Source organism: Poecilia reticulata, chromosome 22 (assembly GCF_904066995.2).
Source record: "Poecilia reticulata chromosome 22, P_reticulata-male-v2, whole genome shotgun sequence".
Lineage (NCBI taxonomy): Eukaryota > Metazoa > Chordata > Actinopteri > Cyprinodontiformes > Poeciliidae > Poecilia > Poecilia reticulata.
Window position 1 is genome coordinate 14,931,373 of NC_088851.1, and position 143,324 is coordinate 15,074,696.

Consider the following 143,324-nt stretch of genomic DNA (forward strand, 5'->3'; position numbering starts at 1 on the left):
AGTCAAGCTGCAATTAAGAGGCCTGTCGATGATGTCCGCTACCACAGAGGCTCGGACTGTCGCTATCGACCAGCCGCAGCACCTACAGACTCGGAGGAGGCGGGCATGTGAATGGCAGGAGGGAGATGAGTGAAAATGCAGCGAGATACAGATGGTGCAAAACAGAATAATAACATACCATGTTCAATTCTTGAAAAGACAGAAGAAGAAAAAAAAAACCCATGGCAAATCATTTCTATCACCCGTCTGTAAACGTGCATCATAGCTCTGTTAAGTTTGAATTTACAGCAGCATTTAAGTCTGTATTGGACAGAAGCACTCCCAGTAAAATCAATAAAACTATTTGAAAGTTAATTCAAAAATCAATAGACACAAAATCAACAGCAATTTTGAGATCTGAGTAATGAATTAAGCTGCCTCTCCCTGAAGCCTTTTAGAGTTGTGTGGCTGCATTTGTTATAAAATCAAGACCGAGACACTGGTTGGCGGTACGGTGACGTACGGCACACTCCACACCTATCAGCAGCAATGGTGAAGACGGGTAGAAAGCCTGTCATAAATTCATCTCACATCAAAAATCAAACCTTTCATTTGAGTACAGTAATAACGTGGAGGAGAAACAGATGAAATAAAACAAACAAAAAAAAACGTTTTATTTGTACCTACAGCAATTCTCATAAGATAAAATGAGAATTTATCTGACATTGACATTCTTGAAACTTATGCTTTACTTCTTGGGTTTACTCAACTCCAAACTTGTTTAGGATTTAGATTGTTTTGGTAAAATGAGAGTAAAATTGATCTTTGCAGCAACAAACTATGAGGCTCTGATGTATAGCGGGTCTCAACAGTTTGCACGTAGCTGTCAAAATACAAGGTTTTTCTTCCAAAATGTAAGTCTCAAGATGAAATGTAAATCATTTCATCTTGTTTCTCAATATGTCAAATATAAACGAAAACAAACAGCTTTTATGCAGCTTTAAAAAAAACACATTTCCAGAGTTAAAATGGACAAATGTCACTCTTTTAAAACTGAATATCTCCTAGTTTTGTATCTATGTAATATGCGTCACACTGCAAACTAGTTCATCTAAAATCTGAGACTCATTACCAAAGGCTAGCATCAATGATTTTCGTTTTGTTTTCCCATCAACCAGAAAGAGCAATTTGTCTGCATCTGTTTTACACAAGCAAACTTTCTAAATTATAAAAAGAAAGAAAAAGAAAACAATAAACTTAATTTCAGGGAGTCAGGGGAATATTTTTAACTTTACAATATGTGGGTTGACAACAAGAAGTCTTCATGAAATTAGAACATCAATTTGCTGAAAATCTACAAAAACAATCACGATGGGTAAGCATGAATTAAAGATCACACCTTATAAAACACATTTAATCCTTATTTGCTCAAGGAAACTGACAGGATACGAGTACGGCTCATTAGGTGAGGATGCAAGAGTGCAATACTTGTTTAAAACTGAGTGCTGGACCAGTTTAAGCTGAGAAAATGCTTCAAATACATTTCCATTTATTTAACACTAAATTCTCACAGAATATTTATTATACAACTCATTGTTTTGATTATGTGGGAGTGAGACTGTCAACTCTCTGTGGCGGAGTGAGGACACAAAAGAATATAATTATTTTTTTTAATTATGCTTCTTACACATAAACTTTAACATTGTTCCATTTAGTTTTCCTATGTGATTATTGGTGTATATATATATATATATATATATATATATATATATATATATATATATATATATATATAAACTTTATTGCTTTGTAGTCGCTTCTAATGCTACGTGAACATACTAGCAATATGCTTCTATACGTGCAGAAAGAGAAAAAAATAGGGAACCAAGAAACCATAGCGCAAAAAGTAATACATATATAGCAATAATGTAACTGAAAAGAGCATTGTATTAATATGAGATAACAATATACAGTATAACAATAATAATAACTCATTAGCTGTTATAAACCAAATTGCACCCAGTCAAATTCAATTCTTGATTGGGGAACAGGTTTAATGTTCCCCATTTATTTTATTTTAGGTGAAATAAACTGACAGAAAAAAAAAAAAGTGACATTGATCAGGGTTACTCCTTGCACGTTTCCTGACATTTCCGTCATGTGTGTCAAGTCTGTTCTTGTTTGTGAATAAAGTGGTCCGAAACCGGATGAGTTTCTTCTCGTTTGTTTTTGCTTTATTGTATAATTAATGTTCTCTAATGGAGGGGCTGTAAATAATTTAGGCAAACATCTATTTGGTATTCTTGATCTTTTTGTATTTTTCTATGAGAATGTCATTACTCTTTTTTTTTTTTCACCAAATAAATGCATACAAATCTAAAACATTCTGATTTGTTTCTATGTAAGCCCAGTATAAACCAATGTGAAACTTTAATTTGCCAGAACTTTCTCATTTCAGTACAATAAAAAACATAATGTAAAAGTGTTCCTTTTACCCTCTCACGTTTACTTCAGACAATGGGTATGGCAAAATTATAACCATTATGTTTTTCTGACGTTATGCAAGTTTGAATCAACCAAATGCATTGTGGTAATTTAAGACGAGTATCAGTAGTGCTTTATGAAGGTCGATCTCTACCAGATGGAGAAATTAAGTCTATCCCTAAACAGTTTATGGTAACTGGTATTTCTACGGTAGACTTTGAGGAATTGGATAGTATTCGTTTGTTTTAATTAAACTTCTCAGGTATTTAAAAACGTGACAATGAAATAAATCAAATTTGGCAACACTTTGTTCAAATGTTAGATCCTGTTGGACATTTTGAATCGGTTGCATTGGAACCGAAATGCATGCAAATCTGGAATGTGCTAGGACAGTTTTGTTCAGCAGATAAAACTTTAAGAGCTCAAAAATTAGGCACACTTTGATTCAAAGACTTTACTTTAATGGTAATTAGCAAGATATTTCCTTCTTTACAATGATACAACATCCAGACTTAGATATTTACAGAACATCAGACAAAGTATTAGTCACGCTTGTGGGGTAGCTCTTTTTCTCACAGCAGGATGCGGTATTTAAGAGCTCGGGGAACCCTGTTGATGACCAGGCGTCCATCATAGCTAAGCGATGCAAACAGCCATGGGTCGGCCGACGACCACTCTGCTGCGTACACGCTGTCCTCGTGCTCCTCGTAGGTGGACACCACGCTGTCTTTTAGGGGCTCCTTACTCCTGCAGCGCAAAAACACATTACAGAAATATCTAAGACACTGAAGAGGAGTGCTTCGTGATTTGCTATCCGTCAAAAGCTGAATTCTGCAGATTGGGTTTGTGAAAATGTCTTGAGTATTAAATGGCATTCATAAAATCAAGTCTCAACAGCACCATTAGCAAGGGGAAGAACAGCAGATTTACTATTTTATTTTATTCACTTTTATTTCCACAAAACTTTCAGGAGTTAAATTGAACTATCAAACATTAAATTGGGGTATTAAATTCTGAATAATATATATTAAAAAACTGCCAACCAATAACACGGTCAGTGCTTACACATTTCTGCTAGCTGCTGCTACAACACCGAGACAATAAATAACAATTCAAGAATATGATCCAGTATCACTGCCAGCTCAAATTCCCTTCAAGCCCCCCAGGCTGTAAGTGTTCCTGAGGGGAAAAACAATGATTTAAACATTTGGATTTATTTTACACATTTACGTTTTTACTCTGACAGTAGCTGCTCCCTCTGGACGGCGGCCTAAAATAAAATCGCTCTTAAATGTGTCACTTGTATACATTTAATGGGAAAGAACAGAAAGAGAGAGCACAAGTGGGAGCTCTTGAGTGATCCTAACAAATACTGGGCTTGGTCTCAGTTACATCAGGGATCGAGAGCTTTTAGGGATAATGTGGCTGCACAGTTTAACCACCGACAGCCTGCCATAGATCAGACCACTGGGGTCACATATACACGAAACTTTAAGTGAAAATTTGTGATTGAAAATTAATTGCGAGGAGTCATATCAACAAAAAAAAATCAGTCTAGTATATAAAATCAAAATTTTATACGTTAAAAGGAAGTTTTTTTTAATCCAATGAGGAGGACTTGCCTTGATAAAACTGATGAAAATACTTATTTTTTAAAGATAATTCGCTGCCCATCTCCTCTTTTTCTCTCTTTCTCCCTTGCCGTGGAACCAGAGTATGAACGTCTGGTTTTCATACTTTTTGTGACTTTTATACAAGATCAAATATCCAGAACAACTATAAATGAGCAACTCCCTTCAAGCAGATTTACCTAAAATTTACAAGAAAAAAGATATGACACTTTCTAATAATTGATTGTGATGAAATCTTAAACTAGCTTATCTCATTAGATCCTACAAAAGCCTACACATTATTTTCTTTTCTTTCCTTTAAAAAAATCTTCATCCCAGATATCCTGGCTGCAGGTGGAGGATTCAACGCTGTGTTAAGGTACTGCTGAGTAGGACATATGGACGGTAGGTCAACAACAGCCACAGAGAAAGGGTTAAAAGTAAAGCTGAGTGCTGGTAATTAGGAAGAAGAGTTGATAATTGTGGATGAGAGTTGGCCATTGAGTGTAAGAGCTGGTAGTTATGGCTGAGAGGGGGACCATAATGGATGTTGGACTGCAGCAGATTTGGACAGCAGTGAACAGTAACAATTACAGAGGATTTTCCTGACTTTTTCCAAATCAACTCTGCTAACTCTGCAGAGATAGAAAAAAAAGAGTCTCCTGAAGTGTTTTGACAGTAACACATTTTTAACATTTTCCTTTTTATCACTGAGAGTTTCAAAGTGTTGTGAGACAGAGGGGTTCTGGCTGTCAGCTTTAATCTTAGGAGGAAAAAAGTTCAAATATACACTGCATATTTCCTTACAGTCTTGAGTATCTCAGTTTGTTTCATTAGACCCTTTAAACAACTAAAGACAGAAAAGCAGAGAAAATATATTTTCTTAATCCTGATGAAGACTTGTGTCTGTGCAATGACTCCCCTTCTAAACCTTTGTAAAGGATTAGAGCAGATCTGACCCAAAAGGTGAAACCTCTCCATTGTCATCCCCAAAATGTTCACTTGTTACCCCAATGGGTGTTAGCTTAAGACAAACAAAAAAAAAAAAACTGAGAAAGAAACTTAGTGCACCATTTGATTCAGTGGCTTGTAAAAGCACATCTGGCAGCAACAGACATCAGTAATTATATTTGACATGACTATTACATGCGTAAGCTTTCTAATAAAACGGTTAACAGGAAGACATAGGAAGGCCAATTGCCTCAGGCATCAAATAAATAATGCCAGTCAGAACCAGAGCACAAACTGCAACATCCACTAGAAGACGTAAATAGTTTAAGTGGTTCAAACTACAGATTTTGTCGTGAGTAGTCTGCTGACACTGTGGTGAATCACAGGTTCAACACAAAGTGCATTTAAATCACTCTGCAGGGTGCTGGTTTAAGACTCAAAGAAACTTATTTTCACTACTTTCCTCCTACATGGATACAATATAATTTTTTATTTTTGTTTCATAAACTTGAATTGGAGCTGGAGACTTAACTATGATTATCTTTGTCTTGTGTAACATTGTGCTATACAGTGATGCACAAATATGGCATTATTAAAATAATCTCGTATTTTTGGTAGCATTCCTCCGCTCCTTCGTGTTCTCCCTCTTCCTTTCGTCCATTTTTTACACGTTTCTTGGTCTTGGAAATTCATATTAATAAAACCATGGCGAGCTACGAGACTGAACAGAACTGAAAAAGACATGTAAAAATGATGGTATTTGCCGACTGCTTAAATATAATTTGAATTCATCAGCTTTAAATCTGATAATGGTGCCCAGCACATCAACAAGTCTACCAATAAAGGAATGGTTACGGCTTCCTTCAAAAGGCTCATTTGGGTGTCAGGTGTTATTAATTCGCTGATGTCACTCAACTTCTTTCATTTCTGTTACTCACGTTTACTTTAATAATCTTCTTATTAAAAATAAAATCCCATGTTCCTTCCTTCTAAAAACCCACCAACCAGACTGCTCAGGCTGGGTGCCGCTGCTAATGAGTTGTTAAAACTCCCAGAGTTGTTCTTACTTGTCCTCCTGGTGGTTGTCCTCCCCCTCGCTGAGCTCCTCGTCGTCCACCAAGTGTCCGAATGGCTCCGAGGAGATGGACACCATATTGGAGAGGATGAGACGGCTGTCGCTGCTGGCTGTCAGCACCAGCTGGTCGTGGCTGTGGTTGTAGCGGACGCTCCACACCCTGGGACACACATTATTCATTCAGAGTTAGACGGCGCGGCAATGTGGGGAGCACTTTTTCTTTTTTACATTTATGCATATGATGAAAATGATTGTGAAGAAAGCCGTGTGTGGGTGAAGAGCCCCGCAGCAAGCTCTGGATGCTGAGATAGTTTGTTGACGGTACGTATGAGCAGACTGCACATGCACACTCTCAGCCACCCACACGCATCATGCAGAAAACGCAGTGATCTCACGCAGGCGTTAAAATAGCTCTGTTTGAGTATTTAGATGCCAGTAATAAGGATTTGGAAGCCTGCAGTCTATATTTGAGCTTAGTTCACATGTTCTGATGATCATAATGAAAAACTCCGTAATCCTTACTTTATTTCTTTCTCAATTTCCTCATCTCCCTTCCATAACTCTCTCCATTTTGTCCCTTCGTTCCCTTAGTTGCTTCTCCTTCTTTCTCCCTTTTTTTTTCTTGTGCACTCGATCTTTGTGTGTTTGTGAGCTTTTGTGAGCCCGAGGCGCAGCTCAGAGTGCGGTCCCAGTTCCCTCACAGGGAGGGATTGAGGGATAACCGAGGCTGTTGACAGAAAAATCAGCCTCGGCCACGCCGTTCCCTGCGCTCTGCTAATCCGCTTCCCTGCTAAAAAATAGTCCCTAATACCCCCAGCAGCCCCGAGGCCATATCCTGGCTGCGCTCCGACAAATGAGCGCGCACGACAAACACCCACACATAAACGCAGCGCACAGAAGAAGATGGGTGCTCATACAGGCGAATACAAATGAGAATGTGCTTTATAGAAATGTGGGGAAGGCACACAAACGCATGTGGCCACACAGATAAAAAGGGAGCTCTGCAAAAACACAGATTAGATGATAGTGAACACACACACATACACACACACGTCACCTATCTCCCATCAGAAGACATCCCATCTGCTGCAATCTACAGTTATGGATATGTTTGCCGAGCCTGCCTCTCTTTCGGAGATAACGTCTGCTCCTGTGCGGGTGCGTGCACGTCGGCAAAGTGTGTGGCTGCTCCACTGTTTGCGTGTGTGGGTGTGTGCGCTGCAGCTGGATCCCAGTTTGGCTCATGCTGATCATCTATTCAGCTCACAGAAGAGACGGAGCGTGTCTCCTACACCGACACATCTGCAGTCGGCTGTTCAGCTCAGAGCGACGCCTGAAGCCTCAGCAGAAGACAACCCGGGGCTGGACTCACCTCCAGTCCTCAATAACCAAAGGAGTGGCAGTGGATTTAATTAGTAATGAGTTTATTACTGCCTTTTATTACATCAAGAGAAGTCGGGGCATTTCATTAGTTATGAGATAAAGCAATTAATGAAACAGGAAACCAATCACAAGTCCAGCAAATGAGTTATCTTATTTATTGCTATTGTGGGTGTGCTTTGCTCTATGTGCCTGAGTATCCGTCCTCCACACTGTCGATCTTACTTCTGCTTCTGATGCAGGCATGCTTTTCCCCCAAATCAAAATGTCACATTTAACTGAAGATTAATCGCTATTTGCTTTAGGAATTAATACAATTTTAAAGTGAATATTTTATAAATCTTATAAAAAAAATAAAATAAAAAAAAGATGGCAGAGAACAACATAAAAAAATAATCAAAAGGTGAGCACAAGATGACGGCAGCTGGTTTCTAGAAGCTACACCTGGTGTTCTGTTGGCTGCGATACCTTCCTGGAGGGCAGCACCGGCTGAAGTAATGCCATCAACGAAGCGTTCTCTCTATTTTGCTATTAACTTTTTGCTTTTTTAATAACATATGAAGTACTCCTAAATCAGTTCTCCTGCTTCTTTTTTGTGCATTCTGCTCCGTCTTCTCAAACTCCCAGTCGATCGTGGCAGATGGCCGCTTGTACCGAGCCAGGTTATGCTGGAGGTTTCTTCTTATTAAGGGAGGGGGTTTATTTTTGCCTCCACTGTCACTACATGTATTCTCAAAATGTGGGATTGCTGTAACCGACACAAGCAAGAGACTATCTGTTTTCAGTACATGTCCATCCAGGCGGAGTTTATGCTTCAAGTCAATGACTTGATGCAATCTGCTGGGTTTCCTTAGATAGAAAACCTATTAAAATAATTTGAGTAAAGAGCTGAACTAAGTGCACCTTTTGATAACTCGGATCAATTGGAATGCATGTGTGACTGAACTGAAATGACTTGTTCATTTTCTTTATGTTGGTGCTGCAGAAATAAAAAGAGTTGAACTTCCTTTCTTAGCAGTAAGTAGATTGCACCTAACCATTGTTTATTTTTCTTTGTAGTAAGGCATTATTCTGAATTATAAAGATAGATGCTTATAAAAATGCTCGGGTTTCACATATCATTTTAATGTGTATCATTTTTAATACTGATAGTACCACATCCATTTATTTTTGTTCCAATTCAGTATGGGTCAATTTATTCTTATAAAATATGATCCACTGGGACCCACGATCAAGCCAAAACAACTAAATGAGCTCCTGCTTGTAGATATTTATTGTAGTCATAAAACCCAATTTCCTTAAAATGTATAGAAATAGCAATGGAAAACTGACCTGCACCCCACTTTAAGGAATGCTGAAAGTAAAATATGCCACCATTAAGGATACAATGTTTTTGCAAGACTCTGAATCTCTTGTCAAGAGAAGACAACGGAGATGAAAAACATCCATAATGACTTATATAAGAATGCTAAAGATCAGAGCATATACAGTTAAATTCCATCTCTTAATTTAAAAAAGGTAATGAATTTGCCTGTGTGCATCGTTGACTTACAAAGCAACTTTCAACCAATATGGGAATTAATTATCTCCTGTTCAAGGACCTAAAAGGATTTCCCCCTTGTGTTCTACACACCAGTGCGAGTGCTCCTCCAAGGTTTTTACGGGCTCCTGGACATTACGGACGTCCCAGAACTTGACCTTGCAGTCGTCTCCGCAACTGGCCAGGTAGTACTGCCGGTTGGGATTGAAGTCCAGGTCACGCACCAGCTGACCATGGGCATTCTCTATACAGTAGATCTGACTGGATGAAAGAAGATCAAAAAAAGAAGTGATTAGGCAGAAGATGCAAGGCATGAAAAAAAAAAGATGAAGAAGTGAAGCACAAAGCGGAACTGGCACAGAGAGAGAAGACGATATAAGCAAACAACAAACAAGTCAGAGCATTCCTTAGGTTAATCAAAGCTTTTCTGTGTCTGTCTGTGTTCAGTGAAGGCCAGACGCAAAAACGAAGCCGACGCTGGGCAGAGGTAAATGATGAAGGCAAGACTCATAAGTGAACAGCCTTGAGTTTCAGACACAGTGAAGCTGACAGGGTGACATGATAAAGGAAAAGATGTTCTGCTTAATGGGGTTCTATTTATCTCTCTGAGTCCTCCTGTTATCTCCCTGTAAGTTTCTCAGATATTCTTTCTCTGAATATTCTACTATGTATTTGGCTCTCTTTTCACCTTCCGTTGCATCTCTAAGTACCGTATATTCTTTGTTTCAAGAGCTGCAACAAGTGCATATGAACAACTACTAATCTTAAAATCTGCACTGATAAAAAATATATATATATTTTTCAGAGAATCACCTCACCTCTCTGTGATTTAACTTCATAAAGTTTTTGCACAAAAGCTTGACCCTCATCAGGCTCATCCCCAGACTCGGCAGGGATTTGATTTCAGCAAACAAATGTACTGAAGGTTTCACCATGTAACAGACTGCACAGAGTAAGTGAAAAACAAACAAGCAAAAAAAAAAAACTGTCATGCTTCTGAACAAAGGAAACATGTGGCTCAATAATCAAGAAGCCATTTTAACACATTTATAGGTCCATTTGAGGATTTTGGCCAGCTCAGTGCTGGTTTTTCCCAATTAAAAAATTGGTTACAGCTTGTTACAGTTTCTAAAGGCTGAAGAAAAAGCCTTTGTTGTGTTTTGTCACTGCTGTGATGAATATGTTGATTTGATTGCATTTTTTCTGTAGATACACACAATTATAAGCTGGCTGCCATCTCAAGTCGACTTCCTTGAAACAGTGAGAACTGGGACTTCCTAACACCCTTTTAAATTTAAATAGAGAAATATTCATGCATATCCAGATCGTGCAAAAAGAAACTTCACTCTCGTTCTCTATTTTTTTTACTCAATTCTAAAATGATTATATTCCAACCTAAAGAGTAAAAATGGCAATAGAGTCAGTGTAAGTGATTATTAAGCAAATACAAAGCCAAATTGGAGAAGGTGCAAATAGAGATGCTAAGTGCACCCTTTCTGTTTCCATATGGTTTTTATAGAAAAGGAGTAAGTAGCAGCAGTATGCGGCTGATCAGACATGTTAATTAGTAATCAGCAACATTGTGACTATCTACATAAAAGAAATATTGTCCATTTGCTTCTCCGAAGAGAAATGTGGACAATGTCAGTGTGTGAAGGCATCAGCAGTGACCCTGTAAATCCAACTGAGAAGGCCTTAAAAGTAATATCCAATTTGAAACCAATCATTCTTCGGTGAGAAAGAGTATTCAGAGGAAATGGTGCCTTAAATCTAAATACAGACCTATTAACTCAAAGATCAGGGCGCAATTCTGAATGAAATTGGAATCATACGCAGTACGATTCATTTGGAATAGCGTAACGAGTTGTTTCTCTCTGAAAATAATATATCAGCAATATGTATTAAAATTTGAAGCTAAATTAACCACAGGGCTATTGGAGAAAACAGAAGAGACCAAAGTGGAGATGTTTGGCTTTAATGTTCACCACCATGTGTGGTGAACATCAAAAAGTGCAAATCAACTCAAACGCTTCATACCAGCAGTCAAGCATGGTGATGGTGTTGAAATGATTTGAAGTCACAGTTGTAAAACAATTATTATACAAGGTTCTAAGGGAGTGATGTTCCCTCTGAAGATATTTCTGCTAAAAGTGATTCTAAAACCCATTTGAATCATGGAATTAGTTTTTATACAGAACCTTTACAATTTTGTTTTTATGTAATAAATAATGAGGCAAAATGCTAAACTGGATTTACAATAAATGAAGTGGATCTAATGAGGCAAAACGCAATCTTCCTTGAATTTAACTTTAATAAAACCGAAAGTAACTTGGACTGCGTATTACTTTGAATTTCCAAAAAGATCCAAAGTTTTTATATAATGGGATTAGAAGTTTATATGACCTACTCCGATGAAGAAAAGATGAATAGCATTAAGGCGGCTGGGATTTGCTGAGATAATTTGTAGATTTGTGCATAAAAATCTGTTTACATCAATTTCTTTATTAACCATGTCATTTTCTTCTCATTGTGAAAAAAGTCACAACAGTGTTTCTGCAAAGATGTGTACGTGTGCAGAGCACCTCCCGTCTGCATAATTAAAATCATTGTGGCTTTATAAAATGCTCTAAAGTTTTGAAATTAGGCGACAGTAAATGGAGGTTTGGCGCTCCATAATGGATGGCAGCAAAGTGCCATCCACAAAAAGCTGCAGAGACAAACATGGGGGCTGCTGAGGAGCCAGGAATAAACAGCTTTAAGGTGTTTTTAAGCTTTTAAATGTACTCTGGTATTAGAAGTTGTCTCTCTGCTTTGTTTTTGATGTATGTTTGACTACTATGCGGCCTGCCTCTGTTAACCTGAACACTAATCTTCCTTCTTCTTGTTTTATTCCGATTTCATTGCAAAGATGATTTAACAGCTAAAAAGATAAAATTCAGACAACAAAAATTCATAAATAATGCATAGTAAGTACGCAATAATAATAAGATGCAATATTCCAAAAACTTTATTTGTAAATGTATAAATATATTTAGACTTTAGCTTCTTTTTTTGTCATTTTGGACAGGGCACTTTCTACACCTTATACGTCAAATGCGAAACTTTGTCACTTTCTTTTGTAAGGTTCAAAACTGAGAAAGTTTTTTTTTTTCCAAAAATATAAATAAATAAATATAAATAAATAAATAAATAAATAAATAAATAATAATGAAAAAATAAAGCAATAAATTTAACCCCCACAAAAAAGGTGTAATTAATAGCAACCCTTAGTATTTCATTGGTTCGGACACCAATGAAATACTAAGCAGCTCAGCCACACATTGTGTTCAGAAGCATTTCTATCAAAAGAAAGGAAACAAAAACAACATAAAGCTCTTTTGTCAAATGCTTATCAGTATGAATCTGATGTACAGTCTTTTGAACAACCTAAGTCCCAGACATAATCTCTCTCTGAGCCCAAAGAACAACGTGTGCTTCCAGTTGAGTTTTCCTCGTTATCTGACGTTTTCTAACAGGCAAACAGTCAAGCAATGGTCCAGGAGCACAGCCAGCATGAACACACTCATATTTAAATACACACACAGTCCCTTAAAACCCCAGAGTCTTCCTGACCTAAATGAAGCCCAGCGGTCTGCCTCAGGTCATTCTCTTATACCTCCCTTATTTTAATGAGATTTTTAATTAGCATGTTAATTGCCTAACGCAATCAGCGGGGTGACTAGCTTGCTGGCTAGCTACTGCTGGCACCCAACTGGGCCATAACACTGAGGCTTTCCACTCTGCTGAGCAAAAACCATGCAGAGCTTTGCTGTTCAAGGCTGGCCTGCAGAGGAAATGGTGTTGAAGAAAACAAGCAGCGATTTTTCTACACACTCACGCTGCCTTTATGGTGAAGGCAGAGTTCCAGATCTAATTAACTAGCAGTTTGTTCTTTCTCTGACCAGCAGTTTTTGCTGTTCTTGCTTTCTTCTGCTGTTCTGAAAAAAGGCTTCAGGAGACAACAAAGACCATGAACCAATGTACAACTAAAGTCACATAAGAGTTACAGTATGTACAGAGCCTTGAAAAAGCATTTGGCCTTATATTATTATTTGGCTTTGGTTTTTAGTTCATCTATTTTTTTTGGTCCACTGATATGTTTTTGATTTTCTTTTTTTAGGCATAAGACCATAAAAAAGGCACTTTTGTACTTTTTAAGGAATTAAAAGCTTCACATATGAAAAAGGAATTGACTTCTAAATGTAAGAACAGGTTGAGATGCTTTATGCAGCTTGATCAACTTGATCAGTTTGTATCACATTCAAGAACAAAAAATTATGTTACACACACCGGCCGGTTTGCATATAAAATTTGTGACATTGAGTATGCTGACAGTAGAATCTAAAGACTTTCTCTCTACTTGTCTTGAGCATTATTTTCAGGGAAAAATGTTGCTCAAATTGGGAGGTATGACCTTCAGCTTTCAGGCACCTTTCTACTGTGATCAACTTCTACTTCACAAATTCAAGACTGGCTAGTTTTGTTAAACTAGTTTTGTTAAACTAGCTCTACCAACTTGCCAAATCATTGTCATTTGACATTTCTCATTACTTTCCACAGTTCCGGACTGATCGCTGCCCTCCTTAATCTGCTTTTATCTGACATTTTCTAACAAAACTGACCATATTAATTTATACATATATGATCTGATGTTAAGTGTACTGGTTTGTCTTGTACCGATTTCCTGCTTGCTTAGCTTCAGAACAGGTACACTGCATTCCTTCTCAGTAACAGCAAGAAGTATTTTTTTATACATAAACTGCTTTAAAACTGAATGCTTTGTCACAGATTTTAAATCTGCCGTGATTGAACCTTAAAGGGTCATGTTGAACTGGACACAACCTGCTTGTAGACTATTTCTTGCTATGGTCCTGTTTTACTTGCATGGGCCTGTATCACAAAGGGGCGTTTGTTTAGAGAACTGCGAAAAGTCCCACCTCTCAATCAACCAATACTCTCAGAAAATAAAACAAAACAAATGAATAAATTAACAGCAGTGCTTGAGTTAAATATTTACTTTCACCTCAAAAGTAAAAAAAAAAAAAAGATTTAGCATATCAAAACATGTTGGTATTCCTAACAGCAAATATATTACTTTACATGTCCTTAAGGATGGAATTCCCATTGATGGGAAAAAACACGGGACATATAAATATTTCAAAGTTGCTCCTATCAAATCGCAGCATTCTGATCCGAGTCGACTTGAAACTTTTAGTGAACTTCAGTTTCACTCAAAATAGCAATTTCGTGTGTAATTTTGAACTGGGGCCCCATGATTTATTTAAACCGAGCCCCCATCCCCCAACCCCTACTCTCTGGCGTGTGGCTCAGAGGTAAAAGGCGTGACCTCGGGCTGTAGGGTGGCTGGTGTTCAGCCCGGCCCGCTGTGGAATGGGACGCAGCCGCCGCGTGAAAAGGAAATGGAGCAGGAAATTGGGTTAGTTTCGCTCGTTCCCCCTTCTTGTGTCTCTGAGCAATCCCCCTCCAAACATGCACGCTCACACACAGTCATTCAGAAACACGCATAAACTCCCTTGGCCCTGGCTAATAGTGGAGAGACCTGGGACCTTATATATGTGTGCAAGTGTGTGTGTTTACGTTTGTTTGAGTGCAGAGGATTAGAGTTGTGGTCGGCCTAAGCCACCAAACACTCAATCTAAAGTCATCCAGCCAGCTAGAGAGTGTGTGATGGGGGACTGATGAGGGGACAGGGGACCTATTACACACACTGTTGGGCGCAAGCAGATAAAAAAATATATATAAAATAGGGAAAACACACATCCTCACATACTGTTCCTGTGTGTAAATAGAGAAGATGATAAAGGTGTGCACACAGGAAACTACAAAGGCAGACAGGGAAGCACATTTGGCCATCACACACAACCTCCTAACTTAGTCTGGGTGATAAATCTCTCCACTGAGGGAATCGACTGGAACACAGATGCTTGTGGTAGCACACAAAATCTCTCACTCTCTCTCTCACACACACACACACTCCTCTGTTTCTATGACAACAATTGGGGGGTGAAGGAGGGGGTGAGGAGGCATGAGAAAAGAAGAATTGAAAGAGGTGGGCAATCATTTCATCGCTGATCAAAATTAAAGCCTGGCTTTGAGATGGAGCCAGCAGTGAAAGATGGATGGAAACAAGAAGAGAAAGGTGGGCAGACAGGTTGAAGGAGGGAAGGCAAGATAGGCAGAGTCTACCCATTAAAGAGAGATATCAATATATCAAACAGAAAATGCTGTAAAAAAAAGTCTTAGATTGCTACTCATTTTATTAAATTTTATGAACAAGAATCGAAACTCGGTCATCATTGGCCATGTTCTTCATGACAGATCACACAGAAAAAGTACTTTTTTTTGGAATGTGGCTGATTTTTCACTCATTTTCAATTCAGTTCCTGTAATCTTACTATGCAGAGAGCAATGCCTTCATTGGCTTCTTCACCAAATCACTTAATATTGTGATTTCATGAGACACGCTTACACAAGCTACAACTACACCTCCACCATTTTAGGAAACGTTTGCCCATATAGAGACACATATTTTCCCAGTTTTAGGCTCAGCCAAATTGGATGGAGAGCATAATAAATGTTCAAGTATTGCCGCAAATTCTCAGTTTTAGTATTAGACCTGGACATTAACTCAGCCATGCTAATACATGAATTTACCCCAATTTAACCATTCCATTGAAGCAATGGCTATATGCTTAGGGTCAAGTCATGCATGGCATATTTCAGCAACAAGGCATTTCAAAGTGCTTTACATCATAAAAACATCAAATTTTAAACATCAACATAAAATTTCATCAAATGTCATAAAAACCATCAACATACATCAAATGTGTCAATTAAAGACAACTGTAAACAAGAGGGATTTTAGCTTTAATTTAAAGCAACCAAGTGTTTCAGCTGGAAAAGAATGAAGGGGAACATTTGTCTTTTGAAGCCTCTAGGTTTTCTTACAGCTGCCATAGATGTAGCAACGTCTCAACATATCAATTTTCCCTGTCCTTAATTTGTCAAATGCACTCCCACATCATGATACTGAGACCACTGTGGTTAACCACAGAGTGTTCTCAAGATGTTTAAATATTTGTTTTCTGTAGGCCAAAATGTCTATTTTTGATCTTATTTAATCCAGTTGTTAGCTTAGTCCTGAAAATTAAGCTTTGTACGGCTTTCTTTTTAAACAATGGCTTTGTTCTTGTTACTCTTTCATAAAAGGCAACATTTGTTGAGTATTTGACTGATAGCTTTTCCATTAATGGGGCAGTATTATGAGTTATTCAGCTCTTAAGTGGCTTGTATAATAGGCTCAGTAGATACACCAGGTATTTGCTAATTGCTGTTGGCTAGTCAGAGCTGATTGAGGGAGTCGGGGAGTGGGGGGCTGCTCTTGGATACACTGACCTGTCTGCTGTTGCATTTGGTCTCCATGATTTCCGGAATAGCCACAGAATCTGATCCACTTGAGAAAATTACAAAAAACAAAATCTGGCTGCTTCAAAGACAAAAATAAATAAATCGGGGACAGCTCAAAATGTTAGCACAGTACTTTACAACTACTTAGAGCAGGGGTGTCAAACTCCAGTCCTGAAGGGCCGCTGTCCTGCAGTTTTTAGATGTGCCACAGGTACAAAACACCTGAATCAAATGGCTTAATTACCTCCTCTGTACTCCAGAGCCTTGCTAATGACCTAATTATTCTATTCAGGTGTAGTGCAGCAGAGGCACTTCTAAAAGTTGCAGGACAGCGGCCCTCGAGGACTGGAGTTTGACACCCCTGACTTAGAGTAAGGTTTTCTGAAAAATTAATCACCGTAAATTTCCAAGACAATCTAAACCATCTTTGCCACCATGCATGATCTTTGATTTTGAGTACCTGCATGCAAAATGCTTAGTAGGCGGTGTTTCTTTAAGCCTTTTGGATTAACTGTAAGGTTACCTGCCGCAATCGGCAAATCTTGTGTCTGGCTAATTATCTCACAGTACTGCAGGCGCTTGTTTTCCTTTCAAGGACAACAACAGACGATCATTAACTAGTTAGATAAAGGAGAAAAAAGTACAAGCTCAGTTCTGCTTGTGATTTTATTTTACTTTTTAAATTTTTTATGAAGACTAACTAGTTTGAAACTGGAACAGAGGGATGCTTTGAGGTGTGCTGTGGGCGGCTCTGCCTCTCATGTAACTTTGTGGAGTATGACATGTGGTAAGGTATCCATGGAAACAGTAATCACAGTGCCCATGGACATATTGAGCTTTCAATCACTATTTTTCCCTCCGTTTACACCAGCAGTTTTGAATGAAATTGGCTACATTGGACTCAAAATGGATCCAAATCCAAATTCATCAAACCACATTGTGTTAATATTTATTATTGTGCGTGCCTGGTCATATATTTCATTACTTTCAAATTAGCCACCAATAAACAACGACCACCATTTAATTTTGAGTAAATTTCTTATTAGACAAACAAAATGATAGATTATATAATAATATTGTATCCTCTAGTGGTTTGACATTCGGGCAGCAAGAAGGCATGGCGACAAACTTTCCCAGTCAAATAAACTATCCCACAAGGAGCATTATGCCACTTACTGGACTGGAGTTTATGAATGTTCACAGATTAGGCAAAACGGCAGTCTTATCTAATTTCTAGTCATATAGTGCCATTTTATAGCACAATCAAATAACTATGTTACATTTAGCTGCTTTAAAAATGATGTTTGTACAAACCATTACTTAAAAGAAATTTGACTTTGTAATTTGAAGCCTTGTCTGACTTAAAGAGACAGAAATTGGGCCGAAGGCAGAGTGCTTTTTCCGACACTCTGCCTTCAGCACATCATCGCAATAATATGCTTCCCTTACATCATTTACAATTGTTCTTAGGAGTGTTGGACTGAAAAATAGTTTGCATGAGAAGCTCAGTAGATTGAGTGTTTGTTCATTGCTGCTGCCACTAGTCTGTAGGGAGCTAAGGGGGAGTTTAGTATTAGCAGGTGTTTAGGTACCACCCGAATGGTTGCCATGGGAGATTCAAGGATTTCTCAAACATGCATGAAAGAATCAAGGCCACACTCCAAGTATGTTTCTGGTGAGGGAATAACAATAAAACATGAAATAAAGCTAAAACAAAATACAACTGCATTTATTATTTTAAATGAGGGAAAATGTTGACAGAATTGGCCCAAAAACAGCAACAAGCATGTGTATATTCATAGATCAATATACACATGGTTACCTGAATCATGTGAAAGTCCTGCTTCCTAGCACAAAATGACATATGGCTGCTTTAAAATTTTTTATTTTTTTTAGTTTTGGTTCTTTAAAAAAGCTAGCGAAATACTGCTGCTGTTCACAAAACAAATAATCCCTATTTGTTTTGTTTCCCTATCCCTAGAATCAACTAATTAAAAATTTTCCACTTAGCCATAACAGTAGGAAAAGAAGAATATAAAATACTGACAACACAACAATGTTGTGTTGATAAATCCAAAAGTACTTCCTGTAATTTAATTTACTTATTTTAAGACACTAAATGAAGTCTTGACCACACTGCTCCGAGAGAAGCAATATGGTGCCGTGTCTTCTGACAGGGAGCAGGGACATGAAAAGGTCACAGATGATCAGCTTGACACTAGCTGGGTTCAAAAGGTCGCCCTCAAATCAACAGTGGCATATGGAAATCTACAGTTCTAAACAAAGCAGCTTATGTCTTCAGCATAATGATCTGGTTTAAATTTTGACATATGAGATTTTTAAAAGGAAGGTTGGTTGAATAACACAAAAGAGAGGAGACGACAGCGTTTTCTGTCTGGAGTTTTAACTCCGACTCCTCGTCTTTCCACCAATAGAAAGCTGGCGTTTAACCTGGGCTGTGAGGGAACAAATAGCACATCCATCAATCATTTCAGCCTCTTTTTCGCTCAACGGGCTTACTGTCTCTTTACACACACAAATGCACAGCAGAGGACAGGAGTAAAATCCATACTTCTCTGCAACATTGCTCTGCTATTCAGTATGCATCTGGCTGCAGTGCATGGCAAGGCTGCAGGCTTGACAGCCATTACACAGCTCAGTGTGTCTGCACGACCGCTTCATCCCCTCACTGCAAACTTGGTGTCTAAAAGGGAACTCAGGAAAATGCGGTGAAATAGCACACCAGCTACAAACTTGTCTGTCTGTTGCACAAGTACAGAAAGACAACGGAATCTATTATTGATACTTATTGGCTCAATTTATTTTCCAACCTTCTTTCCACTGAGACAATTTAAGTTTCTGAAAAATAAGTAAGAGAGAAAATAGAAATTGCCCCATTTGTGGATACCCAGAGGACTGTAGGTTAGAGAGGAGGATCCTCATCAAATCAGACAAGAATAAATTGCACAACTACACATTTATTTACCATTAAAAATGTTAAATCAAAAAGCTGCTGTTTCAACATTCAAAATGCAACACCTTTTGGTCAAAACTAAAAGGCAACTATAACATCCATGAACAGATCAAAGCACCACTCCATGTATTGTTATTTTCTTTTTGATAAGAGAATAACATAATAACATGATGGAAAAGTCGATTTTACATAACACTGTCTCTTTAATTTCTGTGCACATTTAAGATAACAAAACTGTAGTGGCAGACAAAGTTTGAATGTAGAAAGAAAATTTAGATCAAAATTATTAATTAATAATGATATAACCTTCATAACACTTAGTATAATGCAAGATGGGTCACAAGATGGGTAGATTTTCAACATCAACTTTTTTGTTATACTTTTTAATTATTTGTTTGGTTACAAAAAATATGTAACTTATGACAATTTGAACATATCAAAGGAACTTTTATTAATGAAATGCCAGTAAAACGTCTAAAAACGGCATTAAAAAAAACAGAAAAAAAGTCTAAACTGCAGCTCTTTACAACTTGGAGCAGTCCCCTGAATAATGTAACAGCCAGAGTACACTGAGGCATCATGCAGAAGTGAAAATGTGTCACGGCTTTCTATTAAACACCACTTTCTGTCCCCAGTATTGGAGCGGAGTAGTTCATAATTTACATAATGTTGCATATTACATCAGTACAAAGTAGAACAGGATCTATATATGTTTTATAAGAAGTGTTATCTTTGTTTTTTTTGTGTGACTGGGAGACAGTCTGTTCCTCTCCAGGGTGTTAGATAACTTAGATAAGGCATCTCATACTCCTGGGCTGCACTCGCTGTGCCTGTTACTGAACATGGCAGCCAGATTTGGGCTGGCAAAGTCAGTCACAAGCCACAGGTCTGAGTGTGTCCAACTGTAGAGGTGAGTGTGTGTGTGTTCTCCTATATCTGCTTTTTTTGTTGCATTTGCAGGTGTGAAGGAACACCTCAAAGGTCATCTGAGGAGGCATTGGAGCGTGCTGAGAGCCTGCCATCATACAGCTGCCACACCAACTGGGCACCAAACACACACACGAAAACACACCGACTCCCACGCTGACAACCAGGTTGCTAAAACCAAACACACACAGAGATACAGGGAGGTACCTACAGCAAAGAGCAAACACTTGTCACAAGCAGGTCACTCACTCAGACAGGCAAACGCGTCTCGCTACTCATTCACACTTGCAAGCTTTACTCTTGCAACCACTTCACACTTGTGCGCCAGTGTGCATGCGTGAACACACACGCACACACACACATAATGTGATGCCCTTGGTTGCAATCTGTGTTTGTCTAAAACCTTGGACTAAGAGAGTCAAACAGCTACAGAGATTTAATCAGTTAATCTTTCTCACAAACAAATGGCAAGGAAACCATAGAAACCACAGACCTTTTATTCAGAACCCAAACATCACCTAAAGCTACTCAAACATTTGGGGATTTTCATGGTTTTAGCTTTTCAAAACTTTTTTTTTTTCTTTTAGGAAAATGTCAAATTTTTTCCACCGATATCAGCTAACTTGCTTAATTTTACGATTTATTATGAAAGAAAGTTTAGATTTTTACATTTAAAAGACTATAGCTAAATTTGTTTTGACCTGTTTTTCGACTCGTTCATGATTACATCCACTGTGTGCTTGTTGCTGCTGTTTCTCAGTGACACCTGACGCATTTGTTTTACGTTTTCTCTAAATGCGCTGCTGGCTGCACATTCATTTCTGTCTGATTAATGGTTCATTCAAATGTAAATTTCCAAACCTAAATCATGCTCTGTTTAGAGAGAAGAGGCCATCACCTTTCTGAAGACACCATCTGTGGTTTTGTCACAAGACCACTATTGGCTGGTCCTGGTAACTTCAAGATAATGCAAGTGATAGGAAAATAGGAAAATAAGTTACAGTAGACAGCATCTACAGTCAAATGTTCTCTACTTCATTTGGCTGAGACACAGAGAAAAAAAAATCTACAACTTAATGATAATACATCTATATTATCCAGTATATATATTTAGTTTAATATTTATGTATGTCCGTATGTGTTTAAATTCAGGTTTTTAATATTTCATAGATGCACTTTCTTCCAATAACTGTACTGTTAAAAAAAGGTGGAAGCAGATGTTACTCCCTTTACTGGTTGAAGATGTCCCACAGGAAAATATACGTTTTCATAGTCCTTTATATTCCCAAATATGAGTCTAGGGTCTAAGGGTTACACTTCACCTATTCCTTCCTTTTGTGAAAATGGTTAAATCAGCTGGAGAAAGCAGCATAAACAGAGTGTGCAGGAACTCTTTAATTTGTTATAGGGAGTGGAGTGAAATCAATGATTCAACTATCTTATCTAGCCCTGTGATACGCATCTTGTAAATACATTCTCACTTTCTCGCTACCCTCCCCTTACTCCCTCACGAAGCTCCCCTCTCAATCTCTTTGGCACTTTGCTGTTATCACGGCGATCAATAGCGAGGTGATTATTATTCTTCTAGCACAGCCCACACATACACACACGCTGACCTCCCTCATCAAGTAGCTAAGAAACGCAGAGCACACAAACAAAGCATACACTTGCAATGCAGACACACAACGAGGGGTTGTGAGGTGTGCTGCTGATAACCTGCAGTTACAAGGTTAATGTGTGGTACTACACATGCTCCATGTCAAGCAGGAACATTACGGTTCCACCACTCCCACTTCATTACATGTAGAGGTGAAAAAAAGCACTTTCTTCTGCTTGTGAACAACGGATTTTAAGCAAAACGTCACACAAAAGTGTGCTAAAACCGACGGAGAATGCAACCAGAACATCAATATACAGTATACGAATGCATTTAAATGAAACATTACACACACACACACACACACACACACACACACACACACACATATATATATATTTTTTTTTTCTAGCTTCATATGTATTTTATACTTCCACTGACCTAATTCTAAACAATGCAGTCATCCTTTCCTAGTAATAACTTCCACACGAAAGATTGTTGTCAGTGTAACATGCTAGAGGTTACAAAGGGTGCTCTTTTTTTTATTTTTGCTTTAGCAGCATCCTGACTATCAAAAAGACATTCAAAATTTGTGCACTTATAATGTTCTATAAAAAACATTTATAGAATATTAGAAAAATCTATTCAGTCACAATCTTTTCCTATATAGTTTCAATCTCTAAAAAAGTTTCCACATTGTATCATCTGATTTCATTCCTACTTTAATGTATCATTTTAAATAGATTTATCCAAGTCTGTTAATTCTTTATTATGCATCTTTGATAGTTTTGTGTATTTTTATTTGAATATTTTTATTGAATTTTCAGCTGAAAAAGTCCCCGACCAATACATTCAATGGTATATGTTTTTTAACCTGTTGTAGATTGTAATTTTAATACTGATTGTATTTTTGGACATTTTTTGCAATTTTCCGACAGACTTCTGGTCAATTTAAACACAGTTTCATTCTTCATTTAGAAAATATGAAGTGACAATCAAAATACCTTGATTAAACCTGAAATAGTATGTAGCAAAAGTATTGAAGTACTTCTTAAGTTATTACTGATTGTTGGCTTGAATTGGGACAAAAATGTCAAAGCATATAGATTTAAAAGTAAGCACTTTTGTTTGCATAAGAAATTCTAATTATTTGAAAAGAAAGTTGTTCTAAAACATCCTCAGCATGACGAGTATAATTAAAAACACATTTCTGTGTGCAGTACTGAAACGTCTTGTAAAGCCATGTAAATACCTTCTGAAACCATTAAGCTCTGACAATTTAACTTACACGACACTTAAATGACTAATTTCTGTCAGATTTAAAAGTATCCGACTCAAACATCCAACTGGCTTTAAGTCAGGTGATAGCAGACGGCTCCTGTGTGAGAAATCATGGCTCAACACTGAGTGGCAAGGAATTAAAAGTGTTATGCTGTGAGATTTTCAACATCAAGGTCACTAAACCAAACTTTGATGTTTCATTTGCTAAATCGAGCAAATTCCATAAACTTTATAGTGAAACAGTTGATATAAAGAAACCGCAAAAGCCACGTGGTGTTTGAAATAAAACATTGCAACTTGTCTTTCCCCAGACTATAAATAATTGAAGTATTTGAAATAAAGTAAAACAAATACGTGTAAGGCATGAGGCTTGATAGGAGTTTTACATTTTCAGACTTGCCTCCCTTAATGGAGCTCACCTCATAGTGCGAAGATCCCAGCCTCGGATGGTCGTGTCGTTTGCCGTGGCGAGCTGGCTGCAGTTGTGGTGGGGGCTCCATTTGCCAGAGGTGAACTTCAGCTGACCTTTACCTTCGAGGGTGGCAGTGCTGGAGACCTGCAGCACACCGGAAGACCTTTATTAACTTGTCAGAGCATCCATGGAAGTTTCACTTAAATACATGCGACAAGTTCAGCAAGAACAGTGCATTCAGTCAGCATAATAAGAAGCTTTTTCTCTCTGCCTTAATCAAGATTAAAATATATTCCCAAGGAAACCATTTTAAGGTTTACTTTTGGACGCTGTATTTCATTGTGCAAATAAAATAAATAAAAATAAATAAAATCAATAAAAGCAAAAGATTTGTTCATAGTATTGAGGTATATGTGGTTTCAAAACTGCTTTAATTGTCATACCGTTTTTAGTTTAAAACTTTTCAAATTACACGCCTTAGAAACAGACGTTTTCTCCAACAAGCAACTAAAATAATTGTTGCATTTCTGTTTTAAATAAAAGGAGTTAGATCATATTATGCATTTCCGTTGAAATGTTAGTATTAATACAAAATATTGTGGTACTTTTACTCACAGATTTCATACCAGTAGAAGTTTATTCGCCAACTTGATCTTTTAAAAGTTACCAGTAATAAGTGGATTTAATAAAGAACTATAGAAACCGTGCAGATTTGTGATCAGTGTACTTTATTCTACTCATATAATTCAACTAATTATAGCTTCTTTTTTTTTTTTCCAAAAATAGGTCCACCAGCAAATAAGACCATATGTTTACTGGGAAAATATGCTCACTAACACATAAAGTTTATTGATTTTCATATAAAAAAGGACTTCTATTTGAAAGAAGAGAAACTTCAGCCTTCATGATCACTTTTTCTGTTACAGAATATGTATTTTTTTAACTATTTTACTTCATAACTATTTTACAACTAATTTAAAGCAGAACCTCTTCAATTCTGTTATTGCTATGGCTTATCTTTCACTAATAGTTTATCTATAAAGCTCTTCAATTTTAATAAACTTGCAGGGGATTCACTTTTGTTGTTCTTCTATGTTCATATTCACACCCTTGACTTTGAATAACACACTTTTCGAAGCATTGACCTTTTTTAGAAGACCTCCCCTTTGAAAGCTCCCACCATCCAGGCAGAAAACTCAACTCTGATGAACTGAATACTTGAGGACATCCAGCAAGTTTTTTTTAGTGTTTTCTTAGTGCTTTTCTTCCAGGTTTTTTCAAGGTAAGCCTGTGCAGTTTGCGAAAAGCTCTTACTCAGGCTAGGGTTTTTTTTCTCTATCCTGTGACCTATACTCCAAATTCAAGACTCAAGAATACTTTGAAAGGTTTTTGCTACTTCATTGTGCTTGAGAGTAGAGCTAGTATTCGTTTTGAAAGAGACAAAAAATGTAATGTTAGTAGTGAAGAGACTGATTTTATTCCTCCTGGTTTAGTAATGATTTAGTTACTTTTTATCAAACCTCCAACGGATTCCCATTGGTCTTTCAAATAAATGATGTGTGGTAGGTTGAGACCAGCGCTGCAGGAAATTTTAATTAATCAATAGTTTCCTCTAAATTTGTGCGAGTTAAAGTGATTGAGGTAGTTTTTTGCTTTGCTGGAGGTGATTTACACACAAGACCATTTATTTTGGGAAAGATTTGCTGAGCTCTGAGAACGTTTAAAACGGATTAGTGTGAAGTATTGAATCAAAGCTGTGTAGGTTGGTTGAGGATCACTTATTTATTTTTCAAACATCACTTGGTGTAGAAAATAGGTGGCGCAGTGAAGGCCGATTAAACTGGAGCATCTGAGGTTTCTCAAACAGGACGACATGCTTGTCCCTGGATATTTTTTCAGATATATTTCCAATAAAAACAATGATGGTGAATTTAATGAAAGCCAAAATGCTTCAAGCCCTCTGATTTATAAAGTAAATTGCTTCGTAGGGCTTTTCTTGAAAAATAGAATCCAATTAATGCAGCAGACCGGCTTTGGATAATATCTTTCCCTAAAATTTGTGATGCATCTAACAATTCCAAAAAGCAGAACCACACTAGTCCATTTTTCTTTGCTCCCTGACTATCTGCAGGTTTTTATCCTCATCCTTCTCCCTCTCCCAGTTCTCCAGCCCTCCCTCTTTCTATCCCATCCCTGGCTGCTGGAGCAAAGATCATCGATCGGTCCGTCACCACACTGTTCCCTGGTACATTCTCATTATTTCAGCTAGGGAGGACAGAGGAGGGAGATGGTGAGCGGCCCATGGAGAATGAGAGAGGAGAAAAGGAAGGGAATAAAGCAAGAGGGATTAAAGGAAGAAGAATTGTATAGGTGCAAAAACAGGAAATGGTAGATATTTGTCAGTTGTTAAGTTGGACTGCAAGGTTTCAAGATGAAACACTAAAATTGCGCACTTTTCCAGACTCAAATGTTCTGGTTTCACTGTCAAGCATAAATATCTACGTTTACCAGGTATTTATAGTAGAATGCACCGATAAATCTACCCCGAGTTCCTTAAATTTGGGAGATCATGATCAGCCGATACATGTGAACCCAATCTTATGCGCCGATCTCATCTACCTCAGCAAAAGTCTAAAAATGAATGACTGTCCTCTTTTGCTCTGCTTTGAGAGAGGTTTGACTGTCATGTCTGCACATATACAGTTACTAATAGTCACCCCACTGTTGCTAGTACAGCAACATTCTTGCTACATTCAGTAATGTTTCAGACAAAAAAAAAAAAAATCAGTGACTGTCCAGACGTTTTGCACAGCTGAAAGACTCAAATATGTATGAAAGAATCAAAGAATCACTCCAGGTATGCTTGTGATGAGGTAATAACATTATGTAAAGCTCAAAAAAGTTGATTGTAACCCTACCAACTCAAATTCTAAAAAAAATTTAGGACATTTTATTTATTTTCTGCGTCTGTATTCAAAAAATGTCCTACAAATTTCAACAGATGTAGGAAAGCAACGCGGAGATCCGCTAAAAAGTCTGTAAAACCCCATCACCAGAGACAGAGAGATGCTTTCTAACCTAAACATAATGTGAAATTTAATCTTTAGTGAGTCATCATTTCAAAACTACTTACACAGCTTTCATTCAATACTCCTCTTCTTATTTAACTTTAATTTGATTTTATGCAACTAAGCTGTTTTTGAAGATGTTTTAACCACTTAAAATGAGGGCAATACATGCTGGACAGCTAGTCTAGTAATTACCAAAGGGTCCATTCAAAGGATAAACCAGATTAGGTTTATCATCTATAAATATGGGTTTAAGGTGCCAAAGGACACGTGCACACACATTTCTAAATGTCTTTTCACGTAACTTAAGGAAAGACACAGCCTGTATTCGACAGAGAAGTAGGAGCTCCCCTCCCCTCCTCAGAGAACATGAGCTTTCTTAAGCACCAGTAAAAAAGAAAACTTCTCCAGGAATCCTGCTCCACTAATGGTTCAACAGCAAAGCTGGAGCTTCGTGCATCCCAGCTTCCCAGCTTTATTAGTGCGCTAACCAAATTAGGGGCCCTAACAAGGCAGTACACACAACACTAGGGGACACATTCATTTAGGAGGCAAGCAGCTCTAATGCAGAGCTTTCTATCAAATCACCATGCAGTCATGCTTTCTCCACACCCCGATGGTTCAGTGTGTGCGCATTAGTTTGTGTGAGAGCAGATGTGCGGGACAAGGTGTGTAGGTGTCCTCAATTCCACCAGCAAATCCAACTGATGAGTGCTGGAAACACACATCATGGGCACTAAAACAATGCACATTGGCATGATTAAACCCACAATCCTCTCTTATAAATGCATACACACTACCACATCCAACTCATAGAGCCACTAATCCAGGAGAGAGAGAGAGAGAGAGAGAGAGAGAGAGAGAGAGAGAGAGAGAGAGAGAGAGAGAGAGAGAGAGAGAAAGAGAGAAAGAGAGAAATAAAGAAAGAGAAAAGAGAGAGCAAGAGATCCATGCTGTGCTGGACATGACTAGAGATGAACACATCACCCTCTGACAGACTGAAGAGGAGAGTGGGATGAAAAAAGGAAGCAGGGAGGGAGGTAAGAAGATTAGCATTCTCATCAGCAGTGGAGGAATTTGTCTTGGCTGCCTAGCTCTCCCTTCCTTTTTCACATTCCCCTTCTCCTCATCAGCTCCACACTCTTTCGTTATCCCGGCTCAGTCTTCCTCCGTTCTTATATTTATTTTTGCAATCAGCAGGATCCTGTATCGACATGTTTTTCCTTGCTCCTCCCTTCTTCTCATCATATTTCTTCCATTCACATTCATGCCCATGTTTACCTCAAAGCATGAATATCAATTGTTCTGTTTGGTGTCTGTTTCACATACGTGGATCACCTCTGTGGTCCACTCGTTTATGTGCTGGACTGACCTACACAGTTCTGTGCAAATGATTATAACTTTCCCACATTTTGTCCCGCTGCAGCCACACTTGACGTATTTTAGTTGGATTTTATGTGCCAAAACAACTCAAGGTCACTAATTATTGTAGAATCGAAGGAAAAATAATACACAACCTTCACTGAAAAGTGCAGTGCGCATTTGTGCCCAGCTCCCTTGGGCCAGCCCTATGTTTAAACACACTTTGTTGCAATTACAGCTCTTCAATAGCTCAATATTTGGAAGTGTGGCCAACAAGGACTGAATGGCTTTGTTCAGTTCCTCTGCTGCTATTATTAAACTAATATATCTATACATATTAGTTTTGGGACACAATCTGAAGATGAGTAGGTGGTGTAAAATATCAACCTTTTTGTCCCCTTTTCCTTTTTAATAATAAAATGACCTAGAACTCAACATAAATAACCCTGGCAAATATTCACACAGAGTGAGAGGTCTTAGCCTTCCATTTATCTGAACAACAATAAGAAAGAGTCTAACAGACTTTTAGACTCCAAGACCGACTTGTGCTTGCATGCGAGTTTGCTGCCCTTTATGTGAATCTACATAAACCACTAATGAGTCATACACTTCATATTTCTCATCACATCTGGCTTCTAATGGATCCCCACACACACACACACACACACATGCAAACCCCCACACGCATCCACACACACACACACACACACACACACACACACACACACACACGCACGCACACACACGTCCACAAAAGCCGGCTGACACATCACAACTCGATTAGTTCTTCCCCAAATGCATTCACACATGACACACGCCATTATTTTGTGGCTTTGAATACACATAATGGCCTTTCTAAGTGCAAAGCTGGCAAGTTGGAGACGGTGAATTTACAATGAAGAGCCTCTTCACCTTGCATTACGAAGGACACAACCACAGGCAAATTGACCACAAGTATTTACACTCAATTTAGTTACATAGTTTTTTCTCTGTATTAAGAGTCATTAATGTGTATTTCTGCCAGCAAGGGGCAACTGACAGGCAGCGTTGCGCAATATTTGGGGTTTGTCCCACTCTTATTTCAATCTCATAATACTTTCATAGAGAACTTTCTATAGTCCTCAATTTAGTATTTGGCCAACATCATTTTTTTTTCTGTTCATTTTTAGACAAAACACAGTCCATTGCAAATGTATTCCCATGGCTTATCTGTACATTTTGCTTCAATAGTAAAATAAATAATAAGTTTCTAAATATTTCATTTGGATGTTATGTTCTTATTGATATAAAAAGGGTTTAAACTGTGAAAAGGATCGGATGGTTTTGGACTATTTTTATAAATAGAAATCTGATAAGTGTGGTGTGCAATTTGAAATAACTCCTAACTTTGATACCCCAAAATAAAAGTCAACTGAATGTCTTTAAATGTCACTCAATCAGGTATTATACCCCACAAGTGGATAATTTTTTTCTAAGTGGAAACGCAGCTTTTCCATGAAGGGCTGAGACGTTTGTAAGAGGATATACCACAATAAACTGCATGATGAAGACCAATGATCACATCAGACAGGTGTGTCTGATAAGGCATAAAGTTGTGGTCATGTCACTGGAGGAGTTAATTACCACCAACAGAAGCAGCCATAAGGGAGTAAAGGGACACTGTAAATCTAAAGGAGGAACAGAGAACGGCAGGAGTCTATTGTCAGGTCAGCTACTAACTATGTTAGCTGCATCTGTCTCGCCTACATGGAAAATCTGAGAATGGAGTTGTTCAAAAAAGGCTATAGGACCATTTGTTTGCAGATTCATGAAGGGAACACACAGCTAACGTGGAATAATAGCTGTGTTTTGTGCTCAGATGACATCAGAACTAAGCATTTTGACTTAAAACATATTTTGGAACAAAACCTTTCAGAAGTTGCTAAACTGGGCAGAAGTTCACCATCCAGCATGTGAATAGCATGCATCTGAAGCTATGTTTTTTTGTTTTGCTTTTTTCGAGGGGGGCTGATGTTTTTATAAAGCATATTCATATGTTAAATGGCCCAGTCAAAGTCCGGATCTAAACATAAATGTATTGTGTGTCTACAGGTCAAGCATGTAGACACACCTGAAAAGACTTGCAGCTATCATTTAGTAAAATACATTTCAACAAAGCATTCCGTCAAAATTTTATAAAAATCCCAAAAACCTCTGTGAGGTCCTAACATGTGAAACTAGAGTGACTTCAATTTAGAGATGCTGCGGTACACTCTGACTTCAGGTTAATTAAGATTAGTTTCATTCATGAACACCCTTTTATCACCATACAATTTGAATTATGTTCTTTTTGTAAGTTTCTTTCTTCTCACACATTTTAAACACAACATGAATACAGCTGTGCACAGGGAGAGGCAAAGTTCATAACTCGTTTTGTTCAAACCACATGACTGTGTCCTGCTCATCCCCATGTCTTATGAGGACAATTATTTCTGCTGCACAGCATGATTTCCCCACATTATATGCAATGGAGTCAGACAGCACATAATTCTTATAAAAATATCACAAGAAGTTTCTGTATGTTTTAAATAAGAAAAAACATTGTAGAATGAAACGAACCACGCGTCAGACGAATAATGCAGAGATGGACTGATTTCTCAGTTGTGACACAAGAGTCTTACAATCAGCATGGGGCAGAAGTGTGGCTGTTACAGGAGCTCTAACATAGATCTTTGCAAATACTTTATATGAACATGTGTGAATAGTGTAAGCAGCTGTTTTGTCAGTGAAAATATGTTTCAGTTAAAACCAAGAAAAAAATAAAATAAATAAAAACTTGGTTCTCAAACAATAAGTGTGTGTGTGTGAATGTGATTTTCAGTGTGTGTGCGTCTCATACCGTGGCTTGTGTGGAGCTCTCCTGGAGGTCCCAGAGCAGCGCATGGTTATCAGCCAATGAAATCACACGCTTGCCATCGCCCATGGGCTCCCACAACACGCTGTAAATGCAGAAGGACACATATGCAGCTTATAAACACTCAGAAGACCTGAGTCATGGTCAATAAGAGCAAAGAGGTTGGTTATATTTCCATGTAATCCACACAGTGTAACAGAAAGATGTGAGCTACCACATCAAGGTACCACTACCCATACAGTGGCCTACTGAATGCACCTTATTATTAGCACTTCAGAAATTTCTAAATTACACAATAGAACCATTCAAAATAAACCATAAATAGACTGCTTTTAATTAACATTTGCAACTGGGGGTCAACCGTTTTAGCACTAATGAAAAACCGGCTTGAGCAGGAAAAGTGTAGAGTGCCTTCTCTGGGTCGGGGGGGTCGTCCTGCCTCAAGTGGAGGAGTTTAAGTATCTGGGGATCTTGTTCACAAATGAGGGAAGAAGGGAGCGGGAGATCGACAGGCAGATTGGGGCAGCGTCTGCCGTGAAGCGGTTTCCTCCGAAGTGAAGTTCATGTTATGTTTGGACAGGAGACAAGATGTTTCCATCCCTGAAAGTATGATGCATAGAATAACATATCTAAGTCTAAACTATGTTGCAAAGAGTAAACACAATAAAAACATGCTTTATCTGTGGCATTGTTCATTAAAATGACACATATCTAATGTATTAAAATTGAATATGATTGGTTCACTTAATGACATTAGCGATTAGGTAATCCGTTCAGCAAGTACATTTACTTTTAATACTTAAGTATTTTTAAAAGCCAGTACTTTTGTACTTTTTCTTAAGTACAAATGTTAACCTGGTAGTTTTACTTTTACTTTAGTACATTTTTGTCTGTGTATTTGTACTTCTACTTAAGTACATTTTTTGAGTACTTTCTCCACCACTGCTGGGGAGAGGGAAGTCTGGGCCTCCCTTCGGAAGCGGCTGCCCCCGCGACCCGACCCCGGATAAGCGGAAGAAAATGGGGAAAAAAAGTGGATGGAAAACATAGCAACAGCATAAAAAAGGAGTTTTCAGTAAAGTTTGTCTCTTTTATTAGCTATAAATTATGTTTCAGGCAGATCACAAAAAAACGCTTTAAAATCCCATTTGAGGTGCCTTATTTGTTACCTCAAATGGGTAACAAATGGGTAGTCTCTCATCAGTTCACAGAAAATTTAAAAATAAAAAAAAAAGTGTAATGCAATGTTATTCAAGAATAACAGTGGTAGGGGCACTAGGACAACAGCCCGCCTTGTTTTTGTGTAAAAAATAATAAAAGTTGACAATAAATTTTTAAACAAAATAATTCTATGATATTGGAAGACATTATTGAGAATACTTAAGCAGTAACTATAGAAGAATAGAAGAATAATATGTAACATGAAGGGTCCGCATGCAGCCTGACTTTAAACCATCACCAGTTGCTACGGTTACCTGCTGTTATCTCGGCGTTTTAAGATTAGCTAGCATGTTGTCAGGAAACAGCTGTTTATCACAGAGTGATCAAATAAGTTATGCTAACAACTTATTTGTCAGAGGCCAGACTTTAATTACTTAGAATATTTCAAACAATTTTGTTATGGTGAGATTATCTGCTCCTGATGAAATGCGCTGAGTCTCTCTATTTAGACAAACTAATCCATCGCGGTCAAGGACGCTGAGGGTTTTCCTAAAACTGTAAATTTTCCTAGAAAAATGAAAGTCATGCTTATTGTGAAAGGGACAAATGACATACGATCATTTCTACCTATTTTGGTCACAACTAGAGACCATTTTGACTGCATGCAATTGCATGCTATTTTAGTGACATTTTTACGGCCGGACAAAATAAAAATAGATTCTACTTCTGAAAGACCATTGCAATGATTGGTCACCGTTAATGAAAAATCGCGTGAATTTTACAAATGTGAACACTATGTACCACATAAAAATTAACATGTAGCTGCAGCCATCAAGGCAGGTGCTGGACTAAGCCATCAGATATCAAAAATGCAGCAGGCTGAACTTGAGGCAGTGCCAAGTGGAGAACTTCTGACATCTGCAACAGATGCCACAAAGCTGTAGGGAGTTGCACCAGGCAGAGGTGATCCTTCAAAACCGTCCATTTTGAGTGAAAGATGATGTGCATAATCCACAGTGAGTTACAAAAATTCAGAGATGCATGACTAGCACACAAGTCTAGTCATGCGCAGGGGAATGGACGACGCACACACTCTCCCACAGTTAAATGCCACAATAGGTAGCTTTTATAAAAAGATATGTTTTATATATTTGTTGATATATTGCAGCACTATAATATGAAGGTATAATATGAGAAAAAAAATGATTTCCCTTACCTCCTTCCTGTGGTCCTACTGCCATGTGTACAAATATATATACCACTTGGTCAGAAACAACCAAGAAAGAAGGAGGGTCTTAATGGTCTCAATAAACCCCAAGTATGTGCTGCTCCCACCCTCCTCATTGCTCTCTGCAGGGCTACAGTTTCTTTCCCACAGCAAAGCCTAAAATGGGAGTTCAAATAAGTGATAGGGGAATGGGACTGACTGACCAGGAGCCTATGTATATTTTACCCATGTTCCAAGTGTAAGAGTCCAGATCAGATTTGTGTTGCTGGCTGTTATGCATCTCACCTGCTGCAGTCTTCACTGATTATACTTTAGGAAGGAAATTCATTGCCAATAAAAGTGACAGCCTTGTATAAATGAGAGAGTACTCATAGGCAAATCCTGCAGCCCAATTCTGTCACTCTAATGCCACAAGAGTGGGACACATGGTTGCTTCACCGTCGCTAAAAAAAATAGCTTTTACTGCATACTTTGCTTTGATCGCTCCCTGCATACAACCGTCTGCAGAGTATTGATTCTTTATTGCATGCCTCGTGGAGCTGCAAGTCCTCACTGTGCTCTACTTAAAGCATATATTATGAGCACAGGGCCACTTGCTGAGTTTTTCATTGCTCCCTTGTTGGGGACTGGATCACATCTGTACTTTTCTTCATTTCTCTTAGTTCAGATAGCTAAATAACGATGGAAACAGTGACAAGATGGAAGAACCCAACAGACAAAGCAGTTCTTTAACTCCCAGTCTTGCCATGCAAGATAATGTCAGCAACCTTCAAACGAGCCAAATATAACTATGGTCATAAAAATGTTCCCATTTTCAGTGTTGATTTAATGTTATAATTTTTTTCTTAAAAGATAATTATGTTTTAATCCGGACTGAATGCAGTGTAAATTTGGATTACTTGTAGGTTTGGTCGTCTAATTTTGACATAGCTATAAAACCAGAGTCATAAGACACTTAGTAAATGATGCCATTTATTTAGGAAGTTCATCAATTAGCCACTTCATTTTCTTGAACTCATTTGTCAACCTGGAGAAGCCACAACAATGCTTATGTCTGAGAGACGATGAGAGTGTTTGAGAGAGATAAAACAAATGACCAAGTTAGAGTTTGCTGTTGGACTGAGTCCAAGTTTCAAATATAGATAGCGCCATTAGAAGAGGCGAAGCAGAGCGCTGGAGGGATTGGGAGAAGTAGAGGAGGGGCAAAGGAGCTGTGTTTATTAGGGTTGTAAATCTAAGGCTGCTGAGGGACGGCTTTTACTGCCCTCCTGAGGAGCAAACAGTTATGGACTCTGGATGCAAAAACACAGACGTAAACACACCCAGCATGCAAACTTATTCACCTTTAGGGCTGTATCACATTTACTTTAATTCATTTTCAGAAGACAAAGGAATATTTATGCCTAGAGTCAACCCCAAAAATATTTTAGTAGCAAAAACCAGTGGTTAATATTCGTTTTAAAACTAGGATTTCATGAGCTAGAACTTAATCTGAAGCAAACTGTTGGGGTCAAACCTGCCAATTTCAAAGAAGGGGTTTGTTTGGGAAACAGGCTGGATAAAAGATGGACACAGTCGTTCATTGTTAAAGTTATTAATGTGGTTGTTTTTTCATTATGTTTAAAGAACAAATCCATCTATACTAAGAATAAATTACTCACAGATAGATTTACAGGTATCAGTGACATCCAGACTTTTTATGGTTTTATTTGGAAGAGAAAAAAAGAAAGAAAGCTTGGTTTCTTTCCATTACACATTATAGTGGTGCAGCACTTTGTGGTGATCTAAAAAAAATCCAGACAGATATGGGTTGATTATATATCTGACTGGAAATAAGTACATAGAAATTTGTGAAGTTTGTAAAATGGGTTCTTACTATATAACTCACTGAAGGTGAACATTGGACCAAGAATAGCACAAGCCCAACACCTACAGCCCCATCTTAAAAATTGAACAGCAGGTGCCAAACACGTGAGGAATGAGCCTAAGTGCAAACAACTGCTAACACAGAAACCTTAAAATAAGACAACAGATTGCTACCTTCTCCCTGACACATACAAAAACACACATTCATCAGGACACCATAGGGCCAATTAAAACATACTCACCACTTTGGGATTTGCACATCACATTTTTCCCCAAAGTATCAATTATCTTATGCAACAGCAGAGAGTCGGAGACAATTACTGAGCAGTGTCTAATATCGGCTTTCTTTCTTATTAAACACTGTAAGTTACATGCATTTGACCTTGAGTTTTGCAACAAGCTAGCATTTGAAGCAGTATGTAAATACTGTCAGGGAGAGCTGTGGGGGTTTCACAGCCCCATGCATCTAAGTCGAGGGAAGGGATGCAGTTTTCTCTCTCTTTGCCTTTCTATATGTCTCTTGCTCTTCAGATTGTTCTCCTTTTATGCTGTGCTTTGCATGTATACAAGTTAAATCCCAGTATGTACAAGACAAACACATCGGGTGTGGCCCTCCTCCTTCTGGACAGGATTTAACAGGCATACCAAGTAAAAAATGCCAAACTAAGTGACACCTTTTGCAAGTATGTAGATGAAGTTCATGAAAACTACTATGTGTGACTCTTATCTTCTTAATTTGCCTTTCTCAAGATTTTGTGAAGCAAGTTCCTGAAAAATGAAATTGCATTATTGTAGCAGAGTTTGAAGGTTGTCAGACAGAATATTTTCTATCTCATGAGAAGTAAGATGAGAAGGTTAAATCCAAACACAAAAACAAGCTCATTGTGTCTATGTAAAAGCCCATTCAGGAAGACTGAAGGATGGGGATTTTGGCAGCACTGTTGAGCTCTTTGTATGGTGGAAAAGTCAGAATTATTGCAAGAATTTTATACTTTATGAAATAAATAAGTTAGCTTATTTTAACAATTATGGCTCCTATTAACAGAGCTTGGATGATAATTTACTCAGAGACAATTCCAGTATGGCCTAAGGAGGTCAACACCTTATATCAAGGTGTTCATAAATATTAGGCAGATTCTTTCCTTAAGGCAAAATAGGCCTAAACAAAGGTTTAATCGAGTCTGAAAATAAGAAATAAAATAAAAAATGTCAGAAGAGCTATCAGGAACCCAAATATTCAAATTCTGCCAACTACAACATATCTGCAGTACATATAACAAGAAGATGTTCTGAACTCAGAGAAATGGCAAAGGCAAGGAAAGCTGAAACCCGACCACTGCTAAGCAAGGCACACTGACACACACAAGAAATATGTGAAGACAGGTTTTTCACGGGTTTTGTGGACTGATGAGAGTAACTCTTGACGGACCAGGTGGATGGGTCCATTGCTGGATCAGTAGCACAAAGCTCCACTTCATATCAGACGCCAGCAAGATGGGGCACTAGTACATGACGGTATTATTCAAGATGAGCTGGTTGGATCGTTCTGTGTTGGAGATGGGCTCAAAGTCAACTTCCACACCTACTGCCAGTTTTTAGAAGACACTTTCTTCAAGCAGTGGTACAGGAAGAAGTCTGCATCTTTCTAAAGGAAAATTATTATTTTGCAGGACAATGCTCCATCACATCCATCCAAGTAGTTGCATAGCCAGTGAATGCGTTAAAGATGAAAAACTTATGACATGGCCTCCTTCCTCATCTGACCTGAACCCAGTTGAGAAATTGAGGGCAGTTCTTAAATGGGAGATATGGTGAAGGAAAAGAGTACACCTTCCTTAACAGTGTCTGGGAGGATGTGGTTGTTGCTGCACAAAAAGCTGATCGTCAGCAGATCAAGAAACTGACAGAATCCATGAATAGACGGCTTATCCCTGTTACTGAAAAGGAGGATGGATTTATTGGTCAATTGATTTTGATCAGAAATATTTTTTGGAAAAGTTTGAGTTGTCCATCCATCCATCCATTTTCTTTACACCCTTATTCCTTGGTGGGGTTGGGAGGGTTGCTGGTGCCTATCTCCAGCTAACGTTCCGGGCGAGAGGTCAAGTACAGCCCGGACAGGTCGCCAGTCTGCCGCAGGGCATCACAGGGACACACAACCATGCACACACACACCCACACATAGGGACAATTTGGAGAAGCCAATTAACCTGACAGTCATGTTTTTGGACTGTGGGAGGAAACCGGAGTACCCGGAGAAAACCCACACATGCACAGGGGGAACATGCAAACTCCATGCAGAAAGAACCGGGCCGGGAATCGAACCCAGAACCTTCTTGCTGCAAGGCAACAGCTCTACCAACTGCGCCACTATGCAGCCAGGTTTGAGTTGTTTTATAATTCTCACTTAAACAGATGAAAATAATGGAGTATGATGCAGAAGCGTGTGTTTTTCCATTTAGTTCTATAATGATTTTGCCCAATAATTGTGTGCCTATAGATATTCTCAAAAAAAAGCCCAAACGTCACTTTTAATTTTGTAAACATTCATGTTTGAGGTTTATTAGTATTTTGGATTAACCAAGAACACTTTAGTTGATGATTGATAAAAATAATCCTCAAAAAAAAAAACACTTTGCTAATAACTGTGCACCTAATGTATTTTCTATGTAAAGCCAATGTTACAAATGAGGTAAACAAATTAATAGAGATGGGTGACTGAACTCTGGACCTTCAAGAGCTTGTGCAAAAGCAAAAATGCTCCACAACATGCTCATCATAGTGGACTGTGCAGTACAGAAGATCCTTCCTCTACTGTACTGCAGTGAGAACAGATGTGGGAGATTATTTTATCCAACAGAGTAGTCTCCTTTTTTACGTACATGGAAAACACAATCAGTCTTTTTGTCTTTTTTTTTGTCTTATTAAAAAACTTCTCTTTGCAATAAAGTATTTTACCAATCAACAATGTTAGCTCTGAAAAAGATTCCCTTAAAAGTGTTATTCAAAAAATAATGGTCAGAAAACTATACTTTAAACGAGTTTAAAATCTTTAAAAAGTGGTGAAAAAAATTATTTCCATTTCAATGAAGCTCAAACCATTGCTTTCATCAATCTTTATAGGTAAGAATCATATTCTCGACTTGGCCAGCTTTTGAACCTTGCAGCCAGACAAATTTATAGAGAAATTACGAAAAGAAAATTCTTAAATTTATTCAATGAAAAAAAAAAAAAAACCTTTGGAGGCTTCTTAAAATGCATACACAGACTTTTGTTAAAACTGGTCTGTTTCACCTGTGACATTTGGGACCTTCACAAGAGGGGTCATGGCTATATAATTTGGTAGTAAGGTTTAAAGAAAGCACAATCTTTGTAAAATATATAGAAGTCTCAAAAACATATATTAAGCAATTGTACACTTAATATTATAGGGTTACAGGTGTATGTCTGCAAAATCAGAGCAATCATCTGCCTGCAACACTTCTATAATTGTACAAAAAAAAACACCATTCTGACATCAAGGTTAACAACAATCAAAAGATTGAGGAGTTATTTTGCCCTATTTTACATGAAAACTCATAATAAGGAGTCCAATAACCTCAACAGCTTCTAAGATCAGAATCCAGTAGTTTTAACCTCATCTTTGTGAGTCAGGTCATTAAAACGCATGCAAGATCTGATTTTAGACTGCATTCTTTAAACATGCATGGGTATTAATTATGGAAAAGGTGTGGTCTTAACAGCACCAAATACTAGGGCTGCACAATATATCGCAAAAGTGTTGTCACTGTCGTAACAATGTGTGTTATATTCATATCGCAAAGAACTTCTTAGAGGGAAAAACTTGTTGGTCAATATATTCCTAGTGTGATAAACTTTCATTTTTTACGTTAATGTAATATTTAGACAATTGGACATAGTCTCAAGGTAGCAGATGCTCACACCATACACTGCTCTAAAACTTCAACTGGCTTTCAGTGCTTCTTACAAAACTATAAAGCTGAATGGAAAACTAAAATAATATTGTCCCAATTTAACTTTAGTAGTTTACAAAGTTCAAGATAAGTCAAAAATAGTAACATTAAAAAAAAATGAAGACAAATGAATATGTTGTAAACAACCTGGTTAAAACAACATGTTCTCTAAATAGCAGCACTAATTGGATATTGTCAAGAAAAATCTGGTTTTGTTAACAGAATAATGCATCCTACTTTATGCAATACACTCTTTTGCATGACAAGGAATAAAAACAGACCAAAACTTGTGATCTTTTCGCAAAAAAAGTAATAAAAGAAGGCCAAGACAGGTAATATTAAAGATAAATAACATTTGCTCAAAAACGAGAACACGTTTCTATGACCAAATACACAGTTGTACCATAGCCATCTTCTTCCATCTTAAGAATTTTTTTTTTGCGCTCTGCCATTCCCTCCTAGCGTGCTGATTGGCTCAAATGGCTCCACATGAATCAATTTGGTCAACTGGCAAGGCTCCCAATCGAAACTAAGTGCACAAGGAGGAATAAGAGGGCAAAAATCGCCGTGGAGAACGCATAAACACACACACACACAAATTTTGCCAGCATTTTTATTCAGCGCACGCTTTACAACGGAGCACAGGCTCAAATGTTTGCCCGCCCAAACAATGAGGGGATTTTTGAGGAAGGAGAAAGGGTTATTGTTAGCGGGAGTGAAGGGACAGCACGCGTGAACTAAACAGGCAGACACGCTACAGTGGATGCAAACACACATGGAGCAGGTGGACAAACACGCACGCAAAAATAAAGTAAAAATAAAACCACCTAAAACACAAACTCTTTGTCTTTTCACACACACAAGCATGCACAGATTGGTGCAAGCTGCCAGTATTATCAGAACAAGAGAGGATGTGTGCATGTCGTAGAGAAATGGAGGAGGCGGGCGGCACACCAGAACCATCCATCTAAGGAAGCCAATAGTGCACAGCATAGGGTGCAGGCTTCACAGCATCCAATTCACATCCCAACAAAACAGAAACGCACACGTATAGACCGTATGTGCACAGTGTGATGCCCTTGTGAGGGTTATAGCTCTCTGGGCGCTGAGACGGTGGTGCCCACAACCATCAATCTTTACCCCGACAGCATCGTCTGACCTGGTCTCTCACACATATACACACAGATAATTAACTTTTTTGATCCCTAGCAAAAGTGAAATATTTGTAACTTTAATTTTAACCCATACCTCGAGAGTGAAAATTCTCAAACCTAAAAAAACACAAGTCTTTACCCTGAAATAGAACTTTAGAGGGAATGATAAAGAAACAAGCTCAACAAAACAAGCAAAAAGCAAAAAAATTTAACATCTCTGCATTTTTCTCTCGGCTTTCCCTCCATCCCTCCCAATCTTTATCTCTACCTCGCAGACACCTGCTACAGTACGCTTACTGATTGGCGCGTCTAAAAATGATAGCAATCATGAGGCAGACGATGAACGGCAGCGTAAAAAGCGGAATGACCATCGATTTTCATTCTCATAGGCAGTGAGTTATGGCGAACAGCTCTGACTGTAAGACAAAAGGATCGAGCCGTGACTAAAATCCAAGATGTGGGCCAGTCAATAGTCAGATCCAGAGAAAAATAATAACACACGCGCACAAAAGCAGCCGAGATGAAGACGAGATGCATTTCAGAGTATAATGGAGTATGTGGCTGGTTCACTTTCTGAGGAACTAAAGGCTTGTCAATCTGTCTTCTAAGTTCTTCTAAACTTAAAGGCCAAATGTCATATTTTAGAACCTAAAAATCTAAAAGGTCTAAAACATAAATATGTCAAAATTGGCCTTTTCTTTGTTTCTTATGTTTTTTGTTTTTTAAAGACACCTTTCTTAAAGTTCCTCCTTCAGAATCAGACATGAACTTCCATATTTAGTTGAAGACATTGTATATGATGCTATCTCAGCAGAAAAATACGTCCAAATGATTGCAAAATGGATTGATTTCTTGATAGAGGATAACTTTTTAGTGGTAAAATTTCAAATAGATGTGTAGAAAATTAGTGACAAAAAAGAAGTGGAGTGATCAGTTTTGGAACAAAGCTTAATTACGCTGCAAGCATGGGCCTACGACTTGAATGTGAACAGACTAAGAAAACAGATTTCTTCTAACATGAACTCAAACTGCAAAGAGATAATGTCTTTGTTGGAAACACCTTTGGCCTCTGGACTTTGAAACAAGTTTGATCTAGGACTTAAGAGAAATATAAAAAAATATATTAAAAAGCAAAAAATATACACTCAAATGATTTATGCTCAATAGTAGAGGTGTGCCGATCGATCGGCCACCGATCATAATCGACCGATTTCTGTGAAAAAGTGTATGATCGATCATGCTCTCTTGTTGCCGATCACACAAACCGATCACCTGCATCTCATTTTGCAGCCTGCCTGTGCAGCTGGTCGCCTCTTTCCTTCACACTGAGCAAGCGCACAGCAACAAATACTAAGTGATGTGTAACTATAACACACTGAGTGATTGGGGACGTTTGCGAGTTGCAGCGGAAAATTGAAGCACGTGGGATGAAGCAGGTCAAAATGCATCAACACGACGAATCTAATAAGGGATAAAAACAATGCCATACTTGAGGGAGTTTGGCTACATCGAGGCTCACTGCAGTAAAAAAAGACATATGGAGGATCAGATAGCAGGTAAAGCAGCGCACAGCTACAAACACACGGATTAGCATGACGGTAAGAAAGCTAAACAAATAACCTGGAAAATAATTTAAGTCTTCGAGCTGCAATGTAAGACGCTGGTTCTGCTCTTGTTGTTGAACTGCTGCTACGCGCTACAGGTAGTAATATTTCCCAGACGGAGCGCCGCTTCTGCTCCACCTGGTAGTGACTCTCACACCGAACCTCTGTTTAAAGCTGCAGCATATAACTTAAAAAAATAAATTTTACACAAATATTAAAACATTCGCTGTCCTAACATGAGACAAATAATCTCTAAAAAAATAATCGATCTCTTCCCTGTTCTGCATAATTACTCCGTTTAGTCAGAAACAGCCAATCATAACTAGCAGTAATCAGCTAGCCACCATGCTATCAGGAAGTTTTCTTTCAGTAACTCAGGTGGCTTAAGGTGGCTCTTTATTGTAATGGAGCATTTGAATGTTAAGTTTTATACTTGAATTTCTTTGGCAATGTTGAGAGGTTTTATTTTGACTTTTTGCATTATTTATCCTCTTCATATGTTTTCAGTCTGTTAAAGATAGTATTACCGATAGCAGTACAATTTGCACAATGCCTGTTTTGTTTTTATCTTGGAAAAAGTTATTAAAAACAAGTTTTTGTCTAAATTAAGGTGAATTCATGGTTCCTTTTTCCACATAATGTAACAGGTAGTGTTTATGATAAAAATATAACAATTATGTGATCGTTATCGGTGATCGGTATCGGTGATCGGCCCTCATGGGTGATCGGTATCAGTGATCGGCCCTCATGGGTGATCGGTATCAGTGATCGGCCCTCATGGGTGATCGGTATCAGTGATCGGCCCTCATGGGTGATCGGAATCGGCAGGAAAAAACCTGATCGGCACATCTCTACTCAATAGTATTGTCATTACATGACTTGAATCAAGGAATCATCTTTGTGTCTAATATGTTTCTGCACTTGATGCAGTTAACCATCATTTTGCTCCTGCTCAGGATCTCTGTTCCATCCAGCAAACGGGTATCAGCTGCTTCCTGCACATTAGTTATGATTAGAGCTCAGTGATGACTTTGCTTTGAGATTTATTCAACTAGGACAGCTCAACACATAACTGACACTCACAGAATAATAGAAGATTGTGGTTAAAAATGGACTTGTGAACCATTCATGCCCAAACAGCAAATGAGAAAAATGTATTTAAGAATGTTGAAAGTTTTCCTAATGAGCTGATGAGCTTGTTTTACTGTGTGAGACATCAGCCATAGAGGTTAAACACTGAGCATTTCTTCCAGTACATTGGTGAGACATCCATGTTGACTTTGATTAATAGGGACCAAATTTGGAAAGGTACACCCTTGACATTGGAAAAGTCACCCTTCCCTTGGAGAAAACTTTAGATCGAAGGCACAAAAATATCTGATGTGTATGTGAATGTTGTGAAACAATTATTTTTGTGACAGTGAAGAAGAGCATAACATCTGGCTCCTCCACATTCAACATTCAGTGACACTTAACTTTGGTGCAGGACATCTCAAACTCGAATCTCAATAAAAACAAGGCTGTCTCGGTGTTTGCCTATTGGATAAGTCTATTTATATACTTTACAGGTCAACATAGTTCGAAAATATCCTCCGGGATTGTGTTTCAACGAATAATACGCGAGTTTCACTGCATCTGGTAACAGCAGAACTGGATGTGTTGCACCATTGCTGCAGAGGGCTCTGCAATGCATTGTATATGTTTTACAGTGAGTGAGACAGTTGGAGCTTCGTTATAACACACAAAAAGCTGGTTCAGAGTAATTAGACTTTTTTTTTCCCACTGCAGTAAACTATTCGACCGATGGTATCGTGTTGAAATGAGTCAATTTCTCTATAAATTAGACTGAGGCAGACACAATGAGAACCAACCAATTCTGAGGTAGATGAAAAACAGACTAAATTTAACACTTATTTCTAATATTATACTTACTTGCTAGTTAAAAAAAACATACAGAGAAGGACCCAAAGTTTTTTCAATCTGACTCTCTGTAGGCAGTGATCACATTTTTGAGGGGCAAGCTTTTTTAGTTTTATTTGTGGATTTTTTTTGCAAATTTTCCAATATGTCTATGACTTGCAATCCACAAGGGGGTGCTGCAACGCACTCAGAACTACAGCTTCCTTGTAGATAATAATCTGGATTAATGGGATTTCTGAGAATACGATCATAATTTTACATGACTTTTTGTTGTAAATTGTATGTGCAATATATAAGAAAAAAAAGACATAACGTGTTGAAGAGAAGGAATGACTTTCTAACTACACAACTAAAAGAATAAATGAGCTCTGTTAGCAGTAAAGAACAAGATTTGAGACCAATATCTTTACAAACAGTTTACATTTGACAATCTATGTTTGTCCTATGATTGCAATACATTGATTTGTAATATTTGTATATTTATTTCTATATAAAAATGCTTAAGAGGGACTTCTTTGTGCTTGATAGGAAAAAGTCTGTGTTCAGTGTTGGGCAAGCTACTTTAAAAAGTAATTAATTACAGTTATTAGTTACTTTATCAAAAAAGTAATAAAGTAAGATAGTTACTGTATTGTAACTACAATACAGCATTGTATTACAATACTGTATTGTATTGTAGTACAATACAATACAGTATTGTATTGTAACTACAAAGGAACTATTATGTTCCTTTGTAACATAATAGTTACAAAGGAAAGTAACTTATGTTACTTAAAAAAACATGTTTAAATATGTAAAAGCATTTTAGAAATCCTCTTTATGAAACTTTAAAATATATGTTTAAATGTTTATCATAAAGCTGAATATGTGATTATATAAATGGGCACTAGACACACAATTACAAAGAAAGGCTGTTTAAGATGTTCTCTTTCAATATTCTGCTGATCATTTTGTATTGTTACCACACAGTTTTTTTAGGCACAATAATAAATACAAGTGATGTTAAGCACTGACTGAAGATCAACAAACTTGTTTAATTGCAAAAGGTACAAATAACTGTATACTTACCAGACTGCCAAAGTATATATAAGCTCATAAGAGCTTATATATACTCTTATGAGCTCATTCGTTAAGTAACGAATGAGAGCCTATATAGTTTACCTTTCAATCAGGTAAACTATACCTGATTGAAGAATTTGATTTAAAGTACTTTCTCTGTTTCAAGGTGAGACCTACCAGGCAGAATTTCTATGGGCACTATCGTCCAGATGACAAAGCAGCTCCAGAGTTTGAGGGTTGTGGGAAGAGTCATCAGGTGACTCGTGGTTTCCCGAGTCCCAGTCGGAGGGCATCCGCCATACTGCAGCACAGGACACCACCCTGCTGTCACTGGCTACAGGAAGACAACACGGAGACACAGATCTGAACCCGATATAAAAGCACATATGACAAAAACACACCTGAATGAAAAGGTCAGAAAGGGAGACAGACCGCTGCTAATATGCTGTGATGTGGACATGCTTTTCTGCTAATCACACATCTGAAATTATTTATTTTTGGCACATCCTTGCCAGTGCTGGAGCTGCTAATTGGAAGCAGGAGAGTAAATGTAGAACTGGTGCAGTAATTGGAGTAAAAGTTTCAAGCTGGAGTGTAAAAACCAATCACAAGCACAGACAGAGAGCGAACCAGCCTAATTTCTTTTTGGTGTAGATATTGACAGTGTGTAGGCGGCTTCTGGGCTAAAAAACACTGGCATTAAGCCTATTTGTCAAATTAAAAAGCAACACGTGGCTGATGCTTTTGAGTGGTTTTAGACAACCTTGCTTTTGGAGTAATGGGCCAAGCAATCATTATAGAGAAAAGCCTGCTCACACGTTTTTGGTTGCCGCTGAAAGGCTGTATGGAAATGGTACAGTGACGCTCATGTGTATGCGCGCTCATGATTAAATATATTTTATGTGAGTGGGTGGTGTGTGCAGCAGCGCGTGTTTGGCTGTCCATAGCGGCTGACACCCTGTGAGCTGAAGCGTGCCGAACTCGGCTGACACAGAGTGAAAGACGACTCTCCTTCCCAGAGGTACCCACCCCATGTCCCACCTTCTTTTACCCCATGTCCCTGCTTGACATGGCTGTCTTCAGTATGATGCTTGCAGAGACTCTGTGTTTAGACTTGAAAAGGCAGTAATTGACGTGTTTATTTTCTGAATCTAAAAATATTAGCTTGGCATTACTTTTTAAAAGAAAAAAAAAACTAGGATACATGTCATCATGATGTTTAAACTATAATTACTGATGATGGAAACTACATTTGTACCACTGTTCAGCTTGAATGAATTAAGTAAAAATTGCTTAAATAAGCTGTGAATTGACAGACATAAAACAGTCTTAAAAATTGTATATAATTATGTACATTTACATTGTTCCCAGTCATTTTAAAAGCAGTTTTAAGATATAAACACAAGGAATAGTATCACATATTCTTGGTCTGGGTCACTTTTAAGTAAGAGCCAACAAAAATGAGACAGCATAGATTTTATGCATAGACAGGATAGATTTTAAGGGAATGTAAGTTCCACTATATATATATATATATATATATATATATATATATATATATCCATGTTATTTTCAAAATGCCATACATGGAAAGACAAGAAACATTGCAACAGCAGCTTCAGGAAAAACTTTAGGTTTACAGTCATGGAACATCTCCTGCTCTTGAATAGGCCCCGTTTATTGTAGAGCTGTTGCTAGCTCGACTCCTAACGCAGCTAAAAGAGCAACTTGGCAACACATGTACATTACAGATAACTGAGGTCGTGCAATATAAGATTAACACAATAAGAAGAGCATGAATGAAGCAAAAAGCAACAGATTGAAATCGTAGAACTCACTTTTGTTGTAGCAGGTGGAAAGTACAGCCTTATCAGCAGGACTAGCAGCAATGTGCCATATCTCTCCAGCTTGGTGCAGGAGGACATTCTTATTGATGATGTTATTCTCATCATCAAAGTCAATGATGTGGATCTGAAACAGTGGCAGTGGCAGAGGTGAGAGATGGGCTCAGAGTGACCAAAAAACATTGGCTTCACACACAACCCACTAAATGTCATTCACCATCTATAATTCAAAAAAATGTCCTGTTTTATGCAATGGATGTCACTTTATTAGTTTTTTCTCCCCTAATACATTTTAGAAAAGATTGAGACAGTAATATGCATGCTTTTGATGTGACAGAATCAAGGTGCACCAAAAAGAAATGTGCAAAAAAACTCATTAGTTGTTGGTTTTATTCCATAATATGTTATTTAAATGGGCTGTTATAATTCAAAACAACTTCCCTGTATGAGGTCTTTAAATGTACACTTGGATTAGGACATGTATTGTAATTAAACCTCAAGAGTAAATGATGATTTAGCTTTAATGGCACCATAATTTTATACGTCCAATTTACTCCGTTTCATAGCAAAGCTTGTATTTATCTGGTCACTTATGTCATTAAGAAAACCATTTTATGGTTATTTCCTTTTATCATTTCAGACACAGAGCCCACACTCCCAACCTGACTCAGAAGCGCAAAGGCAGGCAACACCAAAACATGACTGTACTTACTCTAGCGAGCTTTAGGATCTCCAAGAGGGCAATTTCTAAACTGGGACCAGTGAAACACTGACAGCCACAGCATTCAATTGAACAAATATAGGTTAATTATTGGTTGAGTAAGTCACCTAATATCCTTTTCATCTTTTGATTTAGAAGAAGTGCAAATTTGAACTTGGTATTTTAAGGTGCTGTTTTATAAATGTAACGCTGCTTAGTAACACCATGAAAATATGATAAAATAAGATAATTTTGAACTTTTGATATAAATGACCAAACATTTCACATGTTTCTTGGAATGCAGTTCCCTCCTCCTAAACCATATTCTTTATTGGGTGTGTGCAACTGTGGCATTGTACTCACGCTGTTCTGCTAACATCAGTAAATCCAAATAGTAGTTTTCATATTACAGATCTTCATAAACTCTTCAATCGCATGAGTAACTGATTTAAAAGAAGGATAAACTATTTTTTAAATGTCTCTGAAATCACAGTCTACTCCATCAATATGGGATAACTTCTCCTTCAAAAGACCCTCCAAGTCAATTAATGACATCACCAAAATTACGTTATTTTTTTCTCACTTGACACAACTGCTGCAAGTTAATTAAACCTGATAAATTTCCCAACTGAACATTTATTGTTTTCCAATTTGCTTTGCTTAACTACTGTCCTTAAAAGCAAGTGATATGATGATTTTTGGCTTCATGATTCACTGCAATGCCAAATTCTGTTCAATTTAGTGTATTTACATATGGACAATTCACAACATCTCATCTTTATGCAAGACATGGGTCCAACTAATTTCCAGCTATGCACAGAAACATGCTATAAGTCAAAATCACGTCAACATAATTAAATCACATAAGCAGGTTACATCCAACGAAACAGTGAAACTAAAAACTAAATACAAAATAATTGAATCCAGTTCATAATGCCTGTTGGACAGAAGTGACCAAGCTAACTGCACCAAAACACTGAGTTTGATATTGATATGAACTATGTTTAAAAACCAACTTCTGTGTGATTTCACTAAAACCAAACGAGGACCAAATAGTTTATATAAAAGTTTGACCAAATATCTTTGGTCAAACTTTGGTAACTATTACACATTTTAAAGGAATGCAAATATCTTCCAGTTATTTTGTTATCATTAACAGACTACTTGCATTATTTAACAAATATGGCTAAGACAATGACCAGATATTTCTATAAAAAAGTGTTTCCTAAAATCCCACAGGCTTAGAGGGACATCTGGGTGGGCAAAATTTGTTGCTTCTCTATTGTCTTAATGTATTAACGTTTTAATAACTTGGTAACAATAATTTCTGGGTAGTTTGAGTTTGAGAACTTTTCCCTTCTAACCATAACAACATATTTACATATATTTCCAAAACCTAAAGCAGACAAAATAATTAGAACATTTTACAAACTTCCTGTAAACATCCTAATTAAGAACTTCTGACCTCAGATCTCTCCTTGAAAAGAGATATTAGAATACTGCTTGTATAATTACTCTGGAGAAGCATCCTGAAGCATCCCACAAAATCCTCTCCACCAAAGCTTTGACCAATATAAAACTCAGCTCCACTTCAGAGGGTTTAACAGATCAAGCCATTCTGAATGGGACACTTCACTCCATCTTTTATGAGCCCTGCAATGTTACTCGCATGGAAGAACTCCCATAAACTCATCCAGTCATGAGAAAAGCTAATGACTCAGTAGCTAGTAGAACAACCTTTAGCAGCAATAACTTTTAAGTAATCCTTTTCGGTGTGACTTTTTCAGTCATTGTAGAAGAAATTTTGGCCCACTTTTATGTACTACGTTGCTTCAGCTCATTTAAGTTTGCAGACATTTGTTCCTGTCAAAAATATCTTAAAGTCCCACCACATCATTTCAGTCAGGTGGTCTATAGTAGGGGAGTGCAAACTTTTCCAAGCCATGGCCCCCTCAATGCATAATTAGCTTTAGGCCGTGTGCCTGTTTTGCAAACACAAAGACAATTCCACAAAATATTTAAAGAAAGACGAGTATTTCAATAAGTTTTTTTTAACTAGTAAAACACTGAAAAACATTACATTTTAAGATAAAAATTACAATACAATATATTAAAGCATATGTCCCTACTACATCTCATTTTTAATTAATTCAAAAAAGTACAACTGATGTGAAGGGTGAATAAAATCTCTCAAATAAATCGTCATCACAGTATCAGTGTTTGAATTTTTTTTTTACCACAGAACAGAACAATTTGGAGTGAAATATTGTCAGCTAAAATATTCCAAGTCTTCTGAACTTTACTTTTCCATGCTAATCTAATATTTAGCCAGTTGGACAGAGTTTCTTGGAAGCAGATATTCAGCCTGGACACAAATGACATTGCCCATAACGCTAAAGGTCACAAAGTGTTGGAAGCACAGATGAGACAGAGAGGATAAAAGAAGATAGGAACATGTCTGCAACTGACATTGTCACTATTATGTTTACTAATAACATGCAAGAGTTTTCAATCTCATGCAGCCCTAGCTGATCTATGTCATTGACAAAGACAGTGGAAAGTCTTAGTTTGGATGCATTTACTGAAAATATTGGAAAATATACATTCAAATCTTTCAGCTTTGCCAATAAGCAATCAAAGATGATCAAGGGGAAATAGAGCTCGCTGCGCTATTCTTTTCTTTTTCAGCCATTTTTGTTGTAGATTTTGGCCTTGAAATAAAGATGAGTTTATGTTCAGGGCGGAGACGGCAAGCTGTGGCTACATATCAAGGACATGTCAGCAGCCCGTTGTCATCATGCTTAACAGTCATATTGATTTTACACTGGGCTGTCCTAGACAAGCCATATTTGTTCAGTCTTTCTAATAACAGAGACTTATAGAGTCTGTGATCAAATTATCGGGTTTTGTTAAGAGTTTCTCTGACAAAGCAATTAAACACACAACCAAAATACATTAATGTATAGATTAATGTTTCAATTTTGTTCTGATGATTGTAAAAAGTGAGATTTTCCAAATTATTTGTTATAAATTCTCAACTTTTTTGATTCTACTTAAGTTCTACTCGTATTTAGTTGTGACACTGTGCTTTCTTCTTTTTTGCCCTTCCCGCTAGGAAATCCAAGAGAGAGTTTTTTTTTTAATTCTTATTATATAAATATGACTATTGTGGCTAGCATGCAGGACTACGTTAGTTCTAACACGTTATTTTTTTTCAGCTTTAGTTTATATGCCTAAGTTACTCTAACTGTACATCAAAAAATTTGCAAGAATTGCAAATTAATAATTTTCAACCTAATAATCCAAAACAGCGTACATGAACTGAGGTCTCTCCTTGATCAAGAGTTTCCTTGACCTGAGGGGTTTAGCTGCACAAGCTCCCCAAACTAAACTTTTATTCATAAGCAGTTAATGGGAACTCTTCTTTACTGAGCTGTTTTCATTAGATGCAAATCTATTCTGTGAGGTCCCTCAAGATTGTATACGGTTCAGGGCCCAAAATGCAGTAAAACAGTGAGGGTCTCAAGGTTTGATCAGAGACTTAATGACAGTCTCGCCTATGAGAATGACACTTACAACACTTTGGGGGACCATTAATAGGGTTGCAGTGGACAATAACTCCTTGCAGGCACTTCCACTCCCCAATGTCTGCGCTACTTTTACGGGCTAAACAAGAGGAGGTAGATGGGGAGTAAGAGGGGAGGACAAGAGCACTGGAGCACCGGCATCCTTCAGCCTCCTCAAAGTCAGCTAGGCAGCTATTAACCTTGGATTGGACTGCATCAAGCAAGAAATTATTACGGCAAGTTATAATTTTATGGTGGTGGGGGAGAAGCACAAATAAATTCAGGCCGGTGGGACAGGGTAATTGGAGGGCCTGGTAATAGGGTCCCCCCCAAATGAACCTAGGTGTAAGAGGAGAGAAGTTCCAGTCCTCCTCCCCCAGGTGATTTATCCTTCATTCTTCCAAGCCTGGGGAGTGACTCATAGCCTTCAGCCACTTGGGCACTGAGCCCAGCACTTTTTAATTATGTGCCAGTGGTGGGAGGAATTAAAGCAAGGAGAAGGAGAGAAGGGAGATTTGTAAGAGGAGGGGGCAATGGAGGGATGAAGCCAAGTCGGCTTGTGGCTCCCACTTCACGGGCTTCACCACTAAAGCTCTTTAGCCGCACAGATGACAGTAAGCAGGACAGAGGAGTAGCGAGCGGGTGAGAGGTGCCAAGCTCGGCCGCTTTATCTCGTTAGCAGCCTTAAATGCCATGCCGAGGCGCCCTCCGATCTGTCATTTTCGACTATTGGTCTCTGAGGGATTTGAGAGGTGCTCAGCGAGTTAAGAGAGACATTTCCACCCTGCATTACGCTTAATGGGAGGTGGAGAGGCCAGCAGGCTTATGGATGCAGCAGAAGCTATCAGGGCTGAAATGCCAATTGAAAAAACATTTTTCATGCGAGTTCAAACTCACCTAAGTGAGCTAACCAGTGTTGGCCAGAAAACTTATGCAGAATGGAAAAGAAAATGAGCTTCATGAATAAAACAAGCCGCACAGACTGGGCCCACGATTCAGCTGTAGGGTCATCTGAAAGAAGATGACCTCAAGGATGAATAATGATCCCCCTTAGCTTTTCAAGCTCAGGATGCCCTTTGACATCAGACACATTTGAATACATATTAACGACTGGTGGGTTTCTACAAAACAACACATTGTAGATGGGAGAAAATAGAGCATCAAGTAACTTCACTCTTTAAAATTCCTTCATCATAGAGTTAATGAAACGTTGACCGTTGTTTGCATGAGACTACCGGTGCCTTAGTTTTAGCCGGTGGCAAAATTTGAGGAATGTCACAGACTATATGTTGGCTTGTTAATATAACAAAGGAATCATGAATGTTAAAGTAAGGACATTACTGTACTCTCCTTACTGTAGTCCAAAATTAACAGGAACTTTAAGTTGTAATGCATTTAATGAAAAGAAAAAAAAAGTATTTTAGGAACTAATCTAACAATCACTGCAGATCAAACAAAAATAGTCAGAATACTGCCTCTCTAGTCGTTATTTATTTCTTAGAAGTCATCTTACAAGTAGTTCTCAGTTCCAAGACGTCTTCCCGGGACCAGTGCTAACTCAATACAGAGACCGCTATTAACAGCTTTTATTTTCTCATTAATTCCTGTTCTATACTATGCATTATTGCCTGCTAATATTCTGTTTTTAATCAGTTAAACCCTTAGTTGTGTCACACTTGTTGAATAGTTTGCAAGATTTTGACTAAGAAGAACAACTTACTGATTTGAGCTTAAGGAAGACACAGAGGAAATATATGAAGCTACCAACAATGTATAACAGGAAAGCACACAGAGAGACTAGGACACACTGTCACCATTCCCGAAAGGCTCCGTATTAGCGTCGCTACACAGAACTTGGACTGAACCATGAAGGCATTCAGTGCCAGACTGTTTTCACACTGAAGTCGGCCAGAAAATAGGCTCCCTCTTTTTAAGGCACACATAACGCTTCTTCTTACTCAGAGAGCTAATTATTTCTTCTCCTGTTTAGAGCCAACTGTTACTGTCATCTGTCTCCGTAATGACCTCTGCAAGATGTGCATGTACGCACATGCACCCTTTCATTCTGTTTCCTTTACACACTTTTAGACACACCAACGGGTTTACAGCCCCAACAATCAGACAGAAACAGAAAAAAAACAGATGAATGAACACAAAGGATCCTTTAGATCATCTTTTACGGTAGACAGCACATATGAAATATTGGGTGCACATATGAAGACAAACTGAAATTAATTATTTAAATAAAAGGCATCAATTTCAATCAGTACAGAAATAATTTATTGATTAACTATTTAGATGGGCATAAATTTAAAATCAAATTGCTTCCCAAAATAACTGTAGAAGTTCTAAATATTTGGTTTTCTTATCAGTTGGACTTTCCTCCTGTTTTGTCCCTGTAAAGAAATTATTTATACACAATTTGACATTAACTGGATTTCAACAATGGAATTTCGTGCTATCTTAAGAGTGAAATTAGGCTAAAATTCACATCTGCTGTCTTAGTTTCTCTTTTTTAAGAAATGTTACATTTCTTAAATTTAACATGAATCTTTGCAAATTATCATTTCAGGCTGTGCATCTACATCACACACACAAAAAAAGAGCTACAGTTCCACCGCAACAAAATTTCTTCCATTATACCCTTCCTACAGTAAACCCTATTTTCACTGGCTGCATGGAACACTGAGTCATGCAAGCTGCAGGTCAGCTGCCTGTCTGAAAACCAGCATACAAGAAATATGTCTGTTTGGAAATACTTACTGTTGTGAAAAATGCAGAATATGGCAATGTGTAAACTACGAGAGTACCGCTTATTCTCATTCTACTTGGAAACGGGCCATTAAAGTGGTGCAGGACAGGTCTCAGAACTCAGACACCAGTGAGGTGTGCTTTAGGAGTGACAGAGGTGGGACTTTATCAAGGACCTGCTCTATGTTCGTTCTTATTTACTTATGTGATTGACAGACTAACAGATGTCTCGATGATTATTATGTTTACAGATGGCATTGTGATCTACAGAAAGAGGACACATGTAGAGGAACAGATAGAAAAGTGATGTATGTATTGGAAAAGAGAGGAGTGACGATTATATCTAGAAATAATTCATATCAATATTAATAAAAACTTCACACATATTTTTTAATTTAAACAAAACCATGCAACAACACTGTTTTGTTCCGTAGATGCTTACTGACTTACAAAGACAGCCCATTTTCTGATGGCTGTGTTAACCAAAATAATGCCTCTTGACAGAGCTCAAACCATCTCAAACTGGTTTCTTGAACATGCTTCAACAGTCACTAGCTCTTAATCAAAAAGCACCTTTGGATATGTGGCTGATAAATATGTAGTAATGGTTTACTGCTATACCAGTACAGATCAACATCTCCAAGAGATGTTTCAAACATCTTGTTGACTATCTCACAAAAAAGTAAAGCAGCGTTATGGGAGTAAGAATTAAGAGGAAATGAGTGTTTAACCTTTTAATAAACAGACGTTTCTAATAAGCTAGGAGAATATCTCTGAGAAACAGACAGAAGAGAAAAATAATTTCATTAGTATAAGAACGATTTGTGGGGTCAAACACAAGGCATACGACTCGACTTTAAGACCTAAGATGACACCATTTTTTTTTTTTACTTTGTCCAAATACATAAAGCAGTGTACAAGTCTTATAATTGCTGAGTATAGCAGCAATACCTTTAGTTGCCAGTGGAGAAAATGTACTTTATGCCAAGCTTTCCATAAAAATGTAAAATTATATTCTTACTTGATTGTCAAATTTTAGAGACTGTGTACCCACGAGGAAGCGAATAGAATCAGTCTCAGCTGTTTGGGCCGTAAGTGCACGAGCCTGCAAAACAATAATAATGTATCAATGGATAGAGACGAGTAGATTTGGGCGACAGAAATCAGGTACTACCTACCTGAAACTCGAGACCATATATGACAGGAGCGTCGTCTTCCATCTTTCACCTTGTCGCCAATCGTTTCTTATCCTTTGAAAACCGATTCAATTAATAATTACCTTAAAAATAACTGCATTTGAACCGTGCAGCTAAAAACAAACGACAGTAGCATCACTTCCGTGATTTAAGACAAGCGTATAGTTACATTTCGTAAAAACAGCCTGACAACGTTGCTCCGCGCTTTTCATTTTACGTAAAACAATTTCAAGAATAGTACTCTGTCATCTATGACGATGCTTTTTTGCGTGGCACATGCGCATTACGTTTTCATCCGTCAGTTGCAGTGAGGTAAGAATATAGCAATGTGTTTTAGCTTTCGGTTTATTTTCTGTATTTTAGTCTTGCCGGACTACAAATGCAGTTTGTTGCGTTTATTGAAAAAGCGTCGGTGGCCGTCAGCTAAGCACCAGATAGCGGTTAAGTGAGGGTAAAATATGGTGAATAGCCGGCTAATGTAGCATTAGCCCAATTGCTATGTCAAGAGAGAAACACTTTGAATCATACCCGCATAGCATAAAACAACGTACACTAAATTTACTTTTGTATCTGTATGTCAGTGGCAATGATATGTTTTGTAGCTATTAGAGTTTGTACTGACAGGAAGTCAAGCTTTTCAACTTCCTGAAAGGAAAATAGGGAACATAAGGCAAGGGAGCCATAGGTTTCCTACCCACAGCATTAATAATCTAGAAACTAGGCATATAGAGTTCCATTTAGACGTACTTCTCATTAAATTCAAAGATTGTCAGAAAGCATATTGACGTAAAATTGGAAAAGCACATATTGCATATGTTACATACAGAGCGATACATTTCATTTATTATTTTGTCATTTCTATGATGATTGTGGTTGAAAGCAAATGAAAACTTCCAAGTTCAGTTTTTCAGAAAATTAGAACATTATAAGACCAATACAAAACGGACGATTTTTATTAAGAAATGTCAACATACACAGCCATGGAAAAGACTGGTGACTAGACAGTTGTGCAGTGGACAATCAATGACAAGACGGTTAGACCACAGTTGTTTCAAAAGCAAGCTTATCACCTTGTGCTTCCTCCCTGATTATTAGATGAACTGCCATTTAATATTTAGAAAAAGTCATTCTTATTGGTTTGTTTCTTACTATTATTCTCATGCCTTTAAAATCAATTGGATCAGGATTTCAAACTGGTTATGTGGTTCTTAAACTGTGCAGAATTAAAACTTTATTTTTTGTATTCTTTAATAAACTGAATAAAACCGTATTTTAACATAGATGTTGTGATATATGGACAAGCTAACTTTAAAATTGTAATACGTTTGTGTTTCTTCAGGAGCATTAAGATGGACAAAGTGGAAGCTCATGCCCAGCGGCCTGTGTCTTTGGGCATCACGGTTGATGATGAAGCTGCAGTTTCAGAGCCCGCTGCAGAAGCCACCAGTCAGATTCCCTCCGAAGATAGCATCCTTCCCCAAGAAGACAGCATCGATCTGGGCGGCACAGACTTTGTCACACCCCAGGGAGACAGCAGCGCCACACCCACTGAGAGCTTGATGGACAGACTAAATGATCAAATGATGGAGAGCGTCATGATTTCTGACTCGCCTAACAACAGTGAGGAGGACGATGTGGCTCCTATCGACTCCTATCTGGATGGTGGGGAGCCGGAGAATGCAACCCCTGGAAACATAGAGGACGCCAGTGAAATTGGACAGAACACGACAGAGATTAAAGTTTCAGTGGACCAACTGGAACAGGAATGCTCCGAAGAGAAAACAAGAGAGGGGGAGACCGTACAACAGCAAGTCCCAGCTTCTGTCTCACCTCAAGGCGATACTTTGAGTCCAACTGCTAATTCTGATGATGTGCTAGTCAGAGGGATTAGTCCTAAAGATGAGCCTGTGCCAGTGTGCACCATATTCAGCCAGAGCACCCTGCCGAAGTCGTTGGTGCCCGATGGCTTCCAGCCTACCCTGATCAAGTCCCCCAGCTTTACCATGGGAAGTGCGGGTGGAAGTGATGAAGCTGTGACCCCCAGTAAGCTAACTGCTCCCCTAGTTTGTCAGCCCAGCCCTAGCCTCAGTAAGTTCTTTGCTGACAATGGACAAGCCAATCCAGCCTCTGACTTCTTTGATTCTTTTACTGCTCCATCATCCTTTATTTCTGTCTCTAACCCTAACGCTGACCTTTCTCCTGGGCCTGGCCCGCCACCCATGCCTCTTACCCCTGACCGCCAGCTCTCTTCAGCCTCCTCTATCTCCACCCCAGGAGCGCTTTTAGACTCTGCATCTCCCACGCCGAGCCCAGTGTTTGGCCCTGCTCCCACTGAACCGAACAGCAACTCCCAACCTCTTCCACCCCAGAATCTCCCAGCTCCAAGTCCGGCCCCGGTCCCCACTTCAGCCACACAGGCACAGCCCTTCAACCAGCTCCAAGCTGTGTTCTCAGGGAGTGATGACCCGTTTGCGATTGCGCTGAGCTTGAGTGAGGTAGACAGGCGACATGATGCCTGGCTGCCTTGTGAGGAGACGAGAAAAGTCTTGATATCTGTTGCCACCCAGCAGTACAGCCCTGCATATGCAGAGAGCAACAAACTCACAATGCCTGGGCTGAAATTTGACAACCTGCAGGTAAAGACATTTCAAACTTTTCAATAATTGTACGCATTAAATAAGAGTGACTTTTTATCTGTAGATTCATCAGCTATTTTCACATGGATTAGTGCAAACATTAGTAAAGGATCAGTCATTATTATCGTTATCAGCCTCATATTTAATGAAATTAGCATTCCTTAAAATTATTTAGCTTGTAAAACCATTCATACCCCTTGACCACATTTCTTCACATTACAGCTACTAACCTCAATATTTTTGGGATTTTCTGCAGTAGAGCTGTGAAATGTTTGTCTCTTTCTTAAGATCTCTCACCTTCAGCAGTTCACATGCTATTTTTCTTACCTTCACACAGTACCATTTTGCCCCCTTTCCTACAATGATTTTGTACATCTAAGCAAACCTTTTTCTTAACAATGAACTTAAAGCACGGTTCATTTATTTATTTTTCAGGTATTTTCACAAATTACGGCACTACTGCATATAATGCTACGTAATTGTTTAATGTTTTCTAAGACCTTTTATTACACCAGTTTCATTCATTTTGGTTCTGATCCTTATTTTACCTGCTGACACCTAGAAAAGGACAGATTACCATGTACCATGTATTGAACCAAAGTAGCTAAACATTCTACTGCTGGTAGTTTTTATGCATTGGAAATACAAATAAGACAATTATTTTAATAACTGGTTGATTGATATGGATTCATGCATTGTCAAGTCAAAAACCTGATCAAGTAGTAGAAGTAGTGGGTTTTTTTTTCCAAACAGTTGGGATGGACTCTAGATGCCCTCAATGCCCACAGTAGATATTTTTAGTAGCTGAGATATTAATGCTCGAGGTTTTGGGGACATAATGTAATGGTAAAAATAAGACATTGTGGGTTAACTGTAATCAGTATTGCTTTTTTTTATGCAGGGGGATGCCGTAAAAGACCTCATGCTTCGTTTATTGGGAGAGCAGGCAGCCATGAGGCGTCAGGTCCTCACCGCCAACTCTGTGGAGCAGTCCTTCATCGGCCTCAAGCAGCTCATTGTAAGTGGTTTACCATCTTTTTGTTTATGAACAATCGGTGAAGCGTCACGTCTTAAAAAGCTGAACATTGTAAAAGGTTTCAAGTCAAAAAGTAGACTTGAAATAATTTAAATATACAGTGCCTTGCAAAAGTATGTATACCCCTTGAATTGTGATAAAATATAATAATAATAATAATAATAATAATAATAATAATAATCTGATAAATATATAATATAATAGTGAAGTGGAAAGACAAAATCTTATGTCAAGAATTTTCTCATTTATAAGATGTCTGCAAAGTCTTGCACAAGATGAAATGGTGCTGTTGGAAAAAAAATGCTTGTTTTACCACAAGTCACATAAGGGACAAACACAAGGAAGAAGGTGCCCTGGTTACCTAAACTAAACTCCACATAACACTGTGCCATAATGCAAAAGTGTTTGCATCATGGCAAACACTTTGGTGGCAGCATCATACTGTGGGGATGCTTTTTGTCAGTCAGGATAGACAATTTTGTCAGAGTTGATTAGACATTGGGTGGCACTAAATACTTTAGACGGAAGCAGAGCAACTTCTTCTCAAAGTACAGCTAGAACAATACGGAATGGTTTAGCTCAAAGTATATAAATATGATGAAATGGCGCTGTCAAAGTCCTGACCCAAATTGAGATTCAGTGGCAACGCTGAAAAAATGATGTTCGTAGATGCTCCCATTTAATCTGCTCTCATTCTGTTTTGCAAAACTGTCTGTTTCTAGATAGATCAGGTAGAGGCAAACCCCAAAAGACTTAAGCCAGCTTAAGTCAATATTCTTTTCTGCCCATTTCAGGATAATGAACTGCCTTGTGTTTGTTGATCATAAAATTATTCAGATAAAAATAAAATATGTTAATATTTTATCAACTCTCTATTCTGTAGGTACACCTGATGGTCTGGAAAGTAAAAATATTTAGCATTTTATTCAAATCTACTTTCGAGGCTGAAGTCTAATTATTTTAACAGACAGTGACAATCTTATTTATCCTCCAAAACATTTAAGTTCCAGAATGCAGGATATTCTATAGGATCTCGTTTTTATTTGAAGGGCACCTTGAATTTTAATGATGTAATGAGCTGCCCACTTCATCCATCATATAAACTGTTAGCCAAAGAGACAAACCTAGATTGGACTGTGAAAAGTTTTGTTCCATGCTGCAGACTTCAGATGTTTGATTTGGAGAATATGCAAGTCTTACGTAAGGCTCCTCAATGAGTCCCGGTGCTAAACATCATTACTCAAGCACAGGCGCTGTCATGAAGCTGCACTTCACTTTCTGGAGGTAAATGACAAAGCTGCAGTAAGTTACCACAGCTTGGCATTCTGTGGCATCTACAGACTGTCTGACCTTTGGACACTCAGCCTGTAAACGTCAGTGATCCTGCTGAAACTGCCACCAGGTTTGGTCTCAGCTGACTGAAAACAGTGAATCACTCACCTCCTTTCGGTTCAGATTATAGTTCTTCATCTGCCGAGCATAAAAATGCGTGACTTTCTGTGTGACCGTGCAGTCTCACCTCATTCCTTTTTCCTGCTGCCGTCTATCCATTTTCCCACCGCCACCCCAGCCTTGATGCGTTCCCTCCATCACAATTCATGACCCACACATGACCCTGAGAGACAGTTGTTATTTAAGACATATGCACAGCAGCTTCGGCAGACAGTGTTATAGAGTGGGAAGGGAGGGGTGGAGCGAGGAGATGGAGAGGCAGAGATCCACTCGGCTCACAAGTTCTTTTCTCCTGCTGTGCCCATGTATTATGCATGGGACTGCTGTGCATATTTCAAGGGCCTTCTGGACTCGGTGTATATATAAACACACACAAGCTGGTACTTTCAGTTTCCCTTCCACTGCACTATATCTTGTAGGTGAGTGCATGTGTTTGAGTGTATGTGTGAGAGGATCATATGCCGTCTGCTGATTGGTGTGGGTGGCTCCCTGGAGCACCGGCTGAGCGAAAGGGGAGAACTGGGGAGCCGGTAAGGTAATGCAGCCCTACAGCAGAGATGGCAAAGAAGGAGAAAGAAAGTAGTGGTGTGTGTGAGTGAGATGTATAGAGACGGAGGAGGGCTTCACCTGGCCTTAAGCATAAACAAAGGTTGTACCCGGCATTATATATGTAGGGCTTATTGGACACTTTGATGCTGCTTTATCCTAAAAGAAACTCATGAAAGTTTGCGGTTTTAAAAAACTAGGGCAGCTGTTGGAACTGTAAGATATATACATTAGCAAAATGTCAATGTAGCAGGGGACTGCTTGAAACTCTGAGGCCTTTAAAAGACATGTAGGTGGACTTTATTTAGTATTACTGAAGGTAATTGCATTTTATGCTGGGCTGTCATCCTAAAGGTTCTGAATACAAATTAAAAGGTAAAACATGCATCATTCTCTTTCGGCTTAACAATTATGCACCACTTGGAAATAACCTATCACATGAAATCCAAATGTAATACATTAAAGTTTGTGGTTGTCAACGAGACAAAGTCATGTTGAAAGAAACATGAATATTTTTGCAAGACACTTCAAATTGTCACAACTTGTTTTGTCAGGTTTAACATCTAATGTATGATTTAATGATACTTTGCAGCCTACACAGATGAAAAAAGTAGTGTTTTTTAAATGTTTATAAAAAAACATCTCAACTACTTGTTACTACTTGGTTTTTACATTGAATCTGTTGGTGTTGAACAACGGCATGGTATTAGCTATTAGCTAATAATTGACTCCTAGTTTGAAACGTTTCTTTCACAGTTTTAATCTTAACTTTACCTTTAAGCATCAAAGATAAATCATGTTGTGTTTTAGGCTACTAATTTGATTCGGCATTACTTTGTGGCAGGCTTTTTACCCTTATTACCCACTAAGCTCTACCACATTAATAAAAAAAAGTAGTATTCTGCAGACAATTCTGTTTTCTAAAAACAAGGAAATTCTATGTTTTCAGTAGAATTTTTATTATTAGTAAAAACCTCAGAAATAAAACTGAGAAAATGAGCTTGAAACTTTGAAAGTTTAAAGTTTGAAAGTTATCAAATTAATTATGAGTCAAACTGGTTGTTTGACCAGTTTCTATGGCTGATGCCTGTAGAATAAAAATAAAGTCCAGATATTTGATGTTGATTAGTTTTACTCTGTAAAATGTATATTGTTTTTAATAAGTCATGTTTGTGGCATAAGGATTATGCTAAGACATCAATCGTATGGCAGGTGGTGAGGAGCTCCAGAGGAGTAAGAGGCTCCAGTCCAGATGATATCATGAGAGCAAATTGCTCAGAGATCTTTAACTGTTTTGAAATTATTGCTGACTAAGCTACAACTAATTCAACGAAATGTCTGTTTGCATAATTTTTTGTTGTTGCTGAGTTGTCAGGTTAGCAATAGTTTACTGTTTTTAAATTGTAAACTGTTGAAACTCAAAAAGTGTGCTTTTGTTGATTGTCACTGATTAATTAGACTGTGTACCTCACAGATGTTTCCTTTTTGGGCTTATTGCCTGATCTGCCTCTGATTGGCTTAAATGTTTTCTTGTCTCTCTCTATATGTATATTGATTGGTCTTTAATCTGCAACAAGCTGACTGTGGCATGTAGCCAAAATTAATCAATTTTGCACAAATTAGAAAACTGGGTTTTTTTTAGATTCTTCAGCACCATGCACTGATCTACTCTACCTTTTTTCACCCTGGAGTTGTGCATACTTTCCACTCTGACTGTTGAATGTAACTTGAGAGCCTTTGATTAATGTGGTTGTGTGCAATTATTTATCTTCCCCATCTCTCCTGCTTCTCTCCCTGAATTTGTAACATGATCATGCACCCACAGCTTTAACTGACATATATTTGTTGAAATGCACAGGAAAAGGGTCTGTATAAAACACATATACATAGTTTCGTTGTCAATCCTCTAATCAAGATCACTTTCACTGATGTATGGATCAGACAGCTTCTTCTCCGTTTCCTGCCTTCTCTTTTTGAATTCTACTGATTTACTTACTAATAAATTATGAAATTTCTAAACTTCTGAGATCAAACAAGCTCGTAGATCAAAGCTGCCGAAGGTGATGTATCTCAAAGAGCTGGGAGGGAAGGTTAAAAACGAGAATATGAGAGGACGTGCACAAGCAAGCAGAACATGCACCCACACACACCATTACTCATACGCAGACAGGGAAATGAACATGTCAGAATGCTGCTGGCCGTTAAAAGCAGATTATGGGTCAAGACGTCCAATCAATCATATGGTGCGGAAACATGGGACAGCCCCTTCTTGTACCTTCTACCTGCTCTTCAGACGTCTGATTGGACAGCCACATTCCTGTGTCTAACCTGTATTTACTTCATGACATTATACATTATCTGATGTTTGCTGTCAGCCGTGATCCTCCTCAGTTTATGGCATTTTGCTCGGGTGACATTAGTGCTTCTTTAATAGGGCTGCATTCATGTGCGTTCGTTGCAGAGCCCCGCTATGAGCTGGCAGAATGAGTCATGCTGCAGAGTCTTGGAGTGACTGCACCCTATGGCACCATCAGTGCTCCCTTTATTCATATATACACTCACACGTTTATAGCACACACAAAGATGTCCTAAAAACAGCCAAATATATATATATATATATAAGAATAGTCAGTTTTCTCTTCTTTGGATATATCTAGAGGTCTGATTTCATACACACAATCAGTTTCCTTGCAGATAAAATTTACACTGAAGAAAAACTTTACCACTACTTTACAGATCTGATGAGATGTCTTTGATGCACCTGCTTAAAGGAAAATAACTGCCTTCGGACTAAAAAAAAAAGCTTAAAAATATCACTACTGTTTAACTGTGGAGATGTTTTAAAGAATTTCTTTCTTACTTGCTTTTCTTTGTGACCCTTCTTCCATTCTTGTTTCCTTCCTTCCTTTTACTTTCTCATGTCCTTCTTTCTTATATCCTACTCTCCTTCATTGGGTCATAAACCCTCCCTGTCCTCCAGTCATTTCCCTGTTCTCATCCTTCTTTCTTTCTCTTTTTTATCAGTTCCTCATTTCTTCCTTTCTCTGCTTTTTCCTTCCTTCATTGGACACCCTTCTTACACCCTTCTTTTGTTTTTCTGTCCTTTCTTGTTTCCTTCCTTATTTCCTTGTGTCCTTCCTTCCATTTGTCCCACCTCCATTCCTAGTGTTCTTCTTTCCTAACATTTTTTCTTGTGTCTTGCCTCCATTCCATCTCTATATGCCTTCTTGCTATTGTACTATTTGTCTGTTTGTTTTTGCTTCCTTATTCAAAGGAAGCAAAGATATGTATTTCTATATTTCCTTCCTTCTTTTTGTATTTCCCGATCTCCTTCCATACATCTTTCCTTGTGCCCTACCTATTTCCTTCTGACCTTCCTTGCGTCCTACCACCCCTTTCTGTACTTCTTCCTCTCTTTTTTTACTTTGTCATTTCCTCTCTCTCCTTTGTTCTTTTTTTCTTTCTCATGTCTTCTTTGTTTCTTTTTTCTTCACTTTTCCATCCTTTAATTCTTTTTTTCTTTTCTTCATTTCTTGTGCCTGTACTTCTTCTCTGCCTTTATTAACCTTCCTTCTTCTCTTCTTTCTTTCCTTTGTTCCCTGTCTCCATTTCTTCCTAGCTTCCTAGCATCTTTCTTTGTTTCATTCCTTCCTTCCATCGTTCTTCCCTTGCATCCATTTGCACACTTTGCTCACTGTAGAAATATATTTCTTCAATTTGTAGTCAGTGTTCACGGTGGAGTCTGTAGTGAAGTTTAAAAAACTGAATCAGGAAACTTAAACTTTTACATAAAGCATTTATGTTGGAACCCTGTTATACATTTAGTCCTTAATTCAGATATTAGAAGAACTGTGAATACAAAACTTTGCACTCAATTGTTCAATGTTTGTAAGAAATCATTAAACAAAGCTTAGATAAGCAAAATTATCTAACTGTCTGACCAGCAAGTGATAAAAAAAAAAAAAAAGAACTCTTAAGTGCATGTTTATTTGGTCCTTAAAGGAACTGTAGCTGTTGATGACACTGGATAATCTATGCACAGTTCGGGACTGCTTCTCTAGCCTTCTCTCTTTGTCTTCCAGTGACCTCGGTCTCCTCTCTTGTCCCGACTGTGGCGTGGTCAGCAGTGAGCTTGTCTCTGGCTCAGCACCACCCAGGGCTGGCCTCATCTGTCCCCTTCATTAGCAATCACCCACCTCCTCTCTTTCTCATCCCCTCTTTCTCCAACGTCTTTGTCTCTCTCCTTCTTTCCTCTTTGCTGCCCGCCAGAGAATCTAACCTCTCCTTCCTCCCACAGTTTGACGCCGTCTGGGCCGGAGGCCAGCGTGTATGTTTGTGTGTGTCATTGCGTGTGCAAGGAAAGAGCGAGAGAGAGAGAGAGAAAGAGACCGAGACCCACCTCGACTCGTTCAGACAGCCTCCTCATAATGACTCCAACGACCCAGCTGCTGCATTGCACTTTGATATCATTGCCCTAACCTTTACTTGTCATTATCATAACCTTTCTACATAGCTGTCATTTCCACCTCTAGTTACTCTCACAGACCGGGGTCTGAGAAACGCACTGTCAGCTTTTGTTGCGCTGAAGGGCATGTTTAAACCTTAGCAGAAGCTTTTCTCACCTTGCTCTATGTACAGTGGCTGTGGCCATATGATCCTTGTTGCAAAGTGCAGGTAAACTTCACCCTGTTGCTTACCAACACAGTGCCTTCTGACATCTCAGGAGTGACACTGACAGAAATGGTTTAGGAAATGTTGAAGTAGAATATGACACTTTATGGCGGTATGTCATTGCCAGTATGCCGGTGTATGGGACTTACAGCTAGTGCTTCACATTTAGTCCCCCTGGCACAGACTGCTGCACAATAGTACATTGGTTGAGATGACTGACAGAGAAGTCTGCAGTCTCAAATCACATGGTGCCAAATTTTAAGTCGGCCTGCTGTTGGATTTTAACATCTTCCTCACATTGATTTCAATATGGTGATAAATGGCCCGTTTTACTAGAATAAAGAACAATGATAGTTATTTATTGCTATGATGCGTTTGCATCATACCACCACAAATCACAAGTGTTTTTTATGTAGTTGTAATTTGTGGAAGTGCCCTCACTTTTTAGATAGTGTATGATCAAACCAACAACTCTAATTTAATAATGATTAGATTTTGTTTCAAGTTGTACAACATTCTTAACATTCTTATGGTTTATATACCATGTAATATTTACATCGTTTTATCAAGTAGGCTTTGTGCACACAGAAATCATCAAATTTAAGCAAATTCTAGAATTTTAAATTTTTTTTTGCTCATTTTGAAGGAGAATTAAAGTAGGTTCATTGACTTTCTTATGAAGCACCTCGTGGAAAATCAATGCTACCTCCTGAACATTTTCTATATTTTTTATGTTACAAACATACCTCATTCATACCCATAATTTGTGTGGATTTTATTTGACATAAAGTTGTGCATAATTATTAAGTGCACATTTAAATAATGAAATTCCTGCACATTCTGCTATTTATAACAACTCGAGCTTTGCCAGGTTGGATTAAGTTCATTTGTAAATATCAATTTGCAAAGGTAAAAAAAAAAAAGAATACATAGTTATCTTCACAAAGGGACCAAGGCTTGCATGTACTCCAACAGGTTCATGAACAGCAGCTTGTTTAATTTATGTATGCTTTTTCAGGGGTTTTTTGGATGATTTTTCAGTGGAGAGTAAATTACTGTGTTTTGGTTGATTATGTAGAATACTTTGAAATTCATTGAAGTCTGAAGCCTTAATGTGATAAAAATGTAAAAAGAAAAAAAAAGTTCAACAGTTATAAATAACTTTCTCTCACTAGATTTTCAGTTTTAGTTTCCATGTCAACTAGCATCTTCACCTCTGTGTGTTGTGCTCTACGGATAAAGACTTGCCTACTTCGTGAGCCGTTGATTGCAGATCAGGGTGTGCACACAGCTCTGAAAGCTGTCCTCCGTAGCACTCTCTGACGGGAATAAGAAATGCCGTTACTGTTGACAACCAAGCCATCAGGCACTATCCAGTTGCCCACAACTCAATCAGTGGCTGATGTTACCCAGAGGAACCTCACTTACAACATGAAGCAGTGTTGAGCCAACTTGGGGAGTATTATTGGGAGTTTTCTTGCAAGCTATGTGCAAGTACAGTGTATTAACGTGGTGTTTTATGTTGCCTTGTGTCTCACCATCTCTCTGTGATACTGTTTGAAGAGTCAGAGTGATTGCCTGTGGGAGACAAAACGACTGCTTTGTGAACTGCATATCAGCACAGTAACCATCCCTCAGCTGGGGGGCAATATCTGTCCCCTGGTTCAAGTGTCCGCAGGCCAACAACAGAGGCATCAAAGAAGAGCTAGCCAATGACTGGCATACACTTTTAGGATATTACTATATCTTCCTACAGCCTCAGTGTAATCCAAAATGCAGAAGCTTAATTGAAGTAGCACTGGAGCTCCCTGTGTTAACCGGGGCTGGTGTGAGGAAGCCCTTTTAAGTTTGATTCGCCTGGAGGCCCCTGGTCTTGTGAGAGAGAGCAAGTAGGCGTTCGTTTGTTCATCAGGCTTTGTTATGCAGAGGTTTTTTTTTTTTCAAACTCACCAAAGGATAGACACACTGAACTTCCGATCTTCAATACAATTAAGAAGCATCACCCCTTTTAACTGGCAAAGAAACTAATTATGTGTGTTTGTGTGTCTGAGGGAGTGAAGGAGGACATTATCTGTGCACATTTTTATTTCACACATTTGCATGGGTGTGTGTCAGAGTTTGGGTGAACCATTTTTAGTCAGACTTGTTAATTACTAATTGGCTTGTTTTGTGTAGCTTTATACATACTGAAAGCATTTTCTCTGCAAGATATTTTAAGTAGCTATGCTACTTTTTAATTCCTTAATTGCCTTTCTTCATGTCCTTCATCCTTGTAGTGTTTTAAACTAATGCAAACATATCAGCCATTAAAACAAGATGAAAAATGTCACTTTCCTGCACTGTCTGAGACATGACAAAAAGAATCCCAACACACATATTGAGCTTCTTATTTGATAAGACTCGCAATAAATCACTATGGTAATGCCTCCTTATTTCGTTTGGGGTGGAGCTGATTATGAATTATTGCTAAGTCATTTAAGCTGTGCTAAATTATTAATCACCATCAGTCTATTGCTTAGATTTTTTTATTCCGCCGCTGATGTTGTGTTAATTGAAATTATTCAAGCCCTTGATTATCATAAAGGTCAAAACAAAGAGGGAAGTGATCGGACAAGGAATTCTTTCTTCTGTTGTTTTTTTTTTTCCAAATGAAATTTAGTCAACAGACGGTCATGTCTGCTTCTGAGATTCCTTAAACTGTCCTACAGGGTTTTTTGAGATTTTCACTTCAAAGTTAAATGTATATTATCAGTTTACCATAAGTACTGCAATGTATATTTTGCCTGTAAGGATCAGAGTTTAACATCTGTCAGGATGGTATTTTTATATGCTGTACTGCTCTATTCAGATGGCAGAACATTTGAGAACACTTTGTATCAGCCTATATTTCTGCTTGGGACATTGTTGGAGTCTTGTTTACATCTTTTTGCCTGACATCTGACAGTATTGTGAATGGAGGGATATCACATTCAGGATTTGTTCAGCTGAAGCTGGATCATTTTCTGTCGCTGTATTATCCCTTTTAGGGGTGTTCCTTAGGGCTCAATCCTTGGTCCAGCATTATTTTCTATAAATATGAATAATATTGGTTACATTTCTGAGACAAAATTACTGATTATCAGAACTTCAATACCTTTACAGATGGTTCTCTGTTCTTTTTACGTAATAATATGTTTGAACCATCTTTTTTGACACTAAAGGCAGTTTCTTGTGATACATTTTTGTCCACCTTCATTCACTCTTCTAGTGTTCAATGCAGTAATGCAGTCTTTCTGTGTGTGATGTTATCAGTCATCTGCCACTCTCTAGTTACAGAGTGTGCTATAAATACCCCATGCATAAACATGGAGTGTGTTTCTAATTCTTGTTTGCTGCTCATCATTGCATTTTTGCATTTAACCCAAATTCCTTACCTGACTTCCAGCTTGTTTGTGTTGCCTGTTGACAGCTGCAACGTTATTGCTGCTAATAATATTTTGTTGATGATTATTAACTGAAGGAATTTTGTTTAAATTACCTTACAAACTGCATTTTGCTCAGTTGGTAAGGTCATTTAAAGGTGTAGATGGAATCATTTAAAAATGTACAAATTCACCTGGACAGCAGCTCATATTTTTTCCCTCCTCATATTCATAGCGCTGCACAGCATCAGGAAATCTTGCAATAGCGATAATATTGGTAAACATTGTGATATCTGATATGATATGTACCTTTTATTCTCCTTTTCACTCTTTCTCATCTTTGCATCCTTCAGTTTTTGACCTTTTGCGTTTTGGGTAATCTCATCTGTCTCCAGGGTGAGCATCGGTTGCCATGAAACTCTTAACTGGCTAAGCATTACATTAGCATGTAAAATATATGTTCATAATACTTGGAAGGTTTCAGGCAACAGTTATTGCACTCCTAACAGTGTTTTGCAATATGAATGTTTCGCATACTCATGTTGTCAATGTATTTGTAATATATTGGGCTGCCTGACTTATTCAGATTGCATGAGAGCAGTGGGGGACGTCTTAAATGTTTCTGAAATATATGCCACTGTTTGTAAAGACACAGAATGGTTTCTTTTTCTTCAGTTGGCTAACAAGGATTAAATTGGAAATAAAAAGAAAATACTTAGCTTAGAACTGCTCCTCATATGGCCTGCAGCAGCAGGTTCACAGACTAATGGACCTCATTCATCCTTTAGTCGGCAGCAAAATCAAAAAGATGCACAATCTCAGGAAATAAAAGTACTCTCTATATTTTTTTTCTTCATAACTCTATCTAGATTTGTTCTTTTAATTTTATTCGTAGTGTTGCACAAATGATTTCTGAGATTGGACAATTTTCTATAATCAATAAAGGCAAATTGTGTTCTAATAGAGGAAGTCAGTGTGGCTTAACCCCTGATCTCTGGCTGAGTTTCAGCGAGTCTGACCTAAAAGATAAAGCAGCCTATGTCAGGCAGGTAGAATAAGGCTAGCCGACCAAATTGGCCTTGAGAAATTGAAAAGATAAAACATGTTATATCTGACATTGCAATGAGCACTGGCAGCAGGAGCAAAGACCCTTTATGTTCTAAATGTTAGATTAGCATCTGGATTCAGTCCCGCTTGTGATTGTTCGTATAGTTTCTTTTCATCAGTGAGGTCAGACCTTGGTCTGCTCAAATTTAAATCACAGCGAGCCTCAGATGTCTGTTATTATCTCACTCGAAGGGCGCTCACATTACATCTTCAGCGGAGTCCTGACCCTGTCACCTTGCCACTCGAACAATGCAGGCCGTTAGCTCGCTTCTCAAATCACCACCTCCTTTTTCAGCTCTAATGTTTGGTTTGGTTCAAGGCCTAAAATTACAGGGTGGTGTAAGATAATATCAGAGCAGTGAGTTATGCAAGGCTGTGATGCTGCATCGTTGCATAAGGACTGAGCTGAAGTTCACTTATTGAGGTTTTGGCACTTTTTTTCTTTTCTTTTTTTGGACTATCCGCTTTGCGTAAACTGTCTCCTCCACATTTTGCTGTCTGCTCCGCTGGCCACTGTCTCTAGACTCTGAGATCCTGTTTTAGTTTTTATAGTTTTGCTTGTTTCCCCCCCTGTAGCCAGCTTTAAAACCTTTATTGTGCCTCTATTAATGTCGGCCAGATTTCTTTCATCCACATCCCGTTCTTGCGCCTCTGAACCACCTTATCCCTTTCTGCCCCGTCTCCACTGTGTGTCTGTGTGTGTATGTTGAGGAATGCAGCTATCGCACAACAATCAGCCTAAATCCCAGCCTCACGAAGACACTTAAGAGTCGAACGCTTGCACACCTGTCTTGTTTTTATGCCCTGTGGCAGGGCAGCGGTGTACTGTAGCAGGATGTGCTTGTGTGTGAGTGAGTGCAGCTGCTTTTGGCCATCCACGCAGCCTCCTCGTTTTCAGCTTCATTTCCCCCCCTAATGAAGATTCAGAGGCAGTGCAGCTACTGGCGCAGGGCAGGAGAACTGAGCGGAGGAGGGCGGGACGAGGAAAGAGCAAAGCACGAGGAAATGACAGCAGGAGGATGAGGGAGGGAAAAATTAGACCGCGATGAAAGGGAGAGGAAGTGGGAAGATGGAGGGAAAACAAATGTGGGAGAAGCATGGAAAAGGAAAGGAAGAAAGGATGAAGTGGGAAGAGAGCATCTACAACAGAGAGGGACAAAGAGAACGCTGATGAATTTTGCGATAAAGATGACTAGAAAGAAAGTTACCCCCTCTCTTTCGCTGTCTCCTAATTAGCTCTCTGGCTGTGATGAATGGCGCGGCACTTAGGACCCAATCGGCAAGCCGACCTTGTCATGTGTGCTGATGGGGTGGGGTGACTCTCACACCTCCGCCTCCTCTTTCCCCTTCTCTCTATTGTACCACCTCCTGTGGAAGCAGATGCTGCTAATATCTGGGTCTGTGTGTGTTCGTATGCATATTCACTCCTTCTCTGGGTTTTAGCGCGCTCTTATGGCTTGTAAATCAGCACGTGAAAACGCAGCCGTTGTTTAATTTGCTGTGTATTCTATATATCAGGCTTAGATATAGTGATATTATCATTGACGTTAGCATATATCTACACGAGTACATCCTCAAACATCAGCGAATCCCCGTAAGTCTATTCCTATCAGCACATGTGGTTATTGTGATGATCTGCTCTTGATGCAAAAAAACAGTAAAAACAAGAAATTTATATGGAGATGAATACTGTTGCGCTCCTCTATAGCTTGCTGCATCTGTTCCACAAAAAATAAATAGAACTTTGAAGATTATTTTGATGTTCATTTTTCAGTTTGCTTTATTTAATAATTCTTGGTGTGGAATAATGAAATAAAAATTTCAGACCAAGTGTCTGAAAGTAACCCAGGTACTTTGGGTTATCTTTGGAAAGGACTGGATAAAGAAGCGTAAATAAAATTGGAACGCGATGAAAGTGAGAGGAAGTGGGAAAATGGTACATTTTTATTAGTACCATGATTACCATCTTCATCACAGGATACAACTTAGGATATTTTAAGCTTTGTAATTAATTTTGATCTTTGATCTAGACACAAAGAGACAGCAGTTTTTAGCTGGAATGACATCACCAAACAAACTTATATGAGAATATAAATAGATCAGAACTCCAAGTTCATAATATTTTTTGAGAAACAAAAATATTAGGACAAATGTGGCGGGGAAAAAAGAGCACTTTTGAAAAAAAAAAAGTGGCTATCCAGTAAATGTTTACATCTCTTGCTGTCTTCCTTCCTTCAGTGTTTCCTATGTTTATTTCTGAATATTTGATTGATTAAGACACCTTTTCTTAAAACCACCATATGATAAGTATATTTTTGGACTATTGACTAGTCCAAAGGGGTAAAACATTAAGCCGAATCCATTTTCAAGAGGAAAAAAAAAACGCTGTAAGAATTGAGCTCCACTTTTTTCTCGTTTTTGATTAAAATTGGATTCATCATGCTGTTTTTGCTCTTTCTTTAATACGATCAACATGATTTTCTTTATTCATACAGACACAAACCCACATATTGTAATAAACCTCCAACTTTCAGGTGTATAATTAGTTTTAGCTAAAGAACTCCAGGATGACTTTAAGCTAAAAGTCCAATTTGTTTCCCATCTCTACTGTATTGCTACTCGTTCCATAGGAGATGTTTTCCTCTATTTGTCTAATATTTCAACATCTAAAAGCTCTGAAGCTCCCGCTGGTCTTTTTTCCATAACAAATAAGCAGTAGAAACAAGGATTGAAGTTTGGTTTTCCATTCTGGATTCATATTTCTAGAACTTTGCAAATGCATGTGTGAATGAGAGAAAGAGCCTGAAAAAAGATCAGTTTGCAATGCAGAATTATTGAACTACAGAGCTGTCATTAGAGGAAAGCAGAAATGTTGCTTCAGACAAAATGCATGATTCATAGTAGAGTCAGTCAATCAGTGTGGCGCTCTCCCCTGACATGTTCAACTCTTCTCCCCCACAGAGCACTAAGAACTGGCGGGCTGCTGTGGATCTGACAGGACGGTTGTTGACAGCTCACGGTCAGGGATACGGAAAGGCCAGCCAGTCAACCTCTCACACCACTGACTCACTGCAGGTAGTGACTTCTCTTCATTCATCCATTCCTCTGTTTGTACCCATCGATCGCTGTTTCTGTTGGTAGCAGAAATTATAGAAAAAGTCTTCTAAGTCACTGCAATCGAATTAGTCTTTAGCCGCAAATAAAACGCAAATAAAACTTAGTATTTAGCATTAGTACTGTTAATGTTCCATTTCTTCTTCTGATGTACGTCTGCAAATGTTGAATTGCATTTTATTACAGATGATGCTTAAGTGGGACTGCTCAGAATGAAGTGTATAATGATTAATCTCAACTGAAAAGATAAAAACATTGCTTTAGATTAAAGAGTTATTTTATCTATTAAATCACATTCGTTTGATAAATTTGTTTCATGTGTGTGTTTCCAGCTCTGGTTTGTGCGGCTGTCTCTTCTCACCAAGTTGAACCTTTTCCAAAATGCTGAACTGGAGATTGAACCCTTTGGGAACCTGGACCAACCAGATCTGTACTATGAGTACTATCCAACTGTTTACCCTGGGAGGAGAGGTACGAGCATATTCACCACATTATTTTCTGGCATTAACATTCTACGTTGAAAGTACTTTTGGTTTTAACCACACAGGTCAGACACTCAAAGTTAAGTACTCCTCAGCCGAACAACCATGATTTATTTATTTATTTTTTCAAAATTACTTTTCTATTTTATTCGTCCAAAAGCCTTACCATGAAAATTGCTTACAGAGAACTTGAAGTTTAATAGTATTTTTAATAAGAGCTCTGAAAAACCGAAAAGCATACTCTCATGCAAGATTCTGCATTTTAACCAAGTTCTTTGGAAACGCAAGCACACCACCACTGTCCTATTAAATATTCAAAGAAAAGTTCTGCCACAAGCTTGATATTAGACTGTATCATTGAGAAGCTCCAACAGCTCTACTTGTCTCCAGCAGTTCTTTGGTTTTGTTTTTCCTCTTTTTTCCTCTGCATGAATTGCTCTCTAATGTATTCCCATTACTTTGGATCTGCTTCGCCCCTCGGGCTACCACAGTGAAGGCAGCAGTAGAGACACAGCTGCACATACACAACATTTGAAGATACACTGCACAGCCTTCTAAAGAGAGCACCGATTGACTTTCCATTGCTCAATATTAAACGCTTTATGCCCTACTAGGTGTTCAGAGACAAACTGGCGTGAGTTGTTGCCTGGCATCAGAATTCGAACATGTCTTTACTCCGGCTCTTGCATCGAATATCTATTACCCGTGATCACTTTCTGTGTATGCCTTGAGACATGACTGCCCCATGTATCTCTCTTCTAAAGGATTGAGATCGATCAAGCACTCAAATAAAAAAAAAAGGTCGATGTTTGTTTGTTATTATTTTGTTTATAAAGTGAAAACTTGGAGACAGTGGTAACTTCGCTCTTTCAGTGGAAGCGCTTAGGTAGGGGTGGGCAATAAAACAATAACGATATCTGTCGCAATAGACTTGTGATCAATATTAATAGAAAATATGTCCAATAGAATGTAGAATTTCACTAAACTCCGATCCAGAACCACATAGCATTTTGGGAGATGTAGGCAGAGAAAAGGCCTTAAAAAAGACGACTGACTGATGTGATCAACAATCACTCTTAAATAAACTAGCAAAAGCCCAACGTGTAACGTCCGCAGTGGCAGTTTCATGTTGTTCCCAATATACTCAGACATTCTTTACTCCTCTAAGTCCTGCTCCCTTGGTTTACTCAAAGCCCTTGTGCTTTTATTTCACAAATAAAAAAATCTTAGTTCTTTGAAATAGATCATCGTTACCAGTCATTTTGACTCACCCAAATGATTTTGTGTACAATGTTTGTTTGTTTTTTTTGTTTTGTTTTTTTTCAAATATGTTAAAACCAGCAAGCAGAGACAAAATTACCTTTGCCATGCTAACGTTTCTAAAAAGAAGCTTTTTTTTCCCTTGGTGTTGTGTTTTTGTTAACAATCATTGCACTCAGAAATTGAATGAACAGAATTTTAACTGTTGATGACACTGCGAAGTGGCACAAAAAAAATATTATCCAAAACTTCACATCATCGTTCTATTGTTTTTCTGCTGTCTTTCTGCCTTTCACATGCTTTGGAAAACATCTTCTGGTTCCTCTCTCACATCTTTAACACATGTAAAAAAAATTTGGAAGAAACTGAATCAAATTTTGGCCGCAAAGTAAAAATGACAGGTGGACCACATTAGTTACTACTATATTTATTAATCAACAGTTACAAGGCAGTTTACATGTTAAAACGATCTGTGATTACCCTCAGTCAATATAATGAGGTCATTTTTAGCATAGGAATCACATTTCTACACTGCAAGATGACATTATGTTGATGCCTGAGCATACAAATGTCTTTACTGTCAATAATCGGTACAGAACTGTTTGCAGGAACTTTTATGCATTTTTATAGTAGCAATCAAATATTATTGTTGGTAGAAATAAAGATATTTTGGTTTACACATGCCAGTGCTCACTAACTACAGAAAAAAATCAACATTGATAAAAGCAAAGCTGCTAATCTTCAAGCAGGATACGGTGGTCCGCCGATATTTTCTTTGGTTAGGAAAAACAACCACCGTTTAGTACTCTAGAAAGTTAGGAACAAATCGTAATTTAGATGGGGAATTGTTGACATATGGTTGATATGAAATTTTCCATGTTCTTTTCCATGTCTTCTAAAGCCTAGAATGAGAAGACTCCATAAGTACAAAATGCTGAAGAATCTAAAGGACCAAAATTATTTCTTATAGAAAAGTTTGTAACCTGTTGTCTTTCTGTCAACCTAACCATCAGAATCAGACTTTATTGTCATTGTACAGAATTGCAACAAAAAATGTTCTGATTCTGAGTGTCTAGCCTCCATAGAAAGCTGTGTGACTGAGTCTAAAACTAGAACTTTTTCCAATGCAGTAATGTGGTTTCAGTAAGGAAGGTTGATGGGAGAGTCTGCCAACCTGTTTCTTTAGCTGTGCAAAGAATCGGCAAGCACATAATAAGCAACAACCACAGTGAGCTGCTCGTAAGTGTTGAAAAGACGGGACCCCTGGTGTTATGAGGACTACAGAGTTAAGACGTGTTCCAGTTACAGCAGCTATTCATTCACAAAAAAAGCATGCCTAGATCCTTTTATTTTAATGAAATAACTATCCATAGTGCCAAAGAAACTTTCAAAAACCACCAAATTCTAACTAACAAAAGTTCTGGCCGCAAAGTAAAAATGAAATTTTAATCTGATTCCAACTACTAAAGCCCAAAAAGACTGAGTAATGAATCACTTCAGAAGATAAAACTGTGTATAACAGGACAGAATCGCAGACGGTATGTGTTATGGGGGAAAACAAGAGTGTATCATGCCCTCCATTTTTAGATGGCGAACACCAGCGGATAGAGAATATAGATAGAAATTGAGATACACACTGGCAGAAGCAGCAGCCAAAGATGGAGTAGCTCGCAGAGTTTCAGATCAGATGACAGTATCAAAGAGACCCTGATCAAAGCCTGGGGACTCACCTGAACACAGGCTTTTGCTCAGGGGTGTGTGTGTCTGTCTGTCTGTCTGTCTGTCTGCGTGCGTGCGCGCGCGTGTGTGTGTGTGTGTGTGTGTGTGTGTGTGTGTGTGTGTGTGTGTGTGTGTGTGTGTGTGTGTGTGTGTGTGTGTGTGTGTGTGTGTGTGTGTTTGTGTGTAAGAGTGTGAATGATGTAGAGGCAGGCAGAGGGATGAGGCAGGGAGATGAGTGATGGAGCTGTGCGGCACACAGAGATGGAGAGATGAGAGGCTTTAATAAGCAGCCATACGTAGCTCGGTGCCATCTGTAGGTTCCTGCCTCCAGGGCTGTGTACAGTCTGTGTGTGGGTGGATGGCTTTATATTCTCATCTTTCTGTCTTCACTCTCCTGCTTCGTTCCCATCCCACCCCGTTCCATATTGTCCCTTCTTCCTCGCGCATTCTCTCCCTCCCATTCCTGTCTTCCCTCCACCCATCTCCACCCTTTTTTTTTTGTTGTTGTTTTTCATCCAGGCTCAATGGTGCCTTTCTCCATGCGGCTGCTGCACGCCGAGCTTCCCCAGTACCTGTCCAAACCCCAGGAGGCTCTGGACCGCCTGCACAACCTCAAAACTGTCTGCCTTGCTGTTAGTGCACGCGCACACACACACACACACACACACACACACACACACACACACACACACACACGCGTGCACGCTCTCAGCCTCAAGATGAAGTTTTTAGTCTCCTAACAATTTTTGAAGTCACTAAACTTCCCTAAAATGTTGATATTTTATATTAATCTGGAATGCACGCTTTGTCTTGAAAAATATGTAATAGGTCTGAACAAGTACACAAATAAGAAACATGATGTATATAAAAACTTTTTTTTTCTTACAGAAGCAAAAAAATAATAATTTCTGCAACAAAAAAAAGGAGTATCTGACACAATCATTTATGGATTTCAAGTTGCTATTTTGCTTATTGACATTCATTCAATCATGTAGAAAAGTAGCATAGTGGTATAGCATTTCAGAGTGATTAAATAAACATCTAAGCTGTTGGAAATTCTAAAATGAAAATTTGATTATCTTAAAGATTTTAAGATTACGACATTTTCTCAAAGATTGTGTTTAACAATAGCAGACTTGCAATAGCAGATTTGCTCCAGTTTAGTAGCTTATTCTTTATAATTATTGTTGAAAATAAAACGTAAACAGTAATGGTGTTAAAAACTATTTTGTTTTAATTTGTTGAGACTTGCAGAAATCCTGATTTAAAAAAAAACCCTAAATATAATCAGAGAACTCATTTTATTTGTTAACATGCTTGTGCTATTTAAAATGCAGGCTCTAATTTAAATCCCCTGCCTGCACAGATACTGGAAAACCTGGAGAAAGGCTTGGCAGAGGACGGCAGCATGATCACCCTAGCACAGGAGAACAGGCAAGGTAAGCAAACACACCGCAGAGAATCCGACCTGGCTGCGTTCCCAGACTGCATCGCATCGTGGGAGGAAAGTCAGGTCACGGGCCTGAACAGTTAATCCAGATGCACACCTGGCGCAGGACTGCAGCATACCTCAGCCACACATACAACCCACCCAGTCTCAAGCACACACCTATGCAGTAAAAGTGTTTAGCCCCTCACAACTCCGCTGCTCTCACTGAATGTTAAATGTTCTCTACAGCACCTCACGCCATTCGGATCAATACGGATCGATCCTGCCAATCCACTCACATCTGCGCTGGAGTGTGCGAGGGAAATTTACCCAGATCCGCCTCCACGCAACTTGAATCAGACCTAGAATCGGGGCCATGTAGCTTCTAAATACTTCTTCGGCATGTGTTTATCAGTTCGAAAATGTGCCCACCGATAGCTTCAGCTGAGCTAAATACTGGAAAATTAGCTGGGTGACGCATGTATGACTGTATCCGTGAGGGCGCCTCGGTTCAGCCGGTTTCTCCTAACAAAAGCAGCGTAATGGCTGTGTCCTCTTTCTCTCCTACCCACACAGACAGTCGATAACGCAGGGCCTTGCCTTCACACATCAGAACCCCACTGAGTGATTAGCTCTTCCCTCAGCTCCGTCTCCCACAAACACAGTGATGAATAGTAACAGGCTCTTCCCACAGCAGACAAAGAGGAAATGTGCCGCAGTGTCTTCCTCAGCACCTCGCCTTAAAATAACCCAGGTGTTACAGCTGGTTGTAATGAGAGGGATGGAGGAGCGAAGAGCGCGGAGGCTTTTCAGAAAACTAGGATATCTCAGGAATATCCAAAAAGCGATGGGAGTGAAAATAGAAAGTCATTGAACCCCTCCCTTTTTCACCGTCTCTCTTTCCTGTTTATAGCATCCCTAAAGCTGTGGAGGTCTCGTCTCAGTCGGGTCATGTACTCCATGGCCAACTGCCTGCTGCTGATGAAGGTGGGTGCGTGTGTTTGTGTGTCACTGTGGGTGTGAGTCTCAGAGATCTCTGATGCCAGGCTGGTGGTGGATTCACAGTGAAATCCCCACAGACTGACCACTAATTGGATTCTTGGTCAGAGAAAGAACGAGCGGAGAGCAAAGAGGGGGGAGGTGATGGAGGTGTGGGTTCACATCAGGCCGTAGAGAGAAACACAGTGCCATCTACTGCTGAGACATGAGATTACAGTCAGCGCAGTTTCATTCCGGGCTTGGATTCTGATCCACAGCATCCCAGTTTTGCATTTTAGGATTGTGTTTCATACTTCTCCTTCAAAAGATGACAAAGACCCACACAAAATCAGCTTTTTTTTCTTTTCTTTTTTTTTTTTTTTTTTTACATTTTAAGATTTATATGAGGGTTTTTTTTTATTGCTGTGTAAGTTTTTAGTTTTGTCTTATTTTTCTTTATTTCACAACAGTTAGAATCCTTCTAGGTTTTCCTGTTGATCAGTTCCCCAGGCTTCCTGAAGAAGAAGACATTAATTATAATAAAAGTAATAATGATCACGTAGAAGTAGTTTTTTAAACAAATGACAAATGTAATTCCAACAGAATCTTTTAAATCAAATTTATTTTTTTTACTACTTTGCTATGTGTTGATATATGGATTTATCCCTTGAGTTTAGAATGCTTTTTATGCAAGACCCATGGCTCAGAGATGGGTGAAACATACAAAAAAACTGTGCAAAGAAATGTTAAGAAAATGTGTGAAAAATAGCCAAAATATGCAAATAGCATTTAAAGGACCTTCCAGAAATCTGAAGCATTTTAGATCAAGAACCTCGTAAAGTAAATTCTACTTCTTTTTTTTTTTTAATCAAAATGTAAAGAAATGAAGGTCCTGTCCACATTAAACTCAATTCAAAGGCAAAGTCAAAAGTTTCAGTACATTCATATGCACATGCATGTTCAGTACACTCCTCCTGTGCCCCCTCTCTCAGCTCGGTACACACCGCGTCCACACACACCCCTCTCTGACCTCTCTGCAGCGCGTCGCTCAGCTTTCAAGTCGCCAAGTGAGCGATGCGTCGCAGCACATCGTCAGCGTGGGTGGAGGGTCACAGTGTCCTGCTAATACTCCAACTGTTTGACTATGCTCTCTCCAAACCCTGCTCTGTTTACCTCTCTCCACCCTTATCTTTTGTTTCACTCCTTTTCCACTCATTGTTCCCACTCACTGAATGCAATCTTGGAACCTATTTGTTCTCAGGACTACGTTCTGGCAGTGGAGACCTATCACTCCATCATCCAGTATGAACCCCAGCAGAGAGTGCAGCTGCTCAGCGGAATCGGACGCATCTTCTTGCAGGTCTGTGCATCACCAGATGGACGAATGGACTATAAGACTCCCTGGACACAGAATTAATTATCCGAGCTTTGCACAGTATGCCTTATGCTCCAATAGACCAAAAATAAACCCCCCTTTATTTTCTGTTAAAGAGGCTTTGATTAATGTTGTACAAATGCAAAAACCAGCAATTCATATTTGGTCTTTTTAAAGGCAGGAATGGTTTGACCTATTTTGTTATGTTAGAGAATTATTTTTTCTTTTGACATGCAATAAATATATATTTTTAAATTGTTAGTGTCTTTCAGCTTTGGGTTCATGCTAAACAAAAACCCCTGAAAACAAGAGCTCTTTCTCAGCAACAAGTTTTTATTGAAAAACGTTGACCCTGCTATTTTTTTTACAGTCACGCAACTTAGTTGTACTTGATTAATGACTTGACCATAATGCCACCTTTTTAATGTTTGTGGTGCATTAAACAAGTGCCGCCACATATATTACAGGCATAGAGAGCTTGAATGCATGGTACTTGAAAAATTAGCAAACACTTATTGCAGTCCAGGCTGAGTGGTATTGTGATTACCATAAATTTGTGAGAGTAAAGTTACAAAGAGCATTTTGTTCCAGATGCAACTTTCATTTGTCTTTTATATAACAGACGTTTTATGTACATATAAAACACCGCTAAACATTTAGATGTAGCAGCTACTCTAGCAAAAATGTTCTTTTGGATTTTTATACAATGTGGTTTGTTGAAAACACCAGTCATTACTTCCATGTGTGTTAGGAGAGGAAGTCACAGATGTAAGAAGTTGCTGCTGGAAGCAGATTGAATAACTTATAGAATGGATGGGTTTCTGTTCCAAAACAGTGTTTAGATCTTGTTATATTTTTTTCCTGCAAAGATTTTTCTTCCTTGCAGATTTTCTTCCTTTCCTGTTTTTTTTTTTCCTGCTCTAAGAATTTAGGGGGTTTTTTTCAAGCAAAGACGTAGATCAGCAGTTAATGTACAGCTGCTTTATTTCCCAGATCGGAGACGTGAAAACTGCAGAAAGATACTTCCAAGACGTGGAGAAAGCCTACGAGACGAAAGGGAGTAACCTCAGTCACGCTACATGCGTCCTAATGAACAGGTACATGCAGATCAAGTGTTTTGCACCTATGGGGTAAAATTTGTGCTCATCTGGCAACAGAATACACAAATTTGTGCCTGATTTTCTAAACAGAAGGTAGCATCTCTGCTCTCTGGCCTGAGGTGGTGGAGCGTATTAAATAACACCGGCATGTGTTAATGATTACTTCAGTAAAAGGTCTGAACTTTGGATGATTGCGACAGATTAATGGGTTTTTTTTCCCCCTTTATTTTGGTGTTCTGTTGTGGATTTGCTGCAGTTTTTGAATTAATTAGGAGGAAGGTTCATATCATCAGAGGCAAACTACAGAGATAATCTGAAGCAATGTTTTTAAAATATTCAAGTAAAAATACTAATTCGTTCTCTGTATTACAGTGAGAAAAAAACTAGTCTGTGCAGTGTGACCAGCAGGTGGCAGTGTGGATCACGTTGCAAATTAAACAGAATCGATCGTTTTTAGACATATTTAAAAAATATATATACAGATGACATCCTCTAAGTGCCTTCATGTTAAATGAATGAATCAAGTTCTGCAGATCATTGCTTCCCTGAAGCATAATTGTAAAACAGCACTACATGTAAAAGAGAGATAGATGACTCTGTCTTTAGTTTGTTTTTAGCCAGCTGATCTGCAGTGTGCAGCAACAAAGTGGACATGGGCAGTGGATGAATAAAACGATTGACTTTCCTGTTTCTAAATTTGTGAGTACAATACCTGAGTGTAACATATTTCTACCTGTTTTTTTAGGGCCTTTGTCTACCTCAGTCAGAATAATTACGCTGACGCACACGCAACTTTCCTTGAAGTTTTAAAAATTGACCCAAAAAATCCAGTTGTAAGTATAACTATACAAGTATTAGAGTCTACGCATTAGAAGCTTTAATTAGTGTGGTTGGATTTTCTGTCTTTTTACCCAGGGAAAAATGCAACAATTATGTCAAATATCTTTGAAATGTCCAACTAATTTCTATGGAACGGCCTTTTGTTTTTGTTTTCCTTGTTTGTTTTTTGTTTTTACAGGCAAATAACAACGCTGCAGTGTGTCTCCTCTACTTGGGCCGGCTAAAGGAGTCCTTGGGCCAGCTGGAGGGCCTGGTTCAACAGGACCCCGCCCAGTACCTCCATGAGAGCGTCCTCTTCAACCTGACCACCATGTATGAACTGGAGTCGTCGCGCAGCACGCAGAAGAAGCAGGCGCTGCTGGACGCCGTGGCCTGCCGGGAGGGAGACAGCTTCAATGCGCAGTGCCTCAAACTGGTCTGAGAGGAAGAAGGACAACTGGGAGAGAACTGTGCTGCTGCTGCCCCGCGACAACGACGGGTACTACAGCTCTGTGTTCAGAGAGGAACTAAGCCGTACTCCTGTGGGACAGTAAAACCTATGCTTGCTGTTCAGTTTCAGAGATGTTAAAAGGGGACGTTTGAGATCGACTTTTATCGCACTCAAGTGAGCCAGCACTCCTGCCATGTGAGCAGCGACCCAGAAACAGTCCTCACACTTACAGCATTTTGAGACTGAAAGAATTTGTGGTGAATGTCCTTATTTGTTGTGTTGTTTTTGCTGCAGCTCTGCATAAATACTGAGGGAGTGGATGTCTGGCTCCAAGGCTAAAGAAAAATAATCCAACTATGTAACACATGAGCTTTTTTAAACCACTTTGAAATCTGGAGGACAAAAACATTACATGAGGGTCATGAGAGACTTGGCTTTTCTTTTTTGTCTCTACATACTTTTCTCTTATGCAAACAGGCTTCCTGCACATATTTCCAGACTTTATGCAAACCCAAAATATTCCGAATCCTCAGTTCTTTTTAAGACGGGTTTTAAAAATAGAAATAATAAAAACTTACATTTCTAAATTGGTCTGAACTTAAGGCAGAAGTTTAAACAGAAGACGGAAACAAATGAAACGTGGACAGATGGACGGACAAAAATACAAGAAAGATGAAACAAAGAGGGATGAAAATGCATAATGATAGATGACTGGGCCGACATACTGGTAAGATGGAAGAATGAATGTGTGGTTGAATAGGTGGAAGGAAAAGACTTTTAGTGAACAGTATAAGGAACGAGTCTGGTAATATTAATGTTCTTTCCTCACCCAAACCTAAAAAGCCTCTTGAATAAAATTCAGCAGTTTTCCAGACTGCTTAGGAACTGTGTGCAAGAAGCTTTCCTACATCCAGACACTGATCAGACAGAACCCTCAGTTTTATCAACTAAAAGTTGTTTCTGTGATGGTTCATTCTTACCTGGATGCAGTAATGTTAGGTTAAAATTGTAACTAAATCTGGGATAATGCTTAATCCACATCAGTGATTTTTTTCTCTCTCTCTTTCTGCCCAGCTGGAATGTGGTTCTTTTTAGGCCCGTCTCTTTAAGCTGTCACATGACCCTCTGCTCAAAGATTATTGCACCATGAAAACAGCCCCATCTTCTGAAGTTAATTCAAAAAGACACAATAGGCTGCTCTTTAAAATCAGTAGACAACACGTTTCCAAAACATTCCTCTCAGTAAATATACTTTAACTGAGAAATTCAAAATAAAAATTAAAAAGTTAAAAAATAATGATGTATATGAGAAGTTTTCAGAAACTTTTAGTCAGGAGGACGTGTGTTGTTACACTACAGGAGCTGCTGGCTCACAGTGAGACCAGACCTGGGCATTATCCTGAGCTTCAGACTCCTTAAACTTTTTTAATGCAACTTCTACTGGATTACCACTAGATTTCATCACTCCTGCTGTGAAAATTAACAAGCCCCTCAGATTGCATCGGTTTCATTCCCACTGAACAGAACTGTAAAAATATTCAAAATCCAAAGTTGTACATATCTGAAGCGTTGTCTTGATTATCTTATTGATTTGTTTTGCTTTTTCTTCTGCTGTTATCTTTATGTTTATCATATTTATGTATACAAAGAGCCATTTTATCCTGAATAAATCTATTGTGTCGCAGTAACATGCTGGAATTAATAAAAAATGGAATAAAAGACAAATTATGAGCAGCAGATTCATTTCTAGTTTAATAAAAATGTACATTGACCTGTCATGAACACCATTTTGTTCATTTCCCGAGCTTGGAATTAGAAATTAGACTCATGCTTTATTACAAATGAAGGCACCTTTTAGTAAAATTACTTCAAACTTCTTCACGTCAAACCCAGGTAAAATATAAAAAGCATGAGTATCTAAAAAAAACTAATAAGTGAGCTCTTAAAAAGCACCATGTAACCTTTTAAACAGTACAGCACAAAGGAGTAATCTGATGCCTTCCACCTCAAGATCTCTTTCATCACAAATGATCAGTGTACGTCTTTCCTCATCAGTCTTCTTGTGAACCTGCTGAGGTCAAACTGAAGGAAGTGATTTTAGCGTATTAGTTGGGAGGGAGTCTGCAGCCGTTCAGGATCCCTTCAGCGAGGCCACGTATTTCTGCCGGATGTCAGAGTCGTCTGCCGGCCGGTTGTAGGCCTTCCACACCGGCTCCCCGACAAACAGCCGCATGGCTTTGGTGTAGTTCTGCAGAAAAAAAAAAAAAACACTCAGAAAAACCTGACCGACGTCCCAGTTCATCGTCTGCATAAACAAAACTCAACAACCTATCCAGTTCACACACATTAATTAGGTTCTGTGTAATGATTAAGGGAAATCGTCAAAAACACGCTTCTGTTGCCTATGGCTTCAAGACGCCTCCTCCAGGTGTCGTTTTGGCTCATTCTTCAAATCCTGACGGTTTTGTAGACCTCCTCTATAAACTGCAAGCTTCAGTTCTTTCAGTAAATCTCTGACTTATTTAATGCTTTTACCCGCTTTGTATAATTGCTAAATTAGTGAACTATCGGGTGTGTTAAATCTTCGATGTACCGTCTCATCCAGGGTGAAGCGGTGGTAGATGCCGGCCGGCAGGGTGATCAAGTCTCCCTTTTTCATGGCGATTCGGATCCATCTGTCCTCCTTGTCCCGGACATCAAAGTAGGCCTGCCCGTCCAGGATGTAGCGGATCTCATCATCCAAATGTAAATGCTCCTCATAGAACATCTTCAGCTGAAGTATAAGGTAGAGTAGTAGAATTAGTACCTGAGACAATAGTAGTGCTGCTAATGATGCTGCCTACATATGTCTATATCAGAAATCTAATGTAATGTACCTGAGGGTTTGTCACCCATCTAAACTTATTACTAAAGAACATAGAAAACCTGCAAGCTTTAAAATAATCTGTTTCAATATGCGAGTGTGTTCCTTAGCAATACTGTCGAATTTTTTTACAGTTTCTATTGATTTCTTTTTTCTTGTTTTGTTTGGTTCCATGAAGATACTGATACAGGTCTTTTCAGAATGTTTCATTGTTGAAGTACCACTTTCAGCAGCGGGTTTGGGATTATTAAAAAAGTCGAGATTATGGATTGATGAGACAGGAGCATGAAGAAATATTAAGCTAAGAACGCTGGATCGCTTGTTACCCCATTAATGAATAATATTAGAAAGACATTAAATATGTGGTCAATTTAATATTCAGATTTTTTTTCTGAAAATAATGTATATTTATTCCTTTATTTTGTTTTTCATTTAACAGAAGCAAATACAGTAAATACCACTTCAAATATATAAAACATATAGACATAAAACATATGTAAGGCATAAAGGTTTTGAGTCAAATATTATTTAAACCCCAATCTCTGGATAGGCTTTTAAGGATTTTAACATTAAATATGTGTAACCTACTTATTTCAACAACTTGTGTGTCCACTCATGCTTAAAAAGAGCATTTCAATTTGTTTGTATCCGTAAAGATTAATTAAACATTGAAAAATAAATCTGGAATGTGGTCATAACTCATGCATTAAGAAAGAGCATAAATAAATATGAAATTTAAAAATACAATTAACTGCAGTTTACTGGTGTTGCCATAAGCTGTTGATTTCTTGTGTTTGCAGAACTTCGACTGCAATGTTTTTACAACAAATTACAACAAATCCTACCAAATATCATTACATCTCCATATTGCCCATCCTGATGGAGTACTCAAAAGTTGTACTCAAGAAATTGCACAACTTCCAAAATATTTTTAGACAAGTGGAAGTAAAATAGTTACCTTTTCCTCATAGTTGGGTAGTTTGTCCCTTGCGATTGTAATAATGTCCATGTAGGAGTATCCTTGCTCTTTGCGGATCTTTTTCAGCTCTGGATCCGTTTCATGGGTATCAGCATTCAGCTGCAGGGACACAGTAAGCAAAAGAAGAGCTGTTCTGTTCAGAACGGTTTATTTGTGTAATTAAGACGCTGTGAGAGTTAAAGTGGCTACATGGCTATGAGGAATATACTTCTGCCTATTGGTGTCGAGCAGCAGCTGAGGAATGTGTGTATTTACTTTCCAGTGGAAAACTCCGAGCTTCCTCAACTCGTCCAGGGAGACGGACTGATTCGGGTTCAGTCTATGGGGCTTCCTCTGGTCCTCGTCTGAGCCGTCCATGTACCAGGCTTCTAAACCCATACTAAACACGTCGGTTTTCACTCGCAAACAATTAAAAACGAAAGAGATCTGCGATAAATCCTTGACATCTGACAAATGTGCTTTTAGGACTGAAACTCACGTGACTGACGCAGTACGTCTTTTGTTGTCACGGATTAAACCAATCACAGAGAGATGTCCCGCCCAGTTGTCTTTGAGCGATCCAATCACAACGCGAACAAATGCTGCGTTCAATTTTATCTGAAAAGTCTAAATTGCATAACTGATAACGGATGTAAGGAAGGAGCAATAAAAATTATTCACTACATAATTAAAATGTAGTATTTCAGACATTTGGTCAATTTAATCTTAATTTTACTCAAAACGTTCTAAGCGTAGAAGCGTATGTTTAAGGGACGGAACATAAAGCAGCATGCGAAATCAGTGTGCCAGGGTTCAAAATAAAAGCCCCACAAACTAAGGGCATTCATATCATCAGTTTATGTAAACCTCTGACCCCAATTGCATTTATGAACTTAGTCTGATTAAGATGTTACAAGTACAACCACATGGTACACAAAATAAAAAGGTATACTTTCTCAGTTATGAATTAACAACACAGAGTAAAAAAATGGCCTGTTTTAAACCTTTAGACCTTTGAAACTAACACAAATACAAATATTTATGTAAAAAAAATCACCAATACTACACAACTGTAGTTTAATGCTCTGAGTGGTTTATTAATGGAGTAATGTATTTATGCCTGTCTTAGTTAATGGCACTGGAAATGATGAATCAATGTCCAGCTTCCATCTCCTCCTCCTCTTCCTCATCTTCTTCCTCTTCTCCCTCCTCCTCATCCTCCAGCAGAGCATCCCGAGAGACCATGTAATCGGCCATGTTGGGGAGTCCGGATATCACGCAGCAGCTAAGGGCGCTACGGAAGATTTCCATGTCGCAGACCTCAGTCCACATATCTGTTAAGTTGTTGTAACACTCAACGTTGTAGCAAGTGGTATAGCCATTGAAGCCCCCAACAACAAAGAGCCTATCTTCAACCACTTCAATGCCAAAGTTGCTGCGGGTCGTAATCATGGAGCCCACGTTCGTCCAGAGATTAGTCTCAGGGTTGTAGGCCTCAGCAGTGCGCAGACGCCTGTTGCCATCAAAGCCACCGACCTGTTAGAGAGAAGGAAAGTGTGCTGTTTGATGGGATTCAAGAAAGTTAGTACCTCCTTCAACACCAGGATACACAAGTAACAACATTAAAAAAAAAAACAACTAAGACCAAAAATACACACAATCTAAAGTTCTAAATTTAGTAGGTTTTGATTTTAAGATGAGCAACTCAACCCAAATAATTACCTTGCCATTGTCATTAGCTTAGGTCTGGATTTCGTCGATAAATTCAACGACATATCTTTAAAAGGATTCATCATCATTTAGCAAGGAAAGAAGAACAAAATAACATTGGGAGATTGGACAGAGTTTTATTCTTTGTCAAGAAAAACATTTGTCTGAAAAATTGTGATGTTTCCAAGATTACTGGCACGATACAGTAATCCCACAGGAGGATGAATTATGATCTGGGACTTTTGTCCTTCAATGGAGCTTCAGTTTGTGCACGGTCGTCACACCACGAATAATACAGACAAAGCAGGTAATACAGTAATCGTCCCTCTTGACTGAGGGGCTCAGTGTTTTCAGTGTTCACTTTTTTAACAGGGCAACCAGGCACGTTACCACATCCATCAGAAAAGTTACTTGTTCCAGTAGAATGCCCTCTTTTTTAAGCCATCCTACCTGTTTTCCTGATCCAAATCCCACTATAAACATTTTGAGATCTAGGTTTACATAAACAGACATCGGTTCCTCAAAAACGTTTCTATAGCGATAAACAAGAAAATTGGGTCTACTCACTGCTGACTCCTTTTTAACCCATTTATTTTCACTTTATATTTTTTTAAACTTCCTAAATCTATATATTAGTTTGTCTTTTGCTCCTGTTTCTTTCATTTAAATTCTTAGGCTCTATTTACTACGCTGGATTGTACCAGGGTGTTTATTTCCTGCTGGTCCTTAAAATTTTAATGAGTGTAAATCAGTTTTATATGAAGGCTTGTTAAAACTTTTTACAGGGTTGCCATGGTGTTGTTTTATTTGCAAAGGACACAACTAATGTCAGAAAAACAAACACTTAAAAAAAGTCCAGGGAATGCACAACATAGGCAAGAAATATTTTAGTTATTTTCTTTTATTTCAGATTTCAGTTACAGCTGAAAAAAAAAATTGATTACATATATTATATTAACATAATGTTATAATTACCTTTTGTCCAATAGATTAAAAGGTTTTTGCATATACATGTACAATTTAATTGACATAGACTTGAAGAATCTAAAATGGAAGTTCAAATTTGACCCCTTAAGTTTTTGCACACAGCATGTAAAACATGATAAAGCAACACTACAAAATAAAATTCTCTCCTGTGTTTCACTTCAGATACTTCCTGACACACTTTTGTAGTGTTATGTAAATTTTAAATTGTGAACTTAATGACATAATATTTCACCCAAACACTAGATCCAGAAGACAACGTCTCATGCATGTGGTAAATACCAAATGTTACCACACCACTAGTTAATTAAAGTACTAGCAGTTGTTCAAATTTACTTTGTGTATTTTTCTATTCTGTCTGTTGATTTTTGTCTTGAAAAGCACCGTAGAAGTAAAGTTTTACTTACTTACTTACTTACTTACTTACTTACTTACTTACTTACTTACCCCCCTCCCCCCCCCACCCTCCCCCTGCGTCTGATCAGATTAGAAACAAACATTGATGGAAGCCTCCACACATTATAAGTGAGGTTTCAACATCTAACCTGTGCTTCCGCACAGTTTCCTGTACTTACTGCAAAAACATGACCTGCATAAGCAATGACTCCTATTCCACTGCGTCGGCTGTTCATGGGGGTAATCAGTGTCCACTGGTTGTTCTCTGGGGTGTAAAATTCAGCTGTCTGCAGGCACTCTGTTCCATTGAATCCCCCACAAATATAAATCTAAAAAAATAAATAAAATAGTCCTAAATGATTTAACTGTTTATATCAAGCACATCATATAAGTATGTAGTGAAATTTCTTAAAAAAATAAAATAAAAAAAAAGTCACAAGTTGGGCTTTTGCTTTTTACTTTTTTTTTATGACAGGATAGTAATTGATTATAACTTTTTGGACATAAGGATACTTGGTCAGATAGCAATGACATGAGTGCCAGGAGTTCTGTCTCGCTTTCCTTCAGCTCTTTACAAACCAGCTACAAGCACTTCACTGTCAGCAGAACAATCAAATCATCTTTTGAAGGGAACTCTTGTAGGAGGCAAGTGAAACGTTGCAGCTTTCAACTAAAGAAAATACTTTAACTCCATCTTTACAGCATAAAAACGGTGCCCCCTTTATAGTGCCTTGGCCAAAGTATAAGTATGTAAAATATTCAGCTCCATTCATCTTCCCACCAACTCTGATCATATTTTCTTTAACCTGCTGAAGGAAAGCATCCCCATAGAATAATGCTGCCACCACAGTATTTTTCCGTTTGGATATGTTTGCTTAGGGAGAGGCGCTGTGTACATTTTCTGCCAAATATGGCATTTTTTTCCCAAAAGGGCTTTTTTTTTTTTTTTCTTCAATTTTGCTTCGTTCTCAGGGAATAGATGACCAGTAGCTAAGTTAAATTAAGCAGCTGAACAATCCAATTTGAATTCTGACATTTCCTTGACAGTTTTGGTTCCATTTATGTTTTCAGGCCTTCAATTACCACAGCAGTTTAAAAAGTAGCACACAAACTCAGTTGACCCACCTTATTGTTAAGAGTGGTGCAGCTTGCATCGCTCCTTTGCTCGTGCATGGGAGCAATCAAATTCCACTGGTTTGTCTCCGGCTTATAGAACTCTGCTGTGTTCAGTCGCCCGTGTCCATTATAACCTCCCATGGCGTAAATACACCCATTCAGCACAGTCACACTCACGTAGCAGCGCCGGTGGTGCATGGGAGCCACCTCATGCCAGGTGTATGCAACGGGGTCAAACTTGCGAACGCTGTTGAAATGCTCCACCCTGTTGAAACCTCCGATGCAATAGACGTAGCCGTTGAGGAAGGCGGCACCATGATAGGCACAAGGCCGCTCAAGGTTGTTGCCAACATTGGTCCAGCGGTCATAACGAACATCGTATGCCTCAATGGCATTGGTTGGATCTCCACCACTCCACCCACCGATGGCTAGTAGGATAGTGTTAGGTCGACGAGGGCGATTGAAGTTGCTGGTCAAATGGGTTCTAAATAATAAAACTTGACTCATGGTTCCCATCGCTTCAGACAAGAGGCCCACACAGTGTTTTTTCACCAGCACATTTGGCAGCAGCTTGTCTTTGAAATAGTCTATGTTGAACAGGGCCAGTCGGATCTAGACAGAGATAACAGGAGAAAATGTATTTCTCTGCATTTTTTTTTTTTAAATCTCATAAACGGTTGCAACATGTTCGCCAAAGGTTTTTCAGTACTCTTTTCTGTTATTCACAGTGTGTGAAAAACTACAGATCCTTTACAAAGAAATCCTCAAAAGGAAATGTATACATATTTAAATTTACATGTATAAATTTTAGGCATAGTTAAATGGCATCCTTATAACAAAATGTATTATGTTAATTGAACTATTTTTGTCATTTTTATGACTTCAAGGAAACTGAAAATGGTCAAAATCTATGTCAGTGTCAATGGTGGTAGTTTCTGCAGTTGCACGTGAAAAACTGTTTGATTCTGTATTTCAAATGGACTTCAAGTTCTGTGAATCCATAATGTTAAATAGAGCACACTCGAATGCAAAGAGCAGTTCTTGTCTAAGGGAAGCGTGCTTCACAAAGTGCCATCAAGTTGCTTGCTAATTTGACTTTTGTCGCACATTTACGCTGTACTTACAAAGTAAAAATAAATTGCCCATGTCTAAGACTGCTGCTTGGTGATGCTGTTAAAGAAATTTGTTACCATTGCATTTGTTTTATGTTGTCCGCTTTTTATTTATTTGTATTCTTAATGTAAACTGTATGTTTAAATATAGAAAATGTATTATTTTAAACTCTTAATGTCTTACTATCAAATATCATAGATTTACAACAAAACCAGTATGAAGAAAACAATACTAATTGTTAAGAGGTTAGTTTTTAAAGTTTCAACTGAAACATGTACAAGTAACAAACATCATGGGAATCCAACAAAAAAAAAGTTTTACTAAAATTTACTTTTTTACACCTTTAGATATATAATAAAAATAAAACACCGTACTTTTGTTCCAACAAGTTTCCTGCAAATTCTACATGGTAAATGTGTGATTCATTGTTTTGATCATTATACCAGTTAATTGTTGTTGATTTTTAAAATATATAAAGATTATTATCTTCAAATAATGTTTGATTTAGTTAAATTATTATATTTCCTGTCATTAGGGTGTTGTTGTTTTTTTTTTCTCACTGACATTATTTGTTTTCTTTTGCAGTATCAAAACAAGCTGTTTATCTTGAAGAGCTTTATTCAGACTTTGCCTTCCCACATTGGGGGAGGTTATGTAAACACTCTGAGTTCAAATTATTTACTAAAACTTGCTATAGTCAATTTCTGTAAAAAAAAGAAAAAGAAAAAAAAGAAAAAGCAATGTACTGTTAAATGTACTCCAATAAACTCAGCAAACTTCCTAATTAATGTTTTTTTGCTCTGCTTTCATAGTGCAGCCTGAATAACATTGGCAAAGAAATAATGAAATAATGAATGTGTTGAATATTTAAACTCAATCTAATGACTACACCTTAGTCATGAGAAGTTGGAAGTATGACTCTCTCTCTGGAAGATCATGAGAAGTCCACCTCAAAAGGGCCTCATACACCTTATTTTCCTTTGTCACATTCAGGTTATCTTTTTCTATGATCTCAGCTAGCTCGTTTGCAGAGAGCTGCAGGAACTCATCACACAAAGCAATCTCCTCAAAGTGTTGCAGGATGTAGGCGAAGGCATTCCAACGCAGCTCAGGGTGCACACAGATTGTCGCGTACCTCCAGATGCCGATGCAGTTGTCTGGCCTCATGAGACGCTCGAGGAACATGCAGCAGACACGCACCACCTCATGCACATTCAGCTGATCTGCTGCTTGAAGAAGCTCTTGCACATTAGCTTCAGTGACGGTGAGAGAGTTTGTGTAAGCATAGTCGAGAATGAGCCGCATCATTGCAGATGAGATTCCTGGTATGTGAAACACCTTTTGGTCTTCGTTGGACCATCGTGTGAAGAGAGCACTGAGGAGGAAGCACATTGTGGAATTTCATTAAGACACAACCATGTTTTATTTAATATTATACATGTGTTCCACTCCATAACTTGTGTAAAATGTGTTAAAATCTGATTAGAGTTTATCTACTTCTTACTTACTGTAATGTATGCAGTGAAAACATAAAATAGAGCTATTGAGATTGTAATTATCTTCTCTTAAGTGCAATATGGTAACAATCTATCGATGAAACTAATTGTGTTTATATGTGAAAAAGTCTTAAAATGTATTTTGCTTTTAGACACTGGGTTATTTTTTTATGTCTCTTCAGACATACCTGGCATGTTTCGACGTTTTACTTCTGTCTTAGTCAGAGCAGGTGTCACAGGTTTTGTTGAAGACGGAAGTAGAACGTCGAAACATGTTAGGTATGTCTGAAGAGACATAAAAAATAAAGAAAGAAACTTTAAGACTTTGGGAACAATATAGCTCTGTTTAACTGTAAGACCACTTGTATTAAAAATGTATAGAGAAAAAGGTTTGATAAACCAAGTTTATGACAGGGAATCGATCTGAAACGGGGTGAGCATGAAGGAGCCATTCAGCTGCTGAACGGCTCCATTATAGATAGATAATGGAGCCGTTATGATCATGGCATTATGATCATAATGATCATCCTTGAACTTTTTCACTTTTCACAAAGAGCTGGATTTACAAATACTCATACATGTAAATATCTTGTTGATTAAAACTATTGGTGGCCGTCGCATGGCTCAGTGGCTCGACTGAGTGTCTAACTGAAATGTATCACCATTTTTTTTTTATCTGCACAAAAACAAACAACTTTCAAATGTACTGCTAGTAGGAAAAAACATATAAGAACATAAATTAACTCTGCATATGAAATGCTGACATAAGTACAGTCGCTTTAAAAAATATTAACTCCCTTTTTGTAATTTTGTAACAGTTACAACCCCACCCCACTTTCAAAGTGAATAATGATTTCTACAAAATAATGACAAGTTAAAAAGTAACATAAAATGTTATTGTATAAATATTAATTCAGTTTAAAATGACTGACCTAATTCAAAAGAGGTTCAACCATTTGGTGATAATTGTCTCACAGTGAGTGGAATTGAAAACACCTGAGTGCTGTGACTGTGTCCCAGGTGATCATAGCATAAAGACACTTGTTTCTGGACGTTTGTTCAATGATTACTCAATAATCATGGCCTCCATTAAAACATGAAGACAAAAGTAAACTCCAAGCAAATCACAGAAAAGATTATTGAAAATAAGTCAATTTAGTTCCATCATAAAGAAATGGAAGCAATATGGTATGTCCATATTGGGCCATCCTCTCAAAAACTGAGTGACTGTGCAAGAAGGAAACTAGTGAGAAAGGCTAGCAAGACACATCTAACACTTAAGGAGTTTATCAGCTTAGATGGGAGACACTCTGCTTATAACTGTTGAATGAAAAAGCCACTGTTGAAGAAAACTCATATCAAGGCTCATATCATAAAATTTGCCAAAAGGCATAAAGGAGACTCAATGGCCAAGTCGAAGAAAGTCTTTTGTTCTGACCAGACCATCAGACAAGATGCTATGTTTGGAGGACACCAAAAACCACACATCACTTCCACTGTGAAACATGGTAGTGGCAGAATTATGTTGTGGGGATGCTTCTCTACAGAAAACCCTGGGAAGCTCTCAAAGGTAGAAGGTAAAAAAAAAATAAAGAGCCATCTGGAGGATTAAACACCAAATGTTCAGTACTTGTATAACACTTTATGAAGTACTACATACTTCAGTCATTCATCCATTCACTCAGGTACTCACAATTGATGGTTGTTAGCTCCCATCAATTGGTAGCTAATGACGAATTGATGTTGTTAGCAACCAACTGATGGTAGCTAACAACCAATTGATGATAGCTAACTATTAATTGATGGTAGCGAACTACCAAGTGATGGTAGCTAACTACCAATTGATGTCATTAGCTACCAATTGATGACAGCTAACTACCAACTGATGGTAGCTAACAACCAATTTATGTCATTAGCTACCAATTTATGGTAGCTAACTAACTGCTACCAGTTAGCTAGCTGATGACATCAATTGATAGCTAATTACCAATTGAAGTCATCAGCTACTAATTGATGGTAGCTAACTACCAACTGATGGTAGCTAACAACCAATTGATGTCATTAGCTACCAATTGATGGTAGCTAACTACCAACTGATGGTAGCTAACAACCAATTGATGATAGCTAACTACTAATTGATGTCATTTGCTACCAGTTGATGGTAGCTAACTACCAACTGATGGTAGCTAACAACCAATTGATGTCATTAGCTACCAATTGATAGTAGCTAACTACTAATTGATGATAGCTATCAACTAATAGATGTGGTTAACGACCAATTAATGGTAGCTACCATGTAATGGTAGTTAACGACCAATTGATGTCATTAGCTACCAACTGATGGTGGCTAACTACCAATTGATGGTAACTAACGAGCAATTGATGTCATTAGCTACCAATTGATGGTAGCTAATGACTAATTGATATCGTTAGCTACCAACTTATGGTAGCTAACCATCAACTGGTAGCTAACGACAATCAATTGGTCGTTGGCTAACAGTGAGGCTGCCATACATCTGCGCCACTGGGCCATTTGACCCTCACCAGGAAGCTGAATACTATGGGCACTGTACAACCCAGGACTTTACAGGACTTCTTGAAAATGCTGTTTACCAAACCTCTTGTTTTTCTCCGATGATACCAATGTCTTTCTCTCTCTCCAATGCCAGCATCCTGCTACTAATATCAAATTGTTCAAATCTAGCATCACAGAAATATGTTCAGTCAAGTGACGCCTCATCAGCCTGACTTGGATGAAACGCTTCATGTGCTGTTAAATTAGTGCCGCTTTCACTTAACACTATTAAATACTAGGCTTGTGGTTTTAATGTTTTGTTTTTAGAGCTTCAGTCAATGGTTACTAGTTAATGTGAATGTGAGTAAAGCATTTGAAGTCAAAACGAGTTTATGAACTAATATCCAAAGGAAATAGCATTGTGGTGATTGTATTTAGTTATGAAAAACATTTATGCTAAACAGGAGATAGTCGCAAAACTCTTAAGACTTGTTTTAAAATTAAGTTATGTGATTTTCCCTCTTGGATGAATAAAGTATATTAGCTAATTCACTCATTCATACCTGTAAAACTGCCTTTTGTTCACTTTGTTTCACCTTTCACACATGCCTCAACAATACCTTTCAGTTTACTCATTATGACTACTGATTATCACCTTAAATCCTCAACTAAAAACAAAATATAGTGCCTGTTTATAAAAACACAGAAAGTAATCCAGTTTGACCAACTCACCAAAAATATGGGGTGCAGTTACAGAGGATGATCTTGTGAACTGGAAACTCCACTCCCTCAGCTATGATTACGGCGTCAGTTAATTTCCCCTCTAGGCGGAGTTGGTCACTCAAGCTGCGTGGCTTCTCTGCAGTCTGGACTTGTTCATTCATTTTAACTTTGGGAAAAAAAAAATTATTTGTTTGCTCTGACTTTGTTTTTGCTTCCACTCACTCAGCTTAGGTAGAGTGGAATTCTGGGCATGTTGCTTTGTTATCATGGACTCTTTAGAACAGTAGCTCCATACATCACAATGACTCAGAAACTGCTGATTCCACTGTTTACTTTTAAAACTTATTTAGCTTGCAGTAGGCACTTGCTAGAAATGTGCTAATTTCATTACATCAAATTTGATTGTATTTCAGGACACAGCAGGGCTCCAGAGCGTTGTCAACATGAAAGTTTCCAACAACACAAAAAAAGTCTCAAGTTGAGTGTTTTGATAAAACATTGCTAAAAAGTTTATAAGCAACAGTGATTATTTCTTCCTCACCAGAGTCCCACTTACCCCCATGCCAGATGAGAGGAGTGTCTCTTGGTGCCGCCTGCTTTGCTGGAATATATTTTTTAAAAATTCTGGATTGGGGTTATGCTTTCACAGGGGGGTGAGTTACATTTTAACCTCCATCTGCTTGGAGCCCTCCACACCAACAGGGGCCACACAAGAGTCACAGTTCAGAGTTACATATGTGTGGTTTTGGTACAAGTGATACCACAGAAGAAAAACTGGTTGTTAGGCCAAGTAAACATTACTATTTAGTGACAACTAGTCATTTTTGAAACAGAACTGAGATTATTCTTGATCCAACAAATCATATTGACAAGTATTCTTAAAACTATTTATCTACTAAGCCATAAGATGAAACATGAACCAGTGTTGTAGCACTCGAGATCGGTCTTGGTCTCGATACCGGTCTCGAGACCATTTTTTTCATGGTCTCGGTCTCGTCTCGGACTCGACCGCATTTGGTCTCGGGTCTTATCTCGGTCTCGGGCGCTGAGGACTCGGCATTTTATTTCAAGACCGGTCGAGACCGCAACTGTGAAAATATCACTAAACGTACAGCGTACTGTCCAGTTTATTTGTTAACATCTTTGTTTTCTGTGGATGCAAAACGCACCGATAAAAATCCAACCAATAACGTGACTATTACGTGTTTATGTTTCTCCCCTCCCCCCCCTGCCCACCTTTCACTCGCACGCGGCGCTCCAAGACATGCGCAGTGGTTTTCTCTCAGCGGCAGATCTAATTGTCAGTAATAGAATGAAGCTGCATAAATTATAAGAAATCCGATGGCAACAGCTAACTCAGCAGCGCTTCGCTTTCACAGACAGTGGGGACTAGGTCCAACTTTTTTCGTCACTTAGAAAAGTATCTCAAAGAAAGGTAAGCTCCGTTGACGTGATGTTAGCAAAGCTAGCTGTATAGAGACACCTAAGCATTTGTGATGAAAAAAAGTCACTCACTGCCTGAATTATTGTGCGGAGAGATGTTGACTGACTTGTCGCACATATGAGACAACGCTGTGTCCAAAAGTCTGCAATGTAGTGATGAGACATTCAGGAGCAGTACGATTCTTCTGCATGGGTCTTTACTTATTGGATAGGACTGGAGTGTCACTGAGAGCCTATCAGATTACCATACCCTGTCAGAATAGCATACATCAGAGGTTCCCAAACTGTGGGGCGCGCCCCCTAGAGGGAGCGCCGTGCCATTGCAGGGGGGGCACGGGAAGCCGTCTGGATGAAAAAAACAAACAAAAAAAACATGAAACCTTTATGCGCTGGGTTTTTACTTTAGAACGGCCAAGTCTCTGTTATTCCTCTGTCAATTTGATACAGTAGGGGCTTCCACACTAACCATATCTGTGTCCTCTGTCACTTTTATCAGCAGTTAAAACTGTTTAATCCATTGTTAACATGTGGTAATCTGTTTTTCCAAGCCGCCTTTAAACGCAACATGAGCGCTACGACGCTGGGTTTACACCTGTACGGCAGCGAAGGAGACCTGCTACTGTGCGGAGTTGCACAGGTGTGTTAAAATCATGGCAGCAAAACGCAAATAACTTTTCACAGTTCCCCCCCAAAACCAACAGACTGTTTAGTAAAGCTGCTTGATGCAGGTAAAGTTAGCTAAAAGATGACTAGCTAGAAATAGTTTGGAAACCAATGGGGTTTCCAAAAGCTCGGTCATCCGAGAAGCTCGGATGACCGAGCTTCTCACCCTATCTCTAAGGGAGAGCCCAGCCACCCTGCGGAGGAAACCCATTTCGGCCGCTTGTATCTGTGATCTCGTTCTTTCGGTCATGACCCAAAGCCCATGACCATAGATGAGGGTGGGAACGTAGATTGACCGGTAAATCGAGAGCTTCGCTTTTTGACTCAGCTCTCTTCATCACGACGGACCGGTACAGCGCCCGCTTTACGGCAGACGCTGCCCCAATCCGCCTGTCGATCTCCCGCTCCCTTCTTCCCTCATTCGTGAACAAGATCCCCAGATACTTAAACTCCTCCACTTGAGGCAGGACGACCCCCCTGACCCGGAGAAGGCACTCTACCCTTTTCCGGCTCAAGACCATGGCCTCGGATTTAGAGGCACTGAGCCTCATCCCGGCCGCTTCACACTCGGCTGCGAACCTCTCCAGTGAGAGCTGCAGATCACGTTCCGATGAAGCCAACAGAGAGGTGACGTTCCATGTCCCAAGAGCCAGCTTCTGCAGCCGAGGATCAGACCACCAGGATCCCCTCCCTCGGCTGCCGCCCGTAACACAATGCACCCGACCCCTTTGGCCCCTCCGACAGGTGGTGAGCCCATTGGAAGGGGGACCCACGTCTCCTCTTCGGGCTGAGCCCGGCCGGGCTCCGTGGGTAAAAGCCCAGCCAGCAGGCGCTCGCCATCATGCCCCACCTCCAGGCCTGGCTCCAGAGTGGGGCATTACAGTGTGGTGTAACAAAAAACATAAACGAGAACTGATGTTTTTGTTATGGCGGGTAAAGTTTTGAAGCTTTCTAAATTACTCTCAGATTTCCCTTAAACCTTTCAGGTCTCTGCTAAAAAGCGCTGAATAGAAATGAGATTTTACTTTGTTATAATCACAGAGAGACCAAGTATCCAATCAAATAAAGTGGGCAAATATCACCAAGTTGAGATGTGGAATGCTGAAAGGCTCTTACAATTCAGACTGATAAATGGTAGTCTGTATCTGTTTTCCCCTGTGTTATGTAGAAAATAGCTTTCATGGGTTTAGACTGAATGATTTGCGTTTCTGAACTTTACTTTGTAACTACTCTGCATTTCTTTGAGAGCAAAGGTAAGGAGTACAGCGCCTCCTAGAGTGAGTCATAAGGCTGGACCATTGCCAGGGAAGGAATAGTCCCTTTTTAATTTATCGTAGCCATAAGATACATAAAAAATCTTATGGCAAAGATGTTTAATTTATGGTTTAATAAAACCATAAATTAAAAATGGTCAAAAATTGTCATTTTTTACCATGATAATAAAATCATTTCGAGGGTCATTTTCCTCTCATATTTTTCACCACAAAAAAGAAAAAGTTTTTGTATCATAAGATGAAGATTGAATTCTCTTTTTAAACTTTTTTGATGAAAAGGTTTAATTACTAAAACAAGCACACAAAGCTGCCGCCATTTTGGATTTTTGGAACTAATTTTGTCTATGCCATCTAATATTGGTTAAGATTGGTGTGACCGAGGAAGCTAACTCTGAACCAAGGTGTTTTCCTGAGTAGTAAATTGTTTACTAATGTTTACCATGATCACGTGTTAAGAGCTTGATACGAAACGCATAACGTTGTTCAAATAATCTAGAAAACGTTTCGACGAGGATGGGATTCGAACCCACGCGTGCAGAGCACAATGGATTAGCAGTCCATCGCCTTAACCACTCGGCCAAAAATGGGGCAAAAGGGACTGCTAGAAGTGGGGGGAAAAAAAAGGAGGGGGAAAAGAGGGGGGGAAGAGAGAAGAGGGAGGAAAAATCTGAAGCTTCTACACAAGTACATGTTTCAACAGCCTTCATGTCATTGTTTTATGCTCCTAAGCATTTTTACACTTTCAAGTTCAATATAGAATAACATCCAAATTACTGTTAATTTTGAATTACTGAATTACTATACTGTTTATCACTTTTGAGAGGGCCAACAAAATTATAGAACACACAAATAAATGATCAGTGATATTTATTCACTTTTACTCAACATTCACAGAGGAATAACAATATACCTCGACAAGTATAAAGCAGCAACTACAGGCTGACTAAAAACATACAAATATCAAAGAGAACTTCAGATCACACACTTTTTAATCTGTCAGCCATAAACTCAGCATATACAAGTGCAAGCCAAAATGATAAAGTGTCAAATGCTTCCATTAATTTTCTTTTGTCTGTATTAGTTTTTTGCAGTGTTTATTATTAATCTACTTCAAAACAGTTCTCCCTCATAATATATTATAGATACAGAATATAAAACTATCAGTGAGCAAAGCCAGAACGTCCTTCAAAATTCTTAGTGCAACCTCGCATGCACTGATAAAAATAGCTCAACATCTGGCAAAAATAAAACCAAGTGCTTGGATTGTATCCACTGAGAACTCACAGCAAAGTACATTTCTTTACAGAAAGAAACATTTTAAACATTTAAAGACCAAAACCTGTTTTAGTGTTTATATCAACAAAGCTTAATAATATGTAATTTTTCTGTAGCTAAACACAGAATAACTCGGATTTAGTTTGACACCAAATTTCAGCAATGTAAAGAAACAGAGTAATTTCACTGAAAGGTCAGGTTCTATATTTAACTACAAGGTGATTTAGCTTCATGAAAAACTGAGGTTACAAGAAAATTACGTTTATCAAATAGGTTTCACAATTGTTTGATATATATATGTACTCTTCTGCAACAAAGAGATAAAGATCATTAGAGTTATTAACTAAGCCCTCATAACATGGCAGTTGTCCTGTAGAAATTTACAAACAATTCTGGGCTTTAAAACAAAAATGATGGCACAAAATTAAAAAATGAAAACTAAAAAGAAAATCTTTCAAACAGTCATTGCTTCCCAACAGACTCTTTCCATTCCAAAATAGTCTGTCCAGAGGCTGGACAGTACCATTTTCCCTTAATCTGTGTATGGCCAGTGCTTTTGTTTTTGCCTGACCACAAACTGAACACTGATAGTGGTAGTCCTGCTTCCATTGGCGCTTTTTGGGAGGTTCCCCTTATGCCAGCCGTTCCTGGTCTTCTAATTCTGCCTATTCTGTCTCCACTTCCTGTAGCGATTCATGTTGGCTGGAGCCTGATCTGATGGTAATGATGATGCTGAACCAGCAGCAGCTGCTGGAGTTGATGAGTGAAGTGGTGGTGTATAGTACCTATACATTGGAGCCATAGGAGATGGCAGGGGTGGGAACTGTCCTTGTCCAAATGAGGTCAAAACTGGAGCTGGTGGACCGTAGCAGAAACCCAAAGAAGTGGATGGCGCTTGTGGAACCTGCTTCTGCTCACAGTAGGACCAAGCAGATGATGGTGGCTGATCAGTTTGTGGATACAAGAAGCTGGCAGGAACTGGGGCCTGTGAAAAGTGTCCTGGCTGGTATGATGGAGGATAATGCTGTGTGAAGCCAGCTTTTCCACCAACCCGTTGACGGATCAGTGCCTCGCCTTCTCTGTTTCAGGTTCCTTAAACTCCATGCTTTTATGTCCGTGTTCCACAGGAATGGAGGGGAGCCGTCTCGCTTCTGGGAAGGAGGCGTCAGCCACGGACACCTTCGGAGGAAGCTTCACACCTTGGAGAAGAGAGTCCCTGTCTGTTCTCTTCTGCCGCTCATGTAGCCTGAAAGATAAAAACATAAATTGTTTCTTTTCAAAGTCAAGCCATCTTTAAAGTGCAATATCTGTTGAAAATAAAGGACTTCTTACCAAGCACACACAGTGGTATTGTTGATGGTGACTAACAACAAGTTGGTCTTGTTCTGTATGGGCTGGGAGTCCTCAAGCAGTTGTTTAATGTGGCAGTATGTTTGAACAATAGACTGTGGGATGGGTAAAACCTTCCCCTTGGTGTCTTTTGGCCGGTTTCTTGCTTGCTGATATTCTTTCAACAGCTTGAGGCAAATGCACTCAGACACTCTGTTTGAGTCAGGTCTCTGGGCAGCCTGGCCATGGGTCATGAAGAGTCTGTGACAAACGGGTCATTGAAATAGTAGAAAAACACAAAAGTTAATTAACACTGATTTGATTGGAGCAGCAACGAAGTGCAGTAGAAAAGTACTTCTCATTTTGATGAGCTCAGCAAACCCATATTAATCTCCTAAGCTTAAAACTTTACAATGCTGAGAAAAAATATTTATTTGCAACATATGACTTGGCTTCCATCAGTGAATATGCAAACAAGTTATTCATTGTGTCAAATATCAGACAGGTTACCTTTCAGCTTGAATCCCTGCCTGCTCAGCTGACTGTGGAAAAACAGCATTGAATAAACTTGTGTGACAAATCATTAAATTCTGTCCAGTGTTCTATAACCATTTCAAATTATTGTCTGCTTTTGTCTTACATATTAAGATAGGTAAAATAATAATAATAAAAAACTTACGTGAAGCACTTAAAAATTTCAACAGTCACTGGTATGAAACAGCTTTTTTATCATCTATTGTTATGTATACAATAAAAGAAATTCACTTACCGTATGATAGCCGCAGTAGCAGGGGATTTTTTTCCCAAATATGTCGATCGTCCGGACATTTTGGTTGAAGGCAGGAGTCAGTGGGCATCCGTTTATCCGCTGGATAACAGACTTCCACCTTCTTGCTCCAGGTCTCTTCCCAGTGGTAAACTTAAACTTCCCCTGAGCATAGAGCTGCATGACACCAGCCCAGTAAGAGTCCGGTTTTCCTGTCTTCGTCATCTTTAAAAACTGTACAAGTTACAGCACATGTTAGAATAATAATTCAAGCAACAGTATCTCTTTATGGTGGACAGTAACTAGTCACCATATAAATAAAATATCCACCATAAATACTAATTTTACCTCGGTTAAACAGGTGTCAAACAGTAGGAGACGGAGGAGCAACAACATTCGTTTTTTCCGCGTAAGTCACTGCGCATGACATACGTGATGACGTAGCACGCAAAATAGTAGTACTTTGTTAGGATTGGTTACGACTTTGTTAGGAATTGTTAGGACTTTGTTAGGACTTTGTTAGGAACTTGTTAGGACTTTTAGGAATTTGTTAGGATTGTTAGAAATTCGTTAGGAACTAGATTGACGGCCAGTCGGCAGCGGGTGCGAAAAAAAATGGGGCAAAAGGGACTGCTAGAAGTGGGGGGAAAAAAAAGGAGGGGGAAAAGAGGGGGGGAAGAGAGAAGAGGGAGGAAAAATCTGAAGCTTCTACACAAGTACATGTTTCAACAGCCTTCATGTCATTGTTTTATGCTCCTAAGCATTTTTACACTTTCAAGTTCAATATAGAATAACATCCAAATTACTGTTAATTTTGAATTACTGAATTACTATACTGTTTATCACTTTTGAGAGGGCCAACAAAATTATAGAACACACAAATAAATGATCAGTGATATTTATTCACTTTTACTCAACATTCACAGAGGAATAACAATATACCTCGACAAGTATAAAGCAGCAACTACAGGCTGACTAAAAACATACAAATATCAAAGAGAACTTCAGATCACACACTTTTTAATCTGTCAGCCATAAACTCAGCATATACAAGTGCAAGCCAAAATGATAAAGTGTCAAATGCTTCCATTAATTTTCTTTTGTCTGTATTAGTTTTTTGCAGTGTTTATTATTAATCTACTTCAAAACAGTTCTCCCTCATAATATATTATAGATACAGAATATAAAACTATCAGTGAGCAAAGCCAGAACGTCCTTCAAAATTCTTAGTGCAACCTCGCATGCACTGATAAAAATAGCTCAACATCTGGCAAAAATAAAACCAAGTGCTTGGATTTGTATCCACTGAGAACTCACAGCAAAGTACATTTCTTTACAGAAAGAAACATTTTAAACATTTAAAGACCAAAACCTGTTTTAGTGTTTATATCAACAAAGCTTAATAATATGTAATTTTTCTGTAGCTAAACACAGAATAACTCGGATTTAGTTTGACACCAAATTTCAGCAATGTAAAGAAACAGAGTAATTTCACTGAAAGGTCAGGTTCTATATTTAACTACAAGGTGATTTAGCTTCATGAAAAACTGAGGTTACAAGAAAATTACGTTTATCAAAAAAGGTTTCACAATTGTTTGATATATATATGTACTCTTCTGCAACAAAGAGATAAAGATCATTAGAGTTATTAACTAAGCCCTCATAACATGGCAGTTGTCCTGTAGAAATTTACAAACAATTCTGGGCTTTAAAACAAAAATGATGGCACAAAATTAAAAAATGAAACTAAAAAGAAAATCTTTCAAACAGTCATTGCTTCCCAACAGACTCTTTCCATTCCAAAATAGTCTGTCCAGAGGCTGGACAGTACCATTTTCCCTTAATCTGTGTATGGCCAGTGCTTTGTTTTTTGCCTGACCACAAACTGAACACTGATAGTGGTAGTCCTGCTTCCATTGGCGCTTTTTGGGAGGTTCCCCTTATGCCAGCCGTTCCTGGTCTTCTAATTCTGCCCTATTCTGTCTCCACTTCCTGTAGCGATTCATGTTGGCTGGAGCCTGATCTGATGGTAATGATGATGCTGAACCAGCAGCAGCTGCTGGAGTTGATGAGTGAAGTGGTGGTGTATAGTACCTATACATTGGAGCCATAGGAGATGGCAGGGGTGGGAACTGTCCTTGTCCAAATGAGGTCAAAACTGGAGCTGGTGGACCGTAGCAGAAACCCAAAGAAGTGGATGGCGCTTGTGGAACCTGCTTCTGCTCACAGTAGGACCAAGCAGATGATGGTGGCTGATCAGTTTGTGGATACAAGAAGCTGGCAGGAACTGGGGCCTGTGAAAAGTGTCCTGGCTGGTATGATGGAGGATAATGCTGTGTGAAGCCAGCTTTTCCACCAACCCGTTGACGGATCAGTGCCTCGCCTTCTCTGTTTTCAGGTTCCTTAAACTCCATGCTTTTATGTCCGTGTTCCACAGGAATGGAGGGAGCCGTCTCGCTTCTGGGAAGGAGGCGTCAGCCACGGACACCTTCGGAGGAAGCTTCACACCTTGGAGAAGAGAGTCCCTGTCTGTTCTCTTCTGCCGCTCATGTAGCCTGAAAGATAAAAACATAAATTGTTTCTTTTCAAAGTCAAGCCATCTTAAAGTGCAATATCTGTTGAAAATAAAGGACTTCTTACCAAGCACACACAGTGGTATTGTTGATGGTGACTAACAACAAGTTGGTCTTGTTCTGTATGGGCTGGGAGTCCTCAAGCAGTTGTTTAATGTGGCAGTATGTTTGAACAATAGACTGTGGGATGGGTAAAACCTTCCCCTTGGTGTCTTTTGGCCGGTTTCTTGCTTGCTGATATTCTTTCAACAGCTTGAGGCAAATGCACTCAGACACTCTGTTTGAGTCAGGTCTCTGGGCAGCCTGGCCATGGGTCATGAAGAGTCTGTGACAAACGGGTCATTGAAATAGTAGAAAAACACAAAAGTTAATTAACACTGATTTGATTGGAGCAGCAACGAAGTGCAGTAGAAAAGTACTTCTCATTTTGATGAGCTCAGCAAACCCATATTAATCTCCTAAGCTTAAAACTTTACAATGCTGAGAAAAATATTTATTTGCAACATATGACTTGGCTTCCATCAGTGAATATGCAAACAAGTTATTCATTGTGTCAAATATCAGACAGGTTACCTTTCAGCTTGAATCCCTGCCTGCTCAGCTGACTGTGGAAAACAGCATTGAATAAACTTGTGTGACAAATCATTAAATTCTGTCCAGTGTTCTATAACCATTTCAAATTATTGTCTGCTTTTGTCTTACATATTAAGATAGGTAAAATAATAATAATAAAAAACTTACGTGAAGCACTTAAAAATTTCAACAGTCACTGGTATGAAACAGCTTTTTTATCATCTATTGTTATGTATACAATAAAAGAAATTCACTTACCGTATGATAGCCGCAGTAGCAGGGGATTTTTTTCCCAAATATGTCGATCGTCCGGACATTTTGGTTGAAGGCAGGAGTCAGTGGGCATCCGTTTATCCGCTGGATAACAGACTTCCACCTTCTTGCTCCAGGTCTCTTCCCAGTGGTAAACTTAAACTTCCCCTGAGCATAGAGCTGCATGACACCAGCCCAGTAAGAGTCCGGTTTTCCTGTCTTCGTCATCTTTAAAAACTGTACAAGTTACAGCACATGTTAGAATAATAATTCAAGCAACAGTATCTCTTTATGGTGGACAGTAACTAGTCACCATATAAATAAAATATCCACCATAAATACTAATTTTACCTCGGTTAAACAGGTGTCAAACAGTAGGAGACGGAGGAGCAACAACATTCGTTTTTTCCGCGTAAGTCACTGCGCATGACATACGTGATGACGTAGCACGCAAAATAGTAGTACTTTGTTAGGATTGGTTACGACTTTGTTAGGAATTGTTAGGACTTTGTTAGGACTTTGTTAGGAACTTGTTAGGACTTTTAGGAATTTGTTAGGATTGTTAGAAATTCGTTAGGAACTAGATTGACGGCCAGTCGGCAGCGGGTGCGGGACAAAATGGGGCAAAAGGGACTGCTAGAAGTGGGGGGAAAAAAAAGGAGGGGAAAAGAGGGGGGGAAGAGAGAAGAGGGAGGAAAAATCTGAAGCTTCTACACAAGTACATGTTTCAACAGCCTTCATGTCATTGTTTTATGCTCCTAAGCATTTTACACTTTCAAGTTCAATATAGAATAACATCCAAATTACTGTTAATTTTGAATTACTGAATTACTATACTGTTTATCACTTTTGAGAGGGCCAACAAAATTATAGAACACACAAATAAATGATCAGTGATATTTATTCACTTTACTCAACATTCACAGAGGAATAACAATATACCTCGACAAGTATAAAGCAGCAACTACAGGCTGACTAAAAACATACAAATATCAAAGAGAACTTCAGATCACACACTTTTTAATCTGTCAGCCATAAACTCAGCATATACAGTGCAAGCCAAAATGATAAAGTGTCAAATGCTTCCATTAATTTTCTTTTGTCTGTATTAGTTTTTGCAGTGTTTATTATTAATCTACTTCAAAACAGTTCTCCCTCATAATATATTATAGATACAGAATATAAAACTATCAGTGAGCAAAGCCAGAACGTCCTTCAAAATTCTTAGTGCAACCTCGCATGCACTGATAAAAATAGCTCAACATCTGGCAAAAATAAAACCAAGTGCTTGGATTTGTATCCACTGAGAACTCACAGCAAAGTACATTTCTTTACAGAAAGAAACATTTTAAACATTTAAGACCAAAACCTGTTTTAGTGTTTATATCAACAAAGCTTAATAATATGTAATTTTCTGTAGCTAAACACAGAATAACTCGGATTTAGTTTGACACCAAATTTCAGCAATGTAAAGAAACAGAGTAATTTCACTGAAAGGTCAGGTTCTATATTTAACTACAAGGTGATTTAGCTTCATGAAAAACTGAGGTTACAAGAAAATTACGTTTATCAAAAAAGGTTTCACAATTGTTTGATATATATATGTACTCTTCTGCAACAAAGAGATAAAGATCATTAGAGTTATTAACTAAGCCCTCATAACATGGCAGTTGTCCTGTAGAAATTTACAAACAATTCTGGGCTTTAAAACAAAAATGATGGCACAAAATTAAAAAATGAAAACTAAAAAGAAAATCTTTCAAACAGTCATTGCTTCCCAACAGACTCTTTCCATTCCAAAATAGTCTGTCCAGAGGCTGGACAGTACCATTTTCCCTTAATCTGTGTATGGCCAGTGCTTTTGTTTTTTGCCTGACCACAAACTGAACACTGATAGTGGTAGTCCTGCTTCCATTGGCGCTTTTTGGGAGGTTCCCCTTATGCCAGCCGTTCCTGGTCTTCTAATTCTGCCCTATTCTGTCTCCACTTCCTGTAGCGATTCATGTTGGCTGGAGCCTGATCTGATGGTAATGATGATGCTGAACCAGCAGCAGCTGCTGGAGTTGATGAGTGAAGTGGTGGTGTATAGTACCTATACATTGGAGCCATAGGAGATGGCAGGGGTGGGAACTGTCCTTGTCCAAATGAGGTCAAAACTGGAGCTGGTGGACCGTAGCAGAAACCCAAAGAAGTGGATGGCGCTTGTGGAACCTGCTTCTGCTCACAGTAGGACCAAGCAGATGATGGTGGCTGATCAGTTTGTGGATACAAGAAGCTGGCAGGAACTGGGGCCTGTGAAAAGTGTCCTGGCTGGTATGATGGAGGATAATGCTGTGTGAAGCCAGCTTTTCCACCAACCCGTTGACGGATCAGTGCCTCGCCTTCTCTGTTTTCAGGTTCCTTAAACTCCATGCTTTTATGTCCGTGTTCCACAGGAATGGAGGGGAGCCGTCTCGCTTCTGGGAAGGAGGCGTCAGCCACGGACACCTTCGGAGGAAGCTTCACACCTTGGAGAAGAGAGTCCCTGTCTGTTCTCTTCTGCCGCTCATGTAGCCTGAAAGATAAAAACATAAATTGTTTCTTTTCAAAGTCAAGCCATCTTTAAAGTGCAATATCTGTTGAAAATAAAGGACTTCTTACCAAGCACACACAGTGGTATTGTTGATGGTGACTAACAACAAGTTGGTCTTGTTCTGTATGGGCTGGGAGTCCTCAAGCAGTTGTTTAATGTGGCAGTATGTTTGAACAATAGACTGTGGGATGGGTAAAACCTTCCCCTTGGTGTCTTTTGGCCGGTTTCTTGCTTGCTGATATTCTTTCAACAGCTTGAGGCAAATGCACTCAGACACTCTGTTTGAGTCAGGTCTCTGGGCAGCCTGGCCATGGGTCATGAAGAGTCTGTGACAAACGGGTCATTGAAATAGTAGAAAAACACAAAGTTAATTAACACTGATTTGATTGGAGCAGCAACGAAGTGCAGTAGAACAGTACTTCTCATTTTGATGAGCTCAGCAAACCCATATTAATCTCCTAAGCTTAAAACTTTACAATGCTGAGAAAAAATATTTATTTGCAACATATGACTTGGCTTCCATCAGTGAATATGCAAACAAGTTATTCATTGTGTCAAATATCAGACAGGTTACCTTTCAGCTTGAATCCCTGCCTGCTCAGCTGACTGTGGAAAAACAGCATTGAATAAACTTGTGTGACAAATCATTAAATTCTGTCCAGTGTTCTATAACCATTTCAAATTATTGTCTGCTTTTGTCTTACATATTAAGATAGGTAAAATAATAATAATAAAAAACTTACGTGAAGCACTTAAAAATTTCAACAGTCACTGGTATGAAACAGCTTTTTTATCATCTATTGTTATGTATACAATAAAAGAAATTCACTTACCGTATGATAGCCGCAGTAGCAGGGGATTTTTTTCCCAAATATGTCGATCGTCCGGACATTTTGGTTGAAGGCAGGAGTCAGTGGGCATCCGTTTATCCGCTGGATAACAGACTTCCACCTTCTTGCTCCAGGTCTCTTCCCAGTGGTAAACTTAAACTTCCCCTGAGCATAGAGCTGCATGACACCAGCCCAGTAAGAGTCCGGTTTCCTGTCTTCGTCATCTTTAAAAACTGTACAAGTTACAGCACATGTTAGAATAATAATTCAAGCAACAGTATCTCTTTATGGTGGACAGTAACTAGTCACCATATAAATAAAATATCCACCATAAATACTAATTTTACCTCGGTTAAACAGGTGTCAAACAGTAGGAGACGGAGGAGCAACAACATTCGTTTTTTCCGCGTAAGTCACTGCGCATGACATACGTGATGACGTAGCACGCAAAATAGTAGTACTTTGTTAGGATTGGTTACGACTTTGTTAGGAATTGTTAGGACTTTGTTAGGACTTTGTTAGGAACTTGTTAGGACTTTTAGGAATTTGTTAGGATTGTTAGAAATTCGTTAGGAACTAGATTGACGGCCAGTCGGCAGCGGGTGCGGGACAAAATGGGGCAAAAGGGACTGCTAGAAGAGGGGGGAAAAAAAAGGAGGGGGAAGAGAGAAGAGGGAGGAAAAATCTGAAGCTTCTACACAAGTACATGTTTCAACAGCCTTCATGTCATTGTTTTATGCTCCTAAGCATTTTTACACTTTCAAGTTCAATATAGAATAACATCCAAATTACTGTTAATTTTGAATTACTGAATTACTATACTGTTTATCACTTTTGAGAGGGCCAACAAAATTATAGAACACACAAATAAATGATCAGTGATATTTATTCACTTTTACTCAACATCACAGAGGAATAACAATATACCTCGACAAGTATAAAGCAGCAACTACAGGCTGACTAAAAACATACAAATATCAAAGAGAACTTCAGATCACACACTTTTTAATCTGTCAGCCATAAACTCAGCATATACAAGTGCAAGCCAAAATGATAAAGTGTCAAATGCTTCCATTAATTTTCTTTTGTCTGTATTAGTTTTTTGCAGTGTTTATTATTAATCTACTTCAAAACAGTTCTCCCTCATAATATATTATAGATACAGAATATAAAACTATCAGTGAGCAAAGCCAGAACGTCCTTCAAAATTCTTAGTGCAACCTCGCATGCACTGATAAAAATAGCTCAACATCTGGCAAAAATAAAACCAAGTGCTTGGATTTGTATCCACTGAGAACTCACAGCAAAGTACATTTCTTACAGAAAGAAACATTTTAAACATTAAAGACCAAAACCTGTTTTAGTGTTATATCAACAAAGCTTAATAATATGTAATTTTTCTGTAGCTAAACACAGAATAACTCAGATTTAGTTTGACACCAAATTTCAGCAATGTAAAGAAACAGAGTAATTTCACTGAAAGGTCAGGTTCTATATTTAACTACAAGGTGATTTAGCTTCATGAAAAACTGAGGTTACAAGAAAATTACGTTTATCAAAAAAGGTTTCACAATTGTTTGATATATATATGTACTCTTCTGCAACAAAGAGATAAAGATCATTAGAGTTATTAACTAAGCCCTCATAACATGGCAGTTGTCCTGTAGAAATTTACAAACAATTCTGGGCTTTAAAACAAAAATGATGGCACAAAATTAAAAAATGAAAACTAAAAAGAAAATCTTTCAAACAGTCATTGCTTCCCAACAGACTCTTTCCATTCCAAAATAGTCTGTCCAGAGGCTGGACAGTACCATTTTCCCTTAATCTGTGTATGGCCAGTGCTTTTGTTTTTTGCCTGACCACAAACTGAACACTGATAGTGGTAGTCCTGCTTCCATTGGCGCTTTTTGGGAGGTTCCCCTTATGCCAGCCGTTCCTGGTCTTCTAATTCTGCCCTATTCTGTCTCCACTTCCTGTAGCGATTCATGTTGGCTGGAGCCTGATCTGATGGTAATGATGATGCTGAACCAGCAGCAGCTGCTGGAGTTGATGAGTGAAGTGGTGGTGTATAGTACCTATACATTGGAGCCATAGGAGATGGCAGGGGTGGGAACTGTCCTTGTCCAAATGAGGTCAAAACTGGAGCTGGTGGACCGTAGCAGAAACCCAAAGAAGTGGATGGCGCTTGTGGAACCTGCTTCTGCTCACAGTAGGACCAAGCAGATGATGGTGGCTGATCAGTTTGTGGATACAAGAAGCTGGCAGGAACTGGGGCCTGTGAAAGTGTCCTGGCTGGTATGATGGAGGATAATGCTGTGTGAAGCCAGCTTTCCACCAACCCGTTGACGGATCAGTGCCTCGCCTTCTCTGTTTTCAGGTTCCTTAAACTCCATGCTTTTATGTCCGTGTTCCACAGGAATGGAGGGGAGCCGTCTCGCTTCTGGGAAGGAGGCGTCAGCCACGGACACCTTCGGAGGAAGCTTCACACCTTGGAGAAGAGAGTCCCTGTCTGTTCTCTTCTGCCGCTCATGTAGCCTGAAAGATAAAAACATAAATTGTTTCTTTTCAAAGTCAAGCCATCTTTAAAGTGCAATATCTGTTGAAAATAAAGGACTTCTTACCAAGCACACACAGTGGTATTGTTGATGGTGACTAACAACAAGTTGGTCTTGTTCTGTATGGGCTGGGAGTCCTCAAGCAGTTGTTTAATGTGGCAGTATGTTTGAACAATAGACTGTGGGATGGGTAAAACCTTCCCCTTGGTGTCTTTTGGCCGGTTTCTTGCTTGCTGATATTCTTTCAACAGCTTGAGGCAAATGCACTCAGACACTCTGTTTGAGTCAGGTCTCTGGGCAGCCTGGCCATGGGTCATGAAGAGTCTGTGACAAACGGGTCATTGAAATAGTAGAAAAACACAAAAGTTAATTAACACTGATTTGATTGGAGCAGCAACGAAGTGCAGTAGAAAAGTACTTCTCATTTTGATGAGCTCAGCAAACCCATATTAATCTCCTAAGCTTAAAACTTTACAATGCTGAGAAAAATATTTATTTGCAACATATGACTTGGCTTCCATCAGTGAATATGCAAACAAGTTATTCATTGTGTCAAATATCAGACAGGTTACCTTTCAGCTTGAATCCCTGCCTGCTCAGCTGACTGGAAAAACAACATTGAATAAACTTGTGTGACAATCATTAAATTCTGTCCAGTGTTCTATAACCATTTCAAATTATTGTCTGCTTTTGTCTTACATATTAAGATAGGTAAAATAATAATAATAAAAAACTTACGTGAAGCACTTAAAAATTTCAACAGTCACTGGTATGAAACAGCTTTTTTATCATCTATTGTTATGTATACAATAAAAGAAATTCACTTACCGTATGATAGCCGCAGTAGCAGGGGATTTTTTTCCCAAATATGTCGATCGTCCGGACATTTTGGTTGAAGGCAGGAGTCAGTGGGCATCCGTTTATCCGCTGGATAACAGACTTCCACCTTCTTGCTCCAGGTCTCTTCCCAGTGGTAAACTTAAACTTCCCCTGAGCATAGAGCTGCATGACACCAGCCCAGTAAGAGTCCGGTTTTCCTGTCTTCGTCATCTTTAAAAACTGTACAAGTTACAGCACATGTTAGAATAATAATTCAAGCAACAGTATCTCTTTATGGTGGACAGTAACTAGTCACCATATAAATAAAATATCCACCATAAATACTAATTTTACCTCGGTTAAACAGGTGTCAAACAGTAGGAGACGGAGGAGCAACAACATTCGTTTTTTCCGCGTAAGTCACTGCGCATGACATACGTGATGACGTAGCACGCAAAATAGTAGTACTTTGTTAGGATTGGTTACGACTTTGTTAGGAATTGTTAGGACTTTGTTAGGACTTTGTTAGGAACTTGTTAGGACTTTTAGGAATTTGTTAGGATTGTTAGAAATTCGTTAGGAACTAGATTGACGGCCAGTCGGCAGCGGGTGCGGAAGAAAATGGGCAAAAGGGACTGCTAGAAGTGGGGGGAAAAAAAAGGAGGGGAAAAGAGGGGGGAAGAGAGAAGAGGGAGGAAAAATCTGAAGCTTCTACACAAGTACATGTTTCAACAGCCTTCATGTCATTGTTTTATGCTCCTAAGCATTTTTACACTTTCAAGTTCAATATAGAATAACATCCAAATTACTGTTAATTTTGAATTACTGAATTACTATACTGTTTATCACTTTTGAGAGGGCCAACAAATTATAGAACACACAAATAAATGATCAGTGATATTATTCACTTTTACTCAACATTCACAGAGGAATAACAATATACCTCGACAAGTATAAAGCAGCAACTACAGGCTGACTAAAACATACAAATATCAAAGAGAACTTCAGATCACACACTTTTTAATCTGTCAGCCATAAACTCAGCATATACAAGTGCAAGCCAAAATGATAAAGTGTCAATGCTTCCATTAATTTTCTTTTGTCTGTATTAGTTTTTTGCAGTGTTTATTATTAATCTACTTCAAACAGTTCTCCCTCATAATATATTATAGATACAGAATATAAAACTATCAGTGAGCAAAGCCAGAACGTCCTTCAAAATTCTTAGTGCAACCTCGCATGCACTGATAAAATAGCTCAACATCTGGCAAAAATAAACCAAGTGCTTGGATTTGTATCCACTGAGAACTCACAGCAAAGTACATTTCTTTACAGAAAGAAACATTTTAACATTTAAAGACCAAAACCTGTTTTAGTGTTTATATCAACAAAGCTTAATAATATGTAATTTTTCTGTAGCTAAACACAGAATAACTCAGATTTAGTTTGACACCAAATTTCAGCAATGTAAAGAAACAGAGTAATTTCACTGAAAGGTCAGGTTCTATATTTAACTACAAGGTGATTTAGCTTCATGAAAAACTGAGGTTACAAGAAAATTACGTTTATCAAAAAAGGTTTCACAATTGTTTGATATATATATGTACTCTTCTGCAACAAAGAGATAAAGATCATTAGAGTTATTAACTAAGCCCTCATAACATGGCAGTTGTCCTGTAGAAATTTACAAACAATTCTGGGCTTTAAAACAAAAATGATGGCACAAAATTAAAAAATGAAAACTAAAAAGAAAATCTTTCAAACAGTCATTGCTTCCCAACAGACTCTTTCCATTCCAAAATAGTCTGTCCAGAGGCTGGACAGTACCATTTTCCCTTAATCTGTGTATGGCCAGTGCTTTTGTTTTTTGCCTGACCACAAACTGAACACTGATAGTGGTAGTCCTGCTTCCATTGGCGCTTTTTGGGAGGTTCCCCTTATGCCAGCCGTTCCTGGTCTTCTAATTCTGCCCTATTCTGTCTCCACTTCCTGTAGCGATTCATGTTGGCTGGAGCCTGATCTGATGGTAATGATGATGCTGAACCAGCAGCAGCTGCTGGAGTTGATGAGTGAAGTGGTGGTGTATAGTACCTATACATTGGAGCCATAGGAGATGGCAGGGGTGGGAACTGTCCTTGTCCAAATGAGGTCAAAACTGGAGCTGGTGGACCGTAGCAGAAACCCAAAGAAGTGGATGGCGCTTGTGGAACCTGCTTCTGCTCACAGTAGGACCAAGCAGATGATGGTGGCTGATCAGTTTGTGGATACAAGAAGCTGGCAGGAACTGGGGCCTGTGAAAAGTGTCCTGGCTGGTATGATGGAGGATAATGCTGTGTGAAGCCAGCTTTTCCACCAACCCGTTGACGGATCAGTGCCTCGCCTTCTCTGTTTTCAGGTTCCTTAAACTCCATGCTTTATGTCCGTGTTCCACAGGAATGGAGGGGAGCCGTCTCGCTTCTGGGAAGGAGGCGTCAGCCACGGACACCTTCGGAGGAAGCTTCACACCTTGGAGAAGAGAGTCCCTGTCTGTTCTCTTCTGCCGCTCATGTAGCCTGAAAGATAAAAACATAAATTGTTTCTTTTCAAAGTCAAGCCATCTTTAAAGTGCAATATCTGTTGAAAATAAAGGACTTCTTACCAAGCACACACAGTGGTATTGTTGATGGTGACTAACAACAAGTTGGTCTCGTCCTGTATGGGCTGGGAGTCCTCAAGCAGTTGTTTAATGTGGCAGTATGTTTGAACAATAGACTGTGGATGGGTAAAACCTTCCCCTTGGTGTCTTTTGGCCGGTTTCTTGCTTGCTGATATTCTTTCAACAGCTTGAGGCAAATGCACTCAGACACTCTGTTTGAGTCAGGTCTCTGGGCAGCCTGGCCATGGGTCATGAAGAGTCTGTGACAAACGGGTCATTGAAATAGTAGAAAAACACAAAAGTTAATTAACACTGATTTGATTGGAGCAGCAACGAAGTGCAGTAGAAAAGTACTTCTCATTTTGATGAGCTCAGCAAACCCATATTAATCTCCTAAGCTTAAAACTTTACAATGCTGAGAAAAAATATTTATTTGCAACATATGACTTGGCTTCCATCAGTGAATATGCAAACAAGTTATTCATTGTGTCAAATATCAGACAGGTTACCTTTCAGCTTGAATCCCTGCCTGCTCAGCTGACTGTGGAAAACAGCATGAATAAACTTGTGTGACAAATCATTAAATTCTGTCCAGTGTTCTATAACCATTTCAAATTATTGTCTGCTTTTGTCTTACATATTAAGATAGGTAAAATAATAATAATAAAAAACTTACGTGAAGCACTTAAAAATTTCAACAGTCACTGGTATGAAACGCTTTTTTATCATCTATTGTTATGTATACAATAAAAGAATTCACTTACCGTATGATAGCCGCAGTAGCAGGGATTTTTTCCCAAATATGTCGATCGTCCGGACATTTTGGTTGAAGGCAGGAGTCAGTGGGCATCCGTTTATCCGCTGGATAACAGACTTCCACCTTCTTGCTCCAGGTCTCTTCCCAGTGGTAAACTTAAACTTCCCCTGAGCATAGAGCTGCATGACACCAGCCCAGTAAGAGTCCGGTTTTCCTGTCTTCGTCATCTTTAAAACTGTACAAGTTACAGCACATGTTAGAATAATAATTCAGCAACAGTATCTCTTTATGGTGGACAGTAACTAGTCCCCATCTAAATAAATTATCCACCATAAATACTAATTTTACCTCGGTTAAACAGGTGTCAAACAGTAGGAGACGGAGGAGCAACAACATTCGTTTTTTCCGCGTAAGTCACTGCGCATGACATACGTGATGACGTAGCACGCAAAATAGTAGTACTTTGTTAGATTGGTTACGACTTTGTTAGGAATTGTTAGGACTTTGTTAGGACTTTGTTAGGAACTTGTTAGGACTTTTAGGAATTTGTTAGGATTGTTAGAAATTCGTTAGGAACTAGATTGACGGCCAGTCGGCAGCGGGTGCGGAAGAAATGGGGCAAAAGGGACTGCTAGAAGTGGGGGAAAAAAAGGAGGGGAAAAGAGGGGGGAAGAGAGAGAGGGAGAAAAATCTGAAGCTTCTACACAAGTACATGTTTCAACAGCCTTCATGTCATTGTTTTATGCTCCTAAGCATTTTTACACTTTCAGTTCAATATAGAATAAACATCCAAATTACTGTTAATTTTGAATTACTGAATTACTATACTGTTTATCACTTTTGAGAGGGCAAAAATTATAGAACCACAAATAAATGATCAGTGATATTTATTCACTTTTACTCAACATTCACAGAGGAATAACAATATACCTCGACAAGTATAAAGCAGCAACTACAGCTGACTAAAACATACAAATATCAAAGAGAACTTCAGATCACACACTTTTTAATCTGTCAGCCATAAACTCAGCATATACAAGTGCAAGCCAAATGATAAAGTGTCAAATGCTTCCATTAATTTTCTTTGTCTGTATTAGTTTTTGCAGTGTTTATTATTAATCTACTTCAAAACAGTTCTCCCTCATAATATATTATAGATACAGAATATAAACTATCAGTGAGCAAAGCCAGAACGTCCTTCAAAATTCTTAGTGCAACCTCGCATGCACTGATAAAATAGCTCACATCTGGCAAAATAAAACCAAGTGCTTGGATTTGTATCCACTGAGAACTCACAGCAAAGTACATTTCTTTACAGAAAGAAACATTTTAAACATTTAAAGACCAAAACCTGTTTTAGTGTTTATATCAACAAAGCTTAATAATAGTAATTTTCTGTAGCTAAACACAGAATAACTCGGATTTAGTTGACACCAAATTTCAGCAATGTAAAGAAACAGAGTAATTTCACTGAAAGGTCAGGTTCTATATTTAACTACAAGGTGATTTAGCTTCATGAAAAACTGAGGTTACAAGAAAATTACGTTATCAAAAAAGGTTTCACATGTTTGATATATATATGTACTCTTCTGCAACAAAGAGATAAAGATCATTAGAGTTATTAACTAAGCCCTCATAACATGGCAGTTGTCCTGTAGAAATTTACAAACAATTCTGGGCTTTAAAACAAAAATGATGGCACAAAATTAAAAAATGAAAACTAAAAAGAAAATCTTTCAAACAGTCATTGCTTCCCAACAGACTCTTTCCATTCCAAAATAGTCTGTCCAGAGGCTGGACAGTACCATTTTCCCTTAATCTGTGTATGGCCAGTGCTTTTGTTTTTTGCCTGACCACAAACTGAACACTGATAGTGGTAGTCCTGCTTCCATTGGCGCTTTTTGGGAGGTTCCCCTTATGCCAGCCGTTTCTGGTCTTCTAATTCTGCCCTATTCTGTCTCCACTTCCTGTAGCGATTCATGTTGGCTGGAGCCTGATCTGATGGTAATGATGATGCTGAACCAGCAGCAGCTGCTCCACCTCGTCTGATGAAAGCGCATCTGTAACGTGTCCGAATTTTTTCAGACCACGAAAGCGTTATTGTATTACTAATGCATAGTTGTTCATATAATGGCTTGATTAAACACGTGAGGTGTTTTGAACAGCTCTGTGCCATTCGGAGGAAATTGCAAAACAAAGTGGACGTTACCTTGCAGTTCTTGTTTTTCTCCACCAGGTGGAGCCAAAGACCGACTCTTTTGCGCGCATCAGGGATGCATCAGGGACGCGTGACTGGTTGATTTATGTCAGTTAGTCAGTTTAACAAGCAAAACTAATCAACCCAGTCCAGCTCTATTCTCGAAGCTATTTACATTAGAACTGAATGGCTTCATTTACAGGAATTGGTGCGTGTTTCAAGCCTTTATATATATATATATATATATATATATATATATATATATATATATATATATATATATATATATATATATATATGCCAAGTCAGCAGTCTTGCCGACATTTGAAATATATCGTCTTATGAGTATAGATTTTGTTGAATTAGCACTTTTTTTGTGCTGATATTCACTCATGAGATTCATTTTTAGAATGTATTGTGCAACATACTCCAGAATATCTCTTTATATCCTGCAAATCTTTTTACAACCATTCTAACCAGTGTATGTGTGTGTTTAGAGGGTTAAATCACAAGGCAGAAACTCAGAGAGAGGGGATTGAACATTTATTTTTTTACCCTTATTAAAAGTTACAATAAAACCATTAACATCTTCAAACAATAGCAAAATAAAGAGAACCAAGAATGTTGGCCAAAACATATTTACAGAGACAGTTTGCAGATAAAAAGCTCACATTTGTACATAACCCTACCTTTCCCCCGCCTGCATTATAAACTCTGAAATGTGAACACTGCAATGCTCGAGAAGATTGAACGTGGTTTCAGGCTTTTGAAAAGTATGTCCCTCTTTACGCTCTCAATACTTGATTGGGCCTCCTTTAACATGAATTACTGTATTAATGCAGCTTGGGAAAGAGTTGGTTCACCTCTGACTGATGCATTAAGGAAACCCCTGTTTCTTTGTCAGCAGCCTTCATTTGCGTTGCTGGATCTTGTGTCTCATCTTCCTCTTGACAGTGTTCCATAGATTCTCTGTGGTTTCAAGGCCAGGAGACTTTTCTGGCCCCTCACTAATACCGTGGCCATTAAACCAAGTGTTGATATTTTGACAGTGTATGCAGGCTCCAAGACACACGGTTACATCAGAGAGACAAGGATGTGGTGCTGTAAGGTCCTCACAAACCACAAGAGGAAAACAAGCAGATGGCGAGGTTCCTCAAAGTAATCTGACTCTGGAAACTTCACAACCTCAAGCTACTTGGATTGTGTACATCTCCACTTTATCTCCATCCTCTGAAAGTCTGTTTTGCAAAAATAATGGGAAAACTACATTCTTCTGGAAACTGGGAGAGCAACACTGCCCTCACAATTTTCTCTTTGGCTCCGGTAAAACATTTGCTATTCTCTCTGGTTCAGAAATGGCTTCACACAAGTAATCTGAGAGTACAGGTCTGCGCGACGGTGCTCTTGAAGACTTCTGGTCCACGCATTTTGAACCCACCGCTCACTTATGAATGGGCTTTTAACTCACAATCCTCTCAAAGATGTCCTGGAGAGGGTGCTATTATTGCTTTGGATTATTTTCTACCACTTTTTCTTCCACTTAACTTTCCATCAATATGCTTTTAGACCAGACTCTGAACAACAGTCTTCAACACTTTTTGTGGATTACCCTCTTCTTTCAGGGTGTTGGAAAAGTGTCAAGTCAGCAGTCTTGCCTACACTTGAAATATATCGTCTTACGAGTATAGATTTTGTTGAATTAGCACTTTTTTTGTGCTGATATTCACTCATGAGATTCATTTTTAGAATGTATTGTGCAACATACTCCAGAATATCTCTTTATATCCTGCAAATCTTTTTGCAACCATTCTAACCAGTGTATGTGTGTGTTTAGAGGGTTAAATCACAAGGCAGAAACTCAGAGAGAGGGGATTGAACATTTATTTTTTTACCCTTATTAAAAGTTACAATAAAACCATTAACATCTTCAAACAATAGCAAAATAAAGAGAACCAAGAATGTTGGCCAAAACATATTTACAGAGACAGTTTGCAGATAAAAAGCTCACATTTGTACATAACCCTACCTTTCCCCCCCCCCTGCATTATAAACTCTGAAATGTGAACATTGCAATGCTCGAGAAGCTTGAACGTGGTTTTAGCCAAATAAAAAAAAAAAATGCACGAACAAAGACATAGCTCATTTCCAATCTCCCCTCCTGGATTATCACTTTTCTATACATGACAAAATACTTGGAATTCAGAGGGAGGGGATAAAGCATAGGAATGTAAAATCTAAAAATTAATAAGATCATTTGAAAGATTTATGTGTCCATATAATAGTCTTTTAGAGTGAGAGAGATGGTCTGCTCCAGCTCTGCAAACAGTGGAAAAATTTGTGTTTTTTTTTTAGATCCCAAAAGAAAGAAAGAAATTGATGTTATAGGGTAGCCACGCTGGAAAAAAAAGAAAAGAAAAAAAGATGGGTTTTTTTTGTTTTTTTCCATGAATTGGGAAAAATAAGTCAGTATTCCTGATTCGCTCTGCATCCAAGCCGTTACCGTTGCCACACGCCAGTCCCTGTGTGTACCATGAGGGGGAGGGTGGAGAGACGCAAGTTCATCATGAGAGGGCCCGGTGAGATTCCGTCTGTCGAAGAACTAATAAAAGGCAGTGAACTGGTGGTTGAATCAGCAAACGTGATATATCCTTTGTCGTCTTCTTTTGTAGTTTTGTTTTATAACTTTGAGAACGTGGCACAAGTCTCTCATATATATATATTTATATACTTTAAATCTTGGAAAATCAGTTCTGGTGCAGTCACTCTGCTTTGGCCTCGCCCTCAGAGGCTGCAGGTGTTGTGCCCTCTGCGGGGGCAGCTGCCTCCTCGGCAGGGGCAGCCTCTGTTGGTGGGGCCTCTTCTGCAGCCTTGGTTGCCTCGCCCTCGGCTGCAGGGGCAGCGGCGGCGGCCTCGCCCTCTTTGGCCTCTTCAGCCGGCGTCTCCTCTTTGGTCTCCTTGGCCGTGTGGCCGTTCTCCTCTGGCTTGTCCTCAGTTGTGGGAGAGGTGGCCTCCTCCTTGCCCTCCTCGCTGCCCTTCTTGTTCTTCTTCAGCGAGATGCCCTTGAACTTGAAGGAATTCTTCAGAGAGAACTTCTTCTTCTTCTTGGCATCCTTGCTGGCCTCGCCCTCCGCCTTGGAGGCCTCGCCCTCGGTGGCTGGAGCGGCCTCGATGGCGTCCCCTGCGCCAGCCTCACCCTCCTTGGCTGGTTCGGCAGTTCCGTTTCCATCGGCAGTGGCCACTTCACCATCGGGTTTGGCAGAAACATCGCCATTGGTCTTCACGTGGCCGTTCTCCTGCAGAGGGACAAAAACCAAATTGCATGAGTCATGAAATTGTTAAGCTCAAAACAGATGAATGGCTGAGAATATTTCTTGACCAGCACATAAAAATATGCAGCGCTAAACGTTACGCTGCAAATAGAGAGAGACGGCCTTTCACGTCGGTGATGGGGGGCTTTGCTGCTGCATGCAAGACTCTGAACGGACACAGGGGGGCAGCAGTGCCTCATAAAAACGTCACCACGGAGCGCAAGTTTGGGAACAAAGGAATTCCCACCAAAGCTGGTCGCTGCTCTCATCCAAGAGCTGAATCGACACCGTGAGCTCCTAGCGCAGATAGTTGTAGCAGATAAAACCTTTTATTGAGCAATATATTTAAATATATAAAAAAGAGAGAGCGTGCCACCGCATACCACAACCGGGAAATGATTTTAAAATGTAGAATCTAATCTGTTGCTGAATCTTGTCATTTTAATCGTACCTGAACAGTTGCTTTCAATAAAGTTTTCAAATGAAGCTATATAAACTACGGGTTTGAGACATGCTTGAAAGTATGCGGCTTTGGGGGTAAGGGGGTTTGATCTGGCGCCTCTTCGCGCTTTGTTTGCAAGTCCGCAAAATGCGCCTCCAGCAGAGCGCATTTGCATCCTTTGCACCGCTGCGCCTCGCATCCTTTGTTCGACGCTAAAAGCCGCAGTCTGACCCAAAACCACCGACTCATGAGAGAGAACACGCAGCAAACGCTAATTTCGACAAGAATCGATGACATTTAAAGTCAGTTTGCTGGTGTAAAGCCCCCCCTCCCCACACACACACACACACACACACACACAGACCCGCAGACGGAATTAACAAAGACTTGAGCTGGGTGCGCGCTCCAGCGGGGACGCGCGGGACTTACTCGACAGTTTATCTGTTGCGACTAATTTCAAATTCGGTATCATTTGTTTTTCCCCAAACAGAAATCTGAGTGGAGGTTTAGTTTGAAGGGGCGCGGGAGTGGCTCTGAGCCCCCCGGTGGCACCCATGCTGCCAGTGGGCGTTGGGTTGCCATGTGGCTCCCCGCTGACGCGCCTCCATCTGGGCCTCATTCACTCACCTGGCCGTTGGCTTTGGCAGCAGCGGGGTCGGCGGCGGCCTTCCCCTCCACCTCCACTCCACCCTTGGACAACTGGGCTCCCATTGTCTTTTTCCTTCGCAACGAAAATGAAAAAGAAAACTCGAAAAAGAAAAAAACCCGAGGAGGCTTTTAGAGATAAAAGAAAATCCAACTCCGGGATGGGTAAAAAAAAAAGGTCAGGCCCCGGGGTGGTGTAAAAAAATCCTATAGGATCTCCTTTTATTCCCCCACTCAGAAGATGCAGAAACGAGAAGACCCCCCTCTCTGTGTGCTTGAGTGCGAAGCCCACGGCGGCTGAGCTCAAATTAAAGGATGGCAGGCAGGCAGCCTGTGTGTACTTCAACCGCGCCTCAAAAATCGACCGGAGTCTCCTCCTCCGGGCGTGGCAGCCGAGCGCTGTCCAATCTGCAGCGAGAGGACGGGCCTGATAACAGCTGCTCCACCAGAGGACCTGCAAGACTTTGTTTTGGACTGATGCAGACATTCGCAAACTTAGAAATGTTTGGTGCCAAAGACGTTTGGCACCAAAATAAATAAATAAAAATCAAAATCAGTAGACCCATTGAGAAAGTAGATAACACAAATCTAAATTCTACCATTTTATTAGGTATCCTTGCTTTTCCTTCCTACTTTAAATATAACACACTTATTCCTGCTTAGTATCTATTTCTAGCACTTTCATTGGAAAAGTTATCTACACATATTAGACTACAATTTAAAGAAAAAAAATTCTATTCAAAAGTTGATTGATTTTGTACTGTTGTATTTTCATTCGGTTAATTTAGATGATTATGTTTTACATATAATGAAATTCACAATCAATTTCTCTGAAAATGTTAATATTAAATAAGACCAATATGTAATATTGATACCAAGTTATGGTTATTATGCAGTGCAGAGAGACTTTTCAGTTGGCAGACAAACCGTTTCACAAAAATGTTTTCAATAGTCATATCCATATTTTATTTTTTTTATTTTCTGAGAAATAATGTAAAGATGTTATTTATGAGTCTAAAGTCACACGAATGCAAATTAATAAACACAAAGGGATTTAGATATATTACTGTGTGATCACTAATGCCTTTTTAATGTCATTGCAAACATAGATTAACCTTTTACTAATAGCTAATACTACATCAATTTTTGTTACGCTGTAGCAAAAGAATACTCATATATTCCACGAGAAAGAAGCATTTTAACAGCCTTCACCAGATTTTAAATGACAGGATCGGCTTTCTGACAGTAAACTGGTTACATAACATCAAGCACTTGGTGGAGACGGCAGTGCAACTCCTTTTGTCACCGACACAGACGGGGAGACAGACTGTCAGACAGTCACAACGTCTTCTCAGCCAGGCAAATGCCAGAACAGTAGATTGTGTTTGCCTGCTTTTTGGGGAGCCCACATTTCGATGTAGTCTTCCTTGTCACACCGCACTTCAAGCTTAAAAAGCTTGTCATTCTCCACTTTGCTCTTTATCCAACAAGAACCAAATTTATCCCACAAATAAATCCCTACGGGAATGTTGCATATTCTTGCAAGACCTACTCATTTCCCCTTTCTTCCGAGCCATATTTTTTGCACATCCATCTCTCTCCATCTCTTGTGCCTTCGTCCCTGACAGCATACACATCTCCCCACCACATGCTCACATCAGCATGTCACAGCCATGGTATGTGAGGCATGCAAAGCCACCCAGGGAACAGTCTCCAGCCCATTCGGCGGTTGAATGTACCCCGAGGGCTTTAAATGTGACGCCCCCACTACTGTCGCTACATGCATTCCCCCTGAACTGAGCCAGTAAAAAGAATCACACCAAGCATTTTGGAAGCCCCACTCTCACCGTCTCAAGCTTGGTTTGACATTCTTTGCAGGTCTCAGATGAGGACTCCTGGGTTGACTCTGGGGATGTCTGTGTGCTTAGGTGCTCTAGTTTCAAAGGATTCAACCCAGACTGATCAGAGTTAAGTTCACAAGTCTGGGCTGTTCAGACACCTGTGGGGATGCTACTATATCAATCAATCAATCAATCAATCAATCAATCAATCAATCAATCAATCAATCAATCAATCAATCAATCAATCAATCAATCAATCAATCAATCAATCAATCAATCAATCAATCAATCAAGCTTATTTGTTTAGCACATTTCAGCCGCAAGGCAGGTTAAAGTCATGAAAACGTCATAAACACATGATACTGTCAAAAATTGTGGAAACCCGCAACAGACATTATTGCATTTTCTTAAGTGCCATTGCTAAAATCATTAAAGCACATCAAATATGTTGGTCCATTTATTATGGTTCAAAAGCAACTCTAAGCAGGTGGGTTTAAAGAACCTCAGTGTTGAGGTTTTCTGGAAGTTTGTTCCAGATTTGAGGTGCATAGAAGTTGAATTCTCCTTCTCCAGAGAACCATGTTTGGTTCTGGGAGAGCAGACCAGAACCAGAAGACCTGAGAGGTCTGGAAGATTGATTCAACAACGACAGATCTTTAATCCATTTTGGTACCAAGTCATTTATGTTATTTATAAACTAACCAAAGTGTTTTAAAGTCTATTCTCTGAGCTACAGGGAGTCACTGTAAAAATCTTAGAACCATCTAAAATTTGGAACTAACTATCATCCTGGTTTTGGTGAGAACGTGAGCAGCAGGTTTTGGGATCAGCTGCAGCTGTCTGATTGATTGTTTTTTTAGGCAGACTTTAGGCAGTAATAAATTTAGCTGAACATAAATGCACATATAAGTTTATTACAATATCATGATAATAGAACTTTGGATGACTAGGGTAACATGTTTAATTCAGAGCAATTATTACAATCCAATAACATGCCTGAAAGGTTGTCAGGAGATATCAAGAGAAAAACGTGATTATAGGAAAACAAACTAAGAAAAAATGTTTTACTGTAAATTCATATCAGTGCACCACACAACTGTAATGTCCAACCTGTGCAAATGAAAAAGACTTACCTTTTCAATTTGAAGCATTTAACATGCCAACAGTAACATTCCTTTGACCAAGAATCATCTTACATCATTCACAAAGTGGGTTGTCATGGTCAGCAGGTAAACAGTACACAACAAACCTCAATGACTATTTCAGACCTGTTTAAATAAAGCCAGTGTTCTTCTAAAAAGAATACAACAACGTTGTACATTTATAGCACTGAAGACATAAAATATTTCATGAGGGGATCTCCTATCTTCAAATGTACTTGTGAAGGAAATATTTCTAAAAAGAGAACAAGTTGCGTTCTGTGAAAAGACATGCTTTGCAAAGCTGACACCTTCCCAACTGCATAGCATGGGGGTGGCAGCATCATGCTGTGTGGGTGTTTTCTGTAACGAACTTCTGAGACCTTCAAAGAAGAACAACTTTGCACAAAGAATGAATTATACACAGGTGGTCTTTATTTAATAACACCATTTCTGATAGATACAAATACATGCAAAAAAGTTCAGTTTTTAAGTTGTAAATAATTAGCAAAACCATACATAATTTTCTCGTTACTTCACAACTATGTTCCACTTTACCATTTTAAATCACAAGAAAATTACAGTGAGATGTATCTGTAAATTCAAAAGGTTTGACTAACATACTTTTACAAACAAGTTTATTTAACGTAGCTTTTTCATTATTACGTACAATTTTGGCACAAACATCATGGATAGTTCAAGTGCAGAATAGCGTAAGAAATAACTCAAATACTTGCTGTGGAACTTCCTGCATCCTCTTGCTCGTTAACTTCTTTCATGCTAAACATGATGCTGCTTCTCCTCTTCACGCTCTTCTTTCCCCTTCCCTCTGAGCAACTCAATGCACCCATTTGTGCAGTTGCCCATTTTTCATGCTCTTACACAGGATGAGCCCTCAAACCCTCAGTAAAAAGCCTCCATTGTCCAAGTCTCAAGGAGCCCACTGATGAGCATCCCAAGTAGGAGAGAAGTAGGAGGGTTAAGAGCAAAGAGAAGTGCAATGAGGGAATCAGAAACATGTCTTCGAGGTTTCTCTTGACACAGCAAGGACAAATGTTCAGACAGTCACCTTGAGCAGATTGCAAACGTGCACCAGTGTGATGGTTATGTTAATTTCCCAAGTTTGCACAGTTGGGAAGCAGATCATCACTAAAAACAAAAGTGCAAGATGTTTGTGCTTTTAAATGACACTCTCAAAAAGCTGTACATTTGTTTCACAGCTTAGTGGAAGAAAAAAAAAACAGAAAATCCTGAGGCACGTCAGTATTACACCCCAAGTTATACCAATAAAACTAGTTAATACTAGTTTTTTTTTGTTGTCGTTTTTTTAAACACATTTTTCTTCAAGTTCCTTCTGGTCTTAATTGCTCAAACTGCTGTATCCTCTGAGTGGGACAAGCCTATAAAACCTTAAATCAAGAGCTTCTCTTTTGGGCTTTTGGGCTTAAGACATTATTACAGACAATGATGTAATACATTCACCCCTTTCATCCTACCATCACTTATGAACAAAATGCTGCCCAAAGGGAGAAATCTATTATTTTTTTCAGGTGAGATCCAGTCAAAAATCTGACATGGAGAAGCCAGAGTTTTCCACAGCACACTCTGCTGTGAACCAAAAAGCAAAGAGGAGACCTTGAGTTTCCTAAACCAGCCACCTTTCTTTCTACAACTATTCTTAGACATCTTCTCTGGCCTTGTAAACAGGATACGTGTTTATAAGCAGGAAGTGCAAATAATACTCTTGCTTTTGATATTAAAGAACCAGATAGCCCTAAAAACCGACCCAGGCACCCAACCCTATTGGAGCATCCCTCATATTATACATTTTAAGAGACGTGGCTACAGGTCTTCTCCACATCTACAAACACCCTCTGGAATTCTCTGAAGGTAAAGATGTGAAACATTGTCTTCACAGTTCTTTCTAAAGCTAGAAATCCCCTCCAATACCCTAAATATTCCTAGGAATCCTGAGAAGGGTGATTCCTCAATAGCTGTAAACCCTTTCTTTAAAATTTAGACCTAGTTCTAGTCCCTATTCCACAGGACTATACTCCACAGTTCTCCATGCTGCATTACACCAATGATCATTTTTTAACTTGAGCCTAGGCTACAAGCTATATTCACTAAAACATTCATTATTGATCAAAAATGGTAAACAAGTTTAAAAACCAATAGATGTCCATTTCAAGTATTTTAAACAGCCTTAAAATAAGCCTCTGTGTTTTTGTTGTTGTTTGGGTCAGCAAAACTTGAAAGCAGCTCTATTTGCACTTCAAGATGTAAATTTGGTTGTATGTATCTGATCCAGTTAGGCCTAAGCACAACATTTGCATTGCCAAGCACCTAATTACAAGAAGAATCAAGTGCAGACTCCTCTTCACTACCATGAACTGGGGAGTGTGGACTTAAAAGAAAGCCTTTTGTAATGCTAATTAATTCGATCAACTGCCTTATTGACTGCAAAAAGGCCCTCACCAGCAGGCGACCACAAAGCTGCAAACGGCAGACATCTTGGCTGGGAGGGCAGACGTATCTCTCTGTCGGGATCTGGCAGCAGCTCTCAAAGGTAGACGATAAAGGATGCAAACTCACACGTCTGTGACTTAAGCTGGCCTGCATACTTAGACTCACCCCGTTGATAAAAATGATCACTCACATCACAGGAGAGCTTAGGGAAATGGAGGGAAAACAACAGCAATCATCCAAAAATGCATAGACTCGCTCCTCTTGACGCGTCTCCTCAGGTGGCAGACATGTCACGACAACTGTCCCCCCCCTCCCACCAACACCAGACATTTCTGTGAGCATGCAGACATGCTACAGAGCCAGTTACCATAGCAACTGCCTCATCTCCCAACCTGTATAAGGGTGATGGTTACGGAGAGGCCATGGTTTTATTGGGATACCAGTTACTAGCAGAAAAAAAGAGGGTTTGACTCATTTTGCTTATGTGAAATGAATGTACGTATTTTGCATTTTCATTGGGAATTGTAAAGTTTTTTTTCTTTTTTTTTCTTGCTCATTTTTAGTGAAGCGCCTGACCATATGGCAGAGTAATGTCCTTTTTGCTTGTTTTTTATTTTTTTATTTTTTATGCACAAGCCCAAACCTATAAATCATCTAGGCTGAAACATTTTTGCAGCAATAAGGAGATTTCTCAAAGAGCTACTATGAAAATGTTTCATGTAGTAAATGATCAACTGAGGGATTACGGATCTCTCTTGCACTGTTGGAGCTTTGCTGAATTCTTACTGTTTCATAAATTCGTAGCTTTTCTTTCTAAGCAATATGCTGCCACGTTCAAGTAATCACTGGACCGGAACCAAAGCTCAAAGAAAAATCGTAGAAGACTCCAAGAAAGCATGCAGAATTGTTTCACATCTTGCTGGTTTGGAAGAAAAATATGAAGAAATGAAGAAATTTGATTCTGGTTTAAAACTTTTGGGAAACCTCTTTGCCTATCTTTTCATCAGGACTTGTGCAAGCAGCGACTTTGTTTCTCTCTGTTGTCATAACATGCAGATCAGGAAGGCAGCAAGAGATTAGAGTCGACACACATATGAGGAAAAGGTGAGCAGGTTAAGGAGTAGAGAGAGGAAGAGCAAAGTCAAAAGAAGCAGCGCAGGATATGTCCCATGCATGTGTGTATGTGTGTGTATGTTTCAGACAGAGGTGTATAGTAGTAGGCCAGCTCATCCCCACTGGCAACAGCACTGCAGCGTTAGTGGGTCAGTGTGCCATCATCTCACTCATCATTACCATAGTCTACTCTCCCTCTCCGTCTCTATCGCTCACAGTCAATGTAGCACTATACCGAACACGCATACACACACACGCACACACACTTGACAACAGATGTGTCAAATAAAAACATCTTATAAATAAAACCAAAGTAGGATGTCAAGAGATTGAAGAAAAAACTATTCATGCCAATGTTTTAAACTGGCTGGGCTTTAGTTTATTCCAAACTTAGTGCTTGATTAAGACCAAGAACACTGAGTCACTGAGTCCAGTTTTTAGAGGTGGGCTGCTTTCTTAATTGATCTGAGGTTGTTTTTTTCCCGCTTTTTAAATGCAAAGCCCTTCGATCGATTTGTGCAATGCATTTTCTCTTGTTATCAAAGTCTGTAGCTTTGGGAGTTTCTACCTGGTGTTGCAGAATTGGATGGATGGAGGAGGAGAAGCTCTGTTACTTTATGCTCCACACAGGTGGAAAAAGCTTTGATCACTCCAGCTTTTTCTATTATGTCCCATTAATGGACTTTAATTTGTCGAAATGAGTTGATAAAACTTTTCAATTTATCATTTAATTTTGGCAACCAATGTTCATAGCAATTTGTCCATTTGACAATTTGTACCAGCTAACTGGCTGGTACAAATTGTCCAGCCAGATAGCTGGCTGGACTGCTGGTATAGGAATACCAGCAGTATTCCTATACTGTTGGTATTCCAGCAGTATAGGAATACTGCTGGAATACCAGCAGTATTCCTATTTCACCTTTCCTTACAGCTATTTAATACTTATACAGAAACCATTGTGTACTCAAGCTTTTAAACCACAATGCACACATGGATTTGTCCTCGCTGCTAACAAATCCCTTATATTATATGTTCATAAAGGTATTCAAATGTCACGTATAACTGAATTCAATTGATAGTGGATATCACTAGCTATCTGAAAGCTTTGTGTTACACTCTATTACCATTTATTTTTTAATCCTGTTCTCACCAGTGGACAAAATATGGTAAATCATGACCTCAGATCAAATGAATAACTACCGAATGGTAGATGTTCCTATTAGGAGTCCAAAAAATCAATTTGTTTCTACAGAAAACCTTGATCAGAAAACAGAAAATTGTCAACTGACAAATCAGATATGAAAAGTTCCCCAGGATGCATGTTTGGTATGAAACATCCTGTAGTAGACAGCACCATATTGTGTCCAAAACAAGACTTAAGCCTAAGAGGGTCCAAATAGAGAAAGAGGAAACTTATCAGCAGTTATTGTAAAACATAAATAATAATAAAAAATACATTATACTTTGGATAGTCTGTAGTTACATATTGTTTTTTCAATAAAGCTTATTTCTGTTGCTAATTCAGACAAATAAATAGTGACTACCCTCGTGCAAGCACATGCAAATGAACCTTATGGTTTTATTTTTTGGGCCAGTCTGTGAAATCATCACTCTCTCTAAGCCCGCTTCATTTTTTTTTTCCCTTACCACTGGCTCCTTGAATCGCTCAGCCTCCTGCACCTCCTCCCTAATCATCATTATAATGCAGATTTAGAGATCGGATGGGGGATGGGAGCTTGATGGGGAGTGAGTTGGTTTGTAGAAAGGCTGTGGTTGGTGTTGAGTATGACCCGGATGGCCTGCTGCATCGCAGCAGGTGGTCCGGCGTAGACAGAGGGGAGGGGGGAGCCTGAGTGAAAGAGAGGGCTTTCAGGGTTATCCTTGAGCCTGTTTACATGACTCAGACATCAGATATCATCATCATGTCAGTCTCATTTTGACAAAAGATGGCAGACCCTGCCCTCCCCCCTAGATCCCCCTCTGGGTCCTCCTACAGCTGTAATCTCACCCAGGGTTGGAAGACAGGAAAAATAAAATAAGATGCTCTATGGTGTTTTGTGCTGTCTAGACATAATGAGCTTAATGTCATTCAGGTCATGTTGTTGTTCTCTCGTTTATAGACTAATACTACATCCAGCAAACTGGGCAAGCATCACTTACAAAAGGCCTCATTCTCACTAATGAATTATTTGGATCTCAGCAATATGTCCTCAGAAACTCTTGATACGTCGTGCATCATGAATTATTGCTGGATATTTATTTATTAAACGTCCCGGGCGTGTGTCGCCTCAGTCTGAATATATGCTTTTGGGGTGTTAGCTGTTTTTTTGTTTTTTTCTGTAGCTTAGACTGCATTCTCCTTGACCTTAGCATTTTCATTCAAAGGCAACAAGTCAAACCTGTACTCACCTGCATGCCTCGTACCCAACAGGCTCACAAGTACACAAACACCGAAATGCAGGACAGAGAAAAGGCCTGCAACAACAAAAATAAAATATCTAGGATGTTCTGCATGTGGGCTTTGCGTCTCTTATTCTTAGTTGTTGGATCCTTACTCAGTGTTTGATTTATGCTGGCAACAGACAAGCACAATGCAGTCCAATTAGAACTGTGAATGTGAGGGCAGAGATGTCATAGATGCAATAATTAACCAATGACATGCAGCGTCATGTGCAAGTGTAAGAGATTCAAAATCCCTTCGTCTGGAGGTTTGCTCAGCTTGCGCTGCTTTGGCGGGATTTTATTATTGGGTTGTCATTTTGCTCTACTTTTCCAATTCATCCATCTGCCTCTGCAGATGGGTTGTCTCGGAGCATCACCGGAGTTTGACCTATTTATAACCCATCCCCTCCTATCTGCTGCCCCCAATTCCCTCTTTGGTCCTTCTCAGGTTTATCACAACACAGTTACGTAAAAGAGGCTGAATTATTCACAAGGTGAGGTTATGTGTTTGCATCTGTATTATTTAAATTCCACTCCAGAGTGATATTTTTAGCTCTGGAGTGGCACGAAAGAATTCTAGGTTTATTTAAGTTTCTAACTTTTTGCATCTCTTTCCATACAAACGAAAATTGTAAGTGATTTATTTTTTTTTTACTAACATTGATTTAACCTGTACCATCTGCTTTACCCTCTATCCAGCTTGGATCCAGTTTAGCATGTCTGGCTGCAGTCTGACAGTGATTGGAAGTGATTGATTAGGAATTGATTGGTCGAAACAGGGAGATGGGGAGGGAGGTGTCGTGGAGTTAGAGTGTGGTGACTGGGGGCAGTTATTTACATCTGTGTCTCATTGGGAAATGAGCACAGTCAGGTTTGGCAAAGATTAACATTTACGACCTGTTTTTATTTCCCCATGCATTCACTCCATGTCAAAGACAAAGACAACAAGCACCAGGAAAAGACATTAAGACAAAAGGAGATATATTGTTTCATGACAAGGATAGTATGGAAGACACCCACTCAGACAGGAGCAAAGAGAATAAAAAACCCTTTAATGGATCCAAAGGGAAACTGATTCTTTGTATTTGTCTTCCTCTTGGGACTAACTAACATCATGGGTAATGTGATGGAACTGGTAATGAATGGAAAGCCATTAAAAAAAAAAAAAACTACATTCAAAAAATGTTTGGACAGAGTGATTCTTACTTATACTTTAAGTTTTAATTCAGAGGTTATAAAACCCCACAGTGAGCAGGAAAATGCAAAATGCAGGTTGTACAACTCTGTTCTCTCAGTTTAGGAATAATTGAACACAGATTCAAACAATCTTGACATCGTAACATTTTGTGATTTAACAATACATCCACCTCATAGCAATACAGTTCACATCCCCAATTTTTGTTTTCAGAAACAGAAAGAAAAAAAGGTTTCACAAATTGCATTTGTGAAGTCCGATAAATTTAGATATTTGTTTTTTTCTCCAGTGATTTCAATTATTAAGAGGTCAAAAAAAATGCTGAGATGTTTCACTCTTGTGCTCTCGCAATTAATTTTTGATACATTTTAAACTGTGTTTTAAAAAAATATATTTGTGCGGCGTAATCAAATTCAGGTTTAATCATTTTAGGTCATTACATTTTTCAGAGTTGAACTAGTGCATATATATCTTTATTTTGATTGTTGGTTTGAAATGAACAAAAGACAGAGGTATCCCATACATACATTTGTAACATACCTTTGTTGCCACTGCCGTCAATACATATGATATTTCATATAGCAATTAGAAGGTTAGGTTTTACTGTATTGATCCAGAGGAAAGAAAACTGTCTTAAAGGGATATTTTGAAGCATGGTAACGTCTTATCTGCAGAAGATGAATTTCTTTTCATTTACTGTGAATCCAGATTAGCTAGTTTTTGAGGCTGAAGTTAACTGCTTAAGGAGACCTTTACCATTAAAATTGTGGCATTTTTACTTAAAATGCCACAAAAAAATGCATTTGAACATTGTTTTATAAACGCTTAAGCCTTAATATTTCTTCCGAAGACGATAAAAGTTTTTTTTTATAGGATAGCAGATCATTCAAAGCATTTGCTGTCAGAGAATCTGACATAAAAGCAGTAATGTGCAGTTGAAGAGAATACAATTTTATAGAATTTTTCTAATACCTTAAATTTCTATTCTACAGTTACCTTTCTCAGTCTACGTTTCACACATGGTGGTTCATTTGTCAAGAAAATAATAATCAGTTTCTCAGCAAATAATCCACAACGTAAACATGACGATGGTTTCAAAGTTCAGACAATGGTGTGAGAGGTTTTGTTTTATTTTAACAGGGTAAAAGTGCCCTGCAGAAGGGGTTTCTCTCAGAGTGACAGCTGGCTTCATCATCCCAGATTACCTATAAGATAGGTTCATAATAAATGAAGGCACCAAGAATGTTATTTACTGTGGGATAATATTAATTTCGCTTATAAACTTTTATCGTCCAAGTTTATGACAAACTCACTTCAAAAGCCCTTAAGCAGAACGTTAAATATGGTTGTTCTCTTCAAATGTCCCCCCATTCAGACGCATCCTCTTAGCTCCACATAAATGACTGTGGTATTACAAATTGGTTTCCTAAAATAGAATGAATCGTTTCAACTTCTATTTTTGTTTCTCCTCTTGGTCTTTGTCATTCTCTGCATTAAACATCACAAGCAAGACATTTTAGTGTCGTCAGGTCTGTGTAATGTGTGTAAAATATAGTGTCCTCTTCCCCCCTCCAGAAATCTTGTAATTGCAGCCTTATTCTTTTTTAGACTTGCATTTTTCACACAGTAATAATTTGGGAGGTACCGATGAGGATCCCTTGTATGTGTCAGAAAGATACTCCACCATTATTATGTGATTGCAGAGTTGATATTTGGGCCAAGGATGGAGTAGTTCTCAGAAGGTTGTTTACCATATGATCAGGTGCTCCAGTGTTACATCCTCAAATACCCGACATGTAAGCCGATCAGGCACCATTCAGGTCTATGTGGGAGATAATCTGCTTGAAATCAAGAATAATGGTTTAGATACATAGATGAAAGCCCATCATTTGATGAGATTGTCAGCTCTTTATTAATGTTAGAGTGGGATTTAAGCGTATAGATGTGCATCATGCGCATGTGGCACTCAGTGACAGAGATGACCAAATCGATGCACACAGGTTACTGTCGCCATGTTTCAGGTTTGGGGGTATTTTCTACTTTCTGAAGTTTCACTCTGATGAGCAGACAGTGGGCAAGTTGATCTGTTGTCATGAGTTAGACTCTGGGGCATACATAAAAGAAGTCATCAAAAGGGTCTGGATTCTTGTCTATTGAGAAACCACTCCTTGTAACATTTGCCCATGATGTAAAGCATCGGTTCAATGCTACAAAGCTAGCCGGAAATGTCCCTCATTGCGAAGAGAGAAGTACTGAGTCTAATGAGACGGCAACACAGACAGAGCAGCTTCGTTCACTACCAGCTCTGCATTTGCTGAAACTACTGATTACATCTCTAAAACATCATAGAAATTGGACGACATTGTTCAAAACTTCTTCTGTTTGTTGATTGGTTGAAATTCTACCAGAGAAATCAAGCTCAATGAGAGAAGTCCAAGATGGAGGACAGAAAGGAGATGAAAATCTAGCAGAATTGTACAGGAAGGCAATGACCCAGCTAATATTTTTACAAAAAACAACAACAACAACAAAAAAAGCAGCTGTTTTGGGAAGTGGATAGAAAATTAAGACAGTCTCAGAAGTTCCAGTCCCACTAAACATTACTAGCTGTTTGGATGCTCTCTGCAAGTTTTCAGCTGATCTTTGAGGGAGATTTATGGGGACGTCATGGGAAAGTTTTCTGGCTGGATTCAGGTTATTCCTCCTAATTGGTTGCGTGACCCCAGCTGGCCCCCTCTCAAGGTTACCATGATTTGAGTAATTAACGAGCAGCAGCGAAGTGCTTTGACCAGCTTCTTTATCTTGGCCTCGGTGCTATCATTAAAGCACTTAAACCTTCAGATAGTCTGGCACTGTCCTGAGTCAACACAACAGCGGACTACACACCTGTGCATGCACCAGCCACACAACCCCCGCAGTCAAGGTTGTCCTCAGCTTGATCGATGGGCATGTCACATGTGTGAAAGTTCCCAAAGTTGCTGTGTCATGGACTAACAGGAGTCTTTCAGACAGGTAATGGCTTGGCTGTGTGCAGAAGCAAAGCCTAATGAGGAGAATGTAGAGCCACTCAGACCTGAACGCAAACAGGAACTTCATATGTCCTATACCTATACAATACTCTCATCTCTTTCTGTTCTCATCCAACCAGAGACTGAACTACCTAATAAGGTCTGAGAGCCTCACACAGTTCTGCGTTAAGGTAGCATGTGTTTGTCCTGATGTATGGCCTCGTTATTCCAAATACAGGAGAAGGAAACGGCCGATCATTGATATCTGCTAAGCGTCCTGGAAGAGTAATGCGGCTGTCAGAGCGAGCGGCTGTTCACCAAGCATTTGGCAGGTGGAGGAAATCAATAGCAAGACGCACCTTTCGGATGAGGATAACGTATGAGAGGAGGGCACTGTAATGGAAAGATACCTGTCTTTGCTTTGGCCCAGGCCTCCACTGCAATTACAAGGACGACAATGTGACAACAGTGATGAAGGCCAGCACAGCCGCTGTTGGAGTTCAAACGTAATGTGTTTAAAGCGACCGTGTCAGCGATGCTGCTGAGGATTGTGGCCAGACTAAGAGCTGTCGCAGATTCACCTTTTGAGGTTTCCACTCTAACATCCTCGTTCACCCGTTTGCTTTTTCCTCGTCCAGCGAGGGCAGAAGCTCCCTCGTATAGAGAGTAAGACATCTCTCATCTTCAAAGGTGTACAACCTGCAGCGATAAAACTCATTCGCTCCCTAAAAGCTTCCTTTCACTTTACATCAGCTCATATCATTAAATGTCACACATCATCCCAGGACGCTCTGCCATTTTTTACAGAAGCAGAAAGAGACATAGTGGGCTAATTGTCCTGTTAATGTATTGTGGAATATACAGTGTCCTCCTATTGTTTTCTTTTTATCTCACAAAATGGTTTCAGATCAAGCAACTTTTAAAATCAAACAAAGACAAGCCCAATAAATACAAATGATGTTTTCACGTATTAACAGAAAACGAGCTTTCCAAACCCATTTTCCTCTAAAGAAAAATATGACTGATTTACCTGTTAAATCATGAATTGACAACATTTTACGAGGTGCAGTTTCACTTGCCACAGCCAGGAAATCACTTAGAAACTGTCTAACAACACAAAGCAGGCCTAAAGATCTTGAAAATGCAACACTTCCAAAGAAACTGAAGAACAGGTAACAACAGAAACAAAGTCACTGACATAAATCAGCCTGACAAGGTTTTTTAATGGCTACAAAACTCCAGCTAACAGTCCTGTTTTTCTACAAATCGAGAAAACATTGGACAGTGGAGATGCTTTCCAGAATCAGCATCCAGTACTGATCTAAATGTACCGCAATGAATCCTCACTGAAACCAACGAAACCATCTAAATTACTACAGCTAAGGTTGGTGTTCATAATTCAAGAACAAGAAAGAGACTGTGTGAAGTTTGTGCCTGCTGGTTAGCTGACAAGACAACTGAGCAATAGGCAAAAGACTTTGCTGGTCAAAAACAAAATTCATATCTGGTGTAAAATTAACAGCATTTAAGAAAGAGAACTAGCTTGATGGATTCATGACTTTAGGACTTTAAGATAAAATCCCAAAGAAGGATGTCAGACTATGAGCTTGTAACTGTTAGCTAAAGCACACTTGGATCTTAAAGCACAACAATTGTTTAATTTTCTGAAGTATATTTAAACAAGTCCACCCCTGAAAGACAAAAGAAGGAAAATAAATATTCAAAAGTCATTCATGTAGTGCCAAGGTTGGTTTGTGTATTTCTGTCCCTTGAATTAAGTCACAACTTGAAAGCTGCTTTTTCTACTTACCCAGGTATACTTCTGTCTGATATAAAAGTTTCTCTATGATCTGACAAATAAATCTAAATAAAAAGGCAAAAAACAAAACATCTGCAACAGGCTAAACCTTTTTTAACATTCCAGGTGCTCTTGCTTGGCTTTAGGTGTTAAATCTTTATTTCTCTTGTTGGTCCCTCTGGCTGCTCCTTTCTTGCCAGGCCTGTCGTGCAAATGCATTAGTCTTGTAGCTCAGAGTCTGATGGGAGGTTAAAGTGGTGTGCTTGGATCATGGCGTGGTGAAATATGCATGTGTGTGTTTGTGTACCCGGATTTGACAGAGGGTATGAAAGTGGGAAAATAAAAGACAAAAAGAGAAGTGGGTGTATGACGATGTGAGGAGTATAAACTATAAACTTGATTTTCTGACGAAGAAATGTGCTTCATTTTTAATGTGTTTACCACACTGTGTCATGACAAAACTAAAAAGAAGAGTCAAGCTTTCATGTCGTCAGCCTCAGATCAAATCTGTGATTGGAATATCTTCTGGCCTCTCGGGCAAATGTTGCCTGCAAAGAGCCCCGAAATAGAGTCAGATCCATTAATTAACCATGTACCTGCTGTGTGTCCCAGCTTTTTCCTCAATATTCCTGCAGGATAGACACAGAAGAGGATATGAATGAGGAAAACAATTTATTGGTGATATTTAGTAAAGGATTTCCTCCAAAGCATTTTTGACTTTTTTCTTTGTTTGACCTCTCCCTGCCATGTTTTAATATTCAACTTCACTCCAGCTATCCCTGCTGATTATGCAGCTGCATTGTTAGGAGGAATCTCAGTGACAACATTTTTCTGTGATAATAAAATTATTCTGTGATAATATGTTATAAATTTATATGAATTCAGAGGTTTGAATAAATACACTAAAATTCATAAGTTTTTAAATATTTTAAGAAAATCTGAAGGACGGAACCATGGCTTTTTAAACTTTTAAAATGTTAATTCACAAAGGAAGCGAGTGATTATCATAATCTTTGTTTTTGTTTTTCAAGTTCATTTCCTATTAAGCTTAAGATTCCTCTGGTGTGTGTGGAAGTCTCTGTTTAAAATTCTTGGCATAGCATGATTTATTTTGAGAACTTGTTTTTTATTCTTTGCTTGTTCCCTGCTGCTTCTGTGTTCTCTTGTCACCTTTTGGGACTGAATCGCGATCATTTCTCCAGTTGGGTTGTCTCATTTCCGTCTGATTTTGTTACATTTCTGTTTCCTTGTTTCCCATGTTTCATGTGTCTGCCATCAGCCATTTCTCCTATTTCCTCACTTCAACATCATTTATTTGCCTTCTCTTAAAGAAACAATAAAACGTTGTCTAAGAAGAAAAATCCTTACTTTAAGTTATAAAATGTTGAGTTTTTTTTTTTTCTTTACAAACTAAACAAGAGCAAAAGTGGCGCCACATTTGATAGCTCGTTTGTATAATATGTAGGAAAAAGTTGTGGCAGTGAAAAGTTTTGAAAATCTCCTCACTCTTCTGGAGCCTCCTGTGGATAAACAATCATTGGGAGGTCAGAGTGGGCGGGAACAGCAATATCACATTGGATCCATCATGGCTGCCGCAGGCCCCAGCTGCTACCAGCTGTTGTACATTAAGCAAAGTGCAGCAGGCGGATTTGGCTGAGCCAGTTATGGGATAACTCAATAACATTACCGTGTTAGAGGCGGCTTTGAGCTCTTTATTTCATAACGTGCTGTGGCTTTTGCCGCCAGGAGTTTTTGCTAACTTCTGCACTGATTATGCTTCTTTGTGGTAATTTGGGGATTACTACCGGCCTCTGCTCATTTGTCAAGACCTACTGCTCTATTTAGTCTTCTTCATAAGAGAAAACCATGCTTTCAAGTATTTTGTAAAACGAAAATCATTTCTTTGCATCTGAGAAAAGTCTAGAGAAGTATGGAATTGAAGTTTAGCATTTTTCATGTCAGGGTAAGCATGGAAAAAAACATTTGGATTGGGAAAAATGTTTGATTTTACTTCTTAGTGCACTACTTACAAATAAAATATAAATTTGTCAAAGCATTTGATTTTATGTTCATCTAGTATGAGATGAGTTACTTTCACTTTTATTTGCCACCTCAGAAATGTAATTTAGTTCAACCTTAAGCCATTAAGCCATTTCTAGTTTTTAACTTTTTTCCCCTGGCATCTAGACTCTCTTAGTACCTGAAGTTCTTCAAACTAGGTCTGATTTTAATGTCAGATAAAGAGGTGATGCTCCTGTTATGGTGTGTTGCTAGATGTGTGGAAATTAAAACCCCAAAATAGTTTGATTTTTCTATTCAGATGTCTGGAATTTTTTTCAAAAACTGCAAAATGTTATTTTTCAGTTTGAGAGAGGAAACTTATCTTTTTACTGGAAACTTTTTAGGAACTCTTGTCTTAAAAGCCAGATGTAGGCTTGTAATTTTAAACAGTGGAGGTGATTTATTTTATTATTTATTTATTAAGTTTATTTGATAGGGACAGACACATAACAACACATAACATAGACAAACTGAATAATACATGGTGCTTATAGTGTGAGCTAATTTGCTGCACTTATCGCTGGATGGACTTTTATAAACAATATATCTAAGATACTGCTAGTACAAAAAAAACAATAAAATAAGTACGTTAAATGATGATTAGTTCTTCACACTTTCTGTATCTCCTTCAATGTTTTGGGACTTTGGATTATGTGACAGTCTACTGATTAGGTACCAGATTAAAAATGGAGCAAAATGTGAAAAAATAATATCATGGAAGCTTAGGGAGCTACTGGTTAAGTCTGCAAAAGAAATTACAGACTGTTTGGAAGGAAAATATTTGGAAGTGAGAAATGATCCAAGACTTTTACACACTACTATGTGACCATAGGAGCTTGACTCAAGTGATCAGCTATGTTTTTGGCCCATGGCTCACACAGTTGTCATGACTAGGCTTTAATGCTTTTCTGGAAGTAGGTTAAGTGCTTCATGCCAGCATGTTGCCACACAGCAATCTGGCGTTAATGGAGCCCACCACAAGTGCCACACAAGAGCCCCTCTGTGAATCGCTGAAGTTTTCCGAAACTCTCCTCGACAACGGAGAGAAAAGAAGTTTTAAAAGTCAGCAGTTTCTTAAAAAAAAAACAAGAAAAAAAAAGGAGAGGAAAAAAAGTGTGGTTGTTTCTAAGAAACAGCTACATCTTTCAGTCCCTCGTGGATTTGCTGTTGGTCTCTGTGTGTTTAATCTGTGTGCATGTGCAGGGGCAGAGAAAAGAGAGTGTAATATGTAGCAGGGCAGTTTGACAGTAATTGTCTGGGATGGAGGTGGCAGCTGTGGGAGAGCTGCAGGGCAGAAAGGTGATCCCTTCCCCCTCCCCAATACCCTTTGCCCCATCTCAAAGCTTAGCCATAACCATATCATTCTGAGAGACATATTTGAAGCAGCATCTTTTTCTCTTTGATTTGGCCTCCATCCATAATAAAACTGACAACTTTTCTCAAAACTCTCTTTAGTGAAGAAACTTAGTTTGAATTGAACATAAATGAAAGTAAACCTTTTTATATAATATTCCACTGAATGAATGTGTAGCCGCTAAAAGTTGTATTTTTAATAAAGGTTATCATTCCTTGAGAATTTTTGGACTACCTATAGAATCCACTGCTTGACCAGAAATATCTAAAAACAAACAAACAAACAAACAAAATTAACAAGTTAAATATGCATGTTTTTAATCTCATATATTATAGAAATAATTTATGGCCCGTCCTTGAAAGGAAGTTGAGGTTAGCTTAGAGAAGAGGCAAAACATCTGGTTTCTAAGAAACAGCTCCTTACATATTTAACATCAGCTGACAGAGCCAAAGCTCTGGGTCTGTTTCTACAAATATTTCTGTAATGTCTGTGAAGCTTTACTTGGAGAAAAGGTAAGAGAGCATGACGAGTATTATAATAAAAATATGTGCCAAGTGTTGAGCTAGCTTTTGCATCATTCCTGTTGCTTTGGAAGCTAATTGTTTTTTCCACTAGTGCTTGGGTTTAAGGAAACATAGTTCCTAAATCTAACTGCCAAGCCAAAGAGTAACTCCAGTCAGTAATCACAGGTTCTGGTCAGTGTTTGGCCCATAAAGCCTCCATTAATGGTTCAGACTTCTTCTCCTGAAATGGTCTGACTCGGCAGTTTAATTGCTAAAAGGAAACATGGCAATTAAGTTATGTCTGATTTGTCCGAAGGTCCCCATCAAAAAGCAGTTTTGCTTTAACAAATTGTGCACCTCCACTGTTTTGGCGATACTCATAAATTATTTCTCTTCAAGAGTATAATTTCACATAACTGACATACAAAAATAAGATGACTGAAATTATTGGAGAACTACCTCTTCCAGACATCGACAGACTTCATGTGCCCCGTAATGTCTGGTTTTGCTTAAAAGGCATCTAAAAATGTCCCATCCTGCTTTATTTCTCCTGTCCATTGACTGTTATTTGTCTCGAATTAGAGGTGCAAATACCTTCAATGGGCTTCCAATCTTCTCGTGCTTCATCCTGTCCTTCATATCCTTCCTGTAGCTCGATTCCTTTTCTGTCTGCTTTCCTTCCGATCATGTCTATTTGTTCAAGCTGGAGGTTGGACCTAAGATAACTATCAGGAAATATATATATAAATTTGCTACATAGCAGGTTCGAGTGAGCACATCAACATGGGAAGAACAAGACAGAATTAGCTTTCAAAAACGCAGCAACATGTGAGAAAGTCATTAGTGTCTGCTGTTCAGTGTGACAGCTTTGCACTGATGGACTCAGTCGAGGGTCAGAAAAGCGCATGCTATTCTCTGAATGGAAGGGTAGGGGGTTGGCGTATATGATCTGATTTGGCGGTTGTTGTAATCTGGGTCAATAAGAGGCTGAGAGACAACCAGACAGTCCTTCAACTG

General features: G+C 38.8%; 9 protein-coding genes and 1 non-coding gene across 13 annotated transcripts; 1 reads left to right on the forward strand and 9 right to left on the reverse strand.

The window, feature by feature from the left end:
• Window positions 1–2,902: 2,902 nt before the first annotated feature.
• Window positions 2,903–55,236, reverse strand: eipr1 (EARP complex and GARP complex interacting protein 1). The gene is made up of 9 exons (XM_008399624.2): window positions 55,006–55,236; window positions 54,849–54,932; window positions 46,805–46,937; window positions 45,144–45,300; window positions 30,986–31,085; window positions 23,685–23,821; window positions 9,113–9,280; window positions 6,092–6,259; window positions 2,903–3,210 (listed from the first exon to the last, which is right to left on the reverse strand). The coding sequence occupies exons 1-9, from the start codon at window positions 55,045–55,047 to the stop codon at window positions 3,036–3,038; spliced, it is 1,164 nt and encodes a 387-aa protein (XP_008397846.2). The 5' UTR covers window positions 55,048–55,236; the 3' UTR covers window positions 2,903–3,035.
• On the forward strand, window positions 55,197–84,330 carry trappc12 (trafficking protein particle complex subunit 12). Its single transcript, XM_008399625.2, has 12 exons — window positions 55,197–55,335; window positions 56,363–57,659; window positions 58,561–58,677; window positions 72,834–72,947; window positions 73,319–73,457; window positions 76,967–77,079; window positions 77,814–77,886; window positions 78,790–78,863; window positions 80,116–80,214; window positions 81,223–81,326; window positions 82,075–82,162; window positions 82,348–84,330. Exons 2-12 carry the CDS (start codon window positions 56,373–56,375, stop codon window positions 82,588–82,590), a joined length of 2,451 nt encoding a protein of 816 aa, XP_008397847.2. The 5' UTR covers window positions 55,197–55,335; window positions 56,363–56,372; the 3' UTR covers window positions 82,591–84,330.
• On the reverse strand, window positions 84,325–86,945 carry adi1 (acireductone dioxygenase 1). The gene is made up of 4 exons (XM_008399627.2): window positions 86,697–86,945; window positions 86,421–86,540; window positions 85,193–85,372; window positions 84,325–84,847 (listed from the first exon to the last, which is right to left on the reverse strand). Exons 1-4 carry the CDS (start codon window positions 86,817–86,819, stop codon window positions 84,731–84,733), a joined length of 540 nt encoding a protein of 179 aa, XP_008397849.1. The 5' UTR covers window positions 86,820–86,945; the 3' UTR covers window positions 84,325–84,730.
• Window positions 86,946–87,491: 546 nt separating this feature from the next.
• On the reverse strand, window positions 87,492–96,739 carry LOC103458653 (kelch-like protein 10). 2 transcript variants are annotated; one of them, XM_017302518.2, is made up of 5 exons: window positions 96,483–96,739; window positions 92,631–93,114; window positions 90,636–91,238; window positions 89,690–89,839; window positions 87,492–87,956 (listed from the first exon to the last, which is right to left on the reverse strand). In XM_017302518.2, exons 1-5 carry the CDS (start codon window positions 96,632–96,634, stop codon window positions 87,573–87,575), a joined length of 1,773 nt encoding a protein of 590 aa, XP_017158007.2. In that variant the 5' UTR covers window positions 96,635–96,739; the 3' UTR covers window positions 87,492–87,572. The 2 variants fall into 2 exon arrangements, with proteins under 2 accessions (XP_017158007.2, XP_008397845.1); XM_008399623.2 differs by lacking the exon at window positions 96,483–96,739 and adding an exon at window positions 93,424–93,515.
• Window positions 96,740–100,355: 3,616 nt separating this feature from the next.
• Window positions 100,356–100,436, reverse strand: trnas-gcu (transfer RNA serine (anticodon GCU)). The gene has a single exon. It is a non-coding gene; the product is annotated as a tRNA-Ser (tRNA).
• A 1,362-nt stretch (window positions 100,437–101,798) lies between these two features.
• On the reverse strand, window positions 101,799–103,814 carry LOC145550044 (uncharacterized). Of its 2 annotated transcripts, XM_081603391.1 has the most exons (5): window positions 103,572–103,814; window positions 103,227–103,457; window positions 102,968–102,999; window positions 102,461–102,718; window positions 101,799–102,374 (listed from the first exon to the last, which is right to left on the reverse strand). In XM_081603391.1, exons 1-5 carry the CDS (start codon window positions 103,617–103,619, stop codon window positions 102,191–102,193), a joined length of 753 nt encoding a protein of 250 aa, XP_081459517.1. In that variant the 5' UTR covers window positions 103,620–103,814; the 3' UTR covers window positions 101,799–102,190. The 2 variants fall into 2 exon arrangements, with proteins under 2 accessions (XP_081459517.1, XP_081459518.1); XM_081603392.1 differs by having other exon boundaries at window positions 103,227–103,814.
• Window positions 103,815–105,594: 1,780 nt separating this feature from the next.
• On the reverse strand, window positions 105,595–107,210 carry LOC145550067 (uncharacterized). Its single transcript, XM_081603504.1, has 4 exons — window positions 106,628–107,210; window positions 106,370–106,401; window positions 105,864–106,121; window positions 105,595–105,778 (listed from the first exon to the last, which is right to left on the reverse strand). The coding sequence occupies exons 1-4, from the start codon at window positions 106,847–106,849 to the stop codon at window positions 105,595–105,597; spliced, it is 696 nt and encodes a 231-aa protein (XP_081459630.1). The 5' UTR covers window positions 106,850–107,210.
• Window positions 107,211–108,019: 809 nt separating this feature from the next.
• Window positions 108,020–110,227, reverse strand: LOC145550087 (uncharacterized). Its single transcript, XM_081603568.1, has 4 exons — window positions 110,027–110,227; window positions 109,768–109,799; window positions 109,262–109,519; window positions 108,020–109,175 (listed from the first exon to the last, which is right to left on the reverse strand). The coding sequence occupies exons 1-4, from the start codon at window positions 110,204–110,206 to the stop codon at window positions 108,560–108,562; spliced, it is 1,086 nt and encodes a 361-aa protein (XP_081459694.1). The 5' UTR covers window positions 110,207–110,227; the 3' UTR covers window positions 108,020–108,559.
• Window positions 110,228–111,401: 1,174 nt separating this feature from the next.
• On the reverse strand, window positions 111,402–114,012 carry LOC145550092 (uncharacterized). Of its 2 annotated transcripts, XM_081603576.1 has the most exons (5): window positions 113,755–114,012; window positions 113,410–113,640; window positions 113,154–113,185; window positions 112,648–112,905; window positions 111,402–112,561 (listed from the first exon to the last, which is right to left on the reverse strand). In XM_081603576.1, exons 1-5 carry the CDS (start codon window positions 113,800–113,802, stop codon window positions 112,264–112,266), a joined length of 867 nt encoding a protein of 288 aa, XP_081459702.1. In that variant the 5' UTR covers window positions 113,803–114,012; the 3' UTR covers window positions 111,402–112,263. The 2 variants fall into 2 exon arrangements, with proteins under 2 accessions (XP_081459702.1, XP_081459705.1); XM_081603579.1 differs by having other exon boundaries at window positions 113,410–114,012.
• Window positions 114,013–119,517: 5,505 nt separating this feature from the next.
• On the reverse strand, window positions 119,518–123,713 carry marcksl1a (MARCKS-like 1a). The gene is made up of 2 exons (XM_008399621.3): window positions 123,367–123,713; window positions 119,518–122,282 (listed from the first exon to the last, which is right to left on the reverse strand). Exons 1-2 carry the CDS (start codon window positions 123,448–123,450, stop codon window positions 121,749–121,751), a joined length of 618 nt encoding a protein of 205 aa, XP_008397843.1. The 5' UTR covers window positions 123,451–123,713; the 3' UTR covers window positions 119,518–121,748.
• Window positions 123,714–143,324: the final 19,611 nt, after the last annotated feature.

Bases quoted from the DNA above. Each gene is read 5' to 3' on its own strand.
- LOC145550092 (XM_081603576.1), bottom strand. From the start codon at position 113,802: ATGTTGTTGCTCCTCCGTCTCCTACTGTTTGACACCTGTTTAACCGAG. The intron at 113,641-113,754 runs GTAAAATTAGTA...TAACTTGTACAG, and splicing joins TTGACACCTGTTTAACCGAG to TTTTTAAAGATGACGAAGAC. The intron at 113,186-113,409 runs GTAAGTGAATTT...TTGTTTTTCCAG, and splicing joins GCTACTGCGGCTATCATACG to TCAGCTGAGCAGGCAGGGAT.
- LOC145550067 (XM_081603504.1), bottom strand. From the start codon at position 106,849: ATGACGAAGACAGGAAAACCGGACTCTTACTGGGCTGGTGTCATGCAG. The intron at 106,122-106,369 runs GTAACCTGTCTG...CGTTTGTCACAG, and splicing joins GCAGGGATTCAAGCTGAAAG to ACTCTTCATGACCCATGGCC. The intron at 105,779-105,863 runs GTAAGAAGTCCT...TTTATCTTTCAG, and splicing joins AATACCACTGTGTGTGCTTG to GCTACATGAGCGGCAGAAGA.
- LOC145550087 (XM_081603568.1), bottom strand. From the start codon at position 110,206: ATGCAGCTCTATGCTCAGGGGAAGTTTAAGTTTACCACTGGGAAGAGA. The intron at 109,520-109,767 runs GTAACCTGTCTG...CGTTTGTCACAG, and splicing joins GCAGGGATTCAAGCTGAAAG to ACTCTTCATGACCCATGGCC. The intron at 109,176-109,261 runs GTAAGAAGTCCT...TTTATCTTTCAG, and splicing joins AATACCACTGTGTGTGCTTG to GCTACATGAGCGGCAGAAGA.
- trappc12 (XM_008399625.2), top strand. From the start codon at position 56,373: ATGGACAAAGTGGAAGCTCATGCCCAGCGGCCTGTGTCTTTGGGCATC. The intron at 58,678-72,833 runs GTAAGTGGTTTA...TCTCCCCCACAG, and splicing joins TCGGCCTCAAGCAGCTCATT to AGCACTAAGAACTGGCGGGC. The intron at 78,864-80,115 runs GTGGGTGCGTGT...ATTTGTTCTCAG, and splicing joins ACTGCCTGCTGCTGATGAAG to GACTACGTTCTGGCAGTGGA.
- marcksl1a (XM_008399621.3), bottom strand. From the start codon at position 123,450: ATGGGAGCCCAGTTGTCCAAGGGTGGAGTGGAGGTGGAGGGGAAGGCC. The intron at 122,283-123,366 runs GTGAGTGAATGA...GTCCCTCTGCAG, and splicing joins CTGCCAAAGCCAACGGCCAG to GAGAACGGCCACGTGAAGAC.
- eipr1 (XM_008399624.2), bottom strand. From the start codon at position 55,047: ATGGAAGACGACGCTCCTGTCATATATGGTCTCGAGTTTCAG. The intron at 9,281-23,684 runs GTGAGCTCCATT...TCTTTCATCCAG, and splicing joins TGGGATCTTCGCACTATGAG to TCAGATCTACTGTATAGAGA. The intron at 6,260-9,112 runs GTGTGTAGAACA...TGTGTGTCCCAG, and splicing joins TTGGAGGAGCACTCGCACTG to GGTGTGGAGCGTCCGCTACA.
- LOC145550044 (XM_081603391.1), bottom strand. From the start codon at position 103,619: ATGTTGTTGCTCCTCCGTCTCCTACTGTTTGACACCTGTTTAACCGAG. The intron at 103,000-103,226 runs GTAAGTGAATTT...GTTTTTCCACAG, and splicing joins GCTACTGCGGCTATCATACG to TCAGCTGAGCAGGCAGGGAT. The intron at 102,375-102,460 runs GTAAGAAGTCCT...TTTATCTTTCAG, and splicing joins AATACCACTGTGTGTGCTTG to GCTACATGAGCGGCAGAAGA.
- adi1 (XM_008399627.2), bottom strand. From the start codon at position 86,819: ATGGGTTTAGAAGCCTGGTACATGGACGGCTCAGACGAGGACCAGAGG. The intron at 85,373-86,420 runs GTAACTATTTTA...CTTATACTTCAG, and splicing joins TACCCAACTATGAGGAAAAG to CTGAAGATGTTCTATGAGGA. The intron at 84,848-85,192 runs GTACATCGAAGA...TTTTTTCTGCAG, and splicing joins GCTTCACCCTGGATGAGACG to AACTACACCAAAGCCATGCG.
- LOC103458653 (XM_017302518.2), bottom strand. From the start codon at position 96,634: ATGAATGAACAAGTCCAGACTGCAGAGAAGCCACGCAGCTTGAGTGAC. The intron at 91,239-92,630 runs GTGTAGTCATTA...ATCTCTGTCTAG, and splicing joins TCCAACTTCTCATGACTAAG to ATCCGACTGGCCCTGTTCAA. The intron at 89,840-90,635 runs GTGGGTCAACTG...TTATTTTTTTAG, and splicing joins GCACCACTCTTAACAATAAG to ATTTATATTTGTGGGGGATT.